This window comes from Empidonax traillii, unplaced genomic scaffold (genome assembly GCF_003031625.1).
Source record: "Empidonax traillii isolate 1590-97213 ecotype Southwest subspecies unplaced genomic scaffold, ASM303162v1 scaffold473:size728705, whole genome shotgun sequence".
In the NCBI taxonomy this organism is placed as follows: domain Eukaryota; kingdom Metazoa; phylum Chordata; class Aves; order Passeriformes; family Tyrannidae; genus Empidonax; species Empidonax traillii.
In genome coordinates this window covers 207516-309197 of record NW_020955666.1, presented here as the reverse complement: position 1 = coordinate 309197, position 101682 = coordinate 207516, and the positions used below count along the sequence as shown (strand labels likewise).

At 37.8% G+C, this 101682-nt stretch overlaps 1 long non-coding RNA gene across 1 annotated transcript; it reads left to right on the top strand.

The window, feature by feature from the left end:
* Positions 1-29765: 29765 nt before the first annotated feature.
* On the top strand, positions 29766-91445 carry LOC114063527. The gene is made up of 5 exons (XR_003572573.1): positions 29766-29849; positions 45758-45822; positions 76597-76755; positions 81540-81545; positions 91434-91445. It is a non-coding gene; the product is annotated as an uncharacterized LOC114063527 (long non-coding RNA).
* The last annotated feature ends 10237 nt before the right edge of the window (positions 91446-101682 follow it).

Here is a 101682-nt window from a genome sequence, read left to right as displayed (position 1 = left end):
ACTGCCAAGAAGTACTGTGATTCCTAGGGACAAGGGGTATAGTCTGTCCCCAGTCAGTGGCAGAGAAACATATGTTAAGATCTGTTTGGGGCATTTTTTTGCTAAAAGTGCCTGTTCTTCAGTATAACTGCATTGTCAACATCAACTGTACAGCACAGGCAGAACATAAACAGCAGTACTTTAAAGCCAGATCTTCCCTGAGGAAGTGTGGATGCCTCATTAATTCAGAACTGGAATTGGGAATAACTCTGGAGCAACTCTGGGAAAACAAACCAAGTGCAAGCAGGAAGAAAGGAGGCAGTGTGACACTCTTGTATCTTGTATTCCCTTAATGCTACACAAAAAACCTACAGTTCCCATCCTTAAAGTACCTAAAAATACCCTGTTCCACTGCAATATGCTATTGCAATGATCTGTCTCTGGGTACAGTTCCACATAGATTTTTCATTCAGCAGATTTTTTTTTTCCTCCCCCTGCAACCCCAAGATCAAGAGAAACCCAGTGTCCTTAAACATCTAGGAAACACGTAATAAGCATCCTGAATTCTACATCGCTGCTGGGTTAACAGGAGTGTCACAAATAGAGCAGTCCCATGTTGTTTATATCCTGCTGTCTTGGATAGCAGAGTGTCTGAAACTACTCTTTTGATGCTCTGAAGGTGTCCTAACTTGCCTGAACCATGTCTTGGTCATTCCCAATTTTATTTAAATAAATAGCTTGAAAAATAAAAAGCACAAGAACATACTACATCTTTCTTTCTTGGAATTTTTTTAATGCAAACTGAATTTTCTCAACTTTCTCAACTCAACTGCTAGATGAGTTGATAATTTGCCTTCATTAGATGGTGAATTCTTTTTCTTTTAGTTAATTTCCTGACTAATATAACATATGGAATATAAAACATCTGAGTTACTAAAATAGTTAGTTTTGCTAAAGAAAGAGTACTTGTTCTGCTAGATACTTCTTAGAAGACTTGTTTATGCTGAGCCTGTGATAGTTAGGTCAACAGTCTGTTCCAACAATATCCTAATCAATGCCTTCCAAACCACATACTCACAGCTATTTTTCTCCTGTGGGGAAAGTGGAAATTCCTATAAAGCTTTTATTGACTTTAGGCTCCAGATTTGGAAGCAGCTTGGTGAGTCCTGAGCAGTGTATTGGCTGAGTTCAATAGTAAGGGACCAGTAAGTGAAGAGTTTTGTCCTTTCTGGTAAATGTCACCACAAGTCAATAAGAGCTACCACATGGGATCTTGAGGGACATAAAACAGATCTGACCATCAAAAAAAGTTATTAGGCTTCTAGTCCTGTTAATAGCCTGAGTGATTTTTTGTTAAAAATATTTCATGGTAGCATCTCTAGCTATGTAATTCCTACTTTCTTCCAAATGTGTAATCCATCAGAAATAAAAGTTATCAGATACTTTGAGAAAAAAACTGTTTATTATCTTGTTTGAAAACAGTCATGAAGCTATTCCTCTTCTTTATTTCTGTCTTGTGGTTCAAAAGGGAAAAGACAGGGTGTCCAGCATAGGCCAGGATGCCTTCACTAATAGAGCTTTGTTCTATGTACATCTTTCTTTATTCACATTTGCAGAAGTCCAAAACCTTACGGTTTCTACTTCACACTGCTTAGCACGTGTATGGTCAAATCAATCTGTGATGTCATATGGAGCTTTTCATATCATAGCTCATATGTAAAGGAATTTCTTTGGGTAAGACTTTAAAGCAACTATACCTTGTGACTGAAGGCCCTTGATCAATGTTTGCCAGCGAATCATTATAAAGTTAAATCCTAATTACCTGGCTGTAGGGAAATGGGTAATCATCCTGCCTCTTCAGGAAGGCAGAGGAAGTTGAGGGAGATGGATCAGTTTTTCCATACATGAGGTGTTTCTACAAGCCAGGAAGCTACACTGAAATCCCACAATTGAGAGTACATCACTTTTTCAATGGATCTGAGTCCAGCTTTTTTTAAATAGCCTGGCGTCTTGAAAATAAGATTCTACATTTTGCTTCTGTTAACATTTCCACAACACAGTGATTAGAATGGCAGCCCTTTGCTCTAATGCCTTTACCTTGAGATCCCTTGACTTATGCCCATAGAGGATACTCCATTTCAGTGCTCAGTTCTCTCCACTATTTCTGTGTTACAGAGGTCAAAATAATTGTCAGTGCTTGGAGCTACTACCTGAAACATTAGTATTCCTAAAGGATGTATAAAGGGTGAGGGACACTAATGAGTAGGGATTGTCTTCTCAGTAAAACTACAGAAATAAATAGATGTGGCCAGTGCTGTCTCATGCAGAGTTGAGCCACATGCATCGTACTTCAAGTCGTAACATTTCATTGTATGAGGCTTTACATATTACTTGGGCAAGCTTTTAGTAAATCAAAATCTATCTAAAAAGAGCACAAAATGGTTGTTATTGGGCCTGTGTCACAACCCATGTTGCTAAGTAATTTGGTTGGACAAGATTTAATTAATAACAATCACAACCTGATAAAGGCAAAGATATTGAAGAGCTTTAAAAGCCACTTGATCTATCCTAAGGCAGAAGTACCTTTGTAATTTAATATTAGTCATGTAGCTAATAATAATTAATAATTTCACCTTCAAAATGATGGTGGTGTTCTCACTTTGTACGTGAGGAAACGGCAGAAGAAGCAGTGAAAGCTTTGCAAAGTCAGCTAACCATTTCTATAGTGTGGTAGGTATCTGTGGCTGGGTTTTAGTAGCAGCACGGGGTCTACAGGGGTGGCTTCTGTTAGAAGTTGCTAGAAGCTTCCCCTGTCCAGTGCAGCCAATGCCAGCTGGCTCCAGGATGGGCTTCCTGCCAATGGCCAAGGCCAAGCCAATCAGGAGTGATAGTAATGTCTCTGTGATAACATATTTAAGAACAGAAGGTTGTGGGGCAGAAAGAATTCCATCCAGGGAAGAGCAGAGTGAGAACTTGTGGAAAATAATGTAGACACCAAGGTCAGTGCAGAAGGAGGGAGAGGAGGTGCTCCAGGTGCTGGAGCTGCAGCCCGTGGTGCAGACCATGGTGGGGCAGCTGTGCCCCTGTAGCCCATGGAGGACCATGGGGGTGCGGAGACCCCCCTGCAGCCCATGGAGAGGGAAACCTACATTGGAGCAGGTTTTTACCCGGTAGGACTTGTGGCCCTTCTGGGGGATCCATGTCGGTACAGCTCATTTGTGAAGGACTTCACCCCACGGTCTGTTTTGCCAAGGAGGGTGATCAGTAACTGATCTCTCCCAGCTGTTATCTCAGCTCATGAATCCTTGGCTGTTATTTTTAATCTTCTCCCTCCAGTTGCAGAGAGAGAGTGAGAGAGTGGCTTTAGTGGGTACCTGGCATCTGGCCAGAGTGAACCTACTACATGTAGCTATCAGAAACACTGTCATAAGAGGTTTTGTCCCTCAAGCTTGCCTGTTTTTAGTAATTCCAAACTAAGTTAGAAATGTGTGACTCAAAAAGTTGGTTTTACTTTGTCTTTCTAAAATTCAGTTCTGAAATCTCAGTTGTTAACTGAGCTAAAGAGTGTTATATTATTATATAAAGAGATATATTTAAAAATGCTGAAAACCTATGCATAACATGCATTTTTCCTTATTTAGTTGGTGATTGTTTTATGACAGCAGCCTACATGAACTGAAATGGCAGTGTGGCTTTGCATTGTCTTTTCTCTCTCAAGGGCTTTCTTGAAAATGCGATGAATTATCCCCGTATTTCTAATGGTGAGTGAAATGCTAATAAACAGATAAATCTCAATACCTCCTAAGTCACGCTTTTGTGTTTAGAAGAATTTGGAGAGGAAGTGGGTAACTTTAGTGAGTTGGTAGCAAAAGCTGTAGGTCCAATGTATAAAATCCAGCTGAGATCAACAGATAATATGTTATACCTGACTGCTTCTGCTTAGCCTCTCATCTGATGGAAACTGGTGGCCTTGATGTACCTGATGGACAGGTGTCTACTACTGTCAGAACAGTTCAAAAGCTTTTAAAAGTGATAATTTATAACTATGGATTATATCACCAATATGGAAGTATAAAGAAATTATAAAAGACAAAATACTCATATAGTATTTAGATTAATGGAGTAAAAAGCAAATTGGTTCCACATACAACAGATGTAACAGGGTTGAATTATAAGCTTTGGTTTAAGCTGTTGACTTTCATAGGAGGTGTCACAGAAACACAGTGTGTATTTGGTACCAGCTTGCTTATATTAACCAAGAAGTCAAGGCATGAAGTGGCCCAGAGATTAGAAATGTCTGAATGATTTGTCAGAAAGGGCAGAGAAATACTGATGAGAAAGTGCATAAAAGTTACTGCTGCAAAGCATGTAACACAGTCATACACTTTTTTCCTCCAAAGGCATCAAGTTTTTTTCTTTCACAACATTAAACTTTAACAGAAAATCTGCACTTCTACAGAGATTTGGCCTTAGGATCAAAATTTTAGGGGCCACCTTAAATGTTACCCACTGAAAACCATTCTGCTACAGAAGTGAAAATACTCCTAATAGGTGTGTTAGGAGTCTAAATAATTTTTTGAAGATTGTAACCTTGAACAACATTTTCTATTCAAAAGAGTTCTACGTGGCTCTTTCTTCATTTTATGTCTACTTGTTATTACTGTCTATAATTTAAATGTCACACAAACTACTACATCTGAAAAAAAAAATCTTGATTTATAATTAAATAACAGGTTTTATTAATAACTGCTATGCAGTTATGGAGGCCTATGACTAAAGACATTTTTCATCTAATAATGTAAAAGCAATTGCATATCTTGAAGTCATTTTCCAACATGTCACAAAAAAATTTAAAAGCTTCTTTTCTGATATTTAACATTTTTAACTACCCACACATTAAAATGGAAGCAGGGATACAGAAAGCTATGCCAGGGATGATTTAAGAATTTGACCTACACCGAGTCAGGGGGTACAATAATTTTGTGTTAGTGTTTTTAAAAATAAAACCTTCCTCAGCTTCACTTAGGTTAGTATAAGAGGTTCAAGTACAGACAATGATTTATAGAATTACTTCTTTGTCATTTCAAATAGCATTGTTAATAATGAAAGTGTCTCTTTGTTGTATTCTTTCTTTGGAAACAACTAGATCTCCTGAATAGCTTCTTCTGAGCTTACTGCTCATTAGGTTTTGGCATCCAATTATATGTGGATGTGAGTTTTTTTCTTTTGGAGCTAATACCACAATAAATGCCACTGGGAAACTAGCTTATATAAGTGGATGCTGCTTGAGTTTGGACAGTACATAAACAACAAAACCTAGTTCTGTACAATTTGGTCTTTAACTTACCAAGAGGCCCCTCTGTGACATCTAATCCTTTTTATCATTTTCCAGAGACTACAGCTATGTTATGGATTTCTTCTATGTCTTTCTGAAAGAATTTTTAATAAAGCAGACCATGTACAGCCATCAGCATTAATTATGAAAGCAAAGATTGATCACTACTGATACTAATTAGTCAAGCTTATAATTAATGGTGGTAGTACACCTACCACGGTTTAAAATGACAATGATTTTACCACAGACATAGCACCTCAGCTATACTATCTCTCGAGTTACAACTGTGCATAACAAGAAGATCTTTAGAATAAAAAAATGTGTGGCTATGAGATGAACTGAAACAAGCTTTCTTTATAGAGATTATGGTTTTTTCCCAGGCATAAAGTATAAATTATGTCTTATCAGAAAAATAATCTGGTGGCATTGTAACTTGGGTAAAAGGCCAAATTCTGACAGCATTTATGAACTACTATCCTTGTTATTTAGAATATTTATTTGCAATTGGTTTTATTTCTTTGTTAGAACTTGCAAAGTTCTCTTAATGCAAATAAATCCATTTATGGACTTGCTTGTTGAAAATGCTTGTATTTGAGTTCTCATGTTTGACTGGTAAAGAGAGTAGCTCTGTTTCTGAAGTGCCAAATGTCTGTGGCTACATTTATTTGGATCCAAACTGTATTGATATCTAAATGTCTCCTGTTCACTTAAAATTGGAGTACAGAGTTTCATCTCTGCCATCTTCTTTCTCCTTTAAGCTACTGAGCCAGTATTCAAGGTCAGGGTCTATTTAATCCCATCTGGCCATAAAAACTAGCCAAGCATAGTTTGTTCTTCTTAAAGTTGATAACACAAACAACCATAACTATTCTGTTTCTCAAAGGCAATTGCTTTGCAAACGTTTGGAAGTAGCACAGCTTGTATCCTCCCCAGTGCCATTTCCTGTTCTGGGACTAGTACTGATAAAACTATACTGTTTGCAAAAGTAAGCTCTCAATAAAGGGACTGTTAATATAATATATATGTACAAATTTTTAAATCTTCACTCTGAAAGTAGGCGTTTTTGGTAGAGGAAGTAGGAAAAAAAAGTTCTCTTTAAAGAAAGAAGTTTAGTTCAAACTAGCTTGGGCACAAACTCAGGATATTCTGAGGACTGGAATTCTACTGCTTACAAGCAAATCCTGGTAGCCGGAACTTCTAAACATGGAATTGGAGTTAAAACTACAAGCTACAGTTGTTTAATTTTTACTGGGGAATACAAGTCCTTAACACTTTTGAAATAGTGTGAATATTTGGACCCTATGTTTTCTCTCTGTTTTTAATGTCTGCTTCTCTTTTACTATTTCTTTAAAAGATTAATATATCATAAAATCATAGAATCACAGAATCGATGGGTTAAAGGGACCTAAAAGATCATTTAAATACAACACCCCTGCCATGGGTGCAGGCACTTTCCACTAGACCAGAGTGCTCAAAGTTGCATCCAACCTGGTCTTGAGCACTTCCCCAGGTCTGAGGCATTCACAGCTTCTCTGGACAACCTGTTTCAGTGCTTCAGCAATGCTCACAGGAAAGAGTTTCTTCATAATATCTAATATAAACCTAATCTCTGTCAGTTTAAAGCCATTCACCCTTGTTCTGTCACCTCATGCTCTTATAAAAAGTCCCTCTCCAGCTTTCTCTCAGGTCCCCCTTAGGTACTGGAAAGTGTTCTAAGGTATCCCTGGAGCGTTCTCTTCTCCAGGCTGAACTATCCCAATTTTCTCAGCCTATCTTCATAGATGAGAAGCTCCAGCCCTCTGAGCATCTTTGTGGCCTCCTCTGGACTCACTCCATAAGGTCCACGTCCTTCTTATGTTGGGAGCCTCAGAGCTGGATGCATCTCAATAGATCTCCCACAAGAGATTCTCAAATTCTTGTGAGTTGCTTAAAGTCTTGTCATTTGATAGGACTCATCACATCCTCAGCACATGTACAATAGCAAAAATCCTGTATCTGCCAGGACTTATATCTGAGATAGAAACTGAAAGTGGTGGAAAGATTTATTCAACAAGATAACAGGAATAGGAATGCCTTGGAAAATTGCAACTGTTTATAGATAGAACATTGAAAATTATTAAGCATAGGGAAGTGAAGAGTAGGAAAAGGAGCTCAGATGAGAAAACCGAAATATGTGTTTATAATCATTAAAATCCAGCAAGAATAAGCCTTGCTGGAAATGAGAAAGGAAAGGATCTTATAGGAATATCAGCTGTTTTGTTAACTGTGGAGATGTGATTTGGGCTTATAGAGCTTTTTCAAAAAATTACCTGTATCTTTTGTAATTTAATTATATTTTAGATGTATAAATTTGGATTTTTAAATAAAATTAACAATTTAATCCAACAACACCAATATACTCTTTTTGCCTTCTCAAACTCCTAGCAAGCATTCCTTTTAGAGCAGCCTTTCAAGCATAAAAGCCTGTTTGGCCCTCTACTGAATCCTAGGGGGCGAATCCTGGAGAGAAGGGGACATCAGGACACTGTTACAGTTCAGTTCCACTGAGAAGCAGATCCTTGGAGACTACTGGAACTGAAATAAATTTTAACAGCATCCACGGACTAGACCCACATTACTTCCAGTACAGAATGTTTTAAAGCTGCCTTTTCCTCCCACTCTCCAATTCCTGTGACAAGTACAACTCAGCTGAACAAGAGATCTCGCTCAGTGGGCTGGCCAGAAGGAAGGAAAATAAATGTCAATATGTGTTTAGGACCCTAAGGTGGTTGCATCAAGGTCAACTTGATGATATTCTTTAAGAATCAAACAAATACTTGCAGAAAGTAATAATAAAAATAATAGCAGTTAGATTATTTTACGTAGTAAAATTTGAGTACTATTTAAATTTTTTGTTTTTCAGAAAAAAACTCTGCAAGTTTTACTGCAGAAATTAGGTAAAATATACTGTACTTGGATAATATTCACATAAAGAAAAATAGAGTAAACAGAAAACTACACTTCGCAGAGAATTAATTCTTAATGGGCCTTAAAACTACTACTGGATACTTTAGAAATAGAGAGAGCTAAACTCAAACATAAATTCCTTAGAGTAGAGCATCAGTGAAGTTTAGGTGCCAAGGCTCAAAGCTGAGATCATGAAAGCTTCAGTTTAAGTGGTCCTTACACCCAGAGGTTCATAAGTTCTGGTAGCATGGTATTTCTTAGACAACTTCCCAACAACTTTGTCTATATGTTTCTAGAAATGCAAGAGGTTTGACAGGGTGTTCAGCTGATATTATCTTTTACCCATCCTTGAGCAGGAGCCAGAAACAGGTCCTTTCCAAACACCACGAAGGCTCAATCCAGGAAGCAATCTCAAAATATTTGTAATCTGCACCCAGAACTATGTTCCCAGATCCAATTGTGTTCTGCTAGTACTCTTGGTGTGAACCCTGTTTATTTGATTACCAAGTATTTAGGGAATTTATCTGTAAAGTGGGAGACTTAAAGTTCAGTTCCACTGTGTGTCTGATCATGCTCAAAACTACTTTTCTTATTCCGTTGTGGAAAATGGATATTTATTCACCAGCCATGGGTAACACTGAACAAGGGCATACTTCCCTGTTCTTATGGAAATTTTGGTGCAGTACAAAAGCATTTCTAAGGTCAGGAAGAAAGAATAAACTTGAGAATGAATCCATAGCCTGGAACACTTGCCTGGAAAACGGAATGCCAGATCTGAGCTGAAAGACTGTTGGCTCAATTGTGATTTCTAGGGCCTTCCAAGTAAAACAGCCTTGTGATTAAAAAAGTCTTTGTTCACATAAGAGTTGCTGGTTTGAATCAACTCTAATAGCAAATTTGAGAAGTCTGACATTCAACTGATTTTTTTAAGAATACCTTGTAGCTCTCTGTCCCCAGAAAACCACACCGCTTTGGAGCAACATACGTCTGAGTGAACACAGACACAGATATCTGCACTCTAAAGAAACAGGTTGTATTTAAAAGACACAGATTGCTCCCAGCAGTATTTCCTTCTGTTGGTCCTCTGGATTATGCTGTAGGATGCATTTGGCCCCATTCTTAGCATACTAGTTGTCTTGGATCCTGTTCTGAAAGCTCCCAGTATTGCTCCTTGGCACCTAACCTAGTCCTGGATTTCACAAGAACTGTTCATGTTGGTTTCATTACAAATGTGGTTTACTACGTGTAAATCTTTAGAACTATCTTGGAAAGCATTTTCAAATCAGTGATTTCCTTAACCTGATAGAAGGAGACAATATAGTTAACCAGCTTAATGATAGGTAAGACAAATCACCTACATATGAACCAGTTAATAGGAGATTGTAGAAGCTTTCAAAAGGGGAAGAAAAAAACATCCATTTTGGCATTTACCAAATCTTACTGATATATCACATGCCAAAATTATTCTCATCATGACCCACGACCTAATTCTTGAACGTGCTACTGTTTGGAGAGGAAGGTCTATTTGTCAGGCTTGTGTCTTAAGAATTGAATTCATGCTTCACAAGGAAAAACACTTCCATAATCTGTTTTTGCTACAGTGTTTGTAATTGCTTATGGGTTTTCCCCACTTCAAGCCTTAAATTGCATACTTAAATGCCTCTTCCCCGCTGTGGTGCTCAAATATTCATTCTCTGTGCTACATAAAATGATATTGAAGAAAAATGAATGTTTCACCTCAGCAAAACGTAAAGAAGGCTGGTTTGCTCTTAAGACAGGAGGAAGAAGGAAAAAAGCTGACTGAATTAAGGGAAAGCTCAGAGGTTAGTTTTTAAGGGCAAAAGACTGTTCTGTTGATGTAAATCAGCTCTTCTGTTGATGTTAATTGACTCCGGCCACTCTAAATCTGCTGATTGAGACTCAGACAGAAAGAACTGCATCAGCACTAACAGTTAGCAAACTGTTGAGCAGCTTGACAATACTCAGGGTGGACTGGTTGATCTAGAAATTACAGGAATTTGGGCTAGAAGCTCTACAATGAAACCAGCAGAAGGAATTTCAGCAATATTTGATATGCCTTTATTTTTCATTTTATCTAGAGATAAACCTGGTAGGAACATCAGGCTTTACTTTCACCAAACTCAGTACAAAATAAAATCTGAATTTTTTTCTTTATTTATTTTGGTATTCCAAATATTCCTGTGTGTTGTCTAGCAATTAATATTGTTTTGAAAGACCTATCTGCAAAGAGCAAATAACCTTCTGAACTAGTGGGACAAGTATTCTAATTCATTTTGCCTCGACTGACTGTCTTGATCCTCTTGTTTGTTTTTGCCTGGGTTAACTTCTTTTTTATACTTTTTGCTGTTCATCACTATGGGATTTTAATTAAATTGATGTATTAACTGTTTGGTGATTACAGTTGAAGAATCTGTTGTAAATGTCATGCTGCTGTGCTCGCACCCCAGGTCAGCAATGAAAATGAGATGTTGTGCTTCAACGTATTTACTCAAGGAAATTAAAACATAAGATAATTTATGATTTATCATTATCATTGCAGGCATTTATTATAATTATTTATTACCATGCATCATGTAATGTTTCATAAATGCTTAATGGTTTGTATTTTAATAGAGAATAAAATAAAAATCAAGTGGGGAGATTCGACTTTGGTATCAATGGCAGCCTTTCTGTCTGGCGACCTACTTAATCTTGCCTTGCGTACTGAATTTGAGACAAAGAGAAGACAGTAGAAAGTTTTAACTTTAGGCCCTGTGTTAGACTCTCACTGTTATAAAGGGGAATTGTTAACATATGTTTGCTTCACAGAGCTACTAAAATGAGCAAAGACAAGCTTTGGGGTAATTTAACAGCAGTGTCATAGAAAAGACTGTGAGGATGCTTGTTCTGTATTCAGCAGAGGACAGAAGTGAGTGTGCTGTACAAGGTGTACATCGACTAGTGAAAAGGAAATTCATAAGCTGTTAAGCAAGCACTTTCAACTAAATGGTTGCAGAATTCTCTAGAAAACACATCAGTAAATACATTATTAAAGAAATATCCTAGTGCAAAATGTGAAGGCAGTTGTAACCCCAGTACTTCCCATACATTGAAAGCTTTACTTTGCAAGTTTAACATTTCGGTGTAAATATATGTATATCTTTGACTTACGCGTTTCATTTAGGAATTAGTTCCAAATAGTATTTCTAACTCTATTTCAGAGATTAAATAGATATGTCACTACTGTGTGTAATATGGTGGTGCAGGATGTTCTAGTTAGTGTCATTTCTGAGCAAGATCCCAGCTGAGAATGAAACCACATTATGCAAGACACTGCTCATACTTAATTCTGGAAAGTTTAAAATGTAAAAAATTTAAAATGGCAAACGGTGGAGAAGTCGACTACTATAACTGCCCTTTTATAGCTAAAGAATTTAGAAGATCTTACATACAGAATTAATGAACTTATTCTGAAAAGCATGTAGGAAGTTATGAACTAACTGAACCCAGCTGTTGAACCAACTGCTTGACTGTGTCTGTGAATGCCCTATGGGATAGGAAAGGTCCTCATTCCTAGTGAACAGCTTGTCTGTGTCCTGATTTCACACCCCAGTGGGGGGGCTGTCAGTGCAGCATTGCCCACATGCCCTGCCGTCCCACAGAGAGCCCTCAGCACACTCCAGGAGCGGCCTCTGTCTAAACAATTAAAGGATAAAGGCTGCAAGATGCACCATAAAGCACACCTGCCACAAAATTTATATACATGTAGTAGGATATTCCCTCCTGTCTTGTTCTGCTAAACAGTTGTTCAGGGTTTAAAGTCTGCAGTTCTAAGATGGCTAGCCCTCTTGTTTTCTATTGACACAGCTATTTTGATGTTACATTCACTGAGATTGTTAATGATCTTGTACATGTCAAATAATCAATATAAATAAAAGAGGGGAGCTCTGGAAGCAATAGCCAGCACTACATCAAAATAATTCACTACAGAAATTCCTAAACTTAGAGACTTGTTCTACAGATCATTGTAGTTTCTTGACATTGTGCTACTGCCAGTATAAATAGTTCGTATGTTATGGTGTCACACTGTAGATAGAGCAGTGTGTTCAAGCTGCTTAGAGTTATTAAATAGGGCAGCTTTTTCAAAACATCAATTTTTGGCCTAAAACACAGGCATTTTATGAAAGCTGCCTCACTTAATAAATGTATGCATATTCTGAATAGACCATTCTGCCTGGAGTGCACAATAACTGGAGAGAGGATTCTTCAAGCTGGATTCAGAACAATCAAAAGACATATGTGGGTCGTTATGTTTGAAATGACCGCTTTAAATTTCCTTTTTATGTCATTCTATGATCTTACCTATTCAAGGCTTCAGAAATATTTGGAAAGTGTAAGGAAAATGCAGATTAAAACCTCAGCCCAGAAAATGCAGAATGTTTGAAGGTCTTACTGTGATCCTGGCCTCATTCTACCAACTTAATGGCAGAAGGATTTCCTGCTTTGCCCACGAACCAGCCTTTAATTTTGATTCCTTGCGTGCTTTTGGACAAGTCATTTAGTTTTGTGGTATCTTGATTTCTTCTTCTATAAAATTAAAAGATTCATACTCAGCTAATTTTCATGGGCATAATGACACAAATTTATAGAAATTTATGAAAGTCTAAGAAAACAGATTCTTAAGGAAGGTACTGATAATCAATTTTTTTTAATAATCGATGCAGTAATGCACATTACACAGCATTTCTAGGCAGAGGAGAAACACAACAACCTGGTTAAAAGAATTTTAAACTAATAAATTGTACCTCTAAACATTTTAACTTGGTTTAGCTACTGTTTCTCACAGCCAGACTAGATCAAAACTGCAAAAACAAGTCATATTCTTTTTCACCAGTAATACACAGTGAAAGCCAATGAAAATACTAGAAGCCCAGAAAATTCAGACTTCATTTTACTGAGGAAATATCATCATGAAAATCTTAACTAAACAGTAGTCACAATCTCAAAATGTTAATCTGAAAAGGTTGATCAGAGTTTTGAAACCACAGCACTATCAAATTGATTAAAGCTTCACAGTGCTGTCATTTTGATGTTACAGCTTAGGACAATTGACTTGAATTTTGGAGAATACACTAATGTTATCCCCATACCTTGTATGCTACTTTAACATCAGTCTTTTGGAGATATAAAACAGAGTGAAATCATGACTGGTGAAACCTTTGTTCACTTCTCAGCATCTTTTATGAGCCCAAAACATGTAGAACGTAAACAGCTAAGTGTGAAGATCAACCAAATTAGTATCTTTAAGTAGCATAAGAAATTTTTTTTCTTCCAATAGTTCTGTATTTTTCTTAACATGAAATTTAGTAAGAGGTAGTCATTAGAACACATTGGACACTCCATATGGAAACTGTAAAGAGCAGCAAAGCCCTGGGAAAAAGCCACCTCCTCTTGAATCATAGCTGTAAGACATTCCTTAGAAGCAGGACCCTTCCCTTCACCCTTTCCATCACTCACCTGAAATAAAGAATCTGTTTTGTTGGGTTTTTTTTTAAATTTGTCCTTCTGAAAAGCAGCAAACTCGATTCTTTTCAGAGTATCAGAATGTTCTACCCACAATCCTGTGACTGGACAACTTGAATTTTCATGGTTGACTTCTTGTGCTACTCACCATCAACAGCTAGAAATGTTCACTCTTTCTTGAAGCTTGCACACTTTCACTGGGTGGACATGTCAGAGGTCTGTAGCACACTGAATCTTAGCACCTTCTATCCTTCATACTCAAGTATGAAGAGCCCTTCATACTTGCCTCTACATCAGAGTCTGAGTGCCATTTTTATGGAACAGAATAATTTGGATGCTTATTAAAATGATTATCTTATTCTGAGTGAGTCTGAGTTTTGTTACTCTGAGTGTAGTGCTGCTGCAATTTTTTCCTGGTTTTGAGGGAGTTTTCTTTTTCAATATACATTTTCATGGTTTAAATTAAACAGTACCACTTACTTCCTTCATGATGCGATTGCACATTTATGAGCGGTTTAACAACCAGACTGCTCTAACAAAGTGCTTGGTGAAGGGTAGAAATCAAGAGGTTAAAGCTTTGAGATGTTAAACAATAAAGTAGGAAAGCTGCAAATAATGTTCTTTCCCTTTGTGATGTAGCATCCTTTATTAAAAAACAGAGGCACTTTTCATCTGAGAGTTACTCTTTATTTCAGCGGCCCCCATTGGCATTTCAGAGGCAAGGGAAAGAGTTTCTTCCTAGACTTTACATGCACTTCAGAGCTATTGCAGAAAACTTCTTGTAAAAGTAATAAGGAATGTAAACTTGGTGAAGCTGAAGAATATAAACAAACCTGATTTAACTCAAATTTAAAGAGATCTTTTTCATTAGTCTTGCCATTTCATCGTTATCACATCAGTTGTTCGCAGGTTGGTCTACTGGGAATATGCAGGTGGAGAAAATGCTACTGGACCCAAAGGAAACACTAGAAAACCTATTTGTCCTGTCCAAAATGAAAGAAAGAAGGAAAGAGAAAACAGAACCAATTCCTCAATGAAACTGTGGAAAAGTACAGGAATGTGAGTTAGATGAGTCTAATGAAAGAATATCAAGCTAGCAATTAGTATTCAATGAGCTATAAAGAAAATTCAAAGAGAAGATTCTCAGAAAGATGTGAAACTGAATAAAAAACTGATGTGGCTCAGATGAATGGAAGAAAACCAAGACTGAAACATAAGTTTTAATTGATGTGGAAAAGTAGCTGCAGAACTGTATAACATTTCTGGTCTCTTTACAATACTTCCTTGAGTAAAATCTAAATATGATCCCAGTGTAACCACTCAAAACAGGCACCAAGCCACCACAGGAAAATAGGCTCCCTACTTCTTTCATTATATCTGTCATCAGGTCCATTATTTTTCGTTCACTGCACAATGGAGAGAGGAAATTCAGACAGACATTATGTTAGTAATTTCTAAAACTTTTCTCCTATGTGAACCAGAAGTAGAAAATTTTGGGTTCCCATAGAAACTGAAACAGTTTATAGAAGAAAGCAGAAATTTTCCAGAAGCATCTGCCCTCACGAGGTACCTATTTACTTACTTTGCAGACACCAAAGTTTTAACGGTTGTGAATAAATGGTAAACAATTGACAATAGTTTTGATACCCTTGTATATAAAATCAACATCTTATCTTGTGAAAAATTTTCAAGCTTCAGATACAGTTAATCAATTCTGCAGAATTAAGCATGAAATAAATTATGTATCGTCACCTACAAAAGAAAAATGGTTTTCACATATGAAAGATTCATTCATCAGTTGATAACATAGTCAACCTCCTGTAAGGCATTCCTTTAGCCATGAAGATATGATCAGCACAAAGCAGGGCTCTTCAAAGGAAATATTCTCCTCTTGAAAAACAAATTGATCATCTCCATCTTGAAGAGCAAGTTCATCGTTGGTTATTTCAGGAAACGTTTTAACTTGAAGACTGTTTATGCTGTATGGTTATGCCCTAAATACCACTGTGGCCATCTAAAAACACTTGTCAGGTGGTTGTTGCTGTTGCTGAGCCTAAGGAACACCTCTTTCTTGTCTTTGTCCTCTGACATAGTAAAGTTCTGTGTAGGCTCATCACAATGTGTAATGTGAGCTGTGCCACTCTCATTTCTCCATCTCTCAAATGGTCTTTTATTTTGGATGATGGTATATTATTCACCATACATTCTGCTTCCCTTCAGGATTCTGTCACTGGTTTCCTTGCAAGTATCACCATGGTTTTCCTGCTCAAAAGACAGAAACTAGATACAGTATAGTGCTGACAGAATTCAATTGAATAATTTACAGTGCCAATTAGAAAAAACACACTTTAACAATATGTTACATGATACCTGGAAAACAATTTTCTGCTTTGTAAGGCCATATGAATATAGAGAATCAGAATAGATTTGCTTCCTCTACAAACCTTGATAGTACAAAGACTATGTTTTGTAAATGAATTCATTTCTTTACTTGTTTATTCTGAGGAATGAAATGTTGAAGGTCTAAATGACTTGAAAACATCTGTTAGAATTTTCTTTATGGTTAACTAAAATTGCTGTAAATTGTAAACAAATGATCAGGAATAGTTAGAGGTGTACGCTCAACTGAGAAAGCTTGTACTACTGCTGGACTTCATCTGCCACTTTCTGTGGCAGCATGAGCCCATTTGCAGCTGTGAAAGGGCTTAACCTGACAGAGAAAAGCAAAGCTGGGATTCTTCTGGATGCAGCCAACCTGCAGGCTGACATCTGGGAATTGTGCAAACGGGAGCAGAATACAACGTTGTCCTTATAAATGGGTTGTATTTTCAGTGGAAGAAGGAATGAAGAAACATTTGCTTAATACTTATTGAAGTTGGGAGGTAACTTATTCCCTTGGTGCTTCTCAGGGAGGAATAGTTTGTTTTGGCTTGTCTCTTCAAGTGGAAACATAACTGCGAATTAAAAAATGGCATGCTGAGTTTTAGGAGTGGCTTTTTTGCTGCTTGCCATAGAAAAGCCATGGGTAAAGGGCAAGTTGTCATTGATTTTTGAAGCCTGAGTGAGCTTTTCATACCCTGATGCTGAATAGTGAGCAGTGTAATGCTCTTCGTGATAGGAAGTTTATGAATGATGCTAATCAATGGTGTTCACACTGCTTTCCTTCCCCAATATGACACAGCCACCTGCTCCCTATTTTTGGAAAGAAGATAAATTCCACCTTATTTAGAAATATGAGAAGCTAATTTATTCACAATAGGTATTCCATAAGTGTTAGATTTCTTTGTTTAAGTTTCATTTTAGTTCTGTTGATAATTTATAATGATATATTATTTCAGTAATAGTCTTCTGTATGTGATCTTCTAGAATAGTAATAATGAAAATACTATTGCTATTACTTTAACACCAGTGTGAATATAGATCTGGATGGTGCTATGTTGAGTCAAAGTACAGATAATTACAAGGGTTTTTTAGTATTGATTTCTTGAAGAAGAAAAAAAATACTATTACCAACATAAAAAAACAAACAGAATTTTTGTAGACCTTAACCACTGAGTTGTATAATAAATTTCCAGACCATATACAAAAGTTGATTATTTTAGTAACAGGCAGAACATTTGAGAAGCTGTAAAGAGTGTAAATAGCAATACATATGTAACACCAAACTATTTCCAAACTTGAATAACTGTTATATAGTGCTGCCTGTCAAAGAGCAGGGCTCGCTCCATCCAACCGGATTTCATAAGGACCCCCAAAATTAAATTACATGAACAATATACACATGCACAAGCAGCACTTTTGGGCAGGATTTTTGTCATTCTGGAGACAATATAAACTCATGATCTAACTGATCAAACGTAATAGAAATACCTCATTTCTACTCTTGATGTTCTCTTATCAACAAGAACTTATTATGTAGAAAGAGAATGGAAAAGCAAACAAGCTTGAGTTCATGGATATTTTCACATCATTGCATGGAAAACTTTGCTTATGAACTTGTTCATTTCAGTCATAGCTGGATGGTGATTTTCACTGAAAAAAGACATAATTTATTGCTTATGTTACTAGAAAATAATTTTGCAATAAACTGTGAAGGATCCATTGTCATGTCACAGAAAAAGAGTTTGCTTTGTATTCTTCCTTCTGAAACAAACTTGGCATTAGGCTTTCTCTGCCAACAACTGGGAGTTACTGTGTGGTTAAATTACATTTTCTAGATCAATGTCTGAGTAAGCATAAAACACAGAATTCCCATATTCCCAATTGTGCATGGAAAAGAGTTTTAACAGGGAACTTTTAGGCAGAGTTTAAACAGGGAACTCTTCGTAACTTTTTTTTTTTCTCTGTGAATGAAATTCAACATTTTGCAAAATGTATGAAAGCCCTAAAGGTCACGTATGTTCAATTTTGAGAGCTAATGGGGACTTACGTACTTCATAGGTTTTGGTTGGACGTGGAATTTTACCTATGTGCTTCAAGGCACCTTCAGAAGTCCATAAATGGATTCAATAAATATTCCTCAGACTAGGCTGAGTCTTAGAATTATTTTCTCACTTTCATTACTTTATTCTCATTTTGAATACTGCTTAATAGCTTCTGCCAGGCATGAGTTATTGCTCTTAGCCTTACAAACATAATATTGAGCAGCATATTCTTTGTGTAAACAGATTTCATTAAATGGCAGGTTTTGTCAAAGGCAAATAATACTCCTATAGGAAGATATAATTGGAATCCCATAAAAGTCTTCATGTCTCTCATCCTTCGTGTCATAAATAATATGTTACTTTTGATACTGTATAAGCTTTGCTCCCTATCTTTGGCTGTTTTCAGGAGGGTAAACAAGAATACAAAAAATGGTCTATTAATAGATATTGCTTAATGCTATTGCTTTGGAAGGCAAGTGCCTGTGTGTTGGAAACTGTAGCCCCCACAAAAAATACAGACACTAGGACTAAGATGGTTGCTTTAGCTGCTGTTAGTCACGTGATGTGGCTGAAAAATTTGTTTCTTTCCACTGAAGACTTACAACCACCAATACCCACAGACACCAGAGAAAAATTATATAAAAATGGTAGTGTACAGTAAGTAAATCTGTCTTTCATATCTTTTATGAGATACAGATGCTCTTGTGAGGAAAAGCAAAAAGAGGTTCATATTTCTTACTCATAAAACAACATTGTGCATAAAATGAGAGGATTAATGAACCTCAAAAGCTTAGAGTTAAGGAGCTGTTTGGAAAAAAAGGTACGCAAGTCCACATCCAACTGTAGCAATACAACGAATTATGAATAATAATCTTGGTAAGAAGATTTTCTGTGGAAGTATTTGCCATATTTTTTTCCAGACTGGAGATCCTTCAGTAAGGGACATAATATTAGCTGCTGTTAAAATTAGGGTGAAAATTACATTTCATAATAGTCATGTTCCATGTGGTTCTGAGATGGTGCATTGTTGTAGTTTCCCTGTTTGTGTATCTGGTTGTCTCAAAGTGTCTGTGGAGAAAATTCTGGTAACAAGTATGGGTTTTTTGCCTTTTACTAAAAAAAAAAAAACTGTATTAAACTTTTCTTTAAGCTACATAAATTGGACTTTTATCAGAAAACCTAGTTCCTTGGAAGAAGTTAGAGGCTGTTTTTTTCTTTTCTTCACTGAAGCACAGGCACAGATGAGGTCAGTTTTCTACATCATTCCCAATTAACTTACAGGTAAAATGAGTATTTCTAACAATTGTCTGGAAGGCCTTGCATTCTTCCATGCCCAGTCACCCCTGTCTCCCAGCAGCTCACCACGGTATTTGCTTTGGTTGGAAGCCTTATATTCTCTCCTTGAAGGGTGACATTTTTCTCGTATATGAACCCTTAAGCAAAGTATGCTTGAAGTGAGTGAAGATACACGAGTAAAGCTACCTACGTCTAAAACAGTGCCTGAAAAGACTCTCTAGAAAGTCTACTGCCAGGTCTATTAGATCACCCATGGTATTCCTTCTCCCTTCTTTACGAAGTGATACTGTAGATGACTAGCATTTAATTGAAAATACAATACTGCTGTAAATACTGTCACTCATAAGTATAAATATTCCATTCTGCTATGGTATATACTGACAAGGACCTCATAAATATGTAAGATATTTTTATTGCACGCTAAGTAGAAAAACTTCTCTTCACATAAGCCCCCCAAATGCTACAGTGGTCAGAGGCAGAATTCCATTCATCAGGGGAGATGTTGCTTTGCAACCAGTACTGATATTATAACTTCAGTGGAAGTTGTTCTGGGCCCTGCTGGAACTGGCAATCTGCAAGTCTCTAATGGAAGCAAATGATAGACTTCCTAAAGCAACAGTATCATTTCACTAATGTGCAACTAAAAGTATTCAAGTGAAATCTAATAGCTTTTACTTTCCAGAAACATTGTTAAAATAATTGCTCCCTCTTTTTGCAAAGTAATATTTCATGTAGCAGATCTTCTGGAAGGAAGGTAACCTAAACCATAACAGGAGAATGCAAATTACCCAGACAATGCTTTAATAATTCCTGAGTGGTGTAGCCAGAGGGTTTCAGAACACTAAGGCACTGTGAGCTAAACAGAACCTGCCTGGGGAAAACTGGTCTCTTTCCTGTTGTCCGAAAGGCCCTGGGACTTAGCTTATATTGCTTACTTTACTAAATTATTTGATCTGGGCATTTATTTCCCCATGATTAAGGCAACGGTGTGACAGATTTATTGTACTCTGATGTTATCTAATTTTATTTCCATTTGCACACTCTCAGATTTGTGTATTTATACACATGAATACTTGGGTTGTGTGGGTGTGGATATATATGTATACATGTATATGAAGAAAGAGAGACTACATGAATAAGACATTAGTGATGTACAACTAAAGTATGATGAAAAGCTAAAGCAACATCTTAAAAAAAGCTATATGTTTGAGCACATTGACTTACCTGACATAAGCTGTATTTCACATTCTTCTTTACCATATTTTTTTTTCATTTAACAAGTGAAAAGGAAATATATATGAAGCAACACTGTAATGTGTTTAGTATTGTACACTTCTGTGTACACTTCTGACCAAATGGGCAACAGACAGGTTTGTGTTTTATTTTTCTGAGTCTTCCTGACTCCAACCTTCTCTGTTTTTTATTGCTAAGTGTAAGATGACCATTCATTATCTCTATGAATTTGGCACAATATTGTGCTATGGTTTTGATATCTCATCATCCTCAAACGTGAGGAACACTAACCATTAACTTGGTCTCTGGCACTTCTCTTTGTTGCTGCCTCAGGAAAGGAATATAATCACAAATCAAGAGTTTTCTTGCTAGACCCAAGTCTCTTCCCACTCCCAGCTGAAAAAGATACCTGGGGACTTTAGGGGAAAAAGGAATGAAGTGCAAGATGTGGGAGGGCTGTGCTCTGCTCACCCTATTGTGCTACAGGACAGTAGTGCTTTTGGGAACTGCTGCTGACTCCCTGCAGCTGCAGGGCACCAGGCTCTCTCATGATCCATCCACATGGTGCCATGGGCAGCAGCTGCCAGCCAGAATATGCAGCACAGTCTGGTTGTACTTCAAAAATAAGCCGACTCTGCTGCATCTGAGCTGCTGCATTTCTCTCAGAGACAACAAGTTACCTTTGCAGTCTGAACCCTGTGTTGGTTTTCATGTTCTTCAGATTGTCTCCTGCTGGTGACCACTGTGTGGAGAATAGCAGTGCATGAGGGCATCTCACCACATCAAAGTGAAGATCAGGGAGGGGGTAATAACTTTCAGCCTCTCTAAACCAAGGGGATTTCCCATTCCTTTATGATCATATGGCTGTGGGCCTTACCACTGCTGTGTGATTACAGCCTTGCATTAAGCTGACAGTGCAGCTCACTGCCTGAACCTTGAAATTTAACACTCTACAAGTATTTAACCTCACTGAAATGCTGACAGAAACATTTGGTTTTAAGGTATATAAGGCCAAATTCTTCCCTCCCATAATTTCATTGGCTTTAGTAAAATTATACCACAGAGAAATTTGTTATGGAAAATCAAAAAATAGTTCTTTAATCACTAATAACCTCTAGACACATAGTGCTGCATGAAATAAATAAATCCCTTCTTCAACCTTCAGAGTGTGTGTCTAATAAGAAAAGTGAGAGCACATAATGTGGCACCATCATATTCAACTGATCTGCTTCCTTTCCGGAGCCAGAATCTCATTAGCTGGCTTCAGTGTCTGCATAGGATCCTTCCTGCTTAGCAGCGTTAGTAGCCCTTCAAAGCCAGCACCTGAAGAAAAGGAGAGTTGCATTCTATTCCAATTAATTTTGCTCTGAAATGATAGCTAAATGTATATTAGTGTAATATGTTTATTTTTTTTTAATTCTGTAATTCATTGCTATGATTTTTTTCTTTTTTCTTTTTTTTTTAGTTAGAATTGCTCCACAATGGAAACTCTAATCTCTTTTTAAATCTCAGCTACTCCTATGCAATCTGTTTGAGGGCACTGGGACAAAACAGATGATTCTGACCATGTCATTAGAAGACAATGGTGCTCATTGTCTGGTGTGCCCAGCAGAACAATTGCTGGGCAGCATACACCAGAAACAGTCCCATTTAAGGCTGGAGTCACTACTGCCCTGTGGCACTATGGTAGAGAGAGCTTAACCTACCCTGAGGACGGTTTGAGTTTAAATTACTGTGAGGTAAACATCCAGCCCAAGGATACCCAATTACCCCAGGTCACATTTCAGAGCAGGGATGTTCTTTACAACCAATTGGTCCCCATCTGGACATGCTGTAAAGTCCATATATTAAAACAAATATTTCTCTTGACTTGGTAAGGCATAAACATGCATTTCACTGAGGCATGCACCTGAAGTGTGAGCTGGGTTTGGAAAACGGGAAGAGAGATGGATTTAAGCGATGGGCAAACCTAGGTACTGAAAAATAAGAACACTCACATCTTGTGCACTGGTCACACAAAAAAGAATATTTTTGAATATTTTTAATTCTACTACAATTGTAGAATTTTTTACTCTACGAACTGGGCTTTTGCTCTCTTTTGTTCTTTGAGATCATATGCCTACTTGTCAACCAGAAATGATTTCATGATAGATTTAAGCAGCAGAGTTTGTCTGTCTTTCAAGTCTGTATGGGCAGAACAAGTGGAGTTCAGTTTCCATCCTTTGTTTTTTTCCTTTGTTTTTTGCTTCTGTTGTTGTTTATAAAACCTGGGGGGCCAGAATTCTTTTACATTGTTTTACATCCATCAGTGAACATGACCTAGAGGCTGAAACATGGGGGCTGCAATGTACTGAGTTTGAGTCCCCTGCAGCAATAGAAACAATATATTATTTCTTTCAAAAAAGATTTATTTTTATGTTCATGTTTGTGTTAATTAATTGTATTCTCTTCTGTGACTTCTTTTGCATGGGGTGTCACAGGTGTGTATTTTTGAGAAGACAGAAAATGAGAATTGTGAATCTTTAGAAATAAAACCTTGTTACTGGGTCATTCTCCACATAATCCACAGAATTGGGACTTTTGTTTTCAGCTCACAGCTGTAATCATGCCTGAATTTATCTTCTCCATTAAGTTCCAGTCTGGTTTTATTTGTTTCTTTTTCTCCTTTTTCTGGCTATGTGCATGTGTGCATGCACACATACTGTGACTTGTCGTCATATGCCTACATATACACACCCACACTCTATTACAGGTAAGATATAATTTAATTATCCAGTGCACACAGTGTGGACTAAATCATATATATGCAGTAAATCCCCAGTTTGTTAAACTGCAGAGGAAATTTGCCTGAGCTTTACAGGCAGAGTGGTATTGACACTATCTTCTCCTGCACTGAATTGGACCTGTTTTTTTTTTCCCCCTAGCATAAAACCCACATAAGCCTGAAGCAATATTCCCTTCATGTTAAACAGTGCATTGCAGTATGGTCAAATTATTTTGTGTACAGGCAATTACAGGAATCTGGATAAAAAGAAAAAAAGCCAGTGGGGTTTTGATGCATGATTTGTCCTTATTCCTGAAGTGGTTCCCCTTTACATTTGAGGAGCAGCAGCAGGTGTTTGTTTTATTTAACACCTCACTGGATTGATCTGCAGCACGACTTGAGCAAACTGTGTTTCTGCAGTACACCAAAGGTGCTCGGCTGTGACCTTTTGCATGTGTCTGTGTGTATGACGTTGAAGGGGACAGCTACAGCTTGTTAGAGATGATCTCCCTTTTAAAACTGGCTCAGCAGGGCAGCACAGTGGATTTCAACCATACTTTGGGATGTTGGCACAAGGCACTCTCACGCTACGTTGTGCTGCCCTGCTTGAAAGTGCTGCTGTCACGGCTGTCCTTCCCTCATTCCTGGAGGTACTGGGGATCTCCAGGGAGCACAATCTTTGTGAGAATGAGGACTATGACACTGCAGGATGCAACCTGAGCGTTAATGGGTCAGTGAGTGACAGCTGAGACTTCTCTCTGAGGTACTGAGCTGGCTATCACTGCCAGGAGCACAAGGTCTATACAGTGAAGTGTGCCAATTTAATTTTGTCACATGTGGCCTGGGTTGTACAGATACGGCTGTTTCTAGAACTCTTTGACAATGCTAAAACTGATTCAGGCCACAATGCAACATTTAAGGATGCTAATTAGAAAATAATTGTGCTGGATTGTACAGACTTTACCATTGTAATATATCTTGAAGGCCCCTATAGAATGGGAAAGAAGGTATTTTAATGCACTTTGCATGCAAAATGAGGCACTAGATTTTGTGATTTGTAACAAAGCACAGTACAGCTGCCATCATCCAGTAAATCAGAAAGCAAAAATAGTTCTTAAGCAGTTAGTATTCTGCTTTATTTGCTAATTAAAATGGGGTTTGGAACTGCTCTTCAAAATGATTGCTCTAATTAATTCGTTGTTCTTTTGCAGTTCTACCTTCTATGCCATCTGAATACAAGGCAATCCCTTGTGCTTCTCGAAAGCCTGACGGCCAACAGGGCATCCTTCCCTTCCTCGGAAAAGCAGGCTTTATTGCTTGTCATTGTTTAATAAAATGTCTGTTCTACCAGGGCTAAAAAGTCACCCATATACACACTAGCACAAGTTTATTTGCAATAAAATGCAAGTGTAAACCCACGTTTTTAATTAAGAGCAAATATTTGTTTAATTTATGCAGAATTCAAAGAAAAACAGATGATCACTTTTATAAGGCCAGTGACAGATTTTAGTTTTAATTACTTTTAAAGCTTCATAAAAGATAGTGATTATTTTAATTGCTATTCCTGTCACTGTGATACAATCTTTCATTTTGTGGTTGATGGATGGTATTTAGGATAAATACAGTTGCCTTTAAAACGTGGCCTGCGTTACTGGCATGACTGTGCAGAGTACAAAACATCATGTATGAAAAGGGAATTAAGGGGATGAAGTATGGAAGCAGATGCACTCATTTTACATTCATCAGAGTACTCAAAAGTTTGAAAATTATTCACGTCAGTCAGGACCTGGATTTAAGGAGGTGTAATTAAACTATTGGTTGTGGATATGTTATCTCATAGAAATATTCTTCTATTTCCTCTAACTGATCCTGCTATCTGTGCATATATGTATATTATGTATATTATACCACAAAACTTGATTGCAAAGTGTTGTATTCAGGGGCTTGTTCAAGAGAGAACAGGAATGTGTGTAATATTGTTTATCCTATTTATTAGAAAATTTGAATCAAATGAAAAAATAAAGAATGGATCTCGAACTGAAATTCACTGAAGAAAGTGATCACTAGAAAAATCAGTAGAAAAATCAGTAGAAAAAGAGATTCTAGATAATTGCAAAAGCTCTTTGATCAAATCTGCAATACTTACAAGTAGTAGCATGATACCACAAGTATCACTGGAGTGACGTCTCGCTGTATTCAGAAAAAAGACGAGAATCTATCATGTCTTATATTATTTGACTAGTTGCAGTTAGCATAGCTGACAAGAAAGTTTTAAACTCTTCAGATTTTCATAGCCAGCACATTTGTAACCAACCTCTGTTTTCTTAAGGAGGGCGTAAATGACCATGATTACAGTCTGTTATAATTTAAAGAATTTAAGATATTAAAGATGGTCCTAAATTTAGTTTTGTGGGGCTTTTCATGCCTTCAAGGTCAAGACATGCCAGTGTAGTGGCTTTTGGGTTATGCTTTGTGCAGTATCTAGATCCAGGGTGTTATGAGCACTATAATAAATATTGTAACGAAAATCCATTTTTCAGAAAAACATCTCTGTCAACCTAAACCTCTAAGCTATTTCAAGTTTGTCTCTCCAATCTATTTGGTTGTTCATTTTAAAAAAAGTAAATATGGAAATGACCTCACAGTATCTGGGTATTCTCTGGTAAAGAACTTTCCATCAGAACATTGTTAGTAAATTATAAATCATGGGAAGGAACTGGCACTCAGTCACCTTTCTTTTCTTGCCCATCTGTCTTTTCAACAGTGTTCCAAGGTCAAACACATGCTTTTAAAGTTTTCTTCCTTAAAAATTAGCAAGCAGGCTAAGCAACCCCTACGTATCCTATAAGACAAAATCTTCTTTTGGAAACAGACCGTCTCCTCTGTGCAAGGTGCCTCTGCCCTCCTTGCAGAGGGCCTCCTCTCTGCTGGGCACGTGCTGATTCTTCCTGGGACAAGGTCCTTCCTACTCTTAGGATCTATGCTCTGTCCATATTGACCACCCTCATCTTGATTACCTCCACAAGAGTCTCTTTTAAACTTTTTATCCTTCCTGTTCTCTTTTTTCCCCTAATGATTTATTAAATTAATGACCCACATTTTCATAGCTGAGTGTTTGCATTTTGCAAATGGCTGCAAGTACTTAGCCTTCAGTTTTGTGCTTTACAACACTGTGACTTACTGCTGTAATAGTTATTTTCCGTACATCTGGAATATAAGCTTGCATACTCAAGTCTTTGTGATCATATTCATTTACATGTGTGATTCCTTTGCATTTCGTTCCCACCACCCAGCAGTTTTGTAGCTAGGCATTTACAAAATACTACTATGAAAACAACAAAATCTATTTCAGTAAAGTCTGTGTTTTAAAACAAAAGAAGCAAAAAAGCAAAAGAAGACTTCTCTTGGTAGCAGTAAGAGAAGAGAAATCCACATGTAATTTGCTTAATTTCACTGTGTTGTTGTCATTCCTAAGTACCAGTTGTATACTCCTGCCTATCAAAATCTGCTGATTTCCCCTGGTGTCCTTCAACACCTTATTTTAATGGAGATGCTTATTTTAATGGAGATGTTTATTTAAATGGAGGTACTGGAGGCTTCCTGACACAAAAAGGAACTAACACAAGTTTGTTCTCCTGCATAAGCAGCATCAGCTGATACTTCTACCATGTAGAACAAATATGTCTGTGGAAAAAGGCAAGAGTGTCTAGAAGGTAAAAGACAAACTCTGAGTAGTCTGAGTAGTGAGGAGCAAATGTGTGAGTTGGAGAGGGGTGCAATGGGAAAGGCTGGTGGTATGGAGAGATAGCTGAAACAAGCAGATGGCTTAAAGAAAGCTGAGAAAGGCTGTTAGCACATAAAGCAGCAGACACTTGATGATGAATTGCCATTTTGAGTTGCTAGGTTTTTCTTCCTTATTTAGCTAACTACTGTTCCAATAATGACTTATAAAATATCTTCTCTGTGAAGACTTTAGGTCTCCTTTAGATTGAAGGCACCTTTTTTAAAGAATGAAGGCACAGACTTAAAAAATCATTATGGTGTAATGTAAGGAGAGGAAAAAAGTGGGATGAGATAAAAGTACCCATGCAACTTCCTTCCTTTTCCCTTAATCAAGTGAAAGTCATTCATTGCCCTATCAATGAGAAATAAGACCTAGGAGCCCACAGAAGGCAGTCCAAATGGCCAGGCTGCTCAGGTTATATTATCTAGACCCATGTCTGAGACAACTTATCCCAGTCCAGCTTTTATGTCCTGGACCTGGGCTCTATATGACCCCCCAAGTCTTCCTACCTTGGTGCTTGAGATGTTTCATTGCAGTAGTGTCCTGTCTATTAATTCTCAATTGGATTTGGACAGGTCCCTAAATTTACTCCTAGTTTTAGTTTCCCTACGTGTGAAATCTGGCTTACAGTGCTGACTGATCTCAGAGCAGCATATCTGCGAGATGGGAGCTCATTACAGTACATGAGGTAATGTACTAATTATCAAGAACACTCAAGGAGGAAACATCTTTTCCCCCCCCACAGGCAGAGTGCCGGGCAGTGCCAGTGCACCATCAGCACATCTCGGGATAGATGCTCTTTTCAGTAGTTGTCTTCATCAGTCAGTATGGGCAGATGTGTGCGTGACAGTCACTGCTTATTTGGACAAAGGTGTACTAAGGCAGCTGGAAGCTGTGAAACAGATGCAGTCATGTGACTAGGCCTGTGCTGAGTCTTCAGTCTTCGGTTGTTTGGTGTCTCGAAAGAAAGGCAAAGAAACCAGTAAAGAGTCTGGAGCACAAGTCTCGTGAGGAGTGACCGAGGCAGCTGGGGTTGTTTAACATGGAGAAAAGGAGTCTTTGGGTTGACCTTATTGCTCTCTAGAATTACCTGAAAGAGCAAGGTGGGGCTCAGTCTCTTCTTGCAGAGAACAAACAATCGGACAACAGAAAACAGCCTGAAGTTGCACCAGGGAAGGTGAAGAAAGGATATTAGGAAAAAATTCTTCACTGAAAGTGTAATTAAGCGTTGGAACAGGCTGATCAGGGAAGTGTTGAAATCACTATCCCTGGAAGAGTGGATTAATGGTTGTGGTTAATGGTTGGACTCAATGTTCTTAGGGTTCTTATCCAACCTTAATGATTCTGTGATTCTATGAAATACATTCTGGATTAGACATGCAAAGTCTCCTCCATCACTGTTACCTAACAATGGGGTGGTTCTAGTTTTAATGAGAATAGTAACATACTGATGTGTGTTGAGGCAGAAGTGCATGCAGCCCTTTGGAGCCAGACAGTATATCTTTGGTTTTCTTTTGCTAAATGCATTGCTTTAATGTTATTCTATAACACCTATTCATTACTGCTAATGAATATAGAAATTATGAAGAAGATACAGCTCCAGTTTCTTATTGTACCTGTAAAATATTACTAATTTAAATGAGGCCATGCAAACTATAAAATTACAGCATCACACACTTTCATTGCAGTGTGATTGGATTGTCTCTATAAATGGTTCATCATCAATCCCAATAAAGACAAAGCATGGGTCTAACTGTTGTCTTGAATCCAATAGCTTAGTTTTATTGCCTCAGTAGCAGCTGTTTAAGTGCCCCTTCCTCTTCCATTCAGCGATGTGATATGTCTTTTTCATAAAGAAAGGTCATCAAACCTGCCAGGATTCTGCTCCAGCCCACCACAAGGGATCCTCTCAGTTTGAGAACTACACAGATGATTAAGAGGAACACAAATGAGTAATGAAAGTGTGAATGCCCACTATTTTCCCTTAAATTAATTAAAATTCAACAGGAAAAAAAAAGAGTATTGAAATCATAGAATAACCAGAGTTGGAAGGGACCCAGAAGAATCATCAAGTCCATCTATTGGGAATATTCAACAACAGTTCTCAAGATGTCTGGCTATCCACAGGCCATTACATTCATGGAAGAAAGACATGGCAGAGTCAGAAAAATCCTGAAATATAAGAACACTTTGAAAGACTCCTAAAAATATTTAAGTACTTAGGTAATACTTAATGATAAATCATGAAAATATTTAAGGAAAAAAATATTTAAGGAAAAAATCAATTAGGCATTTAACATAGTCAAAGCTTAAACTAAAAGACAAAAATATAAGTGTAAATATATGTTATCAGGACCCAGAGTTCTATTCAGTTAATATTTTTAACATGAATTTTAACAGTAGGCAGGAACTGATTCTATCTGATACTCTGGGAATATAAGTGTCATAACTTCTAATTATTGTAATTCTTGTTCCAATTTCAGTACGTTATTTCAAGTAAGAAGAAGTGCCCATGTCTTAAATTGGGAAAAAAACACATGGAAATTGAAGCTGATCAAAATTAAGGTAAAAAAAGCAAATTATTTTGTGGAGTTCTAATACAGTTTTTGAAAGAGTGATTATGTAACCCACACTCAGGCTAAATTCCTTTTTTTATCACTTTAAATTATTTTTTAGTGGAAAATTTAGATTTACTTTGATATAAAATCCACTTCCCTAAGGTGTCTGGGAATTTTTAAGCGTGTATACTATGGAAACATTTCTTCGTAATTTCTGAGCCTCTCTCATCCCTGAGTTGATGCAGAATGAAAAATTGCTTCCTCACTCTTTCACATCAGTTGCAATGGAAAAGGTGCTGCTCACTATGAACACATTATAGGCCCTCTGGAAATAAGGGAAGTGCAAGGGAGTTATTGTGTATTTCGTTGGGTGCCTAGGCCTTTTCTGGCCACCTCCAACCCTATAGTACAGAATTTAGTTTTAAGTGTCCTACTGTCCTATTTAAGAGGAATTTTAGAGGTATTTTGGTGCTTGTCAGGAATAGTTTAAAGAGTAAAAGCCCCATTTAAATGGGAAAGGATAGCATTCATATATCCCTCTTGATAGAGCAGCTTTAACTGTACACTTTTTAATTGTGTGCAATGATGAAAGATCTTTATAGCTTTATTCTTGTGTATTATTTTCCAGCTAACCTAATTTATGAGAACTTTGGTAATTTATTGTTCAAATGCATATGAAATACCAGTAGTACACTGCCACAGTGATTCCCACAAAATGTATTTCTGCTTTGTTTTCTAAAATTAAAATTATTAATATTCCAAGAGACTAAAATGTAATGTTATCATCTCATTTTCAGCAGATTTTCACAAACGTTTTATCCATCAAGGAGAATACATATAAATATCCCCACTACAGTTACTGTACATATTTTATTATAATCTTCTACTGGTTTGCATTTTTCAGTCTGGAGTTTTGCGACCTGGATGACAGTGGTTATACTGATGAAGTTGTTAAGCTAATTAATATATAATGAAGTCATAGCTAGGTTTCTCTCTGCACTTCCATACTAATGTCCTGTAACAAGGGCTGTTTATAAACCAGCACTGGTGCTGAAAAAAGTAATTCTGTGAGCACAAGTCATTTCAGGCAGAAAATAACCTACTGCAGCAAGGTTAATGAAAAACAAACCCAACAAGGATTTTGGTGTGAATTTATACTTTCGTTGTGACAGGTTCCATCATTGTCCTTTACACAAGCGTAAAACGGCACCTGTTGAAAAACCACAAAAACAACTGCCTATAGAAAATTCTATTAAACACTTCTCTCTTTGGCTTCATTCAGGGACCAGTGAATTTATATGTGCAACTGAGACAAACTCTCATAAATTATTTTAAGTGTCCGGTGGTTGCCACACATCCATCCTATTTAGAAGGCTGCTTAAATGTGTGCTTTAAGATAATGATTAGAAAATACAGTATTGCTGGCATGAAAATAATTCACACGATAATTTGTTAAAAAAGCATACTGCTGAACTGGGACATTTACTATATGCTAATGTAAATATTTGAGTCTTTTGTAGGCAAATGTCTAAGCACAGAACTTTGACCCTGTAGTTTAGTAATTTGAAGAAAATATCTTACTCTATTTACTCGTAACTTTAATGGGGTGGGGATGTTTGCTATTTTTTTATAACCATGATATGAGGTTTTGAAGCGTATCCAACACTCATAATTTCTCCAAATAATTTTGAAAATTTAGCAAAATTTAGCAAAAAATATCAAAATATATTTACTATAAATGTCAGTCTTAATAAATTCACAGCTTTTTTATTTTCTGATGTTTCTGGAGTCTTTGGTGACATATTACTTTTTTTTTTCCCCCTCATTAATTGACTTACAAAAATTTTTTTTCTGTAAGAGTTTTCTGAGTCTACGCATTTGGATTTCAGAATTCCTTTTTTTTTTTTTTTTTTTTTTTTTTTTTTTTTTTTTTTTTTTTTTTTTTTTTTTTTTTTTTTTTTTTTTTTTTTTTTTTTTTTTTTTTTTAAATTTTAGAAGGAATTAGAGTTTCTGTGACTATAAGTTTCAGAAATTTAACTTCTGGAAAAGAAAACTGTATAAAGTAAAGAGTGAGGTTTGAGTTTGTTTCATAAAATAAATATCATATCAATTATTTTTTAAATAAAATATTTACCTGGATTTTAGTGGAATTAAAGCATACTCACTAAGTGGAACTAAAACACTTTCAGGCTTGATTGTAAATGGGGTTTCACTGTGTTCACTTGAACCTTGTTTGATTTTTATTGTAGTCTACAAAACCTGTAATCTCAGTTCAGTTACTGTATGACACAGTAACTGACCTTCTCTATTTCTACAAATCTACTAATAAGTAAAAGCCTTATCTTTGTTTTAAAATGGATTTAAGATTAAACTATTTTATGAAAAGCTATATGGGCAAATTTATACTGCAGCTATAAATCTGGGTTTAAAAAGGGAAATTTCAAAACCACTGTTGCTATCATTCTTTCTTATCATCTATTAAAAATATGTTGTTTTTCCAAGTTATGCTTTCTGCCCAGGGTTATATTTATAGTATATTTGGGAGTCTTATTTATAGACATGTCCTGGATCACAGCAAAAGTAAATCTTGAAGGGTCTCTATGAAAATCATTGAAAACATATCCATATCTATTTTCCACATTTTTGTCCACTTGATAAAGGAATTACATAAACGCTTTAGGAAGGAGACAGGTGCTTACATGTTGAGCAGTGATCAGAGTAGCTGAAATCACAAAGACTAAGAAATTCCCTGAGTCAACAGAATATTTTATTAGAATAACATTATAAATTCTAGCAGTTGTCTTTAATGAGTTCCTAAATAACCTTTAATATCCTCTTTTATGAAATATAGGTTATTTGATAGCCAGATTCATGGTGTCATTGGATTAGCAACTACCCATTTCCCTAAATTAGGAGCAGTTAGGAAATGAATTATTAACAGTGTGTGGAGTAGGAATAGTATTTTTGTGCCTTTTTTTTGCATTTTTATTTATTTCACAGCTAGTAGTAAATTTTCCCATCATGCAATTGTGTCCCCCACATTGTGATTGTTCCTTCTAAATTAAATTTGTAAGTGTGCTAGTGAGTCCTATTATAGTTTTTATGATGAGCAGATGTAAACTAAGTCTGACATAGTTTTAAACACTTCTATTGTTTCTAAATGGTGCTACTTCATCTTTCTAACAGATTAACTTCTTGCACCATTCCTATTGGTGGAGTCCAATGTCTGCATTCAAAGAGCTCCACAGAAATTACTTGATATGCAAAGAGGAAAAGTGGTTTGCAAAACGTTTAAAGCAGCCAAGTCAGTTTGGCACAGTTTTAAAAGTATATCTACATGACTGTAACCCACAAGTGCCAGTTTTCAGTGTGGAAAAGTAAATGTAGGCTGTTTAACCAGCCATTTTGAAAAAAATATTCTACTGCCCACTGGTTTTCAAGTTTGAGAATCACCTCCCTCCAGTATTCTTTCATACCCGTAATTTTGTGCTTTCCCACTGGGTATCTCTGGTGTCCATTATTTATGCATTTCTTCAGAGCCCTTGAAAGTGGGACAGTGCAGCTACTGTCTTCCATTGTTTTATTTTTAGATTTGTTCCCATTAACATTTCATTGTAATACAGTGTTATCAGAAGAAAACAAAGGATTAAAATGGCACTTTGGAGAACCTTAAATTGGTGACAAATGGGCAAAAATCAGGGCATGCAGTGTAAAGGCTGACATGCTTTACTAGGCCTGTCGTGTTGGGCTCAAGCTTGGTGATAGACTACACAAGATAACTATGCTTCTATCTCAATTTTAAGTTCAGAATGTCTTATTCTTATCAGAAAAAACTTGTTTCTTATACTTAAAAATCAGGTTTTGTAGCCCCAGGGTTTCCCTGGTAAAGTTAGATTTCTTTTCTGCATATTGCAACTTCAAATGTAAGAGCTCCCTTATCTCTGCTGTTGAGACAACAGAAGTTGAGTCTCTTCATTCTAGAGAAGAAGAAAGCAGAATGTGTTCCTCCTCATCAGGATTTTCTTTTTGCTCTTCATTTTTCATCATTTGTCTTAATCTTAAAAACGTCAACCAGACTGAAACTGAATGCTTAGCCTTTCATTTCACTGTGATTATGCCATGCTCTCTGAGGTGTAAATTAGCTTATGCACCAAGAAAAACCTGGCAACCTAGCCCATCTGTAAATTCTGCAATCAATGCTGAATGCCAGGCAATGATGACACATCAGTGGCAGAACTTAGATGATTTCTTTGTAGTACACGGGAATCCTTGGATGAACAGCAAGGATGTTACTACTTGGATGTAGTATAAACATAGGCTACCCTCTTTCTGTTTATTTTTACAAGTTTTAAAATAATTTTTCACTCTGGTTATAATCACAACCTGAAAGAAATTTTTTTATGTTGTAATAAATCCTTTGAGCTACTGCGTGGTTGGAAAAATGAAGCCCTTTAAAAAACATCAGTATGTATATCAGTAACTTTGTTCAGTGCACAGGGGAGCTACAGAAACCTATTCAGTGAACTGCTGCAGTGAGTAACAGGAAAAGGACCTGTATATGTTATGACTAAGACAAAATGTCTGGCTCTGAGTGAAGTTCAAAAGCATGACAAGCAAGATAATTTCTGATAGGATGCAGCTTGTGCCACCAGGTCACAGTCTGAATGTAGTGCTGCTGGGTGCCTAAAGCAGTTTCCCCTCCTTTGGTGGAATTGCTCTCCTTTTGGTTTAGGACACCAAAGCAACCTTGGGTGCAGTTTCTGATCAGATGCTGGTCCACAGATTGCACAGTCACTAAATGGCCAGTTGTTGCCTTTCTGGTGGTGATAGAGCCCTTCATAAACTCCCAGCCCTGTACAGCTATGGTCCCTGTGCCCCTGAGAAACAAAAAGCCAGAGGGTGCAAATATTTGTATTCTTTATCTGTGTTTTCAATTGGTTTTGAATTGGAAAGCTGAAATTGAAAGCATAATATTGAAGTCTTATTTTAAGATAAAAATCTTAGCTTTCAGTATTGTAAAATTTAGTCTGTAGGAAGAGCAATGCCAGGCTATGAAAATCTTGATTATTGTTTCTGTGCTTCCTTTCTTCAAAATTTCCTTTCTTAGGATGAGTTAAGAACTTTCAGTGGGTGTCAGCTGAGGTCTCCAAGCAGTCTCAACTCAATCCAGATAGCCTAGTTTTCACTAAACCCTGAGAAATAACCAGGCAGCTTCTTAGTGAAGCCAAGAAAGGCATAGGCCTATACTCCCTTACTGGGCAGTTCTAATGCTGGAGACTACTAGAGGTCTTTCTGAGGAGTGTGTTGAAGTTAAAAGACCCTAATCATGATGGCTTCCCAGGCATTTGTGAGATTAGTGGAAGCCCTTAGGAATCAGTTTTGGAATCAGTGTGTTCTATGTGAGGTTTCTTGGAGGTTTCAGCTTTTTATCACCTCTTAAAATGATTTTTTAAAAAAAGAAAATAATTTTCTACTTAATGTTTTCAAGATTGTATTTTACACTCATTCTCAGAACAATTAGGTATGAATGGGTGTAGCAATGCTTACAGTTCACCGACTTTATGTTTGGGAGAATACAGAAATATACTGTTGGAAGAGGTAAATACTGGCTTGTGCCAACTGTAGTCAACAGTACCATTTTGCATGTAAAGCAAAGCAAACAGTAACAAGGACAGCACAACTCCAGTCATTCTTGACATGGGTCTTCCTTCATTCAGCTGCTCATAACTGCCTGGAGGCTTAAATCGTTCTTGCAAACTTTGAGGCATTAACAGGGTAAGGGAGTATTTTTTTATCTTCCTTTGCTTCTTTTGGTTTGTTTTTAGTGGATTTGTTTGCTGTTTCCCAGTCCTTCCATGGGACATGCATTATAGAACAATAGTACTTTTATTCTTTACTTACATTTCAAAAGTTAGATAAGAATTGGGGATTCCTTTGTAGGGCAGGATGGTCTCTCACTTGAGGATTCCTGTACAGATATTTAAACTAAGCCCTTTAATACAAAGCAGATGAAAGCAAAACATAAAAAAAAAAAAAAAAAAAAAAAAAAAAAAAAAAAAAAAAAAAAAAAAAAAAAAAAAAAAAAAAAAAAAAAAAAAAAAAAAAAAAAAAAAAAAAAAAAAAAAAAAAAAAAAAAAAAAAAAAAAAAAGACATAAAAATGACCAGCATTCTAAGAGTCTTACCTTAAAAATAATCTTAAAATATGGTTATTTCTGTTCAAAACTGGGCAATTCTGTGTAAAGCACAGATATTTTCAGTTACATTATGGACCTGACTTGATTCCAATCTGTATTTGAAGCTCACTTGGGAGTAAATTGAGCACATAGAAATTTGAAAATAAAAAAATAAAAAATTCTGGCATTCAGTAATAATAGCCAGAACCCTGTTTCACTGCATTTGATATTTTATCTTCCGTATACTCAATCAACTCGTTTATCACTGGTCAGTTACCAATTCCACCTTTTATTTCACTAGCAATGCTTATTATTTTTGGAATGATTTTGCTAAAGATGTATTTTGCAAAAGTATTGCTCTTAGCGAAATGTTCTATACCTATTAACCTGAATTTGTGACACTGACTTTGAAAGAGAACTGATGTGAATGAAGGGAAATATTTTCCTTTTGTGACTGTCACTACTATTTTGTTATGGTATCTCAGCCTTATGAATTTAAATCAGTGAGAAAACAAAACAACAGTAAAATCTGGCTTGGTCTTCCTTCCAGCTTTAATTTTGCTTTATACATTGACTGTATCCCAGTTAAATCACCTTGCATTTATATAAATGCTTTGCAGGTTTTCTCAGCCATAGATTCTATTTTATTTTCATACCAGGAGTTACAAGAGTCACATCTCTAATGTTTGACCTCTGTTAGCTGCAATAATATATACCACAGACTTATCAAAACTGCCTGTATTACTAAAATTCCATCATTTAGCTTGTGTGAAGGTTATTCCTCCCTCTTTAACATTTTAGCAGTAATTTTGTGTTTGCCTGACTATGTCTCAAAAACTAAGGAAGTTTGCGGTTGTAAATGAGAAATATCCTGCCTCTTTATTGATACAGTCCATTTATATTTATATATCACTATGCAAAACCTGCAGTTATTTTTCATATAGTCTAAAAGAAAATACATTTAAAGGGGCAGAAGAAGAGCAGAGTCTTGGGCAGTGAGCAAAGTAAACATCAGGTGAAAGACAAAAGCCTGGAAGAATTGATTATGCCACTTGGCTGCTCTCCTGAGGAAGATAAAAGAGGCCAGGACATGCTCTGCTACTTCCTGCATGTAGAAGTCAAGCTTGGAAACAATACTCTGACATCTCTGCCATGCAGATAACTCCAGCAGGCAAGTCTGCTGATTTAACTATTCACATTTTGTATTTTTTGTGCCCACTGATTGACAGCTACAGAACATATTCTACCAGCTTGATCTTTGTGTACTGGCTTTAATGCAAAATAAAGAATTAGGATAGAAAAAGGATGAAATTGAAAAGATAAAGAGATTAAATAAAAGATTAAGATTCCTGAAGGCTGCGTATTCTGCCAAGATAATGCAAGAAGAACTTGACTCAGAGTGTTGAGTAGTATGCACACAGCCAAGGACACTGGAGACTGTAAAAACCTTTGCTGTTCGAAGACTGCTGGGAAATGTAACTCTCCAAGAGAGTAGCACTTTACTGATCCTTTGCATTTGAGCAGCTGGGTTACACACATGTAGTAACCTAATGTGCTGTAATACCTCCAAGCCACCATACCAAAGGACAGCATGCTATTTATGTTCCATTCCCTATAAATATAATGTCAGTTAAAATTCACATCACCGAGTTATGTGCTAAATCAAACTGCAGGTAACATGTCATGTTTTGCCATAGTCGTTGTCTGGGGAACAAAGACTAAAAGTCTTCCTCAAATTGCGCCACTGTTCTCCTTGCCTTCACTGGGAGCCAGGCTGTCCAGTGGCAGCATTAGGATATGTGTATGAAGGATCTGACAGTGACAGCTTCAAAAATAAAAGCCAGTAACAAAATGGAAGAGCTCTGAGATAAATCTCCAGGCTTTGATATCTCATATTCTCAGGGTATAGTGACCTACTTGTTGCTCTTAGCCAAGCCTTTTCCTTTTCCAGATAAGTGAGATACAAGCATCCAGACTTCCTACAGGTGATAGTATGATCTTTTGTAGGCTCTGAAAGGTGGGTCTGAGAAGTAACCTTTACAGAGATCATTCTGCCTACGTCCCATGGCTGCACTGTTGCTCATGACTTCTGTCACCATGGTCTTCCTTACGCTTGGTGAGCTCTCCAGATCCTCCTGGGTGGAGCAGAAGTCTGTGCACCATTCAGCTGAAGGAAACCCAGTTCTCAGAGAATAAGTTCAAGATTAAACTGTTCCAAAGTCATCCAAGTCTTTGCTCTGCCACCTGAGAAGAGGAAAATAACAAAATCATATTATTTCAATATGTTTCATGTCACCAGTTTTCTAAAAGAAAGGAGGAATTTTAAGGTTTTGCCACTGTCTCCTCTGAATACACTTGAGAGCTATACCCTACTTCTGTAAACACAGCATGTCACATCTGCAAGACGTTCAGGCGTATGCAGCAAAACATAAATGTGCACAAACGCCATTTCTTGCATTCAAAATGCGAGAAACAAAAAAGCTTATAAAATGTAAGTTATGATCTGTGCACAGGTAAGGAAATTACAAAATACAGTGAGTTCAAAAAAAACTCATGAAAAATTGCACTGAGGGGGAAAGATTGTATCAGCTAAGCTACCTATTAAAGATGTGAATGTAAAAGATGAAAAGTATGAAATGGCCATTATATAGAATAATTGTTGGAAGCTAAATGATAGGAAAGAAACAGGAAATGAAGAGGAGACTCAAAAAATAATAGAGAAAGGGAGGGAAAGTCTAAGATAGCTGCAGATGTGGGATTAGGAGAGAGAAGTATGTTAGCAATAAAAATAGTGTATTTTAATCCAGTGGTAGCTCACAGAGTGTGAATTGAATCTGCAGTCCTAAACTCAACGTGACGTCAACAGAATTAGCCTTGGTGTTGCCTTGTAGACACTTACAATTTGAAATTTAACCACCAAATGACTCAAGAAACAGCACACTGCCTATCTGGGAACTGAAGCATACTTCTCTGCTTAAGACAAGTATCATTGGTCTTTGATATGTGTTCCTACAGGGAAGGACTTTAACATTAAACTTTTCCTCCAAAGACTCGCTCCATGTTAGGAACATATTAAAGATAAAGGGTGCCGTAGGAGGGTGATTGGTGACCTGGCATTGAATTTAATCTATTAGAGCAGAATTATTTTAGCTGGCATTCATCTTACTGAGAGAATTATTTCTTGGCACTCATTACTGTAGCAAAGGAACACATAATGAACATTAATAGAATGTTTTCATCATCATAAGCCTTATGTGAGCTGAGTAAGAATTAGCCCCCTTTTGCAGGTGGTGAACTAAGCCCAATCCTTCAACAAGATGAACGTGTGCTACATAGTGTTGTGTGCCCTGAACTCCCACTGGAATTGCAGAGCAATGAATACCTTACAAAAAGCTTTCAGACATCTAAGCACTTTGTTTAAGTGATTGGCTAAAACTTCTACATACATGGCATTCCTTATTCTCAATTAAGTGGGAATGTTACATTAACTGGGCAGGAAGCCAGGGTACACAATCTGAACCCTGCAATACTAACCCTACAATACTAACCTAACTTAACCACGAGGTCATTCTTTCCCCTTTGTAACAGGCTCACAAAAAAAAAACCCACCAGGATTTTTGGCAAAAATGGCACAAATGACAGTCTGTCAGCGAGGGCAAGTGGATAAAAGCAGGAAAGTGGTGAGTGGTGTGTGCCTGTGTGTGTGTGTAAGGAAGCAGGAGAGGAAAGGAGTGCCAAGACTGAGAGAATGTGGAGGAGGTCAGTAATAGCAGAAAGTGAGGAGAGACGATATGTGTAATGGTAGCAGTAGTACATGCAAAGGAGGTCATTATGGGAGTGAGAACAAACACAAAACCAGCAAATGGTAAGACATGAGTGTGTTGCACATGTTTTCAGTGAAAAAATGTTTAGTACTTGGGGTGTTATTTGTATCCAGACACAGGTAAATCTCTGGAAAAAGAAGTCATATGTACCTTAGAACACCACAATAGCCATAAATACAATGTGATTTTTACCACTTTTTGGGGTTTATGTTAACTGTCTTTTATGAGTCGTGTGTTTTCTCCTTATTATGTTACAGTGTTTATCTTGATTACATAATTATGAAATGTTAAGATACACTTCATTATACAGATCCACCACTACAGTAACCATTGGGTTATGGGGTTTGCTTTTTATTTTATTTATTGTTATCATTCCCAGAATTTCCCCTTCAGGTTCTCCTCAGTCCTAGACAAGCTTCAAGAGAACTTCTTGAGGGAATACTGGATAAAAGGATTTCAAAGACTTGGGAATTAACACTGTAAAATAAAAAGGCATTAGAGAAAGGCTTTGATCTTGCAACTTTGTGTCCTACCACTTTTCCCTACTCTTTTTGAAACCCTCCACTCTTTTGCTGAAGCCAACTACTGCCCAAAAAGCAAAGCAGAATTTTTCTAAGAGTGAACACGTGTTTATCCTGCAGTGTCACTTACACATTTGCTTATATTAGATGGTGTTTCAGAGAATTTCCTCCACCTGCCAGGTCCTATGCCTTCAATAGTGGATATACCTCTCTAGCAAGGGAAGATGGACTATATAGACAAGGGCATAGCCACATGCTTATTAATGAAAGAAAGAAAAATTTTCCTGTGAAAGATAGTATGTTTTGCCAGAACATCTCATACTGCTACTCTCAGGCCCACAAGTCCTTCATCAAGTATGTGAAGTTCTTCTGAATTTCAAAAGTTTATTACAATGTTGTTAAAATTACTACAATACTGCACTTCTCTGAGTTGATCACAGGAGAAGTGATAACAAACCAACTAATAGTGGGAGAGAAAAAAACCTGATCTGTTAGACATCACTTACTGGGCTGAATAGCAGCCAGCACATCATCCAGTCTATTAGAACTGCAGTAGCTCACCACAACTTTTATCCTACATTGGCCACAATCATAATTTCAATCAGAGAATATAGTTTGTCAAAATATCAGCTTTTCCTGTTACAAATATCATTTGGATATTTTACACATCGCTCCTGGAGGGACTGGTCACTTTCTGAAAGCATGTGGCAAACTCTCCTCCAAAGTGACATATTCTATGTAATAGCTACAACCGCTATTTTCGTACAGAAGAGAAGCAGTAAAACATCTTTTATATAATCCAACTTTATGTTTAAGCTCAGTGCTGCAGAAAGCTGTCATGGTAATTTTGATTTCAAAGGCTGAAAGAAAGGGAAAATGACCTTTATTCCTGGTATAATGTAAGTGGATCATTTCTGTGATTGCTATGTGAGAACTTTGATGTTTTCAGATAGAACCATAGTATGTTATTCACTGTTTACTCTTGAGAAACCACACACACAGCATAAATGTGACTTGAGTTTAGAAAAAAATGTATGCACACACACAAACACACACACAAAGATCAACTAGGGTACTAGAGAGAATATTGATGTGCAGTAAATTGGAAGAATTTGATCTCTACATCCTCCCCTGTGTGCTTGGTTTTATTCCTTATGTCCTTTGAGCTGTCTGTTATTTTAACATAGTGCCAGGTATAAGAATACTATACAAATATTACAGTGCCTCAGCCGAAGGAGAGCGCAAGGGCACATGAGTGATAGATATAAATTTGGACACACTCAAGACTAAGTGTTACAAGAACAGTAAGGCTTCTTGCAAATTAGTTTGACCCTCACAAAATATATTTTTACTGGAAAATAGGAGTGGGATGCTTTTTAAGGACTGCATTAGCCAATACTGCAGTGCAATGACACAAAGACAAAGCTGGGAAGGAAGTTGTATGTGATCAGCTGTAGGAATCCAAGTGAGATTGGCAAAGCAATCATACTATGCATATGAAAGTCTATGAGCATATTACTGAATACCAGAAAGCAAGCAGCAAAAAAGGCAGAGCGGCGATTAATTTTCTCTAGGAAATTATATCCAGTACTTTTAAAACCTACACAATAGCTCAGGTGCAAAAGCAAGGAATGAAACAATGTGATTAGGGCCACCTGCAGCCTACAGACCTGCTTACACCTGTATGGGAAATTTTCAGCAATGACATTTATTTGTCATTAAGAGCGTGTTGTTCTGGTGGTGTCATTAGATTATTGAGCACTTCCCAGCTGGAATTGGTTGAATGTGAAGAAATCCTTAGAAAACTTAATGAAATCTATGGTTCTCATACATTTCAATTGGGATTGTTTATTAACCGGTGTTATTGGCATAAGGTCAAATATTCAACCTGTTCCTGTTATTGTTTTAGTCTTCAAGAGCCTAAGGATATTAGTAGTAATTACTTATTGGAACTTCCCTTCAAGTACATTTAAAAAAATGCCAAATATGAGAAACTAACTACTTGCAAGATATTTGTGGTATGCCATCTTTGTGTTTGGTTGTGTATGCTTTGCTAATAATAATTTCTTTTGTTAACGCTGTGTTGCACTTCCAAGAACCAGAATTTTAATGTTAGGACATTCCGTGGTCCTCCCTCACTCATTTAAAGCAGAGTCAGGAGAAAACTCAAAAATCCTCAAAATGTAAAACCAGAATAAGAAAAAATGTATTAAATACATTCTATACATAATATTTCCAGCAGCTCACATACAAAATAGGTCGATTTTCTTGCCATTCTGTCAAGATTGGATTATCTGCTTCCCATGTGAAACAAGAAACAGGGAGGATGTTACAATCAGAAGGAGATATATAGACAAAAAATAATGGAAGGAAGATAAAGTGTATTTCTCATCTTCTCCATGTCATAATCTCTGATGTGTTGCCTAATTGTGCTATAAATTGATCTTGAAATATATAATTACCAATGTTTTTTGCTCAGGAATCAGAGAGAAGTAACTTTTTTCACTAAAATCAGTAGACTCTTTCAGTGGCTGAAATAACATTTCTGAATACAAAATACTGCATATTACTTGGCCTAGTGAAGTATATTTGACTTAATTTTATTCAACAGAGTAGTTATGGAGAAGGTATACAACCAAACAAAGTAAATTAATGGCAAATCTTAAAACTAGGGAGAAATGTTTTGCTTGCATATCTAATCCTGTTGTGGGTTTGGCTTTGGGCGGTAACAGAAACACGTCCTCTAGCTGATCAGCTTTGCAGAAAAAGAGCCCTACTTCAGAACAGGGGTTCAAAACAAAAGGACTTAAAAGCTTTGCTGTTGTTATTGATGGATTTCAAAAATTCAGTCAGTTAAACAAATCTCAGCATCTGCTGAGAAGGTTTGAAGAGTTTAAGTAAGCACCTTGTGAAAAACTGCTTTATTGTACAATACTTTTCCTAACCATTTTGTGAGGAAAATATCTCCAGGTCTAGCTTTATTATCAAGCCCTGAGGTGAAATAAGCCCTAGAAAGTCAAATGTTTCTTTTTCTACCAAGGATGACACCCCTAGACATGCTGAAGCAGGCTCGGTACTTGTACAAATTCTTTACTTCTTGAAAAATGTATTACAATGCATTTTTAAAATATGGTGTTCAGAACAGAAATAATGTTTGGATTCACCTTTTTGTCTCTCTCCAATGGTACTTTTTGTACTAACCCAGAGGAGGAGTGTAAATCATATTTAGTCAGAAATCCTGGATACAGATATAATTACTGAAGTCTAAGTCTTCGTAGTTCACAACTGGTTTTTGCAGAGATTTATCACTGGAATGTTTCACTTTGTTATGTGCACTAGAATACCTGAGGACAGGTAATCTGCTATTGTATAAGAATTATCAGGACTTAGAAAAATATTCTTGAAGTAATAGGAGCCAAATTGTTGCCGTCACAGGCCTGTTTAATATCTTCGTCATTCCACCAGCGTTCACTGCTCCCAGCCTGACTTGGCTTCTTGTATTTGTTCTTCTCTTTTCCCTTACATGAAGTGCTTCATTCCTTTCACTTACACTAACAGAATAGCTATTCCATTACAGTTTTCCTTTATTATTATTTTTAATGGTTTCTTTCATGTATCTTCTTAGTGGTTAAGGACGCAGCGCTATCACCACAGAGACCTGGGTTCGAGTCCCGGTCAGGGCCCCTCCCCGGGCAGATGGAGCTCATTAGCCCTGTAAGGCAATCCATCTACGTCCTGAGGACCTCGCTGCCACCGTCCAAGCTCGCTTGGCCCCGGCAGATGAACCTCAGGATTAAAGGGTGGGCTCAGTTCCGCGCACACTGTGTCTCACCTAAAAAATCCAATGCGCAGGCTGGAAGGTGGAAAGACCTTCCCCGGATCTTCGTTAACGAAGACTGGCCAGAAAAAAAAAAAAAAAGACATACAAACAGTCAAATCGGTAGGACTAAAGGAATGGCAATGGCAAGAGCAAGAATAAGGAGCACAGAGCATTGAAGGGGCAGGATTTTCTTAAACTGATTCCCAGCTGGCCTCCCCTGGTTCTCAGTTCTCATTTTCTCTTCAGAGAAGCAAGTGTAATTTATGGCAAAATATGATTGTTCCTCACCCAAACTCAGTTATAAGGAGGAACAAACAAGAGAGTAATGGCTTGGGGATTCAGGCTCCTGAGGTTACAAATCTCTGCAAACCAGTTAAAGACTGCTATTAAGTAATCATCACTCATCCCTTAGACCTATTTCTAAACTAAAGAATACTCTTCAATATTTAGTTATTAGCTCATAAGTTTAACACATATCAGGACTGCAGAATCAATGTGGGCAAATTGCATTGAAGGTAGGGATACTGGTAAACTGCCAAAAACTTCAACTTTCCCTACATGATGGCTGCTGCATTCTAGGAATGAAGTGATTTTACTGATCAACTATGTGCTTGCAAATAATTTTGTCTAATAATGGACTTACAAAATCAGTGAGTAAAAAGTGTCTTGAAAAGCCATCAGCTTGGCTGAAACCTACCTCAGAGTAATGCTGTGGAAAAAAAAAAAAAAAAAGAAGATGGAAGAGAAAAGCTCTGTTTTCACTCCCTTTGTTCTGCATTTGTATGAGGATGAAGTAGGCTGCACTGCAGAACAGTAGTTTTGTCACAGGAGATATCTCAGCTGATAAAAAGAAATAACCTTGTCACCTTCTGTATCCTTTGCTGAAGTTAACATTATGTCATTATGCTTTTAGTATTTTATGGTGAGACACTGAGTCAAACTAACATTTCTTTTGTCTTTTTAGTTTTCGTCCTCATTGTTAGAACCTTGACCTCTAGGCATAATGTGGGCCTTGAATTAGGCATCTGCTCTCTCTGGATTTTAGATATTTGCACCTTTACTGGGGACTTCAACACAGGAGTGTAACCATGTTTTTGCTAACGCTGGTGTAAAATAGGGATCATTACAATACAGTCAGTGAAATTACTCTGGTAGAAAATGGGGCTCTGGATTGTCCACAGATTTTCAGACAATTGGAAAAGATGTTGCAGTATGTCCTCCAATTACTATTAACAAAAGTGCTCTTCCCCACATAGCCATTTTTCTCAAAGTGCCAATTTCTTTTGAGCTCTGCTTCCCATTAAGACTTCGCCTGAATGAGGGCAAATGAGAGTGATGCTCACTTCCATCAGCTGAGCAGTATGAGAGGACTGGCCTTGCTATTACTATGCACTCACAAGCACCTCAGAAGCAATTGCAACACACTTGGTTGTCTAATTTGAAACTCTGAAAAAATAAAGAAAAGGGTTTTTAAGGCTCAGCTTAGTAAGAGAATAGCCTGTGTAGCAGCATTTAAAACTTTCAAGTGCTTTTTAGAACAAAATTCTTGATAAGAATTTTTCCCTCTCTTCTCTAGCATCCAGGATGTGGTGTATTTCTCCTTTGAGAATTCATAACAGCAACAGATACCTTAGATGTAAGGTAAGAACTGTGAGAAAAGGGTTTGCCTTTATTGTTATTAACACTTCCAGTTTGTACCGCAAAAAGTAGACCTGGTCTTGGTAGGTGGGTGAAGTGGAATGTTCAGCTAAACTGCACTGTAAAACAAACTGTGAGCTTTGAACGGTGATAGAAGTCTAGCCAACAAATTAAATAATAAATTTCTGCACTGGGGTCTCTCGGTAAATTAATGAGTGAAATCTGTTGGCTCCTGTCCTTCCTGACTCTGGGAGAAGTCTTACTTATGGTCAATGAGCCCAGATCTGTCTTAGGCAGTCAGAGCTATCCCAGTGGCCAGGGTCCTGGCAGTCTGTTTAAACAAAGACAATTTTCATCTCTCTAATGCCATTTTTATATCTATTTACACTCTCTTATCTATGCTTAGATTAAGAGTGACAGAATATAATTTAGGAAATGTTATTAATCACTGCTGAATCAAACTCTGTATCTGTTTTCTAAGGGAAATTAAATAAAGAGACGTCTTGCTCATATTTATGAGGGATTTTCCTCTACCTCGGAAACCTAGCTTCTGGTTTATTGCTCCTAAACAGCTTCTCAAGGAATGCTGGCCAGTAAGCTGTTTACATTGAAATACACACAGCTTTCTTTACTTATATGTAATTGTTTGTGTCAATACATAAGCAGCTGCCAGCTGAGGAGTACCCATACCTCTTGGACTGGAGTGTTTACATGCTCTGTACCTCACCCAGCAAAACCATGTCCAAGGGAAGGGAATATGCACGTAATGGAACGGTTTATTGCAAAGTCTGTGCTGTATCAAATTTAATGCATTTATTGGTACAGTTATTCTCGTGCTTTTTTCTGCTTATAGGCCAGTTATTGCCCATCTAGTCTTATCAGAATTCATGAACAGTAGAGTTTGGGAAAAACGATGATGGCCAAATACATTTTTAGTGCTAATATGAAGATATGGTACTAAAGCAAAACAGTTACAAAAATTTACAGGAAATTTTCAGTGGAGAACAGTTGAGTTAAAAGGATTGAGACTGATACAATCTGATTTCTAAGTGGCTTTCATTTACTTTAGCAATCGTGCTGAACTTACTGTTATGGCTTAGGTAAATAAAAATTGTTTGTGTGAGAAAATATGTACTGTTTTGCATCCTTGTGGTTTAAATCCTTTTTGAGAAAAATCTGATAGAAATCTCCAGTGATCCTCAGTGTCTACAGAGAGTAAAGCTTCCTCATCAGGAAATATTAAAATACTACACAAACCCAAAAGTAGTGGCTTTGTTTTTAAGGGAGAAAGGGATAGAGAGTTTGTTCAGATCATACAGTTGCAGATGGGTAGAAGTGAAATCCTTATCTGAAGCTCTATCTATTTGGTATTTTTTCCTTTTACTCTCCTAAATAAGTTCAGAATAGGTATTTGATATATATGTGATATACACTGTAAGTGTGCTTTTTGGGCTTCCATCAAGTTTAGTCAATAGAGTAGAGTATGTCTCCATATGAATACAAAGACAATAACATGGGATCCATGAAAAATCCCCACCTACAATCCATCCCAATCTGTTTGGAAACCCATGCCCTCACTGACACCCTATGAACTTGATCTGTGTTTTCCCTTTCGCCTTGTCTCTTCTTATTAACTAAATTTGAAGGAAATTCCAGTATTTTGGTTATAGTTACTGCAGGAATTCAGTTAAAGGAATTTCAATTACACTGAGGTACAGGAAAACATTTTACAGAATCTTACCCTAAACTTGTGTATGTCAGAGCCTGAGCATTTCATGAGGTTTCGCACACAGTCAGTGTTGCAGTTTGTCTGCGTCAGTGATGGGATCTAGAGTCGTAGGGGCTGCAGGGAGGTGTGTGCACACTCAGGATACTGCACAGAGCCTTTGAGCCCTTGTCCTTGAGAGGTGTCATACGGATGTACGATTCTTCTCAAATTAATAGGATCCAAATGACTGGGCATAAGATGATGAAATTAAAAGTTTCAAAGCTGCTTGACATGATTTCTCTTTTAAAACGTAATCAGTGGGAGGAGAGTTTTTCAGGTGTTGATTTTTTAACTCCAAAGTTAGCACAAATACTCCGTTAAATTGCTTGGCATTTCTGTCTATTGGGAAGAATGATACTAATAAACCTACTGACATCTTCAAATTATTGCATTGCTAAGTCATTCTATTTAAAGTATTTCTAATTATTATTTTTTGTTGTAATCATGTCTAGTGGTTAAGATGTAGAACTTCAACAGAACCTTCCATCAGGGAAATTAGCATTTTAGTCTTAAATATTTAACATTTCTCATGTTACCATTTTAAAGATAAGGGTTTATCAAATCTGTTTTAAGAAATCAATGTTCACTGTCTGAAAGAATGTGATCTAGTCCTGTTTACTACAGTTCAATGTGTAGAAATGCAGAGATAACCTGGATAAGATAGAAACGGACAACATCACTGGAGTGGTTTTACAGCATTGCTTAAGTGGGTTTGCCTATTCTTGGAGGCCTCCTTAACTTTGTTTTGTGGCTCCTTAATGAGACTACTGGTAAAAATTTCAATGTGATCCTTTCAAGTATGACAAGACTGACTGCAAACAGCTCAGTAGCACTCAGAGCACATCTTTGATTCTCTGGTTTACCTACTTGACTCTATTCAGTCTGTCTCTTCACAACACCCTGCCTAAATAACCCTGAGAAATGTAATTATACACTCACTATTGATTAGAAAGGATCCAAATTTAATTATGCGTAACAAGTTCCACTTTTAAACTTTTAGTTCTTTGTTCATCAACACTTCATGTAAGGCTGCAGTTTACTTTCAGCCATTACAGTAAAGATCTTCATCGGAAAATGAGACTTCCTCCTTCCTTAAACTGCTTAAGGAACAGACTTATTTCCTGCTCCTCTGTCTGCATCCAAGCCAACATTCTCCCTTTGGTGCAGAACTGTGACCAGTCATTCCTCACTGAAGGATGTTATTCATAATTTTTGCTAGGAAAACAGTTTTGCTGAGGCAGTTCTTTGAGGTCTTTGCATTGAATCTGTACTGCAGTCTCAAGGGATCATGTCAGTTAAATTTGGACCTATTGCTGCAGCAGTTTCTTTATTTTTAGTTCACAAAAAATGTTAAATAATAGTAGTATAAGATCACGTACTTGAACAAACCTAAAGTCTTCTCTAACCTGTTTCTGTTTACTGGAAAAAAATAAACTTTTCCAGTAGAACAGGAACATATAATTAAAAACTCCTGAACTTCATTATACTAAAAAATATCTGACTTTGCAGGAAGTCTCCTAAGAAGAAATGTGTGATGATTTGCTTCCTGTTAAATAAGGAATTGTGCACAAAATAAAGCTTACTTTTCAATATTTTTCTCAAGCAGGAGCCTAATTGAATCTTCCTTCCAAAAGAAATCTAATCTATGATCCTTAGAGATGCAGATTGAAACTCTTGTTTCTGAATCTGCATCCCCTGTGGGAGGGGTTTGGGATTTTTTGTTAGTTCAGTGAAGAATAAAAACCAGAGGACTTTAGTTTCTATATCTGGTTTGCATATTCTCTGAATTGGAAAAAAGGTCATGACAGCAACTCACATCATTGAAGTATTCCCAAATGCCAGACCTACCTGACTGCAGTTCTGCACTAGGAGCTCCTGCCTAGACCCTTTTCGGTCCCAAACATGGGCTGATTGCTACTGATGATTCAGGGTCAAATTCAGAAGCGTCGAACTCAGTGCTAAGGGAATTAACTTGGAATGAAAGAAAATTAAAAGATCTCTCCCCTGTGATCACCTTCGTCTTCTTGCTGAAATAGCTTCTACAGACTTTATATAGTGTGATGTTATTTGAAGGAGCATCCTTGCTTGCATACATGAATCCAGCCTGCCTTAATATGACAACCTCACAGGAATCAGGGCTCTTCATTGTAAAGAAGCTGTTCAGCCATTCCATGTTCCTTGTTGTCTCTTGGGAGATTTGTTTGCTACCAAGGCAGTGCATGGGCGAGTAAAAGGAGAATGAATGTGTCCTCAGAAGACACCATTACAAAATACTTCCCTATGCAGAAATTGTGACATGAAAATGTACTGATGAGTTCATTGCCGAGTGGGGCTATTTCTGGGATGTTTACCCTCACCTCTTCCTCGGAGCTGTGCCTTCTGTAATCAACTAGTTCTGAAAGTTTGCTTAAGATAGCAGTGCAGTGTTAAGCAGTGGAAGCATTTTCCTTTGAATATGGCTATCCTCCAAAAGAAAATAGGTATGAGTAGCTCGTTTGTACAATAAAGCCAGTTGTTAATATGCTCTGGGAGCTGTTTGGATCCAGGATGTTGTAAGTGGGGGAACATTATCACTGGAAAGTGCTTTTAATAGAAAATTGTCTGTACGAAGCAACAAAAAGAAAGAGATTATAAGGGAAATGTAAAGAACAGGTTCAAAAGCTTATCAGAGTAATTTATAGGGCCATAGCAGAGATTTACATACAGTAGTTTCATGGGGCCCTCTTTGTGCTAAGACCATCTCTGGTAAACTATAGTAATGCCTAAAAATCTACTACAAGGCGTGATTCTGCTGTGACTGAACTGAGAATGAGATACTCATCCTCTAAATGTTAAAGAAGGTACAATAGTAAGTCATTATAAACGAGAATTTACCATGGTTTTCCTTCACATTGAACACAAAGAGAATGAGAAAAATAGTAGCAATCCAAAGGCTTGTTCATTCTCTGAGCAAGAACTAGGGCTCCAAATCTTCCAGTCTGTTTGGTCAACAGAAAAAAAAAATTCACTGTGAACACCTGTTTTAGAAAATCACTTATAAATATAGTAAAAGCTAGTGGATTTTGAAAGGATCTGAGAGCAAAAGGCAAAATAAATGTAAGGTTCAAATATCAGGATATGGGTTGTATTAATTAAATGAAACATTTTGTATGCTAGGAAGCAGATGCTAAAAAGACATTGTTTTACAGTCAGGATATGTGTTTTTGGTACTACATATTTTCCTGCTAGTAAAAAATTCTGATTGAAATGCTCCCTTTTCTAGTACTATTGATTAGCTCTACTGTGTTCTGCGGACTGTTTCTGCTCTTATTTTACATCTGATAACACTACCATGGGGAATTGTGTTGTGTAGTTCTAAAAATAATAACAACCCTCATTTGTGGAGCTATAGAAAGGTGTGCAAGATGACGGTGGCAAGATTGATAGGAGAACAATTTTGTTCTCAGAAGTTCACTCTTAGGATTTACAAAATAGCCTGTGTGAGCTGAGGCAGAAAATAAGATTTTATCTGAAAATTGCATCCAAGATTCATCTCTTATAATTCTTTTTTAATGAAAGCTTACTGGCATATCCTTTTAATTTTTTACATTTGTGTAGGAGAAAAATTGGGCAAGGAATTGACTAATTAATGTACTCCTATACAACTTGCATTCCTGCTAAATGATTCATGGATGTCCCAGTAACCAATGTCTATATGAGGTAGAGAGCTCTGGTATTTGATTTAAAAATCAATGATGGAAAATACTGTTTTTCCTATATATATATATATGTATATATGTATGTATATATGTACTTACATTTCTTTGGTTATGTAAATTATTTATATGCTTGAAAAAATTCTGCATCCAAGTTTTTTTAAAAGTCTAAAAAACATTGATCTTGCATGGAACTATTTTAGTGTCCTAAATGTCAAATGCCCTCCCCCTCCAAAAACAAACCAAAACCAAAACCAAAACAAAACACAACAAAACCACCAACCAAAACAAAACAAAAACCAAACAAAACCCAAAACAAACAAATAAAAACCCAAAAAACACAAACAAACAAAAAACCCCAACCAAACTCCAAAGCAACAAAAACCTGGCAAAAGGGACCTAATTTTTTTACTTCAAGCTAAATGCATTCATATACAAATAAGTGGTGGGTTGTATTAATACTCTATCTGACTCTATTACCATGTGCATGTAGTTGCATCTTAAAGTGCCATTTAACAGGCCATTGTAGCTATTTTGCAGGTGATGCTTAGCCACTGCTTTTATGTAATCTTGCATATAAAACTACTGAAGAAGTCTTGCATACTTATCTACTGTGTTGTTTGTATTTTCAATTAGAAAGTAGTAACTGCTGCCTAAATGATAATGTCAACCATTCAGATGATGCTTAGGTAACTAAATAACTATTCAGTGTGACTCTTATGATAATGTAGAGTTTAAGAGAAGTAGGCACACTATAAAGTTGCACCTCAAGAAGTATGCATTTAGCAAGAATACTGACAAAACCTACACCTTTTTTTTCTTTAAATTTAATGTTATTTAATCAAATAATGTGACAAATCAAACGGATTCATGAAATAAGGAATTCTGAATGACAGAGAGGGATTAAAAAAATAGTAGAGGACAGTGCAACTGGATTTGGACTCTGTAATATCTGGGCTGACAGTTACAAATGCGAGACTTTGGCTTTGCTTTAAGAAAACTTGTCTTCTTGGTCAGTCTGTCAAAGTTCTGAGAGTCATAGGTGTTCTGAAACAAGGAAAATAGTTTCTGAAAGCAACACCTGTAAAAGCAAAAGTTTCAGATTTCTTTGATTTCAAAATATTCATCTGATTTCTAATAGATCCACAAAAAAACATTAAGTACTCTGGCAAATCACAGTGAGGCTCCTCACTGATATTTGTCTTTGCTCTGCTCCAGCCACCCATTAGATTAATGCTCACAAAAGCACTACTGATGAAGCCCAGATAAGAGCCCCACTTTTTCACATTAGTACAAGAAGGAGGAGTGTCAGAATGTGATTGTCATCTGCTGTAAAGTTGCTTGGATAAACACATGTACTAGATAAGGAAACTGTAGTCAAACTCTGTTATTTCATTACTAGCTCTGCCAGTTAACTAAGCCACAGTTATGTCCTCCCACAAAAGTTCATGGTGTGTATTATATCCTGTCATTTTTTATGGCCTCAGAAAGTCTTGGGACGAGTCATGCCTGATACAGTAGAGAATTCAAAAAGACTCAGCCAAGGCACCAGCTCTTCTGCTCTCGGTCCATGACAGGGAACCTCAGAGCTAAAGAAATCATCTCATATGGATCCCTGCTGATTACAAGAAATAGCAACTACTCTACAGGGATCATCACTTGGTCCCCCATTTCAGCAGCAGTGATGCTTGGGAACCCTGAAGGTCCTTGACTTGGGAGAGAACTTTTAGATTTGAAATTGAATTGCCTCATGAAAATGTCATGAAGAAACAGGGCAGGGATATAGGGAAATAGGGTAGGGAAAACTTCAAATAGTACAAGGGTGACAGTTCTTTGCAGATGGATGTTTACTCTTGTAGTGTTGAGAAGAAAATGAGAATGAAATAATAGAAGAAAGTGTAGACGGAGTACTTGTTATCCAAGGCATTAGAAGAAAGAAATGAAGGAACTCAGGATCCTCTAGCAGTTCAAGGAAGAAAGTTAAAGTCCTGGTCTTCATTCTTGTACCATATCTCACTACACTTTAATGAGAATGGTATTTAGTTTGATAAGAAATATTTGTATAAAAAATTAGTTAGGACGTGGGCTGTGGAAAGAAAATACTGTGCATTCCTTGTCAACACTTCATGTGATTGGACCAGAAGTCCTCACATAAATATGAAGGCACAGAGAGGCAAAATGAGGTTCTCTGAACTAAAAGTGGCAAGGAGTGATACGATATTTAATTTTTTTAATCTGCTAAGCTGAAATAACTGAAGGATATAAGTATGAAAATTTTGTGGCACGACTGAGTAGAAAAGAATTAGTTTTGTCAAGTATAATATGCCTGTGAGCTTCATATTATTCAGGTGGTGTCAAATGCAGAGAAAACAACATAAATGCTGAGCTGTGAGAAACTCTGTATGAATAAATATGTGCCTATCACACTTTAGACATAAAATATTCATATATTTCAATGCTAATTTTCCCAGACTGGACTGCTTCCTGGAAAAAAAAAAAAAAAAAAAACCACACAGAAAAGTCACTGGCTTCAACTTATACTTAATATTATTAGCAAAAAGAGTGCTAGAAACACCAAGTAGCCCATTTTTATTCACATTACAGTGTGATAATTAGAGAAGAAAACTAAGCATGGGGGCAAATAGCATTTTTTTCTGCATCATTGCCTAATAGTGTGGAGCTGGTTGGGATTCAAGTCCAGACCCTGAATCGCTGGTGGCTCAGAAGCAGCTATGGATTAAGGTTTAATAAAGAATAGGTCAGCTATGACCACCTTTAATTGAAAAGGGACAGACAGAGATAATTTCAAATGTACCACCATGGTTGCTTGCTTGCTTGAAGGAAAGAAGAACACCCTCTTCCTTAACTGCCCTTAGTGTTGATAGGAAAAGCCCAGCATTTTCAATCCCTCTGATCAGGCCCAGGGGCAATACTAAACCAAAAAATATATGTAAATACTATTTTTATTGGATATATTGGTCATTCCACGCTGCAGACTGGGAGAGACATCTCACCTGTTTGTATGGCACGTCTGAAGAGAAGCAGTAATTTTAATCCATTCACAGACATTGCTCTGCTCCTCCGTCATGCTCCAAGTAAGCACATAGGCAATGCAGTGATCTGATTCTATGCCTCCATTCCTAAATCTGTACCTTCAGAATGATCATCTTTAAGGATAAATAATGGTCTATAAACTTGTGGGGTACTGTGATAACAGAGTGATACTACAAAGATACTGAAGAGATATAGGTACTTCAATCTCTTCCAGGGAAAACCAGCATGCACCCTACTGACACTGCAATTACAGAGCACTGTCCAAGCCTGCCCTTCCTGGCTTTTATGTCTCCTGGATTCCTCCGCAATGTTATTGGTACACACCGACCTTGGCTAGTTCAGTTGTCTCTTCCATGGCATTCCAAAGCAGAAGGTTCCTGAGGATTTACCCACTTTCTCAAAAAGACAGCCTTGCCTCTCTTGTGAGTTCCATATTTTATTTCTCACCTGTATTTTGTATTCCTTGAGTGCTACACAAAACTTGGCCTGGGATATTTTATTTGGTGTTTTCTTTCTCAATCATAGTCCTTATTTTTCACACTCATCTTACAGATGAATTTTCATTGTGTCTCTGTGCAGCTCACCACTTGTGATTCCTGATGTATTTCTTAGTGCAGTTCCTGACATCTGAAACTGATTCTATATAACTCTTTGACTCGTAAACTTCTAATTTTCTTCCAAATCTCAACTGAAGATCTGCTTTTCAGCACATACTTGTACGTCTTAAGTTTCTCGTTGCAGTTTTTTATTATATCACCCATCAATTTTGTTTCTAAACTTCACACATTTTTTAGGAATAAATAGTATATTTTTGAAAAGCTACAGAAAATAAGGCTGCATTGTGTTGGCCAGATTCTGTTTATTTGTATTAGTTGCAAAAGAACTCACTCATTTCCCACAGAATTACACAGATAGACTCTGGAGTCAGTAAAAGAGACTAGGACACAGCATATTTTCTAAGACTTGAAAACAATCCTAGATGCTATGCAATGCACCAGGAGGCTGCTCACCTGTGTGGTGAGCTGCTTTAGATCGAGCACCAAGGTGGTTCAAGGTCAGGAAATGGGCATGGCAGCAAAAGAGCTGTGTCACAGTAACAAACATGTCAAGTGAGGGCTTCTGTGACACAAACCTGGTGCATAAATTCAGCATTTTGATTATTGTCCTCAGTGAAAACTTCTCTTTTAGCCCCTGACATTTCATTCTCTTCAGCTTGCTTATTGATACAAAGTGTTAGTGTACGAATCTCTCATTCACAGAAGGAACAGTAGCCTGTGCTCCGCGTTCATCCTTAATCACCTTAGGTCTGTGCAGAACCTCCAAAGCCACAGGACCAGCAGAGCTGCAGTAAGGCTTTAAAATAACTTTAAATTACTTACACCAAATGATTTTTCCGTGCTCCTGCCCTGAGGCTGTCAGAAAACAGAGTGCATGTGCTGCCCCCAGAGGTTGTGTCACTGGCAAAGAAGTCAGGCATTGCTAATTACAGAAGTGCCTTACTATGTCCTCTGGCTTAAGTAACTACAACTGATCCAAAGAGACCACAGGAATCAGTGGGACTTTTCTTCCATTTACTTCAGTAGGCCTTGGGTCAGGCATTTGTTACAGTGTTCCAAAACCTGCTTAAATGCACCTCGACTTTCTGCTGGTCTCATAAAATCTACCAATTGTTCCCAGATGCACTGTGCAGAAAATAATTTTCCTTTTCTATGAGATTTCAAATACAAACAGCAAGCAATATGAGAAGTCTGTGGGCAGCTGGCTTGACTTTTGTCCTAGAAACTGCAGACTGGCCATGCATAACCTTTCTTGAATATAGAAAAAGTAACAGTAATTCAAATTGGTTTGGATATGAGTGCAGTCAAAAAGACTGATATTGGCTGAAAATACCCTGGCTTAAAAGGAGCTTCAAACACCACAGAGGAGAGAAATAAGAAAAACAGAGAGTAGGACTGTGAGCAGGAAATTATAACATGAAATTTAAACCACACACACAAAAAAAAGTTAATTCATATGAATTCTGTCTTTATTGGTGTCTTATGTATTTCATTTGTTTCTGATCTGCTCCCCTCTTGCAGATTTTAAATAGGTCTGATGGGGTCATTGGTTTCAGGAAGGATGTTGCTGTTTTCCCTCAATGCCATTATATCAGTATATCAAAGACTGTGAGATGACTGTATCTGGTCTGGAAGAACACCCCTGAGTTTCTCACAGTCTTCAGGAAAAACAAATATGATTGATATTTGATATGTCTGTTCCTATATTAGGCTTTTTCTTAGGGTATGCTGGGAAGGAGACAATGGCCATCATGCGCTCAAACAGGGACCTGGCATTTCCTAGCTCAGTGAGAGATGTCTCCTAATGAGTTAATGGGATGCTGGATGGGAAAAAAATATTATTAAGAGAATTCAAACTAAATATTATTAAGAGAATTCAAACCAAATATCACTTCCTATAAGAAGGGAAGAAATGAAAATTTCCCTTGAAATGAACTAAAAGACCTATTTCTTGAAATGACTGAGAAGCAGTGGAAATAAAGTATAAGAGGCAGGCTTGCCTTTGCAGGTGGAAGAACCAGGTAACCTTAAGTTCACATGTCTAAAATGGAGCCTGCAATGAATTTAATGGTGTGGGTCTCATATAATGTTAGCAACTGAATTCATGACTTCACCAGTAGATCAGTAATTATTTGAAAGCGTTCACACAGCGATATATATTTAGAAACCAACAACAGCCTAGTTTCAGCTGCTTGTCACACATGTAGGATGGGTGCTAGATAAAAGTGACATGGATTAAAAAATAAAAAAAAAAAAAAATAGGAGAGTTTTAGTATGAGCCACAGAGCCACTGTGTTCCTCTTGTCCAAGGAGAGCTCCAGGAGCCAGAAGAATCAGTTGAGATCTCATCAAAGTCATTTATTTCAAGGGCTTAACGAAGCCTGGCTACCAGGTTTACTTCAGGAAAATGGTAAAAAAAAAAAAAAAAAAAAAAAGGGAGCTAATGAACTAACCTTCAGTTTGCAGTAAAATTTGAGATGCTATATCTAGGACACTCGGTTAAATGACTAATAATACAAAATGTATCTGCTTCTATATCTAGTACACTTTAGATAAAAAAATCTATAGCCAAAATTGATTTGTAGGACTAAAAGACACAATTATGATCAGGCCAGGAAATATATGTATGCATGAAAATTCAGTGCACACAAAAGCAATTGGGTAAGTCACCAATCCAATAAAGTTAGACATACTGTACAAATGAGAGACCTTATTATTCAGTCTTGTGTGCTGGTACTAAGCAGATGTAAAATAGGTTAAATTCTGATCCAGTGTCTTGCTATGTGTTTTTTATTCAGAGCAGCTTTGCTCTGACTTAATTTGAGTACAGTGGTGTACACTTTGTGTCACGAGGAGCAAGAATTTACTAATATTTGTTTTCTAGTTTAAACATTTGTTGGTTTGTTAGGGCAGACAGAGAGAGAAAGAGGAAGGAAGGTTTGTGAGGTTATTTTTTTTGAGGACAAAAGTGCAGCCTAAAAACTAAAGAATAAAGAGATAAACAGTTCATACAAATTGATTTTCACATTGATATACCTATCACAGCTGTGCCTTGTAAACTCAATACAATTTACTTTTTCTTTTGCTAGGAATAAATACCTGTTTCTTTTTAGGGTAACACTCTGAAGCTTCTTTCTTTTCTGTGTGTGTTCTTTTTTTCCCAGTCTGTATTTGGGGGTGATAATCTTAGTAGTTGAGTAGCTTGGAGTCAGATGCCATTCTTCTCAGTTTTAAAAAAGCCATTTTTCCCCCTGGAAACCTCTAGGGGAGTTTTGATGTTTGAAGGTTAGGAAGATTGCAAAATAAAGGAAGCAATTACATCAGTCATTTAAATCCATCAATAGACTCTCACTGGCAGCTCTAACTTGATTGTAGTGACAATGGAAGAGGCAAGAAGGCTCATCAGACCAATCCCTCGGTAGAAATGTACACCATGGAGAGTGTAGGAAAATCAGATGCCCAAGCAAAATACAGTGGAAAATGTGAGGTTGGTTCAGATATGAATAGCAAGTGTTGTTGCTTTTGTTATTGCAGATGCTGCTGTTGCTGGGGTTTACATATTCTTCACTCTTTATGCCTTTTTTTTTATTATTATTTTTTGTTTTCCTGAGAAAAATACATGTATATCACATCCACATCTTGAAATATGCTGCATTCATAAGCCTCTGGATGACAAAATACATGAAGAAATCTAACACAAAAGATGAATTGTAAAAAAATAGAATGATACATAAAACCAGAAAACAGTAAAGTGTGGATTAAAATCCAAGAGGTGTTTATAGAACTGAGTCAACAAATCAGCTTGAGCACATTCATACATTTACTTTAGGCCTATCTATAATTCAGTGTCTAGATTGTTTGTCTGAGTATGTAGGGACTGATTACCCTCTTGCTTGTTTGCTTAAATCAGGAACATCTTTGGTGCATTTACTAATATAACAGTGACATAATGGAGAGATGAGTCAGTTACAAAAAGAAAAAAAAAGTTATATAATGGTTTGTAAAACGATGGTCTGTAGTTTACTGTGCAAAAAAATAATTCTTATAAGCTCTCAGCAAGGATATGAATAAGCCGGACTAAGTGGCTCAGTCTTGATCTACGCTGATGAAAGATTTGCCTAAGGCATGTCAGTCACTGAAAGGAGCACAAGGCAATCTTTCCTAGTGATGCTACTGACCAGAATTCACACTGACCCTGTTCATGCCAGCCAGAGGTCATTTACACAAGATGTGAGCACTGAAGACATCCTGTTCTTATTCGTGGATTCAGATGCAAGGCACCACTGAACCCCCTTTTTGCAGCTTTCACATCCAACACTGCTTTCAAGCAGCAAGGAAACAGAAGTGAGGCCACATAATAGATTTGATCTCCTACAATTATTTGTCAATCTTTCTGGAGCCAGGGAGACCAAATACGGAAAATAGTTGATATTCAGTCCACATGCTTAAACAAAATTAACTTTGAACAATGAATGCATTTAAGGAAATTCTGACTTGCATGTGGACAGTCCCACAAACAGGAAATGAGACTAAATCAATTTGATAAATTACTCCTTGCAACTGAGTCATTCAGACATACTTCTGCAAGCGTTTCATTGAGAGCCATCCGGAGTAATCAGGGAGGAGAACAGAAGGACTGTTTCCTGGGAGTAGCGAAAACAGTGTCCATCTAATGGTAGTTCCCAGACAGCTTCCACTGCCTCTCACCTGCTGAGGCACTGATGTCTCGTTGCTGGAAGAAGTTTCCGCACTGATTAGGGGATATCACCATGAGAGCTGTAGTTCACACCAATGTTGAGGTCACCTTGCAGAGAGACGTCAGAACACAAGGCCCCAGTTCTTTCCTCATGAGCTGTTAGGTCTGTGAATTTTGGGCACTCTCAGTGTGGATGTCTTCATCCTTTAACATACGTACTTTGTAGGACAGAATCATACACTTGAGTGGGGAATTTCAGTCTCATTAGCAACTCTGTTGCAACAAATTAAACTCCCTGTCACTAGATCTAGCTCCACTCCTAGTGTTGTCGTAGCCTTATTTCACATTGTGTTTATCTTGTTTAGTGTTGTATTCATCAAGACACAGCTCCATTGGGTTAAACAAAGATTCAGGATATGTGACATGTGAATCTTAGCCTATTCATGTCTCCTCTATCCATAAAAGAGCCTGATATTTTACGAGAGGCGTGAAGATTTTGGCTAATCCTGCCATGCACAGTTACACGTGGAGTGCTGGTTTCCCTGTGGGCAAGCGCTGTGAGCCCAGCTACTCTTTGGGGAGTTAGGAGTACACTGACTCAGAGAGAATTCAATGCAAAATTATTTATCACCATTTCTTAGCCTTCCACTGAATGAAGATATTAAAGTTGGGAGTTGAGTCCTTGGTGCTACTAGATGAAGCAATTCTGTTTTTATTTTTCTGTCTCTCTGGAGACCCAGTCATCCCTCTTTCTGTTAGATAAGACTAAGAAGATGGACTTTTTGTTCCCACATATTAAATTTCAGGGAGATTCTGCCCAGAAAATAACAAAACTTTTATTAATAAAGCAAGAAGAAATAGGAGAAACTTGTGGAGAGGACTTTTAGTGGAGTATAGTAAGTGCTTTTAGCTCAGCAGAGGTGGGTATTGTGTGTGCATATTTGTGGGTGAGAGAGAAATGCTTTCAAAAACACGCGTTTTTCAGTGCAGGTAGAATAACAGTTTTCAGTCCTGAGAATACTCAGGTGACAGACAAAGTACTGCTTAAAGAAACTTTGAGCTGAAATGTTATTTCTACAGCCATTATCAGCTGCATTCCCATGACTATAATGCATTCCTCCAGAGAGAGAGGAAAGTTAACACAGCTTCTAGCAAGTCACAGGAAATATGTTTTTATTTCTTCAGAAAGGAGCAGAGGGACTACTAGGTGAAAAAATTAACTTGGTTGAGAACAGAATTTCAGCGCACAAGCAGACGTGCAATGGACAATTATATAAGAAGTTAAAGCCTCAGGTACACCATGGGGAATCCCAAGGCCTCTTGTTTTTAATGGTGTGGTGACATTTGAGACCGGATGAGTACTTGCTCTTTCAGACTACAGCACATGCAGTGAGGTAGTAAAAGTTTTCAATTGCCAGAACTGTAAATCACTTTAAAGAATTCTGGATTTTTAATCTTCCATGCTTAAAATGATACCACTTTATGTATTATTAATCAAAGACCAGGATATATTTCTGTTACATGGTTTGTATATGGATGGCATAGATTCATGTTAGATGGAGCCACACCACATTTACAACAGTTGATAGGATGACTGAGATAAGAAGTTTCTGCAATCAGTAGATGAAACAAGCACACAAGGAGAGGAGATAGCCCACAGCTGAAAATCTCTTCCAGAGACCCCATTGTGCAGTCTTTGTAGTTTCATTTCTCTCTCCTAAGAGCTGTGTAGTTTTAAAAATACATTTCCCAGTTATTTCTATTTCCTTTTCAGTACAGTAGTATAATGTATTATGGAACTCTGTCAGCACAGATCTTTTCCTGCTACGTCCCACAGAGAGACATTTTGAAATGTAGGATGAGTAAGGGTTAAAAATTGATCAGCGAAACAAGTTAGTGGTTCCAAATTGCATTTGGTAACTTTAGGTTTGTCCCAAAACACCTAGCGAGAGACATTTCATTAAATGTTCTTAAAAAGTAATGTTTGCCTAGATTAGAGGATTTCTTTAACACATATGTTATGTGCATATGACAGTATGAAAGGCTGAGGTGAAAAAGTCTGTTTTTCAAAGCAGAGTGTGTATTAGCCAGTATTCTTTGTGCTGGGTAACTGAATACACTGTACTGCTCGTACAGTTGGTCATGAGCTACAGCCATTAGCCTGGCATTCCAGAGTGTCAAGACACAGGAAAAGAAACAAAAGCAAGTAACTCTTCTGCAATTCAGAAAGCAGGAAAAAAAAACTCATAAATATCTTTCCAGAAATACAGAGGACTGTGTGAAGTACTCCAGTCACGTCAGTGTTTTAAAATAAGCATTTCCCCCCAAAATCAAATACAGAAGCTCTGTTTGGGAACATGGTCTGAGCACTGTGCATGTCTACATCTGCACTGAATACATCGTCTCTCTTACATATGAAACTGAAAACACTAGGGATCGTGAAAGAAACTGCCAGCCAAAGCAAAAGGTGGGAAGCAGTAAGATTTTGAAGCTGACTGTGATTTTTCTGGGCATCGAAGGAAAGAGTTAATGTCCAGAATACTTACATATAGCATATCTAATTCACTGAGATGAACAAATTATCTAAGGTTGAGCTAAAAAGAACCCTACTTTTAGACTACAAGAGGAAGACCACTGCTTTGAACTACAAAAAGTCAAAAAACCCTTCTTTGAACTACAAAAAGAGGTACTAGTAAGAAAAACCTTGCTGTAGTTGAGCAGCAAAAGAATTCTGCTTTGAAATACAAGTAGGGGGAAAAATCCTATCATATTCTGAGATGAATTGAAGTAAGAAATGCACTTGCAAAACAAAGACAAAACCTGGGTTCGGGCATTTGAAAAGGAACAAAGAGAAACAGCTGTAGATACAGCAGCAGAGTTGTGTTATCTAAGATTGAAAAGAACTTCTGAGTCATGGTTGCTGCTAATTTAGTCTGTCCGTAGCTCAATTACTTACCCAGTTGCTTCACTTGCCCTCTCTGTAAAACATACCTCACAGTCCTTACCTACCTCACAGAAGTAAGGATACTTTTTATAGTGCTTTGAAGATATTAAGCCTTATATACATGCTAAGTACTGTTATTATACTTTTCTGTGGACTGTTACAATGCAAAGGAGAGAATAAAAGCCTGCTTTAGTATAGGAAAGAACATTGTAGCTGTAAACATTAATAGGCAATGTAGAAAAAAATCGAAAGACTGAATAGAAGAAAATAAAAAGATGGGGAGGAAAGAAGTAGGCAAAAACACTCTTTCAAGTACATCCATCTTCCAAGAGATGTAAATGGCTTGGAAATTACTTACAATAGAGTGAATTTCCACACGGAAATGGCTTGCAGCAAGGAAAAAGCTCTGTTTGCTACCCTCCTACCAGATGAAGAAGGCCCTTTGCTGTCGCATTGCCACCTGGTGGGGAAAAGCGAGGGACCTTCACAGCATGTGCTCTTCCAGGAAGGTTACCCAGGAAGAGCTGAGGCAGGAGCCACCACCCACGTATTGACACCAGAAATGCCACTGCCTGCCAAACCAGTTCTTGACTGATCTGTATCAGTGCTCCACCTTACCGAGAAGATCGACTGTGCTAAGCTGAGACCAGATGCAGTATGTGATGGTACCTCCGCTAATGTGTACACAGAAGAAAGTCAGTCATGCTGAAGAGGATGTGCTGAGTAGTTAAAAAAATAATATACAATTCAGGAGACATATGGGTAAACTAATTCCAAAGACTGGGTCCTTCTTCCACTCATTTGCATGCTGTAGCGTGTTCTTTTCTTTAATACATCCAGTAAAAAATGGAGAAATGAGACAGACCATGTGTACTTATACTTCAGTATGCATTACACAAAGAGTTTGCTCTAGCTGGCCTGATAATTATGTCCAGCATGATGAAGATATACGAAGAAAACACAAAATTACCTTTGTCTTGGGGGAAAAGAAAAAAAAAAAAGTATTAAATTCTTGTGTGGGTTTTTTCTGGTGTTTTGTTTTTTGGTTTGTTAGTTTGTTGGGGTTTTTTTAACTGAGACACATACACAGAAGGAAAGTGAGAATGAAGCTGTAAGAAACAGAAAGGTCTACGTTCTGCAGAATGTTTTGCCATTTCAGAAGTGAATACTAATTTTGGTCGAAATTTTTTGTGCCTCCAAACAAAGTCAGCTAGTTAAGTGAAACCTTTCCAAAGAAAATGTTGTTGTTTGTATTATTAAAACATATTTCTAATATGTGACAAGGCAAATCAATTGAAACAGGAGTGCCCTGGATAAAACCAAATTCCCTGTAGTTAATTTATCTCCATGAATGCAATGGGTAAAGTTAATCTTGTTCAGGGAGGCCAGATTGTGACTGTATTTTCACCTACATTTGCCAGATCACTGTTCTGAGTCCATTCATCAGCCTTGCAGCAGGAAGGTTTCTGTGGTATCATTCAAAGGCATCAAAACAGAAAGTCCTTCAGATATTGATTCTGCCACTTAAGTATTAGGCACACTGTTACATTTGATTTTTATGAATTGTTACCTTCCTCACAGACCTCTCTCTTGCAGGTTCCCCTGAGATCGATAAACGTGAATGCTAAATAGAACCTATCAAACATTATTCTTCACTCATTTTAAACCATACATTTCAACAGGCAAGACGGAATTCAACATTCCACAAAAAGCTACTAGGGCATGTCAAATTCAATTTCTTGTCTGACCAAAAGAAGTAGGGACTTATGTACTGCCAAAGGACATCCTGCACAGGGAACAACTGTGCCCTTCAAAGCTGGATGGTTGAATTACGAGACGTAGCTTCATAAACATTTTGCAAAAATGGAGTTTGGATCTATTTTTCTCCCATGGTGTGTGATGACCCTTTTCTCAACATCATGATGCAGCCTGGAAAGCCAGCACCTAAGCAGTCTTTTGGGCAGTGATGAAGTGGTATGACATGAATCTTCCTTTCCAGCCAAAGAACTGTCTTGTTTCTGAAAGCAAAGACTGGACATCTATGACTTTAAGTCAGGGAAAAATCAGGAGCACGAGCAACTGTGTGCAAGAGAAACGGAGATATCGTAATGTGGGAAACAGCTGAGTGTTTGTGCCAGCAAAGGTCCTTCCGCAGGAATCTCTGTGGTGCTTGGAGCATCTTCTTCTGGCTCCTGGTGTTTAGCTAGGCTGAGCACTAATTTGCCCTACAGTAGATAGAAAAAGGCAAGGACCTAGCTAGAAAAGGCTGAATTTAGGTTTTATCAGAGTGGTGTAATGGTCTTGTGAAAAGTGAAGCACAGTCCAGAGCAGTCTTCCTCCCTCCTCGGTTTGGATCAATGGGTACAGGCTGCCTAGGTCTGCCAGCATGCAGCTTTTCCTTTTGTTGCACCCTGAAGAATCCCTTCCTTAAATTCTGTTGTGGCATCCTTTTAGGCAGAGGATTTGGATTGATACGACTTTTCAGCTTTCTTTACCTCAAAATAGTTACCTTTTAGCTTAAAAATTTAAAAATTACTCTAGCTAAAAGCGTATGTTGAAATATGAAAGATTGCCAAAATTAGGTGAATTACTGGAACAGAACTTATTCTGCTCTAGTCCATTATCCATGAGGTTAGTTAAGTCTCAGCACATAATGAAAACTTAAATTCCACAAAATGAAGCTTTGATAATCCCTTCAGTGTGAGTAGATTCTTTCCCCCTCCTTCTTGCATGGCTTTTATTATATAACACTGAATTTTGGTTAAATATGTCTCTCAGTTCTTGTGGGCTGTATGGAACTTAAATAATGTAAAAAACAGGTGCCATTCTGCATGGTGTTCTCAGGAATGTAGGGCTTGATTTTCCCTTCCAGCATCCACAGGTTGACTGGTTCCACCAATTCAAGATGAGAGCAAGGTGGGTGGGAAGCATTATCAGTTCTGAGTACTAAATATCCACTGAGGCATATGACAGCAGTATAAAAAAACAACTGGTGATGAGTTAACTCTACAGAGTGCCTTATAGCCACTGCTTCCCAGGATTGTTATGCAAGACGCAAAGTCATAGATTTAGATATAGAAAGAAATACAAAATACTTTTTTTCAGCATTTCTGGAACACAGCTAGAGGGAAAAGTGTTAGACACTTTTTCTTCTTTTATGTTTGTTAAGTGCCATCATCAATGTGAGAACACAAAGTGTGTCACAGAAATCATACTGATATTCATCTGTGGGCATATTTCACCCCAGAAGGAATATGACAAGTCAAGGGACAAACAGGCTAACTCAGTGGACTACAAACCCATGACTTAAGTATTAGTGCCGTATAATGATGGGAGAGGCTCAAACATGAAATCAGTCATCCCCAGTTTGTTTGAGGTTGTACAGTGAAGAAGCTTTTGTTCATCAAGCAAAAATAAATGCCACTGTAACAATACTGAGTGTTTAAGCAAGATCCATTCCTGAGCACTTACAGCTGAAGTACAAGGCAGAAGGCAAAATGATAATGCACTTGCCATTTTCACACTCTTTAGCAATTCCAAATTTTACCTTTCAAACTCTTTATTTCACTCAGTATCTTGCAGGACAGAGCTGTTTATATGACCATTTAATTAAAACCAATTATCACAAAGTGATCCCATTTTCTGCATTGCTTTACTTAGGAGTGCTCTGAATTTACATCAGCTTGACAATTAAAGCTCTACAACAGTTGTGAAAGCCTTCTTTATCTGGTTTTCATTATTTCATATTAAGCAATTCATTGGCTAGATTTTCACTTCAGTGAGTCTTCTCATAAAATCTGCTTAGACATAATGGTGATATCACACAGGAAGTGAAATGAATTAATACCTCAGCAGAAACACTAACTAGACAACTTTTTTTTTCTCACACATTTTATTATTTTGCAGATATACTTGTCAGTCATGTGCAAGATATACTGAGACCCAGCCAGTGGGAAAGCAGGACTATGTCAAAAGGATGTTTTGACACTATTCTGTGTTCATTTGCTGAAGCAGGTGTCTAGTCAGCAAATCTCTGCTGAAGGGAATTATCCTTTAGATAGTCTCTTTTTAGTATTATAATGGCACCACTAAAGCTGCAATAATTAAGGATCTCTCAGCATTTCATTACAAAACCATATTTTCAAGTGGATATATAAATTGCATATAGAGAAAATTTGCTCCTCGTTCAAATATCTTCCTAAAATTAGCATTCTGAGTGGGTCCTTAAAAAAACACACATATTAATTTGTTGATAAGAATGACTTAATGAGTATTCAGCTCAGAAACCATGGAGGAACAGCTGTAACCCAGTAAGATGAAATGGCTTACTGCCTTCCAGATCTGTGCAAATACTGTATAAAATGTAATGTACTAAATGACCATGTACACAGGAGCAGACGCTGATCATCAGAAATATATCTGTTTAGCAGTCAGGGAGCATCTTTGCATTTACTGGGTTTTGATTTTTGGTGCAAAGGCTGTACAGGTTAACTGAAAATACAATTTTGAAAGACCTCATGTATTATTAACCTTAGTAAAACATAAGAAAAAGAGGTTTATAGTATAGCTTGCATAAGATGGCAATGAGGAGAAGAGTGCTTCTGTCATTCAGTGCATGCATGTCCAGTCCAATAAAATCTGTTTTGCCTAAATTATCCTCCATATTCTCTTGCACACACTTCAGCAAAATATGACCATCAACTGTAGGAGTAACATGCTGGAAATGTTCCTGCTGCATAGCTTCTGCATAGCAAGTATGGCAAGTTAAGCTGGCATAACTGAGTGTACATCTTCTCCTAGCTGGGATGCTTTAGACCATAAGTAAGCAGTTAGAAAACTTGATGGCAAGGCCAGACACTGTGGCTTCCAAATGTAGTTTGTCTGTGTGTCAAGCAGTGAAAATGGAGAGTGTTTTCATTTTTTTTCCCTTCCAGAGGCCTCCTAGTGACAAGGTCGGATTTGGACCTCGTCTGTAGGACATAAAATGTGAGGGGCTCTCAATGGGTAAACACAGCAATGGCAATAACATTATTCCTTGTCAGGCTCCATTCTGGTTTTTTGGTGTTTGCCTTCTTATGCAAAGTATGTTTTCGCCGTGTAAGTGTTAGGTGGAGAAGGATCAGCTGTATGCTTCAAACACCGAATGATTTCCACAGGCAGCTCTGGGATCTCAGTTCTGTCTTATGTGTGTAAAAAAGGCAACAAATGGCAAGCCAGGATTCAAACAGGAAATAGAAAAAAAGGTATTTTAATGTGTTTGCTGCACTATTGAAGTGTTTGTTTAACTTTATTTTAAAAATTCAGTATTTACCCAAAAGACTGAAGCAGCTCTTTTTGGAACATACAGTGATATGATCTAAAAAAAAACCAAAGACGATTAGTTAGATATTTATCCAACAGATGGTCAGTGAATTAAATAATACAGGTTTTAGAAAACATAATTATGCATTTTTACCTGAGAGCCCAGTTAAATCTATATAGAACACTAAATATGAAAATGCAAAGAATGCCATTAAAATACAAATGCAAATAACATAAGTACTGAAGTTTCCTTTTAGGGACTTTCACAGTTCAACAGCAAGTGTCTGCTCCCCCAGTCTTGTTTTGTCAGAGCTGCTCCTGATTCATGACAGTATAATTAGGAGCAGTATCAAGGATGAACTTTAGATCTCTATAAAAGATGCTATTCTGCCTTTTTATCATTATTATTATTTTTTACTTAAATAGTTCTAGCTTATCAGTCAGTCTGTCAGATCGCTGACACTAAACTATACTAATCAATAGTTCCTGTTGGAGTTATTCATTGTATATCTAATAACTGTGTAACTAAATCCTTCAAATTATGGGAAAGAAAGCCTGTATGCAGTGAGATTTTTTTTTTTATAAATTATGAAATATAAATACCTTTTGCATATTTATTGGGAAAAAATATAGGATTGATCCCACTTTCTAAGTAAGGATACCCAAAAAAAGTATGTACAAAATTTTTCAAATTCTAATGCTCAGATTTAAGAAAGTATTAAGTTAGTATTAAGATTAGGTTTTGACAGCTTGATTCATTATACTTATTTCAACTTAATTTGAATATTATCTTCTGCATGTCCACCTCATTATTCTTTCATATTGCACAGCCCCATTTTTAAGTACGAAATGCATCTGCACTACAATTATGGTCCCTTTACCTGCCTATCCATGTAATCTGACATCTTGAGTAGGTGACATCTGAGCCAGGTGGAAAAGCCAGTCTGCACCACGTACTGAAGGATGGTCATTTCCCTGCTTGAACAAAATGATGATTTTTTTTCATGATTAACAGCCCATACACATTAAACTGATAGTTCTGACATTACAATTCCATGAAGTAGAAAAGCTCCGCTTTTTTGTATGCCTTTTTAAACTACTTTGTAAGCATCCTATTCTCATTTCATCTATGTAGAGCACAAGCATCAGTTCACTGCTTCTAAATCTGTATTTTTTGGCCAGGTTGAGTGATAACAATACCCACTCTTTTTTAAAATTTTATTTTATATTTTACTTGGTGCTTCATGTTCTATATTAGAGTGAGATCAGAAACTATTTTTCTGTCACAAAAGGAAACAAAAAGGTCTCTATATCTCATAACGTGGAAAAAGAGATTTGAATCTGTTATCTGGACACCTGATAAGACTCTGAAAAGAGAAAAATGAACAGCAGTTGTGTCATGATTTTAAAATCTTACCATTTTAAATTAAGCACATAGTACGATTTGATTGAAATTTGGGTTTGGTGTTGACATAAGGCTTCCTCTGAGTCTTCACTGGACATGGGTGGGTGTCAGGAAAATTCCTCCTTCTGCCACCCGTCCCAAGGCTAAGAACATAAAGACTAAGCTGCCGTTGGGAAGCACGATGATCCAGTCTGTCTGTGGTGCCCTCCCACTATCATGATCACTTGCTTCCAAGTAGATGAGAAGCGATATGTCTGCTAAAAATATACACCTCTCTATAGCTGAAAAGCCAGCAGGAATAATACTGTAATGCCCTCTAGAAACTAAGGAAGGAAAAAGGGCAGAAGGGGGAGGAAGCACTGTGAAAACTGAGAAGAGCTGTACAGTAAAGTCAAAGGGGAAGCAAAGCAGGTGACCTACAAATCAGTTGGGAAAGCGACTTTGTCTTGGAAGTCAGAAGAGAAAGCATGACCAGTAGAAGATATATGAAGCACGGGGTAAATGTGAGCCACCTCTGTTGAGCAAAAGCTATAAAGCAAGCCTTTTTTTAGGTAAAAAAATAGACTAAAATTCTGTTTAGCTTGAACTGCTAACAATTTTTTCTAGGGCCAGAGCTAAGGAGTTATCAGAATGGCTTTAAAATTATTTTCTGTTTCTTAAGTTTTTAGGATTTTTATTTCTTCTATTAAACTTTTTTTCCCCTTTCAGAAGGAGAAAAAAAACCCCCAAACCATCCCACAGAAAGAGGAAAATAATTTATAAGAGCTGAATTCATCTTTTTTTTAACCTTGAGGAAATACTGTGAGATTTTTGAATAAATATATTTTCCTGAATATATGTGTAGGGTTTTGCAAAGTCCTTTTGGAAGTGGAACAGACAAAGAAATCTGGAATTTGAAAGTCAGGCTGTACTCTGCCTGACTTTCTGCAACAGTATCTAAACCAAAGGTGCCATAGTTAATACTGAAAATGAAAATAAGCATGGGTAAAGTAGCACTCGCCAACCTTCATTTGATCGTATGATTTTTCTGCAGTACTGTGAAAGCTTTCTAATTTAACTGGGAATCTGAACCTACAAAAAGGGGGTCTTGGTCTGAAGGAAATGAATGTGAGCAGTAGCAGGCAGGGAAGAACCTCCTGCAAGTGTCAAATGCAAGGTGAGCTGAGAGCACTGCTTCCCTTCACACATGTCAGCATGCAGATGTCATCTGAAAACAATTTGCTTCGCTCTGTAGAAAGAGGAGGTTTCTTGTCTTAATTACACCAGCTCCAAAATAACACCACAAATTTAATTGAAATTAAGGCATAATTAAAGTGGCAACTAGTGTAAAGGAGATTATAATCAAGATTCATATTTTATTAGTTATCTGGAAACCAAAACTGGGGTCCTGGCATATGGAAGTGGAAAAGGAAAATGTGGGCATACAATTAGTACTCCAGGATGGAAAAACAGTGTAGGACAAACAAGAGGGAATGGAGACCATGGCATTGGTGTTCTGCTTTGGGAGGTGGGGCAAGCTGTTATATACAACTTTAAATAAAAATTTTAATATGGAAGATGGATTAATCCGAGGATCCATAGATAAATATAAATCTAGAAATTAAATTTCTCCCTAGAAACCCTTGATTAGTGTCCAGGGAACAGCATTTCACAGCTGGCCAGGGGTGAAGAGCAGAGGGCATGAATGAATGAAGAAATTGTAGCAGTAATTTAGGGGCGGTGATAGCAGAGATGGGAAGATTTAGAGATATGCTAATAGCTATAGTGGAATTCAGTGCTTCAGCTGGAACTAAGGCTTAAATACTGGTCACCTAAATGACCATTAAAGGTCAAATCAGCCCAAAGAGCAAGAGAACTGACAACTCAATAACCCGCAATTTACAAAAGTGAAACCACAAAGAGTTGGTAAAGTAGCTTGGGTTAAATGAAAACCAACTTATGCCTTTCAATTCACACCTTAAAAAAACAACCAGGTCACCCTTCTCTGCCATCAGAAGCAGTACATAGAAAAAAGAAAAAGGGAAATGTGGAATATTTAGAAGTATTGGATGAGTGATTAGGGGTTTTTTTATTGCATATAATCATAGGAGATGGTCTGGCAGGGAGCTAACAAGATCATCTAATCCTTTTCCACATCCACAGAAACATTTCGGTACCAGAAAATACCTATTGTATTTGATTTCCGGCTTTCTCAGAACCACTTATATTAAATAACTTCAGGGAATCTTTTCTTTATGAATTTCAAGCTGGGGCACAGAGAGACAGAAAACCAAGCAATTGCATTATCTTTTGGAATAGATATAATTTCTTTCAAATAGGGAAGAAATCTACTCTGGCAGAGCAAGGAATAGTCAGGCACTGGCCCCTGAACTGTCTCTTTAGTTTGCCCATTCAATGGATTAATGGCACACCGACATTCGTGCCTACCACATGATTTCTTTCATTACTAAGAACTGCTCTTATCAGGAAAACACTAACATTTGCTTAGCACCACTAATACAAATAGAAAAAATTCTTTGTTAACAACCCAACAAGACTGTGGTTCCATGGCTGTTGTCTCACACGGCCAGCTGAGTGACAGCTTCCAGGATAGGGATGAGTGTGCTGTGGGGTAGAGGCAAAGGAGAGATCTTCTTACGCCCTGCAGAGAAGCCTGAAGGGAAATGGGATTTGCTTCTTGAAATCCAAAAGAAAAAAAGGAAAAAACCCCACCAACAAGCAAGCAAACCCGATTATATGTAGATTCATCATTGTCCAAATAGCTAATAATTTGATAATATGCCTGCATAATTTTTGGATGAATTGAATGCTACTTGGTGTTGTTCCTAGGGGAATTTTATCACTAAAAACATTCTTTCCTGTGTGAGAATTGAGACATCTCTAGGACAGTGATTGCTGAAGAGAAGAAAACCAGTAGAAACCCACTGACAGCCAAATACAGCATTAATTCATGTCTCCAGAGAGGTAACAAAACATATGTTTTGGTAGCATCGAGTGGTGAGCAGCGAGACGAAACCTTAAGATCTCTCTGGATTATCTGAGATCTTTCTCCTCTATTAAAACATAACCTTTATTTTGCCCACTGAGAAATCCTTTTGGCATTTCACAACATCTCTGAGTACCTTGCCCCAAGGCTTTGTAAAACTCCTCCTTTCAGCTAGCTTTGAAATTGTACAAATTCTGCACAGTGTCTTGAGTAATGGAAATAATTTGTTTGTCCATTTGCACTTACTGCAGATTAGAGGAGGCTCCCCAGTCAGGACTCTGAGCAGAGTTTTCCTATGCAAATTCCAGTAAAGTGAACATCTTTTGTGCTAAATTTTCCCACACGGTACACACATTATTCCCCTGTCAAAACCAGTTTGTGCTGAAGTGCCTGGTTGTTGTAAATAAGGGACAAGGAAAATTACTACAGAGGAAGGCGCGCGCACACACACACACACACACACACACACACACGTGTATTTCTGCTTGAAGCCGTAGGCAAACCAGCAATTTAAATCTGCCTTTGGAGACTGTAGGCCAAAGAGAGCTAAATGGAACACGAAACTCAAGACATTATCCAACAGATGGGGTTTAATTTTGCTACATCTGTTGGCAGATATATGGAATGTGAGAATAGAGGATGGCTGATAACTGCCCAGGAGGGGCAAAGCCACAGGCAGTGAAAGCTGAATGTCAGGGACGTGATGCCCAAGGCAGGTGTCTCTAGGCATAAAGTGAACTCCTTCCTCTCAATCTGCCAGCTCGATAGCATTTGTTTTTGTATGTGGAAAAGGTATTTCCTCTAGAGATGCTGCAGTCATCTAGCACGGTACATTCTGCAGGTACAGGGAGCTGGGAAATGAAAAATTACTTGGCAAATTAGCAGAGGGTTAAAAAGTCAAAGTCAGCATTTTCAGGATTGCACACAGATTTAGGAGGGCTCAGTTTTTGCATGCTCAGCCTGAAACAAATAATGGCTCCTATGCTAAAGGGCTACCCCTGGCCCCCCCATCCCTCTAAGAAGTTCCAGCTTTTCAAAGTTTTCAGACCTCATAAAATCCACACATTAGCTCTTTTGTGTGTAGTTAATGCCTACAGATTAAGTGCCACTACCTTTACTAGCTTCTGGAAAATGTCCCTTCCTGTTTCCACCTTTATCCTTTACATTTGACACCTCCATCCAGCTAGCAAGATGGGACAGTGCAAGTGAGAGAACTGTGCTCTCAAACTCGCTTGTATTCTCATTCAGCTTTTCATTGGTTTGAGTTTGTGGTTTTTTTGTTCAAGTTAACAATAAGCACTTATATTTAGGACTGTATTCAAAAAGGAATTTCAAAAAGTGGCAGCAATGGATTTTTCATTTTTGAAATGCCATATGCATGGACTTTTTAATAAGGTCTTTCCAAGCATATCCTGGTTTGTCATTGCTAACTTATTCCTAGTTTATTCATAGTTTATATGCATAATCATTTTAAAAAGAAGGTGTAAAAAGACCTTTCACCTTGCTCAGGAAGTGAGAAAGCAGCTTTACACCTTCAGTTTTTTCACCGTTCCTCTGCGCAGTGCCTGGTGTCTCCTCTGTTAGATACTTCCTCAAGAGAAGCGTAGGCATTTCCTATTACCTGCTGATTCTGCCATTCACAGATAAGAGGGAAAGGTCCAGCTCATGCTTAATTTGTGCTAGGAATCACTTCAGTAAACTGAAGACTGTTTAGAAGGCACAGCCATGGGCTGGTGAATATCCATCTCAGCTCTGTTCCAACCAGTTCAGCCCCAGAGAGGTATGGCCATGACAGTACAGTAAATTCAGGAAACCAATATAGTTGCCATCCTGTCCAGTAAAGGCTCACATTTTTCATGACTTTACCATGAACTCAACTTTGTTCCTTCTCCCCAGAATGACATTTAATTTAGAGCTAATCATAAATTCATAGTGTCAACATAACTATTTTAAATATTTTTTTCCTGGTCCTTTACTTAAATACAACTTGGTTATTTTCTACATCATATTGACAAATGTCATATGGAATACCAGATTTCCTTCTGTCTTTGTACACAAGCATGTGATCATCCTTTTACAGAATCACAGAATCAATTGCTTTGGAAAAGACCTCTGAGATCATTGAGTCCAACCTATGACCACCCTGTCAACTAGACAATGGCAGCAAGTGCCACATCCAAACTTTCCTTAAACACCTCCAGGGATGGTGGATCCACCACCTCCAAAGGAAGTCCATTCCAATGTCTGATCACCCTTCCTGTGAAGAAATTCCTCCTAATATCCAACCTAAACCTCCCCTGTGGTTGCTTAATTCTGTAGCTAGCTGCCTGGGAGAAGAGGCCAACCCTCACCAGGCCACAACCTCCTTTCAGATAGTTGTAGATAGCAATAAAGTCACTCATGAGCTTTCTTTTCTCAAAAAACATTGACATTTTTGTTATATAGTTCTTTCTTCTTCATTCTGTTCTTCCACAGCTTCATGTATCTGCGAAATACAAACAGTGTTGTGTATAGGCTTTCTCAGTGCCAAGGAGAGATAGGGAATGGAAGAAGATTAATTAACTGGAACTCAGTCAGAACTTAAGACTAGAATTATACTGTTTAAGTATTCAGTTTATTTCAGAGGCAGAGAATAGCAACTATAATTTTAGTAAGGCTAGATAAAACAGAGAGAAACGCAGAAAGCATCACTGGTCTTTCCCAGCACAAATGGCTCTTGCTTGTAAGCTATGAAAATCTACATGATATAATCATAGAAATAATTAAAAGCTTACTGTCTAAGGGCCACTAAAATGAATCAGAGCATTTTTAAAGTTTCCCTGACTCTTGAAGCTGACACTGAAACTCTTGTGTCGCGTTGCTTTTCAGTCAAGTTTCCCAGTGAAGTTGCGGAGGGGGGGTAGGCATTTACGGCATAAAGGAATACATGACCAGCTCTTCTGGACCCATCAATTTTGATGTGAACTGAGAAAAATGCTCATGCTGCGAATATAAGTATTAACCTAGGTGCTATGGTACTGACAGTTGTATCATTTAGCCACTAGGCAGAAAATGGAGTGGCCACAGCTCTGGGAAGCTGGAAAATATAATGAGAAGTAGCAGGGAGTTAGCTCACTGTGCTCAGGTACTGCTGCAACCCAGACACCCCTTCACTGTGGCCTCTGTGTATGGTCTGATCCCTGCTTGCACCTCATAGGGCATCACAGGCATGTCCTGGTGTTTATGGGATGCAGCTGTAATGGACCCATGTCCCAAAAGCTGCTTTTGTGTGAGCTTAAAATGGGAAGCAAGAAAACAAGTAGTTAACAAGATAAGTAAGAGGTGCCTGTGAAGCCAAAGCTCTGGTCGATGGGATTCAGTCCAATAACCTAAAAACAACTGCTCTGGAGAAAATTCAACTAAGGGCTTTGCAGGGAGCCAAGGTGGACTACTCAGGGCTTGTATGGGGATATGTGATGGTTGTATTTCCCATCAAGAGTGCTCCTGGTGGTGCAGTGGCTAAACCGCAGCACTGTCAATGCTGAGATCCGGGTTCGATTCCCGGTTAGGACACTCCCCTGGCAGATGGAGCTCATTAGCCCTGTAAGGCAATCCATCTACATCCTGAGGACCTCGCTGCCACCGTCCAAGTGTGCTTGGCCCTGGCAGATGAACCTCAGGATTAAAGGGTGGGCTCAGTTCCGCGCACACTGTGTCTCACCTAAAAAATCCAATGAGCAGGCTGGAAGGTGGAAAGACCTTTCCTGGTTCTTCGTTCGTGAAGACTGGCCATTATTTCCCATCAATCAGAAAATATACATTGTTGTGCTCTGCTACAAGCGCTGATGGGTTCCAATGAAATTATGAGAAGGAATGCAAGTAAATTTGGAAGGGTTCAGAAATCAAAAGTGACACAAAGAAGTTCCAGGAATTTGCAAGTAGGAGTGAAACATCATTATGTTGCTGTGGTTGTAGTGGAAATATGTTCCTTTACACTGGCTGGTGTAAGCTGCTCTCATGTAGCCTGAGGCAATTTGGGAGGCCCACTGATGAAGCCAATGCACTTACAAAAGCATAAATCCAGTGAAAGGGAAAAATTAGGAGCTATTATTGTGACATATATCAGGAAAGTATATTTACAGATAATATAAACAGAGATAACTGTTGAATATAGTTGTTCTTGAAAAGATTTTGCCTGTGTACTGTTTCCCCAAGCAATATCCTGCTTATCATAGGCTGAGTGCTTATTTAATGACATCAGTTCCTGTTTATCTGCAGTTTCTGATCTATCTGTCTTTCTATCTGTATTGTAATGGTCTGGTTTGGGATTTTCAGGCTAGTGCTATGCAATTTTTTAATCTAAGCCTGCTCCTTTCTTTATGTCATTCCCAGGCCTGTTCAGAGGTCCCTCCCAGGTCCAACCTGCCAAGGCCTCCTTGTAGGACTCCCTGTGCAGCAGGAAGGGTCGTCAGTATTTCTTACTGAAATAATCCTTTTCTCCTAAGGTTCTGTCAAGCTAGACACTTTAAAAGCTATGTTAAACTGACAGAGGTTCTCTGGGTTTTGATCTTCTTTTAATTCCTGTGTTCGACTGATTCATTTCTCTTGTCTGGTCTGTCAGCTTACTCTTTATTCTCCCCTGCTCTAGACCTGCTGTTTTTTCTTTTGGCATTTTTCAGTTCTCCACCTTTTTTCTTTTTTTTTTTTTTTTGTGAGCAACATCTACACCTGCAGTGACAGCACTTTTTTCTTCTCCTCTCACCAACTTCACTCTGAATAGGTGCCCTCAGTTTTCTAAAAAAAAAAAAAAAAAAAAAAAAAAAAAAAAAAAAAAAAAATTCTTGGGGAGTTTTCCCCACTCCACAGTTTCCAGATTATGCTGTAGTGTGTATCTTGCAATATAGTAGCTGGCCTTAGTCTCTTCTCTCTGTCCCCTTTACAAATGAATTCATGTACTATTGAGATTAACACAAATTGAGGCAGAACAGCAGGGCCTGTGCTATTGCTGTAGAGTGCTGTATTTCTGAATATAAAGAACAAACCCAACAAGAAAATTATAATAATGATACAATATTGGAACTGAAATAGGATTGCTATTGTGATTCACATGGGTGATCTCCAGGTTCAGCTCATCTCTCACAGGAAAGGATGTTATTGAATACAAAGGTTTTATTTTTCCCAACTCATCACATAGTCAATGTTTCACCAGGATGACAAGAGATCCTATACTGCAGGGCTTCTTTCGTTTGAATGTAAAACCAAATTTATGACTGTTTGTGGTCACTAATGTGTCCTGGCATACTTCCAAGTGTTGGATCGTTAACCTTTCTGTCAAAGCTAAAATCCACTTATACAGTTAAGTTATCTTTATCTCAAATTTCCACTTGCAGTTTCACTTGGAGAAAAAAAACAACTCAAAAACCAAACAAACTCCCATTATTCCCTTTCTTTCCTTCAAAAAAGAAAACAGCTGTGTGGAGCTGCTGTCAAACAAAGGTGACCTGGCTCTTCCTTTGTCTTTTACATGTGTCTTTTTAAATACAGTAGTGTAGTGTAGATTTAATCTTTCATGTCTGTGCTTTATTCTCTTTGGTTCTGTGTCTAAATCACAGAATTCAGTTTAATACTTTTTATGTCCTTATTTTGCACCCATGACTATTCCAAAGACGTGTTAGGCCAGAGTGGCATTCATGTTTTTTGCCTTCCTGACAAAAAGTTATGGAAAGAGAGAAATACTGCGGTTTGCTATGAGATGCTCTGGGGTTTACCTTTGAAGGCAAGGTCAAAGCACCTTTTAGTCTTTGGAAAGAATAACTACAGGTTTGGGGGAAATTCTTATTGTGTGAGAAATTTTGTGATATTTTTCATGCCATTTTTCTTCACATTTTTCCTCTTTCTACATAGCTCATTCCTCAGTAATTTAGTACTTTATGTCATCTGTATAATCTTCTACTAGGATTTAATGTGATACTCATACCTGGAGAGTGCACCCCACTGGGGAAATGAAAAGCTCTGAAGTGCAGGCAGGCAGCAGAAGGCACCTCACATGCAATCAGCAGTGTGTATGCTTTCAGGTTTAAATAGCAATTATGATTTGAAACTTGTACCTGTGAAAACAACATTGTAACAGTTTGGAGTATCTGCTCACACAGGTCAGAGACAAAATGCACTAGGAATTTCCTAATGGCCAGTGCTTTCAGCTACTGCCAGTGTTAGCATCTGAAAATCCATTTTTATTCTGGCACAAGTAATATCATCTGTTACAAGAATTCTAGCAGGGCAAAATCTTTCCTACTTTACCTTTTCTGCAACTTCATTGCCATTAGATGCCTCAGTTCCTATCACTTTTTTCTTTCCCTGGATATCCCTAAAAGGGAAGGAGATGGTGGAACTGCACGGAGACTATGAAGGCACATCTGGACTGGCAGTTGCGGCTGTGTTAACAGTTTTGTCATGAACGAGGACAGAATCCAGCTCAGGCACAGTCTGCCAGATTGGCATGACTAGCAAAAATAAGATAGAAGTTAAGACACACTCTTGTCACTAATTCACCTCAGCTTGTCTCAAAATGCATCCATTTCCCCAATTTGATGGAGGCATACACTTCAGTTACCTGCTCTGCTGTTGGGAATTTGGGCACTGGTTTGAATGGGGGACTGCCTTCTGTTTATTTTTATGCCAGAGCAGAGAAAATGTTTCTAACCACTCCCAAAGTGTTGCTGTTGCTCATTCAGTGTGTTTTTCTTCTCTCAGAAGAAGAGGTGATGACCACATGGATTTGCTTCTATTTTGGTATAACCATTTATATTTGACTCCCTGCTAGAGCTCATCCCTTTCAGCTGTGCTGAGTACTAAGAATCTATTCTTGGCAGGGTCTATGAGTATTCCTACCTGAAAGGAGGTTGTAGCCAGGTGGGGGTCGGTCTCTTCTCCCAGGCAATCAGCAGCAGGACAAGAGGGCATGGGATTAAGCTCTGCCAGGGGAGGTTTAGGTTGGATATTAGAAAGAAATTCTTTACAGAGAGAGTGGTCAGGCATTGGAATGGCCTGCCCAGAGAGGTAGTGGATTCACTGTCCCTGGAGGTTTTTAAGATGAGGCTGGATGTGCCACAGTCTAGTAATCACAGTGAGGTTGGATCAACGGCTGGACTTGATGATCTTGGAGGTGTTTTCCAACCCAATCTATTCTATGATTCTATGATTCTATGAAAAGAAAAAAAAAAAAACCAAAATAATTTTTTCCATGAACGATAACTGAGACTGACAGCTTTATACCCCGCACAGGAAAAAAAAAATCAAACTCTGGAGGAGAGACACTAACCAAACCTTTCATAGCTAAAAGGAAGGATATTGTAAGTAATACAGTGTTAATGAGAAAGTTTTGTAAGTGATAGTTTTGCCTTGCTTTTCTCTTTTTAAGCTATTGTGAAAACTATTATGTATTTAGGACTATAATCTATCTCAATTGTATGTAAGAGAGAATTTACTATATAAAGCAATATCAATACTTGGATAATAAATAACATCACTTTTTTAGATATATATGGAACCTGCAGAAAAATACAGATTGCTTTTATGAATCGTTGTGCTCTTTTAGCAAGGAGTGACATGCACTTTGGTGTAAGAAATAGCATATGAAATATTAGGTATTTTATGTTATGCTTCACAAACTATCTCCATGGAAATGCAGAGTTCACTTTCTTCTTTGCTCAAAACCTATTTTGGGTAGAGATTGCTGTTGATTTGAAATGTAAATCAAAATTTCCTCCTGAATCAGAGGACTTCATTAGTCACGCATGGCATCATTCTTTCCAGTATGACCTCTGTTTGCAAAATGATGTCTTTCTCCCATCCTCACACTGAGAGGGTCAGCAATAAAGGAGAAAGGCTGGGCAGCTTTGAAAAAGGTAACCATTTGTCTTGAGAGCTTATTTCAATATTTTCTGATGCGAAAGCAAAACCCACATCAGAACTAATTTCCTTGCCTTCTGACAGTTTGCCTCACTTCTTCCACAAGGTACAAGTTGTGGGAATTCACTGAACAGAAATTATACTGCTCCTCCTGACCTGAGTGGAGCTCTTACTTTCATTTTAATGTGTGAGTGTTGCTTGGAGTGGAACATCATTTAACATATACTATAGGATATTCCAGCCCCTGATGCCAGTGATGCACGGTTGAATACTAAAATCAACAGAGAACTCAGTGTACAATAACATTTTTTTCACAGTACCTCTTCCACAGAGTGAAATTGATGTCTTTGATTAGTCCACTTTGAGCACAGAGGATGGTGCAGTTGCTTCTTTTTCTTGTCTGGAAACAATAAAAAAAATTCAAAGTCTGATATTTTTAGTAAATATTTGTTGACTATAAGCACTGCTCATTTCCACAGCCCCATTGTGCACTTAGGGATTTCTGCAGTACAAGGTGAATGTATTCCATAATATGATTAAAATCCATTTTCCCTTCTAAGGAACGTGCACGAGCATTTCTGTACATATTTTTATTTCCATTTGAAAAAATGTACAAATCTAGCATCAGGTCTAACACTCTAATTAATTAATTTTAATTCATTTTAATTAATTTTAATATATATGTACTAAACAAGGTTCAGTTGAATGTTTTTTATTAAACAAAGCTTTTAAAAGACAAAATAATTCTTATTCATTTAAATTAAAATGGCAATGAGCATTTTCTAGCATTCTTAAAAATAACAGTTTTAAAACATCTAGTTACAAGACAGAACTGTAAAAATTCTTTAAAAATTAGCCGCTCAAATGATTTCATTATTTATACCAACAGAAAGTCTCAGTGGAGATTTCAAAGATCTCCACAGTAAAAAAAAAAAAAAAATCTAAATATAATAGCCTTTCTTCTTATCTGTTTTTTTCCTTTTTCTTTATCTAAGTCATATAAATAAAAAAAAGGAAAGCATATTGTGAATTGGGGTTATGCAATCACATTTTATGGCTTATATTTCATTGGGTTTAAAAACAGACACAATGATGAAGCTAAGTTTCTATGAAGTTTTATCATTAAATTTAATTGTCCCATAAAAGTGAATGAGAAGTTACAGTTTTTTGGTCATCCCAGTAGTTAAACTAATAACAACATTTATTTTTTCAACCATGCATACAATAGTATTCCCAGATGATTACAACAGTTCTTGGTGGTTTCTTTCCCAGTTGTTTTTTTTTTGTATTTATTCTCTGAATATTTCCATTTTAACTCTCCTAAATTTGCCTAAGAACATGGTAGGACTCAGAAAGACTTTTCCGGGAAGCAAATAAATCCCAAAAAGGACAAAATAATATGTATTCAGATATCTTTTGTTCAGAGCTGTGTCAGTTTTTAGCTGAAGCAATTCTTTTGGAGAAAAACATAAATTTGGGAGGTGTGTATTCCACTAAGCTTTACTTAATTGTTCCATTAAAAGAACAACGGGAAAAGAAAAAGTGAATATTTTACTTGGAACTTGTAGAAAGATTTTTTTTTAAATTAAAATATTTTAGGTTTTCATTAAAAAATATTTACCTTTTAATTTGCCATATTTCATCTATTTTTTTAAAAAACTGGTAGAATCAAAATAATGATCTTCCACTGTCCTGCTTAGTTCTTATTGAACCATTTCATTTGATGCTCCATTCTTCATGTCCCTCTGTGAAAGACCTCAGAATCAACAACAATGCATAAAGAAATAAAACTCTTCTAGTTTCAATTTGAAAATTTAAAAGCAAACTAACAAGAAATCCCCCCCTTGCATGCTTTACAGTAAATATTTTATCTGCGTTTTTTTCAGTAAAAGTGAGAAACAGAAATTATTATGTTAACATAAATTCAAGCACAGCATCTTACCTCTTATGAGGTAAGAGGGGGAAAGCAGAAAGTTTGAAACTAGGTCATTCAGAAATGAATTCACGTGGCCTTTTACTGGAAAGAGTAACAGAGCATTTTGTACAACAGTCACCCCTTCCAGAGGAATAAACAATAAACATTGGAAGTAAAATAATTCCATTGTTAATGTTTAATTCCACAGAATATATTTTTTGCACGTGGTTACTATTTTTAAGTCATTAATATTATGTGTATGAGTGCTTTGTATATTAATGCACAAGATTTTCTAAGAAAAAACAAATAATCTAAACTACACAGTATCTACCTTTTTTCACAAAAACTAGAAGTTCACACAGCAGTGCACTGAGCTTGATCAGATGGACAGTTTCTAAGATCTGTCTTTTAATATATGAACCTGCAAAAAAAATAATAATGGCGTTCTCTCATACATGCCAAGCACATGGAAAAGTATGGATTCAAAGCCTGTTAAATGTATCAGAAACTTCACTCTAGAAATTGCAGTGCTTTTTGATTTGGTGTTGTATTAATAAGAAATGAAAGAGAAAGGACTCCTTGCTAATGTCCTCTGAGTTTCTCTCAGTTACACATCTGTTCAATCCCAGTGGAAATCATTTCATAACTTTATTTTAGCTATTAAGTAAAATTTTACAGCTGACCTACCAAAGGAAATGTAGACTTACCTCCCCAAGTCCATTTAATAAAAGCCACAAGAAAAAAGAGTCACCTCAGCAGTGCACAGTGGAATTGTCACAGCAGTTGCCAAATTCTGCATTAGCAATATATATTTTTAAACCATTTCAGACTTCGTAGGGCAGAGTGCAAAATTTTAGCAATTTTTACAATTACAGGGAAGAATATTAAGCCGATGAGTTGTGACATCCAATAAAGCAAAAGATCTATTAGAAGGAAAAGACCATGTCTGATTCAAACTGCAAACCCTTATTCATCCTAGTGGACATTCCTATGAAAATCATGGAAAAAGTGTGATCCTGAGAATTTATGTTATGATCATGTTTAAAAGTGGAACCTAAAACCCAGAATCACTTAGGTCCATGTAGAGTCTTCCAGACTTCCAAAATATCTTCCAGAAGCCCATCTCTTAATCTTGCTGTCCCAGATCCTGAAAGCTATTCAGGTTCTTAATTCCTTTTGAATCAAACACTCTTGAAGTTCTGTGCATTCAGGCTCCAGTTAGGCCTGGAGGAAATTGCTGTCACATGCTGGTGTTGGCTCATGTCGTTCCTTCCATAAGTTTTCATAGGACTCTGTCTATACTACAGAGATAGTACCACTTCCCGGTCTTTTATAATGCTGTCAATAGAAATGAGTACCTGAGATGAACTGGTAGTATTTTAACAGCAGTTTTGTCAGTATGGCAAGTGGTATCTAACGCTTTTCCTGAGGATGGGCTACTCCAGATGCTCTTGTTGGCTTTTGTGTGGCTTGGGATGGTATGAGGTACTATTGTCAGTCAGCCTTGGAAATTATGTGTGACCTTAAGTTCAGAGTGATGGATAAGAACAGGGAGAGTTTCTCCAAAGCAGGTTGCTGTTGAAGGAGAATTGTAGTTTCTGCCAAAGAAAGAAAGAAAGGGTAGAGAGACAGAAAAGTAGATGGAATATGAAGAAAGAAGACAAATAATTTTCCTACACAAAGTTGTGTATCCTGCCCATGGGCTCCTTGCCACTAAGGAGAAAAAAAAGTTGGATCAAGAAGAAAATTAAGTAAAGGCTCCTTTGGTTCATCAAGATCTTCCCTTCCTTCTGTAGATATTTTTTGATAAGTTTATGTACAAGTTTGTCATGGGCAATGCCTGTGAAATGTTGCCATGGAGTAACTGTCCCTTTCTTTAGTGATTTACTTCTAAGGTCTATGGGATCTGTTCCTGTTTGCTTTTACTACACTACTCCTTTGCTCACACAAATCATTCATCACCGATATAAAGGGAGAAAATAAGTGAGATTTGCTCCTTGTGATCATGACAAAAACCTTTAATGGCAAAATGCCTTTAGCTAGTTTGGGCTCTGGAGTCTCTGGGCCAGAAGGGGTAAATTTGATGGTGACAACCAAGCAATACGTCAGTCTTGACCTGACCACCTCTTATAGCAATTACAGCACAGAAACAATATGTTCTTTACCTTTTTTAAGCAAATAATTGTTTATTACTTGCACAAGATGCTGGTTAATATCACTGTACCTGAAAAAGCCAGAGATTTCCTAATTTTATTTTATTTTATTTGTGCCTTGGTGTTTTTTTCTCTTTATCCCAAGGTATTATGTGGGTATTTTCATCCTGTGGACTGGCTCATTTGTCTCCGTAGTTCTTCTATTACAATGCATGCTCCTGCTGCCTGGCACATAACCCTTCAGCTAGCAGAACCAATTAACCTCCCTCTTTTACTTTAAAAGTGAAAAAAAAACCCTCACCCTCCTCTTCTCCCTTCTCTGTGGTTACAATAGGGTTAGCCAAAGTACATATTCCCAGCTATAAATATATCTCATGGAAAACTGTAAGCATGTGCCATGAATCGGATTTATTTTGTCTGGGGAAATCACACTTAATATAAAACTACAGTTTCTGACCTTTTCTTTGTTTTTCAATGTATTACTTATTAGCATAAACTAACATTTATACTCCTGCTAATATCCAAGGAGGTGTTGACATGCCTGTGGAAACATAAGCTTGCCAGAAAAGTGGCAAGCCAAAGGGACATGTCTTACCCATGCAGTTGCTGCAGTGCATTGCAGAAAAATGAAATATCCTGCAGGTCAAGGAGGTGTTGCAGAATGAACACCATCACCTTGACTGAATACAATAGATCTGCTTAAAAGCAGCAGCTCAGAAAAAGGTAGTTGCTCTATCAAGACAGGATTGACAAACGTTGTTTGAACCACCTGGGCTCCTTCCAGTTGCAAAACCTATGATAGGGGTGGGTGGATTTTCTTTAGTAACCACTTGGCAAAAATTGCCCCTTGTTCCCATCTAAACCTTCAATAAAACACATGGTTTGTTTTGATTTTTATAAAGGGGATGCAATGAATAATCTATTTCTCTTCCCCTGGAGCTGTAGGTTAGAATCTCCTTATTAATAAACTGAAATACTTAGAATCCATTTTATGGAATTTTATGAGAAATATTTCTATGCTTTGTCTCTATTATTTTATATATTATTTATAATATTTCAAGTGGTCTTTTTATTTTATTAATTTTTGAACTACCTTGAAAGGGGCTAGGCTAGCACCTGCTACAAACATGGTCAAGGCTTCTGCTGACTATTAGGGCTGTTCTTCTGTTCCTTGAGCTCCTTCTACTGCTAGCCTGAAAAGGACTGAAGCTTTGTAAACAGAGGTAGCCCTGAAGCATAGCTGTGGTGGAAAAAAATGAATCGTGAATAGGAGTCAGAGTGAAAATAAGACTGATATTTGAACAGATATCTAGTCCTCTGTACTTGAAATACCTATGATCTTCCTTAGGAAGGCAAATGTAAAAATCAGATTAAATAGGAAACTGTGACTAATTTTAATATATACTATCCCTGGTAAATACCTGTTTGTCTCTCAAAATGTGAAATTTGTGACTTAACCCCAGTAATGTTCACTTTGTTCTCTATCAGTCTTCCAGTCACAGATGGTTGGAGCATCTCTATAAACGTCTCCATTCTGAAAGTCACAAGATATATCATGACTCCATTGAGCCTTTTTATATAAAATACTGGCTATCCATTTAATATCGCAACTTTACAACAGTTTCACACAAACTCATGCACAGTGATCTGTTTAATCCTGTTGTTGGCTTTGGGAACACTGAGAGCACTGCCATTTGGATCACTGAAGGATGAGAGGATTTTTTGACAGCATATGGTATATGTGAGTGCTCTACTAAAACCCACATCAGTCCCACCATGCTGTGCTGAGTACAGCAGTATGCTCATGGAGACTCCCTCCCTCTGCTACAAGGTAGGACTCCTGGTAGTGGGCACTTTCCTCAGTGACCAGCTCCTCCAGGGCTTTGCTAAGGAGCACAGGCTGAAGTGTTGCAGTTACCAAGGTGAAATCCTGAACAACACCGTAAAGAAGCAGCCATACACACTCCAGTTAGAGGTAGAGCCATTTTATCCCTTGCAGTGGCTTCTGCTTATCTGTAAGGGACTTCTACCCTTGCAACTTTAGCTGCCTGTACTGCTGGAAGAAGAACCAAAACACGTGCAGCCCACAGGGCTGTGAGCAGCTGTGTTGTGTTTGCATGTTTTTCTACACCAACAAAAGAAAGCCAAGAGGAATCGTCAGATCCTTGATCCTAGATCTCCCCTCTAATCATTCTGCCCAATCTTTCTCTGACTGCAAGAAAATTTTTATTCAAAATTTTCTCCTCCCTGAAATACCTTGCTATCCACGGAGCTTGTTTTGTTTCCAGAGCTCTCCTACAGCATGCAGGCTGGCTAACAAGGGCCAAACCATCATCTACAATAACCAGGAGAGGTTTAAGATAGGTGAGTAAGGTAAATTGCAGTAATTATATCCTGAGTGTATTTTGGTATTTATGTTGAAGGGAGGTAATCAAGTACATTGTACCTCGTCGTAGGGGGTAGGTCTGCAGGGAGGCAGTGGGCCAAAGTGAAATATCTTCAGTGTGTTTTGTGTTGCCTTAAGAAATTTAGCAGAGACACAGCCCCCCCTTCCTTTTCAAACTCCAAATGCATGAAATTTAGGAAATGTGATTACCATTACAGCAAAGTTGCCTGACTGTTGTTGTTACAAGACTGGATGTTAAGGCTGTTTTCTCTCTGTGAATCCAGTAGACCTTTTGGAGCAGTTGTTAATTGTGTGACGGAGGGGGTTACAAACCCATTCAAAAATGGGTCATTACCCTCTCACAGTGAAGGAAAGGGGTAGAGGAAGAGAAAAACAATTAAACAGCTTCAGGGCTAAAAATGGAATTAGTTGCTTTTGATCTGGCATGAAACCAAATATAGGTAACAGATTTCTAGGGTAGAGAGGTGAGGAAATCAAGGAGCACTGATTATTTGTAGTGCCTACTGAGTCAGAAGCATTTGTAACGTAGGAATCAAGCCCTGCTGCGCAGGTGTGAAATTGAGAAGTCACACACATCCAAAAATACATTGAATGCATCAGATGCTGCTGTGATTGACCTTATTTTGTGTACATTAGTCTTGTAACCTTGAACAGTAGGTAACATGATACAGGCAATACAGAGTCCTGATATCTATCCAGTGTGCAGTCCATTTGTTCTTTGCCTCAACAGATTGTTTCAGTGATATGCCAGCACCTCTGATCCAAAAGTGACTGATCTTTCTGTCCAAGTCCCAAAGACCCGTGCCCATTTCTGCTTGCATGTGCTCCTTACTACGTTGTTTCAAATCAAAAGCTTCCCTCTTCCCAGATAAAGCAGAAAGTGACAATTAATTCTGCTAAAAAGAAAGAAAAAAAGAAGATGCACCAATTTAAAATATGGCTATTTCCCTTCTCTTCTCTTTTTAGCCACCATTTCTTAAATATTGTTAACAATTTTTGAAATTCGAGAGGCAGTCTGGGTGGTCACCAAGAGGAATTTTAACCTCTGCTTGCTGAGTTGTTTCTGAGAAACAGGTGATTACAACTAGGTTTTTCACCAGCCCAGCTTCAAGTAATGCAGCCAGGCATGTTCTGTGGGATTGGGAAATCGTTTAGATTGAATAGAGCTCAGCCCCATTGTTGCCTTGTTCAGAATTCCCTCTGTCTTTGATAAAGCCTGAATTTCTCCATTTGCATAATGTCAGGTAACCATCACCCCAGTGAAGTAGATGAACTTGCCTTTACATAGGCTGTTAAAAATGACCATGACTTCTGACACCTACCCTGGGGAAACAGATGTAAACCACTGGAAATCAAAACTAATTGGCAAGATGTTCAGTAAGACCAGGAGCACTCCGGTGAGAAGTGCGACAATAGCAGCAGCAGAATCACTGCCTTCATCCTGAATCTCTGCCATTAATTTCCCCTTCTTCTTGCATAGCAAGAATTTGTCATCAAAGGAGTGGAGACAAAAGCTCTATTTTGGTATGAAAATTTGGCTGTTTTCATAGTTTTTCTACTGCACAATTAGATACTCCTTGCTTAGTGATTAAAACAATGAGTAAGTGAAAGCAAATGCAGTTGGGATTTGCACTTCCTTTTGATATTGAGTGTGAAGGGTGCCCTATTCATTAACAGGTATGTATGAAAGCTCTCTTGTTAGAGCAGAAAAAGAAAAGCCACTCCAGTTTGCTGGTTTGTGTCTACCTACAGCACAATTTCCATTGTGTCCCATTGCTGCTATCACCGAAGTCTACATATTGCACTTCTTTTCCCTCTCATCACACTGTACTCTGCCATTGAAGCAGAAACACATTGAAGTGCTCCTTTATAACCACTGAATGCTTCAGTCACTTTTCCTTTCACCTCTCTCAGTTCCTTGCCGTGGTAGTGCTCCTCCTAGCAGTTGTTTGATGGATCAGACACTGTGGTGTGTACAGCAGAGCGTGGTCAGGCTCTATCTCCTTTGCAGCGTGGGTTGTCACACTTACACTTCCAGGAAGCAGGTGCAGTGTTCTGCCTCTTCCAGGTGCTGTTCTGTAGCTGCTTAGAAGAGGTGTAAATGGCCACACTGAGCTCCGAGTGGAGGTGGTCCCTGCATATGTAATTGCTAATACCTATTCTTACTTTAGAAGCAAAAATAGACAAAGCTTGTGCAAAAATCTGCTTAAAAAAAAAAAGGCAAAAATACTTTCTAGGTTTGAGCTTGCTTCTCCATAAAATTGGCTGACTAGGTATTGCTCTGTTTGAACAGAATCTTCTTCAATTAATAGAAAATATTGGTGAGTAAGTTATTTTACCATGCATAACTTCACTACTTCTGTTAGCTGAAAATATGCCATTGTAGTGCTTGTGAATGCTGTACATCTCAGTACAGTGACTGACAAAGGTGGGAAGACATGCCCCCCAGGTTCATCCTGTAGAAAGAGAAAACAAATAAATTCTCTTCATCTCTGCATCTGTAGGGACAGACAAGAGGAGAATCTAATGTGGATAGAGAGCAAAGGATGAAGAACTAGAGGATTATACTGCAAAAAAAAAAAAAAAATTAAGAATATAGAAGTGGGAAATATAAATAGACATCAGACCATATATATACCTCCATGCAAGGAGATACACTTGGTGAAGTTATAACAAAACAAGCTTCATGGTATTGTTCAGGCTGTTGAAGAAATATGGTAACACAGAAATTAAGACAAATTGGAAATTTGCTACAAGTTTATTCCCAAAACATCATCACAATTCTGCTTAACATTGGATTCAAATGTCTAGCAGTTGCCTTTAAACCCAGCAGCTCACAGCAGGCAAGGTTTCATTTGCAAATACTATCATCACAACTGGCAGCATTGCTGACTGCAGAGAGACCAAGGACTTGTTGATGTTGGGATAATTTAAATGGAATAAATTGGTCTAAAGAGCCAATGGCATTAGCATGACCCTGTCACTGTATACTTAAGCAAGGCTCAGGCTTCTGAGAACAGATTTCACCTGTGTCCCGTGGCAAAAAGCACCATTAAATTTTTTTTTACTTTCAAAAAAATTCAGAAAAAATATTTTAAAAAATGAAATACAGAGTATTAAGCTTTTCAGTCAGCCTTCCTTTAACCCTTTAATTAGAGAGCTTAATTATTTAGAGAAACAGAAAACAAATATTTAGTCTTAAGCTGGATGAAACTCTGGGTTTGGCAGGTTTGATAAGTTTGTTAAGATGGATTAGACAGCTGCCATTAAACTCCAGCTTCAGGTTCCTGAAGACAAACACTCACAGTCCCACAGCAAATAAGAGTTTCTACCCGTAATGATGTCTCTTCCTTGCACTTCTCCAGGCCTGTGATGGCTGAGGAGAAGCCCAGCACAACCCAGTAAGCTTGCAACTCTTTTCTGTGCTATTTCGTATGTGGCTCATGGCCTCACTGCTCACAGAGCCTTGGTGGTGCTGCAAGGGGTCCACTTGACCAGGTCGTCAAAACTGAAGGCAAAGGGGAAAAGGGAAGAAATTAAGATTAAAAAGAGGAGAAGATACATATCAGGAACACCAGTTCCAAAGGGTCTAGCAATGCTCCTTCCTATGACTTATCCCACTCAGAAGGCTTTCAGGGTTGGGAGGTCCCACAGGGGCTGAGGTCCAGCAGGGGCTCAAAGCAGTAGTAGTGTAGCTCTGATAGCAGAAATGGTGCCCTTCAGGGTTACGTTTCTTCTTTGGCAGAGTTGTTTATATGGAGAAGAGCTGCACTGAGAATCAGCTCAAGCAGTACTTTATTCACCAGTTACACAGAGAAACAAGTTTTCGCTCTGTTTGCCTGTGTTCCTTAGGTAGGATCTAAGGCCATACTTGAGTTTTGTCAGTGCTCTTGGCTGGACCATTTCCATGTATCTCTAAAGCTTCCTAGGTTCTCTACATGTATATTCATAACTGTCTGATCTGGACTTTGTGTGCCTTAAACAGCTTAATGCATCACTGGGAGAATTGAAGTACTATTTTGGAGATTATCAGAATTCATTTCACCACACTATCTATGGTGATGATGCCTCAAGCAGCCAAACCTGAGCCCTGGTTGTAGGTGTCATATAGGTACAGATGTCAAGTCTAGTTTGTAGGTATTTGACAATGCAATAACAATAACAATATTTCCAGTGGCAAGCCTACTTCACTTTTCATTCAGTTACAGAAAAAAAAAAAAAAAAAAAGGAATAAATCCTGCAGCCACCACCAAAAGCTTGGCTGGCACATGGTTCAGATGGTTTGGTTTATTTGGCTAGCTGTAAAAGGGAGTATTTAAATGAAAGGAAATACAGCTGTCCATGAATGGTTCCCAAAGGCACTTGATGGCATGTTCCCCTGCAGTGTACACGGCAACTTTTGCATGCTGTCAGCCACAGGTAGATATCAGTGTGGTACCAATATAAGGCAATCTGTAGAGCTGCTTGACAAGGAAGATCATGCTTTGGAGCAAACAAAGCAAGGCAAAGGACAGAATAGAAAATCAAACCTTGCTGCACCTCTAAGGGCAGACCACCTATCTTTGTAGTCACCTGGCTTGCTTCGCTCCCCCTCCTGTTGTGCTGTTCTTGGCTGCTACAGGGAAGAAAGGAGGAAGCCTCTCCAGATCTGCAAGGGTTAAAGCCTTGAAAACTTGAGGAGTGTTTTCCTGATATTCTGAGTTCATGGGGACACGACCTATTTTAAATGTAAAGTTAATTCCACATTACTAAATAAATTGAAGAAGTTTACTTGAACTTAAAAAAGCGGAAACATAACCTGACTCTGTCTCCACATGCAATCGGCACTCTTTCCCATGCAAAGGCAGCAGGGGCTCTCCTGAGTATATTAGTGTTTCCCTGCAAGGCATTGTTCTGGAAGTGGGGAGAGGAAGGCTGTTCTCCAAGTAGGAATGGCAGAAATGCAGCAATGCAAACAAACACTGGTAACTAAACAACATACCTACTTGAGCTGCGCAGTGGATTTAAATTGTGAAATTGCAAAGACAACAGTCTGCACGCTTTCTGGGCTTTCACCCACCACCTGGTAGATTTCAGGAGAGGGCAGTGAAGCATCTCCTGGAGCTCTGGGGCAGTGCCAGACTTCAGAATGCTGAAGCTAGTTCTCTCTATCTGCTGTCCTTGTGTCCTTTCAGAGATGGCACTAGGTCAGAAGAACAGAGCCAGGGTTCAGTTACCCAGCAGAGCATTCAGAGGAGCCCAAATGCCTCAGACACGATGGCAACACTTGCTGAATGTGTGCACTCCATGAATCCAACTTGTGTCAGAATCAGAGCAGGCAAAGAGGATGAGAGGGGACACCACACAGCTGAGGCAGAAAAATGAAGCCTAATTGTTTGAAGACCCTTATGACATGGATGCCATAGTTCATTATACAGAAACATTCTGCCTGTGTAGCTTTTCCTTGATAGGTAGTACTTGATACCTTTATATTATTATTAGTAGTAGCAGTAGTATTCATTCTCTGCTGCATAATAATAACAGACTGAGCAGACAGGAGCTGCATTACTGTCCCTGAGTTGTTACTTCTCAGTAGTGGATGAGCTGACTCCTGTGTTAGAAAACATCTATCCTCTTCCCAAACTGTTTAGTGTAAACAAGACTTTTTTTGCACGTATGTGATGTTGTTTAATGGAGGTAAAGTATGTCTAATTGCAAAGATCATGCCCAAGAAATAAAAGTAGCAATATTGCAAGATGGAATTTTTAAGAGTTGGGGTTTGTACTTTTTTTCTTTTTGCTGTGAACAAAACATATTTTTACACTGATGAGTTTTTAATTAGACACAGCTCCCATTAGCTAAGATTAGGAGCTGGATTACATCTCCTGCATTTTTAAATGCTATCTGATGATGAAAAGGATAAGTGAAAGGGAAGAATTAACACAAAAAAGTTTCATTGCATCCAGGGATATGCTAAACAACATCTGAGCACAAATAACTGCCTTCCCTCCACCCCTGCTGATGCGTCTGGGTTTATCAGCAGGAAATGAGTGTGTTTATGTATTGGGAGATATTTGTTTTAAATATTTATAGAGTGCAAAGTCCTTAGGCATTTACAGGAGGCTTTGTGAATTCATCACGAAGTTTTTTACGCAGACCTATTTTAGTGAATCTTTTTGCATTATGCCAAAAAGATTCTGTGCCCAACCTCCGTGTTAACCTTACAGCACTGCCTGGATTAAGCGGAGTAGGAAAGGCAATGACAGTTAAGAGATAAATATGCAGTACCTGGAACACAGGAAAATCTCATTGTGAAGCAACAAGGGTGGAGTTACAACAGTGGAATTCCTAACATTTCATACTTCCCTTTACTTCACCCACGCTTGCACAAACAAGTATACACAAATATGATTGCTCTGACCCTGAGTGTAGCAAAGTGAATGTAAGACTGATGATAAGGCAATGAGAAGAATCAATCTCTAGTGAATAATCATTAAAAGCCTTGCTTCTCTCCATCTTTTGCCCTCAGACATGTTTCCTTTATTTATCCTAATAAAGCTGCAAAGGGCAGGGAGTTACAGATGCTGAGAGATAAGCATAAGTCAGCACTTTGGGATAGGAGGTAAGTGTTCTGGATCGTGCCCTTTATATTAAGGGCAGCCCATTTCTTTTTGTTTTGTTTAGTCTTTTGGAGAGTTATGAATGGGAGCCCATGTGGTTTGCTTTCCCCCCAGTCTAAGCAACTGTACATGATGAAGCACAACCCATGAATTTTCTTTTCTTTTGTGTGTCTAAGGAGAAACAAGAGGGAAAGATAGAGTGTTCTTTGTTGCTTTTCTTTGTCATAATGAGGTACATGCTCCCAGCTCCTCCACTAGCTCTTCACCTCTAAAGCAACAGATGAGCCAAAAAATTATTTCTTTCTTTGTGGAATGCTGTTCCGCAGAAATACATGCAGAGGAGCACTTTAATGAGACACAAATACTCTCTACCACTTGGCATTTCAACATGTGTGATATTTGGGATTCAGAGCTCTAAAATATTCACAGACCTCCTTGTACAACACCTTTGCCATAGGCTTGCTAACTAAGGGTGCAAAATCTGTCTGGACAGGCTATGTTCTGTGCCCACAGTCGATGAACAGAATGGGGATTTTGGCTGCCAGGTCTCCAATCCCATCTGTTTGGAAGCTGCTTATTTGAGTTAGATGTTGGTCAGACCCTTGCCCCTACTCCAGAAATGCTGTGTACAAAATGGTTGACAGGTCAGCTTGACTCCAGGCTTGCAGTAAACAGCAAGATGTATATGAGTTGGGATGACTTAAAACCGACACAGATTGTAGGACTTCATTAATTAGAAGCTGTATTAATTAGAGAACTTTTTTTAAAAAAAAGTCACAGGGCTCTGTATGCATGTTATTTTTTACTTTAATTATTAATGGGATAAAAATTAAAGTGAAAAGAAGATTTTAATTAGTCACGTTTCTGTACAACATGCCTTCATATACTCTGTCACACCTGTTGACATTTAAGTTCCAAAAAACCTGTTTTAAACAAGACAATAGCCAAATAGCAGATGACGGGAGGACATGCAGTTCGTAAGGCATGTAGATGCCAAAAAGACAGATTGTATGCAGCAGGCACCCTGGAAAAAAATATTTGGCAAGTCACTTGGTCTCTCTAAGTTTGTCACAGTGAAGAACTGCTTACAGGCAGCCCCACTGCATCCACTGACACCTGCAAATAAACTATAGAAGGTGTTAATCAGACAAGACAGAATTTGGAGCTTAACACTCAGAAAGCAATAATCCTAACTGGCCAACCTCAGAGTGCCTAATGTCCTTGTAAAAAGACAAAGGACATCACAAAATATGACTTCCCTACTAAGTTTATTGCACTATCACCTGCAGGTCACACCTGAGACCTGAGGTCTTTTTTGTATTATGCGGTGTACAAACAGAGCCTCTGCAACCCAAAAAAGCGGAGCATCTATAGGAATGAGGTGGTTGGTGCCCAGCCGCAGAAGACTGACCTGATTTGGGTACGTAATACATAGCTTCTTTCTCCAGCAGAGGACAGGGAATAATACACACAAGGATGGCTGCTTCGTTCATTGCCTCCAGCCTCCTTTCTGTTTGTATGGCAGCTTGTCTTTGTACTGCATGTACTCATGAGTAAGAGCCTCTGAATGAGGGTGACCATGCAAATGTGGCTGCAGATCACACTGTCTGCTGTCTTCTACTCGTGTGACAGATGTGTTAGGCAAGGGAGAGGGATACTTTAATAACTCTGAAAGGAGTTCAGGAATTTTTTATTTTGAGATCTAACTCATTGTATTTAACTTTAGCTATAACAGTACAATGAGGAAGTAGGATTTATCATAATTACATGTTCACCCTGAGGAGAGAGACCTGGAGGCAATCCTGAACTTCAGTTTTATCTTCTGCGTTCACAGAAGGTTTGGGAATAAATAGGAGAGATTGGGTTTGCACCTCTTGCCACCAGGCTTTGCTGCTAAAACGTCAGTTTGAGCAAAGTTTCCTCATACAAAGGTCACTGAGATTCACCGTGAACCTCTCTATTGATGGTAGAGTTACAGGTGCCTTTTGCTTGAGAAAGGAAATGTGTTCCTTTCTGCAACCAGATAGAAAAAACAACTTCGGGAAATAATAATTCTCATCTGAGAAAAACCTTAGGACTTCTGCTGAGAAATTGTTCCAAAACAAACCTCAAAGCACTATTAGAAGGAAAAAAAAAAGAAAAAGGAAGAATGTTTGAAGGCTCAAGTCACTATTTATTGTTTTTATTTTCTCTCTCCTTTCCCCAGTCTTTTTCTTCTCTAACCAAATATCCTTCACTGCACAATATATCTTATTTTAGTTCATCAATGTAAACAGTTTTCCTCTTGAAAAGAAGCCTCTTGAGTACAAACAGCACAGAGCATGGCAGGAAATACAGCAACTGGTGGTCTCAGTACCATGGGAAAAAAAGTAGGTTTTGTCATTTCTGACTTATTGGGCAATTACAAAATTACTTCCAGACATCAGCTGAGATCATCCTCTTCAGCCCACTGGAACTTCGATTCTCTTAGGTTGTAAAATAAATAAATAAATAAATAAATAAATAAATAAATAAATAAATAAATGAAAATAAGCAAACAGTAACAGAGTGCACAACCCCATAATCTGTTGCTTCATTAATGCAAGATGTAAATGCTTCTCTTAATCTTTCTGATCCAGGAGTACAGGGTGTTGTATCATGATGACAAGGCAGGGTTACTGAAGGGACACTATACGCCCTTTTTTAACTCAAACGCATTCAATGCCATTGAACAAAAAGCTTTAATTTATCTCATCTGCAAAGCTCTGAATGTATTGCTTGCTTAATCATGTTGATGCAGACAGTGTGATTACTCAGAGCTGAAGCTTCTTTCACCAATGGCTCAACTGCAGGTCACATTAAAAGCAAAACACAGGCTGTTTCCAAAATGTTGCATGGCACAAGACTTATATTGACAGCTGGGCTGGGCACGGAACTGGGAGACTCAAAATGCCCTGATTTCCCACTGAAGTGGTTGGGAATAAAAGTGGTAAGGAAATGCTGATTGTCCCCAAGGTCATCAGCTTGAGGTCTTTGTTGATGTCACCTGATAGTGCACAGAGTAGGCACTCAGCCACTTCTGCAGTGCAGATCTGCTGATAACATAGGTGCTTCCCAGGTAGGTGCTGGCAGAAAGGAGTCAGCTTGGCATCTTTGGACATCAGGCATTTTAGCTGGGTGGTCGGGTAGGTCACTACATGTGCGGTTAACAGGTAGAAGAACCACACCGAGTGTTGCTCCTCCAGTTGCACATGTAAATTGCACTGGATTTAATGCAGCTTCATAAGCACAGTCAAGCAGGATATTTATAATGCCTGTCGCTGTGATATATAAGCACTTATCTAACTTACTCTGAGTGCTGAGCAAGGCAGCTGCAGGGCCTCTAGGGAAGCTAGATTAGCAGGCGGCTTGTGCACCTCAACGGGAAACACTTGCTGCTGTGAATCCTTTCTACCAAAGGAAGGGGATGGTTAATTTCTGTACAAAATTCATCTCTAGATCTGGCAGCAGAGTATGTATCCTGGGCAGGATACGTTCAGCTAAAATACTTGGTTGTATTTTTATTCAGCTCATGGCACTCATATTCATTCCAGCTATTGTGCTGCTTTGGTGATCTGAAAGAAAAAATGTAATTATGCAGTGCTTAATATAGGTGGTGATTACATGACCTGTTGCATTCCATATAAAATAATTGTGTTAGAATAGCTTTTTGTCCTGCCTCTTTTCCCAAGGCAAATTCTGTATATTTCCCAATTGAGTATGTCAATTATTACAATAATATTTAGGTGATTTGAGACATTGTTATGTCCTTGCCATAGGAAAAAGGAAAATCTGAGATTATATTTTCCCAATAGCTACAGAGCTTTTCCTGAGTTTTCTGCATTCTAGGCTGATGAAGAACTACGTATGGGACAGCTCCTGAAATTGTGTTCAGCCCCACTAATCTTAATGTTGCTCTGCACGTATATAGGACCTAATCACAAATTTCTGCATGCCTGTATGTCCTTACAAACACGCTCTGTCTTAACAAGCAGCACAGCTACAGTGCAAATCTTTGCAGCTCATCTTTACATGACACAATCACCATAAGGGGTCTGAGTTGCACGGCAGTAGAGCAAGGAACCCACTTTTGCTAAAGAAAGTCTAGTTTATGTGCCAATGAATTTCAAACAATTTTATTCTCCTTATGTTAACCTAGAAAGAGTTTAGTATCACTGAATGTTTATGCAGATTCAGTGCTCTTCTGTATTTGCTCCAATGTTTGAGACCAAAACTTTAAGTTACATTTTTAAGTTGGATATTTGTATCATCGCCTTCTCATTAACAGTGTGAGTGAGAGATAAAGTCTTTTCCTTTGAACTATTTAATTTAAAGTTTTAATTTTATATATGTCTTTACATTAAATTAAGGAATAAGAGCTCAGATGATTATTACAGGCAAAATGTTAATCCTTGAGGCAGGGACACAAGGCAAGACACTACAATCGGTATCTTGGAATTCCTTTCATAAATTCTGAAAACAAAGGTAACTTCTCCATATACTTCCCAAATATGCAGCTTGCCTGCACCCTGATTTAACTGACAGGCTAACTGAGCATGACTTACAGAGGTGCAGCAGTGACATAAAAATTTGAATTAATAAGAATTATCCCATACTGGTGAATTATTTCTAGGCCTCACATGTTCAGAAGCTGCATTTACAGACACAATTGAAAAACCTGATGCTGCCAACAAGTTGAAAGGCATCTTAAATACCAATTCACATCTACCATGTCTGCAACTCAGCATCCATGTGTATGCAGAGCTCATTCTATAGCCTTTGCCCAGTCATGGTTGAGTTGAATTAAACTGTAATAAACTCAGAAAGAGGGACTGTAGTGTTTTGGAAGTGAAAGCATATTTTTTTAATGTTATAAGTTCAGTGTATGCAAATTTACTTATACCATTTTGGAGAAGCAGAATTTAAGCAAGTGCCAAGATAAAGGTCTCTGTTGAAGCACGAGACTCAGCCTTTCAGCTGTAGTTAAAGCTGCTCAAGGTGAGATAGAGGAGAGGCTATGAATATTAATATGGGTTCTACAATTCACCATACGCAAAAACGAGGACAATTTTTTTCCCCTTATTTGCCAGACATTTTACTGCTGCATGGAATTACAAGTTAGAAGGTAGCCAAACATCTTTGGGATAAATTGCCTGCTTTCCTTTTTCCTTTTCCTTCATAATACATTAGGTTGCCTTCAGAAAGTCATAAAATACATATTCTTATGAAAGCCTTGGGCTCTATTATAAAAATTGCACGTAAATAGTAATCAAGCTGTTTTAAAGGGCTATTCAAAAATCTGTACAGAACTGTCCTAATGAAAATCACTGGATTTGTATTTAGTCCATTTTTGAGATTTCTGGTTTTGAAGATGAAGAGAAAAGCTTTGGTTTATGCTTGACTACTGACAGGTAGCACTTCATATGTTTTACAGTAGTAAAAAGATCTACTTTTGTTAAGGAACAGTGTCTTTATTTCTAGAATAGTTTTATTGTTACTATTTCCATTGAATTGCTTCCAGGAAAGGCATCACATAGATTTTTCCTCTTTTTCCATTCTATCTTCATATCTTTTTTTTTTTCCTATTTGTTTCCTTTTCTTTCCTTTGCTTCTAGACTTTGACTTCAGATTCTTTTTATAGAGCAAGTAAAGCTGAGAAGGCTTGGCATTCTATTTCGAGTACCATTAAAATGTGTATAAATGTAGTACTCAACAAAATGTGACAGTAATGGCAGTCCAAATTCACAAGTGTTGCTGTTTTTCACTGCAGTCCCAGCTTCCTTGCAATTAAAAAGCACAATATATAATGTTGGGTGACATAGTTTAAATATTTCCATGTGTTTCTGTTTCTTATAATTCTAACATGATTCCCCTCCCTTGTAACAGTTAGGTTAGGGATTATTACAGTTATTAGTGTAGTTTCTGGAAGCATTATGCCAAAATGTATCGCAAATTCAATTATGTTTAATGTAGACCATAATCTCAAAAGATATTTAGATGCTGAACTTTCAGGATCTTGGCCCTAGGCACACTGCAGGATGTACACACATGAATAGTAATAGCAGTAGTCACATTTCTAAACTTATTGCATGGTGGGATATATGCAGGATCAGGAGCTAGTGCTGCTCAAATTAATAAAAGTATGTATTATACCATGGTCATAAATTGAAAGGATCAAATGTAGTGCCTATTTATAATAATTGCCTTATTTGGGACACCGTTTTCACATCTCCTGATGTTTACAGTAATAATGGTTAAATGAAAGACAGTTTACCTTTAATGCTTAGAGTTCCTGGATCCTCACTTCTTTTGGCTCTCCAGATGACATGACCCACAGTAACAAGTCTGAGCTGGCAGCTGGAGACTTTCTGTCTCTCTGTAATTTTTATTGGATGATTATTAGAAATAGAAAACTGAAAGCCTGTGGTTTATCTCCTAATTTATCTCCTCAGAGCAGGTAAAAGCTATGCAACAGAGTTGCAAACTTTCCAACTTCTCAGCCCTAGTTAACCAGAAATCGAACCAGATACTAAAGCCTAAACAAGTTGCTCTGGCCTCAACATCAGCCTTAATGTCTGGTCTGACAATAATTCATATAGCAAAAGAAATCTGTAGTGTGTGTTTTTTGTATTTACAATCTAGTCTATCAGCTCTTGCGGCAGTGATTAACTTGCACATTGTCTACTACCTGCCTACTTCTGCAGCTAAGAATCTGCACAACAAATCTGCATCTTTTTTTATTATTATTATTTAGAGTAGCATCCAGTGCTGCTAATTAGAATTAGATTTTAATTGCACTTTCTAACTGGGCTTGATACATGGGGTAACTTATTTGTCCTTCAGGCAGTGAGATCAACTTCCAACCTTTCTTTCAGTTATTCCTAATGAGTTCTGTGATTTCTAAATGAGTTCTGTGATTTCTAAATAAGTTCAATTTCATATCTGGCTAAGACATATCCAGACCGAGCATGACCTGAAGAGTCCAGAAGCACAAGACCTTGTGGCTTTAGACCAAAAATGTTCATCTTCAAGTTCCCAAACTCTTGACATGGTTAATCCTCTTTGTGTCACACCTATTGGCACTTTACAGCCAACAACAAGTACTTCTGTCCCTTAGCTTTCTCAGGAGGCAACTCACAAACTTTTGCTTGAAAGTATGGCAATAATTTTTGTGTGAATTCCTCTCCAATACAAAAAGGACTTCCCCCAGATGCATTTCATATATGTTCATAAGATCTTACTCCATATTCCACATGAAAATAAATTGCTAGGATTTTTTGTGTGTGCTGGGGTTTGCAGAACTGCGTCGTTTCCTTTGCCATCAATTGGTATTGGGTTTTGCAGTGTGGTTGACTAGGCTACCAGTAGTCGTCTAAGTCAGTGTTTCTCATCCTGTGGCAGCTGCCAAAGAGTCTGAAAGACTGGTAGGGAGTTGTGAAGACGTAGGGTAAAGCAATATTGGTAGGCAACACATTTTCTTCACACTGGGAGAGTGAGATGTGGTTTGGGTTAATGATGGTGAGTACTTACATTGACCAAGGAGCTCCCAGCTGTCTGCCTCCCTGGAGGCAGCAGAGTTTGCTTGGGCAAGGGAGTGAATGTCTCCACAAGAATGACAGCCTGTTCTCACCCCATCTTCCTCAAAAAAATCACTGAGATTATGCTGAGGACTGTGCATGTCAGACGGATGGACAAAAAAAGATAAACCACATGAGGCACATATCTTTAGAAATGTCTGAGGAAAGACTGTAAGCCATCTACATATGGTTTAAGTACTCACAGCAAACTTTTCTGTCATTAGACAGGGTTACAAACATGTAAGCAAAGTTTCTAGAAATGCCACCATGCAGGCTGAACCACACTTTATAAATACTGTTGTATTAAGTTTGGAGGGGTCTTTTGTTTTTTCTTCTGGTGTCTCTATAAGGCGTAATAGCTTATTTTTCAGTTCCCTGGAGAATTCCTCTTGAATGTGTGCTCTGTGTGCAGAATCCATTAGCCAAACCAGACCTTGCACCAGCAGCAGTCTCAGAGCAACCAACTAACAGAATTACCCTCAATAAAATGACTATGGAATTCCTTAAGCTTGTGAAAACTTGCTTTCCTGCAAGAGGTACATGGTAGTTTATGAGAGTACTAGCAGGAGATTCTGGATATAAAGAACATTTGTGTCAGCAGCAGATATAGTTAAAGGAATCGTTCTTTGGTTTAATGTTCACCTTTAGCACTAATTCTGTTGGGGTGAAATGTGGAAGAACATAAATACTGTATGTGGGGAAAACAGTATCTCTGATTGCAGACCAGCTGAATTAAGAACTGCAAGGAGTTAAGTGGTCCAAATGAAAAGTGTTATCATGAGAGGTGAAAACCATACCAAGTGAGTTTCCAGAAACATACCTCCCACAGTGATTTGCAGCAATGGCTGTGTAGTTGCAGGGCCAATCTGCTAATGAGCACACAATCTTTAGTAGCTAT